This window comes from Tamandua tetradactyla, chromosome 4 (genome assembly GCF_023851605.1).
Source record: "Tamandua tetradactyla isolate mTamTet1 chromosome 4, mTamTet1.pri, whole genome shotgun sequence".
NCBI classification, from domain to species: domain Eukaryota; kingdom Metazoa; phylum Chordata; class Mammalia; order Pilosa; family Myrmecophagidae; genus Tamandua; species Tamandua tetradactyla.
In genome coordinates, this window is record NC_135330.1 from 20837545 (window position 1) to 20981723 (window position 144179).

Genomic DNA, 144179 nt, shown 5'->3' on the forward strand with positions numbered 1-144179 from the left:
TCTACTCTCTTGCTCTTTGCTTTCTATTTATCGTACCTGTTTTTGATCATGTTTACTTGACAGTTTATAATATTCATCTTTAAGTTTACCTTTTAAGTTAATAGTATTCACCTTTAAGTTACCTTTAAGTAACAATGTATCACTTCACATATGTTGTAGAAGCCTTATTTGCCCTTAAAAACTTTTTGAAATATTTCTTGTAGTGCAGTCTGCTGACAGCAAATTCTCTTGACTTTTATTAGTCTGAAAAAGTCATTTTTTTCTTCATTTTTGAAGGTTCTTTAAACTGGATATAAAATTATAGCTTGTCTGTTTTTTTACTTATTATTTTAAAGAAAGCTTACCATTTCATCTAGCTTGCATTATTTTTGATGAAAAATGAGCAGTAGTTCTTATCTTTGTTTCCTATATAATTAATATTTTTGTTTTTAGGCTGCTGTTTAGGTTTTTTTTTTTTTAAGATTTTCCTTGTCATTTGTTTTCAGCAATTTAATTATAATATGCCTTCGTGGTGGTGACAGTGGTGGATGTGGTTGTTTAATTTATCCTATTTAGAGTTTAATGAAGTTTTTGTTTCTGTGGTGTGGTGGGCTGAATAATGGCCCCTAAATATGCCCACTTCATAATCCCTCTAACCGTGAATGTTACCTCTATGGCTAAAAACACTTTGTGGATGTGATTTAGTCCAGGATCTTGAGATAGGGAAATTATCCTGGAGAATCTTGGTGAGCCAGTGTAGTCACAGTAGTCCTTTATAAAAGGGACCCAGTAGGAGTCAGAGTCAAGAAATAAGGCATTGTGATGATGGAAGCAGAGATGGGAGTGGTGTGCCTTGAAGATAGAGGAAGATACCATAAGCCAAGAAACATAAGAGACCTTAGCAGCTGCGAAAGGTAAGGAAACAAATTCTCCCTTTAGAACCTGCAGCCGGAACCAGCCTTGCCAACAAACTTATTTTAGTTCAGTGAAACTGATTTTAGATTTCTCCCCTCCAGAACTGTAAGAGAATAAAGTTGTGCTCTTTTAAGCCACAACATTAACTTGCTGTAACAAGTTATTAAAGCAGCAATAGGAAACTAATGCATGTAGATGTATGGTTTTCATTTCATTTGGAAATATTTTAGCCATTATTTCTTTCAAGTTCTGCTTCCTCCAACTACCTTTTCTAGGACTACAATTATTATACTGTATTATACCACAGATAACTGAGACTGCCTTCATTGTAGTTCAGCATTTTTATCTCTCTGAGCATAAGTTTGAATAGTTTCTATTACTCTGTCTTTAAGTGCACTGATCTTGACTGAAATTCTGTTCAGTCTTTTTTATACCCTCCAGCCTTCTCCTCCTTGCATTCATTTCTTTCTTCAGATCATGAGCATTATTTTTATAGCCGCTTTGTCTGCTAATTCATTTATTTCTGCCACCTAAATCTATTTCTTTTGACTGATTTTCCTTCCAATTATGGTTCATATTTTCCTGCTTCACGGGTTGCAAGAAATTGTGAATGTTCTGTTCTTGAATGTCTAGATTTTTATGTCTTCCTTTTCAGAGTTTAGAAGTTTGTTTTTGTAAGCAAGTAAGTTACTTAAAGATCAGCGTGTGATATTTTCAAGTCCTTTTTTTTAAAAAAAGAATTTTTGATACGGTGGGTCTAGAGAGCTTTTCCTATGGGGCTAGATAAGCTCTCTTACTGAAGTGTGGCCCTTCTGGGTTCTCTACTGAATGCCCTAGCTATTCTTCAAGTCAGAACTTGAGTTTTTCTCGATTTTACATGAGCTCTGAGACTTACTTAGCTTACAACTTCCCTGCCTGGATTTATGGGGTTTCCCCATATTATACACAGCTCAACATTCAACCAAAGCTGCAAAGGGACCCCTATGCAGATTTCTAGAGTTCTTTCTCTGTATGATTTCCTCCATTCTGGTGCTTTGTCCAGCAAATATCAGCTATTTTTTAATCCACATGTGCGGATCTTTTTGTCCTCGACTCACTGAAATTGCTGTGGTCTGTTTAGGTTCCCCTTCTTGGCACAGAGGTCTGGAAAGTGCTTTCATACAGTAAGGGCTCATCTCATTTGTTGCTTCCCTTTTCTCAGGGATGACAGTCCTGCACTGCCTGTTGTTTCATGTCTGAAAATTATTTCTTTCTTTATTTTTCTCTATTCTTGTTACGGCATCAAGGTCGGTTTGGTACCATTTACTCCATCACAGTCAGAGACAGAAATCTCTAAAAATGTTAAATTAATAGCCAGTACTTATAATTGTAGCAGACAAACTTTAAGCTCGTCTTAGTAGTGCCCACCTCTTACGTTCACGTCTTTGTTAGTCCCCTCCCCTTGAGCTTGAACAGGAACTGTGACTTTGTTTCTAACCTATAGACTGTGGCAAAGGTGATAGGATAGCATGCCTGTGATTACATATGTTGTATGACTCCATCTTGCTAACAGACTTATTCTAGAGACCCTCCTCAGTAATTTGATAAAGTAAGCAGTAAGTGGCCATATTGAAGCCCAGAAGGCAGGAAACTGAGGGTGGCTTCTAGGATTTGAGAGTGGCCTCCAGTCAGCAACCAGAAAAGGCTGGCACTCACTCCTACAGCTGCAAGCACATTCTGCGAGATGAGCTCTGGCAACAAGCTGAGTGAGCTTGCAAGTGATTTTTCCCATCATGCCTCCAGATGGGAACACAGCCCAGCTGACACCTTGATTACAGCCTTGTGATACTCCAGGCTCAGCTGGGCCTGGACACCAGATCCCTAGAAACAGTGAGAAAATAAACGTTTGCCATTTTAAGCTGCTAAATTTGTGGTAATTTGTTACACAGCAATAGAAACAAATACGATAATACTGTGTTTGAATAAATATTGTTCATGGCCAGTTCATGTGATTGAAAGAGGTAATCTATGGCACTGAAAAGTATTATTTTGTCCTTACAATTTGTTTGTAGTTCCAGTAATAAAATTCTAGGTTCAAGATTATTTTCCCCTAGAACTGTGAAGGCATTGCCCTGTAGTAAACACCCCTTGTTGCTGTGATGGAAAGTGTGATTTCACACTAATTCTCTTTCCTTGATAATCTTTTTTTTTTCCTTTGTAAACTTTAAGGATCTTTTTATCTTCAGTGTTGTAAAATTCATAGGAGGTAGCTAGGTACAGCCTTTTTAAAATTTATCTTCCTTGACCTTCAGTGGACATTTTCCATCTGAATTGATGTGGTTGTTTTGTTTTGTTTTTTCCCAACCCTGGTAATTTCTTTGTTCTTTATTTCTAGAATGTAAATTGAACATTTTAAACTTCCTAGGTTGACCCTCTGTACCTTTTTAACTTTACTCTTGTGTTTTACATTTTTTAACTTTTACTACATTCTGGAAGATAGACTTTGAATTTATTTAACTGTTCCTCTGTTCTCTTTTTTGTTGTTGCTATTACATGTCATTTTTTGTGTATTTTTTTTTAAAGATCATTTTTAGTTTCCTAAAACTTTTCTTTGCTCTGATTCCTCCTTTTTATATGATCTATTTTTATTTTGTAGGTGCAGTACAAATTACAGTTTTAAGTTGTTTCTCCTGGCATTAGTTCTCCTTATTCATTTTGTTCCGTTTCTTTTGTGCTGCTGATTATTCATTATCAGATGTCTCTGGTTATTTATTCATACTGATGAATGCAGGGCCATATTAACAGCAGCAGCTGGTAACAGTTTTCTCTGCTGTTGTTTTGCCACTGTTACTCAGCAGTCCTTTCCCATGAATGGAAGGGCTAGTTAAGAGCTGTGAAGGTGAGTAGAGAACTGTCATACTTCACTTCAGGACATATGAGTAGAAAGCAGGCAGGCTAGGTTTTACCCTCACACTTTCACAAAATGCTCGTGCATGCCAGTGTCTGCACTAAAATAAGTGACATCTGTGCTGTTCAGGTGAAAGAGCTGGTAGAAGGAGGGAAAGGCATGTATACGGGCAATGCTTTAATCACCCTATTTTCTGCCCATATTTTCTATATCTGGACTCGGCGCTCGGGGCTTCTTAAGGTTCCATCAAGATGAATAATTCCCACCTCTCTCGTAGTCTGTTGAGCCCTTTTGGTCATGGTTGGTTTCTCCACCATCCAGTTTCATCCTCTTTCTCATTTCCGAAAATCTCTCCAAAGCTCAAGTCCTCTAAAACTTGAGCTCTTATTCCTTTTTGTATTTTTTTACCATCATTTCAATCGAATTTTAAGAATGAAGGAAAGAAACTATGTCCTCAGTCCATTTTCTAATAGATAACATGATCATCTTACTTTTCCAACATCTAGCATAATACTTGTCACATAATAGATTCTTGGTAGCATTTCTAGAAAAGATGCAAGAATGATCATAATTGTCCGTTCTAAAAAGTGGTGTTCTGCTATACTTAAGAACTAGCAAAAATTCCATAGCCCTTAATAATCTCTATCAAACACAGTGTGACCATCCCCAGTTCTTTTTCCAAAATAGCTTCTCATGATGATATAAGAGTAAACTCTTCAGGAAGTTATACTAGTTATAATTATTTACATACCTAACAACAGAGCCCCAAGATACAGGAAGCAAAACCTGACAGAATTAAAAGGAGAAACCAACAATTCAACAATAATAGTTGAAGACATCAATATCCCATTTTCAGTAATTGATAGAACTAGACAGAAAAATCATCAGGGATATAGAAAATTTAAACAACACTAATAGCCAACTTGATCTGTATTGTATAGAACACTAGATCGAAAAACAGCAGAAAAGCTTGTTCTTTTCAGACATTATCTAAGATGTGCTCGGCAATAACACAAGTCAAAGTAAACTTAAAATGATTGAAATCATATGATGTATGTTCTTCAACTGCAACTAAAATAAATTAGAAATCGACAGAAATAAATTTGGGAAATCCCCAAGTATTTGGAAATTAAACTAACCCATGAGTCAAAGAAGAAATCACAAGGGAAATTAGAATGTATTTTGAAATGAATGAAAATGAAAACACAATATTAAAAAAAGAATGCATGAGATGCAGCTAAAACAGTTCTTGGAGGAAATCAATAGCTTTAAACACTAATAAGAAAAGAAGGAACATCTCAAATCAATAGCCAAAGCTTCCAGTTTTTTTTTTGTTTTTTTTTTGTTTTTTTGCTTGGGCAGGCACCGGGAATTGATCCCCAGTCTCCAGCATGGCAGGTGAGAACTCTGCCTGCTGAGCCACCATGGCCCACCCAGCTTCCACTTTAATATTAGAAAAAGAACAGCAAACTGAACCCAAAGCAAGCAGAAAGAAGGAAATAATGGAGATTAGAATGGAAATGAATGAAATAGAAATAGAAAGCAGTAGAGAAAAATTAATAAAACCAAAGTTGGTTCTTAGATAGGAACAACAGAATTTTGACATCTTTAACTCATTAAAAAATGGATAAGATATAAAATTATCAAGATCAGGAATGAAAGCTGGATTTCACTGCTGACCATATAGAAATTTAGAAGATTTTAATGGAATATTTAAAAATTATGATGCACATAAAATTCACCCTTTTAAATACAGAATTCAGTAGGCTTTTGTGTATTCACAAAGTTATAGAACCATCAACACTATTTAATGCCAGAACATTTCTAATACCCCAGAAAGAAACTCCATTAGCAGTCATTCCCCATTCACCCTTATCTCTACCCCCCTGGCAAATATTAATTTCCTTTCTGACTCTGTGGATTTTCCTATTCTGGCCATTTCATATAATTGGAATCATAATATGTGACCTTTATTTGTGGCTTTTTTCACTTAGCACAGGGTTTTCAAGGCTTGTGCACAAATGCAGCGTGTATCAGTACTTCATTCCTCATCGTGACCAAATAATATCCCATTGTATGGATATGACAGATTTTGTTTACCCATTCCTCGATTGATGGACATTGGCGTTATTCCTGCTTTTTGGCTATCCAGGAATACTGCTACAATGAACATTTATATATAAATTTTTGTATGGACTTATGTTTTCAGTTCTCTAGGAGATAACATGAGAGTGGAATTGCTGGGTTGTATGGTAAACTGGAATACTATGAACAACTTTAGGCCATAAAGTTAGATAACTTAGATGAAATGGACAAATTCCTAGGAAGATGCAAATTACCAAATTAACTTAAAAAGAAATAGAAGACGTAAATAGACCTAAAAAAGTAAAGTAGTTGAATTAATAATGAAAAATCTTCCCACAAGGAAAAGTCCCTGTCCAGATAGCTCCACCCCTGAATTCTGTCAAATATTTAATGAAGAACTATAATCTATCTTTAGCAATCTCTTCCAAAAAATAAAGGGACAACTCATTCTGTAAGACTGTTACTAACTCTGTGATAAAGGTATCACAAAAGAAAAAACAAACACACACACAAAGCTGTAGACACATACCTATCATGAAAAGATACCTAGAAATCCTCAGCAAAATATTAACAAATCAAATCCAACAATGTATTAAAAATTATTATGCATCATGACCCAAGTGGGATTTGTTCCAGGAATATAAGATTGTTTTAAAATCCAAACATTAGTTCATGTAATTTACAATAGTAATAGAAGAAAGGACAAAAAAACAGATGATCTTCTCAGTAGGAAAAAGCATTTAACAAAATCTGACATCCACTTATGATTTTTAAAAATCTGACTAGGAATAGAAGGGAACTTCCTCAATAAAACTTCCCTACTACAAACCTACAACTAATAGCATACTTAATATTGAAAAAAATGAAATCTGTCTTCCTAATACTGGGTTCAAGGCAAGAATGTTTGCTCTTGTGGTCTTCTAATTAATATCATACTAGAGGCTCTAGCTAGTTTAAGAAGGGGGCAAAGTTAAGACATCTAGTTTTGAAATAAAGAAGTTGAACTGTCTTTATTTGCAGACATTATTCTATATGTATAAAAATCTCAGAAAATTCACACAAAAATCTAAGACTAATAAATGAATTCAATATTATTGCAAGATACAGAATCAATATATAAAAGTCAGTTGCATTTTTATAAACTATCAACAGTCCATAAGTGAAGTTAAAATAATTTCATTCACAATATTTTCAAAAAGAACAAAATTCTTAGGGTCAAATTTAACAAGCAAAGTGTAAGACAAATACTAAGAACTACAATTTCCTAAGAGGAATTATTAAGTCTAAATAAATGGAGAGATATGCCATATTCTTCATTCATGGTTTGGGAGACTCAATATTCTTAAGACAATAAGTAGTTCTCTACAAATTAATCTATATATTCAGAATTCTAGTAAAAGGGGCCTCAAGTAGCCAGAAACATGCTAAAAAGAATGAAGTGGGAGTACTTATGCTTCCAGATTTTAAAGCTTATTATAAAGCCTAAAGCTACAGTGATCAAAACAGCATGGTACTGGCATAAAGACAAACATATTGATCCATGGAATCAAATTGAGCCTTTAGAAATAGACCTTCAGACCTATGACCAATTGATTTTTTTTAGCATTTTTTTTAATTGTGAAAAATAGCATATACAAAAAAGCAATAAATGTCCAAGTATATTTTAACAAATAGTTATACAACAGATTTTTAAAGTTTGGTATGGGTTACAGTTCTACAATTTTTAATTTTTTCTTCTAGCTGCTCCAAGACACTGGAGACCAAAAGAAATATCAGTATATTGATTCAGCAGTCATATTCATTTGTTAAATCCTATCTTCTCTGTTATACTCTTTCTTCACTCTCTTTTTTTTTTAAATAACAAAACAATAGATTTCAAAGTACGTTGCAACAATTTGTTGTAGAACAGATTTCATAGATTGGTATGGGTTACATTTCCACAATTTTAGATTTTTTTTTTCCTAGCTGCTGTAAGGTACTGGAGACTGAAAGAGATATTGATATACTGATTCATATCTCATACTCGTTTGTTAAACCTTGCCTTCTCTGTGTAACTCCACCATCACCTTTGATGTTTCTCTCATTCTTAGGGGTATTTGGGCTATGGCCATTCCAACAATTTTCATATTGGAAAGGGCTGTCAATAAAATGGGATGGGAGATGAAACTATTTGATGTTTTGAAAGGGCTGATCCCTCTGAATTTCAGGACTTAGTTGGTGCAGAGACCATCTGGAAGTTGTAGGCTTTGGAAAATTACCCTAGTGCATGGAACCTTTGTAGAATCTTATATAATGCTCTAGTTACTCCTTAGGATGGGTAGGAATGGTTTTGGTTGGGGGTTGGCAAGGTATGATGGGTAGCAGTGTCTAACTGAAGTATGCATAAGAATGACCTCCAGGTAGCCTCTCAACTCTATTTGAACTCTCTCAGCCACTGATACCTTATTTGTTACACTTCTTTTCCCCCTTTTGGTCAGGATGGCATTGTTGATCCTATGATGCCAGGGCCAGACTCATCCCTGGGGATCATCTCCCATGCCACCAAGGAGAGTTTCATCCCTGAATATCATGTCTCACAAGGTGGGGAGGGCAATGGTTTCACTTGCGGAGTTGGGCTTAGAGAGAGAGAGGCCTGTCTGAACGACAAAAGAGGTCCTCTGGAGGTGATTCTTAGGCATACCTGTAGGTAGGCTAAGCTTCTCCACTCATACATAAGCTTCACAAGAGCAAACCTCAACTTCAAGGGTTTGGCCTATTGATTGACCAACTGATTTTTTACATGGCCCCCAAATCCACTGAACTGGAACAGAATAGTTTCTTCAATAAATGGTGCTGGGAGAACTGGATATCCATATCCAAAGGAGGGAAAGAGAATCCCTACCTCACACCCTACACAAAAGTTAATTCAAAGTGGATCAAAGACCTAAATATAGGAGCCAGTACCATAAAACTCTTAGAATAAAATACAGGGAAACATCTTCAGGACTTCATGATAGAAGGTAGCTTCTTAGACCTTATACACAAAACACAAACAATGAAAGAAAAAATAGATAAATGGAAAATCCTTCTAAATTGAGCACTTATGTGCTTCAAAAAGGACTTTGTTGAAAGGTGAGAATGCAGCCAAGTTAATGGAAGAAAATATTTGGAAACCACATATCATGTAAGATTTGATATCCAGTATGTGTGTATGTATATATATCCTACAACTCAACAATAAAAGGACAAATAACAACCCAGTTATAAAATGGCCAAAAGACATGAATGGACATCTCTCCAAAGAAGAAATACAAAGGGCTATAAAAAGCACATGAAAAGAAGTTCATCTTCATTAGCTATTAAAGAAATGCAAATCAAACCACAGTGAGATATCTCACACCTTTAAAAATGGCTGCTGTTAAGCAAACAGGAAACTGCAAGTATTGTAGAGGGTGTGGAGAGGAGAAATAGGTGCACTTATTCACTACTGGTGGGAATGTGAAATAGTACAGCTGCTGTGGATAACAATTTGGCAATTCCTCAGAAAACTAAATATTGAGGTGCTTTAAGAGCCAGCAATTCTGCTACTTGGTATATACCCAAAAGATGTGAAAGCAGGGACACGAACAGACATTTGTACACCAGTGTTCACAGCGGCATTATTCTACAGGTGCCAAAAGTTGGAAACACTTCAAGTGTCCATCAATCAATGAATGTTTAAACAAATGTGGCATATACATATGATGGAATGCTGTTCAGCAGTAGGAAGGAGTGTGGTTCTGAAGCACTCAACAACATGGATGAACCTTGAGGATATAATGCTGAGTAATGTCACTGATTAACACTACAAATATAAATAAATTCTTTCATGAACCAGTACAGATGTACAACACTTGTACGAAGACTTAATATAGTAGCATTGTGGGAGGAAATTACCTGTTGCAAATTACAGACTGTAGTTAACAGTAATTCCTTAATAGTCTTTCATCAGCAATAATGGGTGTAACACACCTATACTAGGGTTCAGTAAGGGGTGGGGGATAAAAGTGACAAGGGGTATTTGGGTTTTTATTTTTTTTATATCTATCTGTAATTTTTCTTTTTGGAGCAGTAAAAATAGTCTAAAATTGAATGTGATAGTGATTGCACAAGTAGGTGATGATACTGTGAGACACTGCATACTTTGGATGGATTATGTGGTATGTCAATATATCTCAGTAAAATTTGAAGTTAAAAATAATTCTGCTATGGATGCATGGGTAGTTCAGTGGTTAGAATGCCCACCTTTCATGCGGGAGACCTGGGTTCAATTCCCAGACCATGCACCCAGAAAAGAAAAAAAATAAATAATTCTGCTAGGCTTGGGGGGGGGTGGGGGTGCAGAGATTGATTAGCTCACTCTAAAATGTATATGGAAAGCATCCAGAATATCTAAAAACAATTTTGAAAAAGAGTGAAGTTGTAGGTTGGAAACCCCAATTTCAGAGCTTACTATAAAACCTCATTAGTCAAGGCAATGTATTACAAGGCAATGTATTACTGGTATAAGCGTAGACGTGTATTAATGGAACAGAATTGAGAGTCTGGAAAAGTTTAAATTTTGCTCACTTGATTTTTTTTTTTATTAATTAAAAAAAATTAACTAACACAACATTTAGAAATCATTCCATTCTACATATGCAATCAGTAATTCTTAATATCATCACATAGATGTATGATCATCATTTCTTAGTATATTTGCATCGATTTAGAAAAAGAAATAGCAAGACAACAGAAAAAGAAATAAAATGATAATATAGAGAAAAATAAAAATAAAAAATAAAAAAAAAACTATAGCTCAGATGCAGCTTCATTCAGTGTTTTAACATAATTACATTACAATTAGGTAGTATTGTGCTGTCCATTTTTGAGTTTTTGTATCCAGTCCTGTTGCACAGTCTGTATCCCTTCAGCTCTAATGTCGGTTCACATCAGTGGGACCATACAGTATTTGTCCTTTAGTTTTTGGCTAGTCTCACTCAGCATAATGTTCTCTAGGTCCATCCATGTTATTACATGCTTCATAAGTTTATTCTGTCTTAAAGCTGCATAATACTCCATCGTATGTATATACCACAGTTTGTTTAGCCACTCGTCTGTTGATGGACATTTTGGCTGTTTCCATCTCTTTGCAATTGTAAATAATGCTGCTATAAACATTGGTGGGCAAATGTCCGTTTGTGTCTTTGCCCTTAAGTCCTTTGAGTAGATACCTAGCAATGGTATTGCTGGATTGTATGGCAATTCTATATTCAGCTTTTTGAGGAACCACCAAACTGCCTTCCACAGTGGTTGCACCATTTGACATTCTCACCAACAGTGGGTAAGTGTGCCTCTTTCTCCACATCCTCTCCAGCACTTGTCATTTTTTGTTTAGTTGATAATGGCCATTCTGGTGGGTGTGAGATGATATCTCATTGTGGTTTTGATTTGTATTTCTCTAATGGCCAGGAACATTGAGCATCTCTTCATGTGCCTTTTGGCCATTTGTATTTCCTCTTCTGAGAGGTGTCTGTTCAAGTCTTTTTCCCATTTTGTAATTGGGTTGGCTGTCTTTTTGTTGTTGAGTTGAACCTTCTCTTTATAAATTCTGGATACTAGACCTTTATCTGATATGTCATTTCCAAATATTGTCTCCCATTGTGTAGGCTGTCTTTCTACTTTCTTGATGAAGTTCTTTGATGCACAAAAGTGTTTAATTTTGAGGAGCTCCCATTTATTTATTTATTTCTTCAGTGCTCTTGCTCACTTGATTTTTGACAAAGGTTTAATTCACTAGTGAAAGGATAATCTTTTCAAGACATAGCTTCTGGGACAATTGGATATCCATATGTATAAAGAAGAATTTAGGTTGTTACTTCATGCTGTGTACAAAAAATTAACTGAAAATGGATTAGAGACTTAAATATAAGAGCTCAAATTATGAAACCTCTAGAAGAAAAAAAGTCTTCATGACCCTGGGTTAGACAAAAAGTTCAGAGATACAGTGCCAAAAACACAGTCCACAAAAGGAGGATACTGATAAATTGGACTTGATGGGCTTCATCAAATTAAAATCCTTTGTGCTTCATAGGACACCTTTAAGAAAAGGAAAAAATAAACCATTCTGGAGGAAAACATTTGCAAAGGATATATCTGCTAAAGACCTTGTATCTGAGCAGATATATGAAGAACTCTTACGGCTCAATGACAAGCAAACAGCACAATTTTTTTTTAATGTGCAAAATGTTTTAATAGACTTTTACCAAAGAAGATATAGGATTATCTAATAAACACATGAAAACATGCTTAACATTATTACTCATTAAGGAAATACAAGTTAAAACCATAATGAGATACATTTCACTCACTACAATGACTATAATAAAAACAATCAAAAATAACAAGTTTTGACAAGGATGTCAAACTTATTTCTGTGCATTTCTGGGAAGGTACAATACAGCCACTTTGGAAAATACTTTGACAGTTTCTTTAAAAGCTAAATGTAAATTTACCATCCTACCGAGGAGTTCTCAAGAGAAATCCCCTAAGAGAATTGAAAACATGTGTCCCCACAAAAACTTATGCACAAATATTCATAGCAGCATTATTCATAATTACCAAAAACTGTAGACAAGCTGAATTCCATTGACTGGTGAATAAATGAACAGAATCTGGTATATCCATACAATAGAATATTATTCAGCCATAGGAAGTAAAGGACTTATTCCTGCTGCAACATAGATGAACTTTGGAAGCGTTTTACTAAGTGAAAGAAGTCAGATGCAAAAAACCTACTTCTTGTATGATTCCATTTATATGAAATGTTCAGAAAAGGCAAAACTATGGAAACAAAAAGCAGATGACTGGGGCTGTGAGCGGGAGCATGGAGTAACTATAAATGGGCAGGAGCAATCTTTTGGGGATGGAGAAAATGTTATAAACTGGATTGCTGTAAATTTACTCAGTCATTGAATTTTATAGTTAAACTGGGAAAATTTTATGGCATATATATATATTATACCTCAGGATGGTGTGGGAAGCAATAGGAGGTGTCAGACATTTTATATAATATCTTAGATACAACTTCCTACCAACCCATTGAGGTAGCTCGTGGCATCCTGTTTTGTTGTTGAAGACATTGAGGCTCAAGTAGGCCTGAGTTCCTTGATCAAAGTTGTCCAAGTAACAACAATTTATATATAAATGTATATGTAATATGTCATCTAAGATAAATACTAATTAAAATGTGATCCACTGGTTGGGAGAATTAATTTAAAGATCATATTAAATTGTTATATCACAGTGTTTATGAGATTCACGTTGAATCTCTTATGACATTTATATTGAAGATTCCAAGAATTGTGGTTAGAGGTTTACACCAGAAAAAAACAACTTGGAATTATTTCTGGAATTGTCATCTCCTGGCCCAGGTTAAATTAACTTATAAAATTTGCCTGGGAATTTCTTGGTAGGCCTAGTTTTAATCATTTATCATGGGATTTAAAGGAGACACTGAATGATGGTAGTCTGAAAGTGAAGGAAAGGCTATTTTAGACTATTTGACCTTTAGATACGAGGTCTTATAAAAATGGACATTTTCAGTTTCTGAATTTTGAAACGAAAATATTGCCCATAGGAAAAGTCAGATTTTAGACAAGGTGAGAAATTGGTTAAGAAAAGGCTGAAAATACATTGAAATTTCTTAGCAGTAGAACAGGAATAAGAAAAGGTGTTTACCTTTCTACAGAATAAGTGGCCATTAAAAGAAGGTGCAAAGCATTGAGAAGTATTTCTGACATATGCCATACACAGGACCCAGCACAATATCACATGTTCAGTGATATAGATTTAGAGGTGAAAGAATAATGAATGGAAATATGATCAATATTTTTCAACTAATAATAAGAAAGTTGTGAATATCACATTCATTCAAAGAACAAATAACCTGCTTTGGGGCAGCATTTTAGGAGGTGAGCTAAAGTAGGTGCAGTACTGAAATAGATGATATTTAAGTTTCTCCCAGCTCTGTGATAAGTGAAGGAAACTTTTCCCTAGAGTTTAAATGAGAAGAGAGTTGAATTGAGGGTGTTTAAATAAAACCAGGAGAAGGCTTCAAAATAAACTTTGAGGGCAGGCCATGGTGGCTCAGCAGGCACAGTTCTCATCTGCCATGCCGGAGACCTGGGTTCAATTCCGGAGACCTGGGTTCAATTCCGGGTGCCTGCCCATGCGAAAAAAAAAAAACTTTGGAAGAAGAACAAAAATGCCTGAACTTGTGATAAAGAGATAACAGTGTCTTCTGCAGCTTTGATTTTTATCATAACAATTCTTTTGCATAAGATGTTCTTCTAATGTATAATACTTTTTAAACTCAAAATATTTATTTTGATTAGTTTGATTCTTTTATAATATTCTCAAAATCTTTTATAATCCACAGAGTTATTATATTGAAAATGTATAGATGCTTTTCTGTCTCTGAGTTCTCTCTATAGGCTGAAGACCCACTTGGGGTTTGCTTTATACATATATGTAACTGGTTAAATCCTAGAACGTGAATTTCATTAAATTAAGTTCTGCCTAATTTAGGCAGCCAGTTTTAATAATATGTAGCATTTATTGACAACTGGAATGTGACGTGTCTGTCTTTTAGAGACAATCAGCCAGCTACAGTTCTTGGAGGACAGTTGGCATCTTCTGTTTTGCAGAGGGTTATATATCTTATGCGTGCCGTATGAGATGTTTCTACTTGAGGCAAACTGGCTTTAGCCTTCTATAAGTCACTTTTGTTTTGGGCCTGAACAAGTCTAATGCTAAACATATTTTAGACCTGCACTATCCGATATCATAGCCACCAGCACATGTGGCTGTTTCAAATTGAGATGTGCTGCCAGTGTAAAATACACAGTTTTCAAAGATTTAGCATAAAAAATAGGCAAAATAACTCAATAATTTTTAATATAGATTTCATGTGGAAATGATAATAAATTGGATATGTGTAACTAAATGGAATATATTGTTAAAATTAATTTCCCCTGTTTTTATTTTTTTCAATGGGACTACTAGAAATTTAATACTACATATGTATTATGTGTCTTTTGGACAATATTAGTCTCTAATGTTAAACAACCTCAGTGTAGGTGTTTCATTTTCACTAGTGATATTTTTAATGTTAACTAGTCATTTATATCGAAATGCTTGTTCTTTTCCTTAAAACAAAAAATTCAGTCATGTTGATTTTTTTTTTACCACTTCTCATATTACAGTTTCTCAGTTACAGTTTCTTCATTTTTCATGCCAACTTTCATGAGATTCATAGTATCAAGGTATTTTGTTGTCTTTATGAATAAGAAAATGTTTACCATAATGGGCTTTTTGAGAGCTCATTTTTACTACAGAATACTTAAATTTTTTAATATGAAGAAGGCATCTAGACATATACCATTAGTTATTCTTACACCTTTTTTCTGTGAATATTATTATTAATACATATCCTTAGAAAAATACATAATTTTTAGTTTTTGTTGTTGCTGCTGTTTTGTTTTGATTGCTCTATTGAGACAACTAAAGATTTCAAAAGTTTTTTGAAAAGTTTTTCAAGAGCAGGGATTTTTCACTTAGGAGTTTTTCCCCAGTGCAGTTGTATTCCAAAGAGAGAGCCTCCATGATACTTTGTTTCTTTTGCTTTTTGAATAGAGAATTTACCAGACAATGAAAAACCAGTGCTATTTCTTTTATGGTTCTGTTACTACTACTCTTGCCTCTTACAGTTAGAGTTTATAGTGCTGGTTCTACAATGTTTGTTTTTGTGGTTAATTTCTAAGAAGCAATGACTAGGTTAATAAAAAGGACAAATCTATCATTGGGTGGTGGATTAATTTTTCAATTGGTTTTACAGTTTGACTTAATAAAGCCCCCATTCTTCCAAAAACTTTTCATCAGTCCATTTTCTAATCCAATTCCCTTTTTCAAGGCACTACAGATACCACCTCCAACAACACGGCAACCGTGATTTCCACAGCACCTCCAGCTTCCTCAGCTGTCACGTCCCCGTCTCTGAGTCCCTCCCCTTCTGCCTCAGCCTCCACCTCTGAGGCCTCCAGTGCCAGTGAGACCAGCACAACACAAACCACCTCCACTCCTTTGTCCTCCCCTCTTGGGACCAACCAGGTGATGGTGACAGCATCAGGGTTGCAAACAGCAGCAGCCGCTGCCCTCCAAGGAGCTGCACAGTTGCCAGCAAATGCCAGTCTTGCAGCCATGGCTGCAGCTGCAGGACTAAACCCAGGCCTGATGGCGCCCTCACAGTTTGCGGCTGGGTAAGGAGTTTCCTAATCTCATTCACACCTGAGTAGCAACTATGAGGTCATCCCTGAAATTACTTGTAGGAGAGAATTCATCACCATCTTAGATAAAAAACAAAACAAAAACCTCTTTAAAGGAATGATCTCTTTGATTGGGTTGCTCTGTAGTAGCAAAAGGACCTCAGTTACAAAATTAAGTTGAACTTAAGTTTCTTAAAATTCTGAAAGGTGCAGTGGCCTTATCTTTATTTCTAGGTGAAAACAAAGAACACCAGGTCACTGGTAAAACCTGCATTAAGGGGCCAAGAAGAAAAGCCAGAATTCCTGACTTACTCTTTTGCTTTCTCAATTAGCTTCTCTCGGCTGTATGTTTTTTAATTCTCAAACATAGATTAAAAATATATTAATGAATATATATGAGATTCCTGATTTTATATTATTGGCCATGTATTATAAGAATTATTTTATAAATACATCCCTTTCCTTGCAGTTTTTCTTTTGTGTTGGAAAAAAAGGAATGAAGTAATTCAAGAGGAGTCAAAAAACTAAAAGTTTAAATTTTGTACAGCCAACAACCTTATTTGGCTTTGTACAAACAAATATCAAGAATAGCAGTAATTCAGAAGCACTAACCAAGCCATCTAAGAGTATAAAGGAACTAAGAAGTATCTCCATATACTTCCCCAGCTGGATTTTCCTTTTTGCTTAACCCTTTGGGTGTGTTGTCAACTAACAGATATGTTTGTGTGGTAATAAATGACCCCTCTTGGACTTGCAGAGGTGCCTTACTCAGTCTCAATCCAGGGACCCTGGGTGGTGCTCTCAGCCCAGCTCTGATGAGCAACAGTACACTGGCAACTATTCAAGGTCAGTAGAATCTTTTTCCTTGTTTAGGACCTGCCTCGCTATGAGAAAAGAGAGTTGAATTGACAACATGTTCTTGAGGACCAAGAAAATGTCCTTGTGAAAATGCCTTGTAAGAAACATATAGATGTTAGTTTGTAATTAAGAGCAGGAAATACACTTACTTCGCTATATTGTAAGAAACTAGGACTTTTTTTACTCATTTTTAATACTCATTTTCTTATGTGAATAGACTTGGAAGTGGATTTTCCCCTGATAAGTATTTCCAAATACTCATCTAAATCCATCTATTCAAGGCAAACTTAACCAAGTAAGACTCCCTAATCCCCTCTTTTATCCCTCAAGAGAGCAGTGTATGATTTAATATGAGAGTACATCATGCAGACTTTGAGAGTACTTTTAATTCTGAGGGTTCTGTCCTTTTTATATCCCTGTCATGGCAGAGCAGATATTCTCTTGGGTTATAGTGTCTGTTCTCCGAGCCCAGTTGGGTCCCTTCTGGCCTTAGCACATTACCCAGCGCAGTGCCCATTGCCTGTAGCATAGGCTTCACCTTCGTTTAGCCTCTGAGCTTTCTGCTTGAAGATGCCTGAAATGATTGAGGGGAAAGGACTTGAGAAACATGACCATATTAATCATAACCTAAGCACAAAAATTAGAATAGTTTGTGCTTAAAATGGGAGTTCTCAGGCCCAAAAATAAGCTATTAGCTAACTTAATATTAATGTTTCATGGGTGATGTATTTATAGAATACTGTTGGTCACAGAGAAAACCAAGACATGGTCTAGATTCTAGATTAAGTTCTATTATGTTGACTTTCCGATTGACTAACTCATTCTTGAAATTGATGGTTGGATCTGTAAAACTTTTATTATACAAGAATTTTTTTTTGGAATGAGATTTGTGATGTCGTTTTTTCTCCTGCATGAGGAAGTATGTCTGGGCTGAGGGTGCTGCAGTGGCAAAGTGCCTTCTTCAGGGCTCAATTGACGAAAGAACTCTTAAGATACTCTGGGAAGGTCTAGAACTGGCCTTAGACCCTAAGCTTGGGATCTCTGAAAACTTCAAACTGCACTAAGTCTTGTCTGTTCTGTACTATTGTATAATCATGTCTAGTGGTGGCATTACCTTCAGTTCCTCTAGATTTCTTTTTTGTATGTATGTAAGAAATCAAAATTGTAATGATCATAGAAAAATCCCCCAGATCTACTTGTGGTAGTGTGGTTATTTGGGTGGACAGACTTGAAGTGTTAAATGATAGGATGAGGTATTAAATAAGAGTGCCCAATTATTTTAAATAAAATTTTAACCATACCTTCTGATCAATAGGAAGCAATAACATAGAAAAATGAGACAAGCCCTAGCCTTAGATATCACACCTAGCACCTCCTACTATCTCTGATTTCTTCCTTCATTAAACTTGTTACTCTCCTTTGCACAAGTCATAGAAATCAAATCTTTTACCTCAAGAGGTAAAAAATTAATCACACCATATATTTTATTTAGTAATATATAATTTATTTTAGAACTAGACCCTTTTTGAAAGATGGTTTTCATCTTGTATGTTATACTGTAAAGTGTTTGCTCAACTTTATTCATAATTCCATTGGCTTGATAAAAACTAAACATTTTAATGACTTAATCATTGTAACTGTGTGTCTTTTGAATGGAGATAGTTTAAAATCAACAAACTTCATTGAAAACAAAATTATTGGATTTGTAGATACTCCCAGGTAAATGCAGTGAAGTTCAGATTTCAAGATAGACACTTGACTGTTTAATTCATGACACAGTTCTTATTCTCATCCTCTTACCCACCCTGTTCATGCTCACAGAATTAGATATTTTCAGTCTTTCAGAACCTTTCAAAATTACAAATAATTTGATGTCAGTATAGCACTGTGATAAGAAAAGAATCAATGAGGAACTGTACTTTTTCCTTCTGAATCATAGGACAAGTCAATAGACCTTAGATGTGATATTCGGTTTCTCCACAATGATGTTAATTTCTCCTTCCTTCGTGTTCTTGGGCTTTTTTTTCTGTAGCTCTTGCTTCTAGTGGCTCTCTTCCAATAACGTCATTGGATGCAACTGGGAACCTGGTATTTGCCAATGCTGGAGGAGCCCCCAACATCGTCACTGCCCCTCTGTTCCTGAACCCTCAGAACCTCTCTCTCCTCACCAGCAACCCAGTTAGCTTGGTCTCTGCCGCTGCAGCCTCCGCAGGGAACTCTGGACCTGTTGCCAGCCTTCATGCCACCTCCACCTCAGCTGAGTCCATCCAGAACTCTCTCTTCACAGTGGCCTCTGCCAGTGGGGCTGCTTCCACCACCACTACCGCCTCCAAGGCGCAGTGAGCTGGGCTGCGCTGGGCTGCTGCCAGCCTTTTGCACTGTGCAGTGTGATTGGGCTGCCAGCCAGATTAATAAACTGAAAATGTGATTGGCTTCCTCTCACCATGTCTCTGAGGGCAATGGAGAGAAGGAAAAAAAAAACAACAACACATACAGAAAAAAAAAAGGATGGAGATGGGACAACATTTGCCTAATTTTGTAATAAAACACTGTCTTTTCAGGATTGCTTCATGGATTGGAGAACTTTCTAACCAAAAATGTAAAAAAAAAAAAAAAAAAAAAGCAGACACAAAATCAAAAATATAAGTGTGAAAGGACTACTTATCATTTCCAGCAGTCATGATGACAAGTTAAGGTGGGTTATCAATTCCAATATAGGAAAGGGGTTTCTTGTTTGTCTAAATTTCTTTTTTCTTAAAAAAAAAATCATTTTTATGGGTCTGTTGTACAGGCCATTAAGTCATAACAAGGTGTTTATAATCATATCAATTGTGTTGGGGGTTCCTTTTCTTAACTGGTACAATTTAGGCAGGCCTGTATTACTGTATCTCTATTATTATTATTGTTGTTGTTGTTGTTGTTGTTGTTTTTATATATATATAGTTTGGACATGTTTATCTCTTGCTCCTGGATCCTATTTCAGTGAGCTCCCACACTGTGGGGAGGGAGGGTTTGGGGTAAAGGGAGACCTACATTCTTAACTGCAGTTCTTGCTAGTTTCCTTATCCTTGATGACTCTTACAGAGGTGCTAGAAAATTGTTTTTCTTTTGCCACTTATGCAAGAGGCTTGGTGCAGAAGCTGAAGGCAGTGTGCAAACACTCCCATTCCACACTTGCCCCTTCCTCCCCATCAGGTGGTGCCTTTGGAGCACTTTTGTGTAGGAAGGAATTCCTGCTGAACTGTAGCTCTCATTCACCCCCAAATCATTGAATGACCCTGAGGCCCAGATCCTGTGATGCAACAGTGCTGCTTTCTGCTACTTTCAATGGGAACAGCTGTACTTGTTGCAGGGTAGGATTTGGTTCCAAAGAGCAAAGACTACTGCGGACACCTGTCCTGGCGATTCTCCTGATTTCTTATCTCCTGAAAAAAATGCTCCTACTGTTGGTTGGTTGGTTTGTTTGTTTTTTCCCATTTTTTGGAAGCTTTTCATCCATACTTCCTTTAACTTACTTGGCAAAGAACAAATTGACTTATGAAGTTGGGAAGCATTTCCCTCTTTTATTTTTTAAAGGAACTCTACTAGACTTTTTCATCAGTTTGCATCCAGAAGAGGAAAAATCTCCGAGGTTACCACTTTTTTCCTCTAGCCACTGACTTCCTTTTCACTAGATGGCTTTTATACATTTCTCTAGCCCTGAGACTTTCCTTGGTACTCTGACTAAAGGAGGCACTTACTCACCAAGTGTGGCATCTGCAAGACTTTGAGCACACACCTCAGGAGTCTCCTTGGTTTTTAGTGATGCTTCTGCAGATAGGTCTAAACGGCAGTACACATCTCTTTTGTTCAATGCAGGAAGTGTTTAGCTCCTGAAATTGTTTTCAGGGTGTTTGTAGACTATGTAAATCAGCCCAATGAAAAGGAAGAATTTTTGAAAGTGGATGAACAGGAACGAGGGTAACTTCGAGATTAGATCCCCCTTATTGTTGGTGTACTATTATTATAGTATCTGTACTCAAAAAACTTCCCAAAGACTGGATCACAGCAATGCAGTTCATCTAAGTTCCCCTTCTTATTGGAGTTAAAAGTTCCCATTTGATGTCTGTGGGTGCTCGTTTGCATTTCCGGTGATCCCAAGACTGCACTTTCGTCGCCCCCCATTTGAGCTGGGAATTCAGAGAGCTTAAAAGTAATTTTGTTCTAATCGATTTGCTTGTGTCCACAAGGGAGCTGGGATTCTGTGTATTCGTCTCTCTTCACCAGTATTCAGAAAGTTAGTGACACAGACACAGCTTGTTATGTGCTTTTCTGATTCAGTGGGAGTCACATTAATATTGAAAGGCCAGAAACATTTTTGTTCCCTTTTTATTTTTCTGTAGTTCCTTCTGTCTTCTCATCTCATTTCACAGAGTATTTAATTACCATCCCTAAATTTCCTTTTCTTACCTTCACCTTCCCTAAAACCCCTCCAAAATTAGTGAACTGTAAGCAGGGAAACTAACAAATGTCCATCCACCTTTTTTATGTGTGGTGTTTTGTTTTGTTTTGTTTTTATGTTTTTTATTTTGTAACTAAGCTTGAACCAAAGTCAATTTTTAGGAAGCTGCTGTACTAATGGACTAGTTTATAAAGTGCAGTTCAAACACATTGAGGAGATAGATGCTACTGACAATTTCTTTTTCATTTGTCTTTATTAATTTTATATAAAAGTTGCTGCTTGTTTTTAATCTTTTATGTTGGTGAATTTTAATATCTTCTGGGCAGACATTAACTTGATTTTTAACTAATTTTTTTTATTGTTGTTTGGTGTGTAAATAGAATGGCAGTGTCAGTTATTAATTTCTCTCCTCTCCTCCCACTCTTTCTTTGATCTAGTTAAATTTAATATTCTGTCCTGACTTAACATCTTTAACTTCAGTCTGTGCAAATTTATTTTAAGGCTATCAGTAATGCTGTAGTAATACTGCAGTTACCTGTAATGAGTCCCTCTTGAGAGTGATGAAAGTAGGAGGAAGGATTCAGGGAAGGAAATGCTGATGATACCTCCCATACGGGATGAGAGGTTATATAGCATTTATTTCCCAAAACTGCTACCAAAGGAAGTATTGAGTTCCAAGGGATTCAAGCCCAGTGGATTAAGAGGAAGGGCAAGGAAAGATTCTCCCCAACCCCCCATATGCTTCAAAAAAATGTTCGTTCTCCCAGAAAAGACTTATCAACAGACTTTAATATTAAAGAAGATAGATAGTAAGCTTTAAATGTCAATATGATAGTTTTTTATTCCCTGCCTTGACCATATTCTCTAGTCAATTTGGAATAAGGAGCTTATGCCTGGTGCGTGTGTGTGTACATGTACGCATGCACGCGCGCATTTCAGTTTATATGGGTAGACCTTAAACCAGCATAAAAATCTGTGTTGAAAAGAAGGAAATAAGTTCTTAGACAAAAGAATAACTTTTAAAAAGTTATTCTTTTGTCTAAAAATAAGTTGTGAAATGGAAGGTACATTTACATATGTACACACAAAACACTAATATGGCTCATTGATGGGTGTTAGCTTAAAATCGACTCCATCACTATACCGACATATTCTGCTGATTATATTGCTTCATTTAAAATGCCTTAGTCCTTTTTTACTTTATATTTTTTATCATCTCAAGAAATGCTTTTTGAAATGAATGGACTATCTCCTAACCTAAGGTACTCAGATTTAAGTTTTAGCCACCTTATTTCAGAGGGTCTGGAAAATTACAAGAGGCCCTTTGACCAAAATGAAGTATTTGGTATAGTTGGTGCATTTTGAAGACGGGCCATCATAAGTCATCCCAGTTCCTTTTATGATTCTCCTTTTTTTTCCTCCTTAATATTTTTGCAAGTTTTATTTCATCCCTGAATTTGGTTAACATATGCTAAGCCAAAGACTAATCCTAAATGCATATATTAGCAGTGCATTATAGTGATGTTGTATTTTGGGCCCTCCCTGGGGAGTGGTGAATGTAATTGTTTGAATCCTGCTTATCACGAGCAGTGCAGTTTGGTCATGAACTTTATTTATACCCTGTATCAGTCTGAAGGACAGGATAGAAAAACCTAGAAAAGGGCTTCTCAGAGGAACGATATTACTGTTTCTGATTTAAGAAATTAGATTATTGCTATATTAGTTTAAATGTTTCTGAAGTTATATAGGCAGCTTATTAGAATTAAAAATTTGTTTATTATCAGTAAACTGATATGATACATACTTCCTTTTATTTATTTGATAAGAAAGATCAATACCATCCTGGTTTATTCAATTTATTACTCAATAAATGGAACCAAAGGAATCCACAACGGAATTTTGTGTAGGACCATACCTGTTTATACTTCATATTAGTATTATTAGAAATTAACAATCTTCTTTTTTTTCAAAAAAAATAAGATTATATGATTTTCAGTGAGATCATTTTGCCAGTTCTACATAATTCATTTATTGTTGGAAAAAAGCACAATTATAACTCTTTTGTTATTTGTCCCCTTATCCCTTTTATTTGGGAAGATGGGGGAGGACTTTGTCTGTATTATCCAGAAGTACAGATATTTGCTTGGCACATTTATTGATTCAGCCTAATCTGTACAGTGAAAATTTCTATTTAAATTACTAGAAACGCTGGATACTTTCACAAATATAGAAAATTCGTTTGGTTTCTTAAAGTTAAAAATCATTGCAATTAGTGAATAATAAATACTTGGCTGACAGAAGAGTTCATTGTCTAGATTTGTTTCCAAACCATGTCATCCTCAGAAAACATTTTCTGCCAAGGAAAAAGTAAAATCTTAGCTGTAGGAAGGAAAAGGAGAAGCATCTTTCTTTTGTTTCTCTCCAAGAAAGGAGAGCTGCCGACAGGGAGAAGTTAGCAGGCACTGCTGGCGACGGGACTCCCGCAGGCAGCCTGCTTTGGCCTCGGGCCCCTTAGGCGACTCTCAAAGACCAGTCTGCAATTTGAGAACTCAGTTACAGGGCCTCAACATTTCATTAAGAAAATTCCGTCAGATATTTTCTTGTTAAATCATAGCATCTGAAATTGATTGATTTAAAGTTTGTTTATTCCAGCACTGTTTATTAGAGGTAAAAATGTAAAAAGGCCACTGATATTAATGGGAGAAAAAAACTAAGAGGTTGAAATTTAAAGTTGTTCAAATGGGCAAGAATTGATGAGTCTCTGCTCATTACAATTGTAAATCATTTTTGTATCTGCGTGTGAAAAGCATTTTGAGTGTGACGTTTTTCATGCAGTCATAGCCCCGGCTGTTTCGAAGTTGTCTTTAGTCTTCTGTTAGTTTGAGGATGACTGAAGGTGATAAATTTCGCTTAGCATCTTTCTTCTCTTGAGAAGAGAAAAAAATCCTTCTTTTGCCATTCCTCCAAGAAGAATAAGATAAACCATTATGTAGGTTTGCTTAGATGGTGCATGTGATACAAAAGTAAACTTGTATAGGAATAGGGTAAATAAACTGCTTTCATAAAGGTTGATACTTATACTATTCTGCTTCAGCCTATTTTAATCCAAAGATATTAAATGGGGCACCCCTCAGATTTCCAGTAAGATATTTGAAAAGATTCCACCAAGAGGGCAGGGAATATGGCTTTTCCCAAATTGACCAATTTACCCAGTGGGTGAACTGTTGCTTTCTTCTAACCATCCTCATTCATGAAGCAGTTCCTTGTTTAGGCTTTTACCCTCTTGGCCTTTGCTAAAAGCGGTGAATTTGAGTGGATTTTGTATTGATTCTGTAATCTGGATCTCCTTTCCTTTTCCCCTCCTCTTCTTTTTCTGTATGAATGGTGGTACCTTAATCTGTGAGGATAATGCTTATGGGTAACAGCTAGCTTCTGGCACCTTCATGAAATACCTCAGCATAGCTTAGCATTGTTGCAAAACTGGTTTTAAAATAAAAACCAAATAAAAAAGGAAAAAAACTTTATAAATAGTGGAAATAATTCTAGCATTAGCATTTAGTTGAACTGATGTTTATTATGACTGATAAACATGATTGATGCTGTATGTATTCGGGATCCTGTTGATAGGTTACAATTTATAGGGTTAGGGAAGGGTGGGGCAGGGGAAGAGAAGAAGTTGATTACGTTAAAAGGAAAACATTGCTTGTATGTGTGCGTTTGTTTTTCCTTATATTTGTCTTGCCAAAGGAAACTTGATTATCCCTGTGATTGGGTATAGGGTCTGTTGGCCTCTCTGTGGGCTGAGCTGCACATGGTGCGTGGTGCAGGCGGGTGGCTTTCCATTGGTTGGGGATCCACTGGGGTGCACTTGCATCCTTTCCTGTAGTTGCCCATGCTCCCAGACCCTGACAGCCTCTCCTAATGATTCATTACCTCTGTACGTAGCAAAAGCTTAGGTGAAGGATGAATGTGTGACTATCTGGGTGTGTGGTTGAGCAGTAGAGGCAGAACTAGGCATGTACCGTTTAATTTGGAGAGGAAAGGTGAGGCGAATGGTTGATGCATCTTATTCTAGGAAAATTAAAGTAAAACAGGTTCTTTTCATCACCCTCTGTCTTGTTATTCAGTGTTACGGTAGTAACACATTTTAAAACCTCACTTTCTTTTTTTATACCAAGGTTAATTCTCTCTAAACCAAAAATGCAAACCAAACCAAGAAGTGAAAGCCAATCTGCTCGCCTCCCACCTGTGAGAAGGTGTGACCTTAGGGATTGATTAGTTGGTAGGGTGGAGGAGGGATTTGTTCTTGGTGGAAATGTGAGTGAGAAGTGATGCTAATTCAGGAATAATTAACAGCCTTTTCTGCCCTTACTCTGGGACATCCTTTCTTGGCTCCCTGAGTCCAGATATAGATTGTATCTCCAGAAAGGCTATATATTTTTTAAATAAACGATCCGTCTCACAGAACTTAAGTGGGATTTGGTTTGGATACCAAAGACACTGCTATGTCATTAGTTGTCCTTGTTTTCAAGTGGGCAGAGAGAAAAGGAGCAAAAAGCTACCATTTGGAAAAACTTCTTTTGTCTCTTTCCTTTCCCTCTCTTCTCTGTTCCACCCCACCTTCCCCACTTTTTGAAGGAAGTCTTGTTAGTTATCCTGGCCTTGGAAAAGAGATTTCTTTTGTTTCACTCTGCCAGGGCTATAAAGAAAGATAGAGTTGCTACTGTAACAGTGATGTTCTTGGAATTGCTAGGACATTTTGGTAAAGCCCCCCCCCCCCCGCCTTTTTAAATTCCCCTTTAATTAACACTTATATATAGAACCAGTACAGTTTGAGTTCAGGCAACATTCAAATGTGCTATCTCTATTCTTTCTCTTGTAAAGGGTAAGCATTTTCAAGAGCAGGATTACATGGGAAACCAATAGACCTTCCATGGAGCTGCATAGTTTCAAATTGTTTTTATATATGGGGTCTGGGGAGTTGAGTAGTTAATTGCTTGGTGTACTATTGCTGGGATACAGAAAGAGGAAAAAGAAATTTATTGCTCTCTTAATATTCCACCAAAAAAATGATCAGGTTGCAGAACTTCATGAAAGCTTTACTAATAATCTAATGTTCTGGCATTGTATAAAAGTGATATTAATATTGTGTGACTTTTCAAAGTGCTAGATAAGTTTATAAGTAGGTAACAGGGATATGTAAGATAAAAGCACTTGAAACAAAGGCTATAGGAAGACAAGGTGCGCGTAGCGGAACACCACTCTGCAGATGGAAACTTAGCTCTCTGGGACCGGGGAGGCAAAGTGTGCTTTATGATTCTCTCTGTGTCCCAGGATCTACGCATCCTGCACAGAGCTCCACCCAGTGCCACTTTCTAGTTCAAACCCAGGACACTGTCAGAAAGTTCAGATCCTAAAACTAATTTACTGTAAAAGGATATTGAGATCTGCTGCAGTTTCCCATGTTTTCATGTACATCATTGCTTAAGTCTGCCACAACCTCACAAAAGCTGCTCGAAGCTTCTTTAGTAACCTGGCAGTGGCATTTGACTCCTCCAACATTATATCCCAAAGTCTGCAGGCAGACAACTGGATACAGTGCTGTTTCAAAAATGAGACATCCAAACAGTTTAGTTCCTGAAAATTGGGATTTCTTTCTAATGAAAAAGGAAAGAGCCAACTAGAGAAAAGGCTTGTACTCCCACCCATCCCTAACAGTCTCTCAAACTCTGAAAAATGTAGGAGGAAATTTTAGAAGCTAAAATGACAGTGTCTGTTAGAAACAGCTCTAGTTGTTTGCAGGGTGAGGTGCCATGTCTTTGGTTCCAGTCCTGCCTGAGTCCCCAGAAGGAACATACTTTCTAGGAGTGAAGTGGACCAGAACTACAAACAGCTGGAAGAAATTTTTTTAAAAAATCAGAAAGGGAGAATAAGACTTTGCAATCATATTAAAACATTGGTTTCTTACACGGAAATGGTGTCTCCCCTGAGATTGGATAAATCAGACCTCTCCCAGCTTCTTACCTCTGCCAGAGTGGGCGTGCGTGTGTTACTCCGTCCACAGGAGGGCTCAGTCTCTGAGGATAGTCCTTCCTCCTGCATTAGTCGTAGTTCCGTTCTCTGCATCTGTGGTAGTAGCAAAGGCTAGGTGAGTGAGCGTGGGGTTTCTTACCCACCGCAAGTCCAGGAGCTGTTGTATACCTCATTTCTAACTCATGACTGAGTGACTTGCTTTAACTTTCTCTAAACCCTACAGAGTTGCCAAGTCTGCCCTCCCTCATCTAAGTAATGTCAAACTCTGGCCTATAGCATCATGGGACCTGTATGTAGCCTAGGGTGGGCCCCCATTGCCTCTGAATGTCGCTGCTTAAAAGCTACTGCAAACTGAGGGCAAATTGCAATCTTCTATTTCTTTTTGTTGCAAGGGTCTTCACAGGTCTCTTAACATCTGCTTTTCCTGCCACTCTGCCTTTCAGGGGCTGGTCAGCTCTCCGTGCTCCCACTCCACCCCACCCCACCCCACATTCCTGACTGCTGGCCACATATCTAGTTCTATACTTACTTGCCTTTTCCCTGGTGGGGTAGAGGCCGTCCCCTTCCCCTCTGAAGCCTCAGGGTTCTGCCTGTTTTCAGGACTTTGGGTGGAAGGGAAAACACCAAAGGCTCCTTTAAGCTGACTGCTGCAAACACACTTCACTTTTTTTCCTTTGACATAACCAAAAAAAAAAAAAATCCAAATATTTAAGTTTTTTATTATTATTATTAATATTATTATTATTTGACAATCTTATATCCAATGGGCTCTCTAGAAGCTGCATCCCCAGCCCTTTCACCTTTTCTTTGAATGTAGTTCCTAACCTTCAATTCCCACCCCCAGTGATGAGAGAAAAAAAAAAGCTTTGCCAGGTCATAATACTGCTGCTATAAGCCAGGGAGGGTGGTTTCTTTGTTTTGTTTTGTTTCATTTGTAAAATTTCCAGCCAAAACCAAAGATTTCTTAATGATTGTATAAACTCAAAACAAACAAAAAAACCAAAGAAAAGGGAAGTCTTCAGCATCAATCCAATCTGTGGTGTCCTGGCATCTAGAGGAGGGAGGCCAGGTGGGGAGGTCTCTGACTGGACCAGAAGGGGCGGGAAGGCTGATTCCATGTTCCAGGGTTTGGCTGCAGCGGGGAGGGAGGCGAGTGCTCGGTAGCTTTGGCCCTTGTCAAACTTGTGAGCGTGCTATGGAACCAATTGGCATTTCAGAGTTTCCAAAACAAAAGACCAGACCCTATCCTACTGCAGTCCACCCTGCAGCAGCCAGGGTCAGCACAGGGGCCTGGACTCAGGTGGGGCGTTGGCTGCTGGCCCTGCCGCAGACTCCACAGAGTGGTGGGAAGCTGAAGACACTGGCGCACGATTGGCTGCTCTGCTGGGTGCTCTAACCTCCGGGGCTGGGTGACAGGTGATACACTGAGGTGCCCTTCTGAGCTTTGGTTCTGCTTTTCCTTTTCTGGAACTGCTTGGAAGTGGTTGTCCTATTTGTGAGAAAACCTGCAGAAAGATTATCAAGTTTTTCATTTCTCTTTATTGTAGTTTTCTTTCCTTTTTGCAGCACCACTGTGCAACTATGCATTGTAATTCACAACCTTTTGTGCTAGGTAGATGCCTGTGACTTTTTAACTTCGGGTGGGGGGTGGGGGGGATTGCAAATGAAGGAACTTTTTACATGGATCTTTTTAATCTCAGTTGATTGGGGGAGGGGGGTATTTGGTTCTAGGGTCATACAAGCTCTATCCCAAAGCAAAATCCAAATGTTAATAATATTAGCCTGATGCAGATACCAAAGATAATTTCTTTCCTGCAGAACCTTAGATTTGTGTATTAAGTACGATTACCCAGCACTTGCATTAGTCTAACCTCAGTAATTCCAAAGCTTAGATGTATATTTTGGTATATTTCTGGGATATTAAAAAAAAAATGTCGTTTAACTTCTTGTTTGTTTCAGTGTAATGCTCTTAAAGTCATAGCATGAAAATAACTGAACTGTCCTATTCTTAGTAGTTTGAAATAATAGTATTTTTGTATGTTTTGGGTGTGTCTATGTATGTAATAACATAACAGTTTTCACTGCCTAGGTGTTCATAATAAAAAAGAAAATTAAAAAGTTCTGAGTGTACATAATATTTAGTAATAAACTTCCACCAGGTGTTAATTTGGATTGTGTTTTCGCTTATTGCTGTTCCCAGCTGGGATTTTGTTTGTTTTAAAGAGACAGTGATCGTGATTTTCTAAAAATGTTTTCTTTCTGTCTTTAAATATCTTACCCCCCACTTCACCCACCTCCCCCCCCACCCCGCTCCTTTTTTTTTTTTTTTCCAAAAAAAAAATTGATTCAGGGGTGTTTTTCCACTGTTGTCAAGGGAGGGACACAAGGGGGAATTGGTCCCTTGGCCTCCCAGAACTTTTTGTTTTGTGTACTTAACTTTAAAATGTGAGTTTTAGTTCTTTTGTGGAAACTTAAGATGTGGTGTAAATGATTCTTTCCAAAATTGTCCAGCAGCTTTAATGAGGCAGTGACAATTCCTAGGTAGTTTATTGGGAGTCCTTTTACATTTCCCCTTAGATAACTCTGTGCTCTGGGTGGCTATTGTATAGCCTCACTGCCCCAGAGTGCCTGTTTAGCCATTTCCCCTCTGGTAGGAATATTTTATAAGAATGAGCTGATAACTGGGAGTTCTGGACCTTGTTATCTGTGCCCCTGGGAAACACACTTTTTCTTGGTTTTGAAAACCTGAAACACAAGCAACTTCCTATTGTGGGGAATTAGCTGATACCTCCTGAGGCCTGACAGGTGGTGGGAAACATGAGCGGTGCTGTCTCTTTAAAAGTGCCCTTTCTGTGATTCCCCCTCCTAGGGCTGCCTGCAGGGGTCTGTAGGCTTGGGAGAGATTGCGTAGGTGACAGTGATTCAGAATGAAATGGTAGGTGTTGTGTAGATGCATTTGTCTGCTGTAATTTTTTATATATATTAAACTTACTGTAACTGTACAGGTCATTTCTGTTGTAAAACATTAAACCATTTCCAAGTGTTTTCACATTGTTTGTGTTTCTTTGAAGTTGTCGTGTTAGTATTTTGGGGGGTGGTTCACGCATACATTTTCAAAGTTTATTCACTTTAGCCCTTCCCAGCTGGTTCTCTCCCACCCTCATGCCAGGAGCTCCCTCCTGTGCCTCTTGGGGTGCTGTGGCCACTGCATTTCTCCCTTACCAGGGCCTCGATGTGGCTGAATTGAATAGAGTCTGTCTCCTTCAGACTCGCATGCTTTCTGTGATGAAACACACAGCCCCTTGATTGATCTCCCAAGAGAACTTCTCAGAGCTGCCATCTCACTATGTTTCTGACTTCAGAATTGGGATCAAAACCAACTTTCCAGATTTACTGTTTAAATTACCACATCTCTCTAACATTTCCTTCAGAGAATGACCTGAACGTTCATTCTCTGAAGGTCCTCTGAGGGAAGCCAAGCCTGCATTTGCCTCCTGTTCTCCTGTCTCAGGGTACACAGCTTAGCTCCCTCTAGCTTATTATAATACTTAATATATCATGTTTTAATATAATTAATTGATTTCATAAAAAGCAAAATGTGAATCTAAAAATGACTTTCCCAGAGAGAGAAAACTTCAGTTTGTTGAAGAACTTTGTGAGGTGGACCCCGTAAACAGCCTGTGCCAACCAACAGTCTGAATCTTGAACTAGGAGATGGAGAGAGCTGCTCTCTCAAGATGCAGTTGCTAACCTGTAAAAGGACCAACTACCGTGTGAAAGTGTTTTCATTCTTCTCCACTTCAGCCCTTTTGTACTTATAGCTTGCATTTAGATTTGCAAAGTTACTTTCTTAAAACAACTTCAAGTTTTTAACAGAAATCCCGTTTGGTAAAATTATGCTCACTAGAATGAGAGAGACTTCGGCAAGCAGAAACCATTTGTCACATCCCAGGGAGTGAGGATGAGCTACTGGTTAGATTCTCTTAACTCTATAGGCCTTTTTTAAAAGGTTATTGTATTCAAACCCACTTCCATTGTTAACATATGAAGTTAAATTACCTGTGGAAGGATTTAAATAATACTTGCCCTTACTGCTGCCTTTTCCCTCTCTAAAGACCAAGGGTTGAAGTTACAGAACATGCCCAGTTAGAACTCAAGTCATTGGTTCACCAATGAAGTTGCCGACCAACAACTGAAATATCCAGCACCAAGCTACCAAAACACATCTTGAGTTAGTTATAGACAGAACCAGACACAGCTAAACAGCTGGCCAAATGATACGGCTTAGTATCCCCTTTTTTCCCCTGCCAAACCTGGCTTCAGTGTCCAAGTATTGCTCTCTTTGTAATACCAGAAGCATGGAGTCATATTCTAAGAAGAACCTTGAATCTTAATCTAAGAAGAAAAAAATAATTGATCAGAAATACCCACATGCTACCTCTGAGTTCAGTGACATCAAAATGATGCATTAAAAAAAAATACTGAAAGCATCAATCTTAAGCAATCTATGTATGTATCTTGGCTCCTCAATACAAGTAAAATATCGTCTTGCTTCTAAGACCCACATCTTCATACTTTAACACTTCTGAAACAGGACTACGTCTTGCAATCAGTGTTTACATTTAGCATAGTGGGTTTTTTTCCTTGAAAGAAGTTCATGGCATTTCTTATAATCAATAGTGTCTTGGGATCAAGGAAATACAGTGGTGTAGGTACAGTGTAGGTAGGTAACTGCCAGACTTCAGGAGGGGCAGTTGCCTTGGTGGCACCAGGGAAGGCTACTCTTCTCTGCTTGGATCCCGGCCTTCAATTTCAAGAACCATGGAGTTTCCCACCTCTTCTCAGCATGTCTGTTCCGTTCTCTCCAGACTTACTTTCTTTGCCTAATTATCTTGCACATAGCACAATCTCTCCCTCTGCTCCCCCTACCTCAGGTCAACTCCAGCACCCAGAGCTCAGGGCCACCCTTACTTACCTCTTGAGTCAGATCTTGGCAAAATTGAGTCAATATCTTCAAGCCAACCATCCAGGTCACACAGTGTGAATATAACTCAGCTGACCTGGAAGCAAGGCCTGGTACACAGACCCTAGGGACACCCACTCACTTTGACTTATGTTTTAAAACTTCAGTTCTAAAAAAGCCATGTGAATAGCAGACACTGGCTGTTAACCAAAAATGTGTAATCTATTCACAGTATTGGCTAGTGACAGCCTAAAGGAGGCTTTCAATTGTCCTCATTAACTTCAGTCGGTGGAATCAAGGCAGCTAAGCCAACATACCATAATTTTCCTATTACGCTGCCTCATGACCAGGTAACGTAATAGAGGCTGGCAGCCCAAGGCATCCTGCCCTCCTTAGAGGCCCGCCCCCCCATGAAAGCCTCCATAGCCTCTTCGTCCTTCTCTTGGCTCTTTCTGCACCGTTCATTAACAATTAGGCATCCTGCCTCCTTACTCTTTTACCTGCCTGACTCATGTGTATCATGACACTGCAGTGTGATGATAAACTCTCTGATATCATGTGGCCGAGATCTGATAAAATTTTAGAAGTCCCCAACTCTGATTATGCTTCTCTATCATCCTGGTAACTAGCAAAATGCTGAGCCCATAATAGGTGGGCATTCAGTAAATATTTGTTGAATGGAATTGAATGCCCCTAGGAGCCGAGGCTGCAAATCAAAATGTCTTCTTTTCGTGAGTTCCCCGTGAGCTGTACACAGCTGGCAGGGCTGTGCATCACTCCTGTTGGAGTCCCAATTCTCAGGGCCCTTTGGCAGCCAGTGCCATGGACTTCTTTTTTGAACAAGTAAAGGTATTGATTTCAAAGTCGACCCAATATTAACTGGTTGTCTGGATAAGTTGCAGCCTCGTATACTATTGCAGTTAGAGGAAATTTCGCTAGGGATAGGGCTAGCTTTTGTAAAGGAAACTGATCTGAAAGTTTCTGTCTTCCAGCCCTCGTCCAAACCATAGGGATGCGACATTTGTGCTGTGGCACTGGCCATCATTCATAAACCTTGCACACCCTCTGCTCAGGTGTTGCCTATTCCTGATGCCTGAATGCTGGGCCAGGCCTGCTCCTGCATTTGTCTTCCTCCACTCCCCAAGCAAGGCACAATGCAGAGAGCCTGTCCTTCCGGGGTTCCTTAGCCACTCTCCTAGCACCGTCGGGGTTCTGACACAAGGTCCAGGCCCATCCTGCCAGGTGGACTGGCTCGGACATGAGGCCTGGCCACCCAGCCTACATGCCCTGCTCACCTTGCACCAGGGGATGCCCCCACAGCAGCGCACTGGGCCACTGGGTGCACCAGTGTGTGCCTGCGTGTTCCAAGGCGCCTTCCGGTTGTCTCCAGAGAATCAGCACTTTCACCCCCGCAATGCAGCTTGCTGATTTTCTGATGACTAAATTCCCATTACGGGGGCTTAACTGCTGAAATGAAGCTTATACACTAAAGTAGCATTTTCACTGAAGCATTTATTTTATAGAGTAGTATGGCTTTAGCTAATCAGTATAAATTAAAACCAAGCAGATTGGGGAGGGGCGCCATTCTTGAATTACACAGCAGTGTTCCAGTAAGTCGACTGAAGGCCAGCCAGAGGTGCCGCTGTCTGCTGGGATCTTTATGTGTCCGAGTTGGGCCAGGCCTGCGCAGTGATGGGTTATCTTGCACTCTAAGGGTGACGTGGACCAACTTCTTGGAAGAGAATGAGGTCTTGCTCCCTTCTTTCGCTCCCACCGCCCTTTGTTCATTCTCTATAATGTGATGGTTTTTTTACTATACACAGCAATTTGCTTGCAGCGTGTTTCTCTCTTATAAGAAAGGGGGCTGCAGGAGGGCAAGGACAGCCCTGTTGGCCGGCCGGTGAATTCTATACACATGGAATGTACACTTGATGGAGGAAGCCCCCTTTCCTGTCCAACTTCCTAACAGCCACCTTGTTTGCTCCCACCCCCTTATCAACTTTCTGCCTCCCCCCTTTAGCCACCTCTGGCTTCGTATCCATGCCTGAGCTCTCCTCCCAGCTCCCCTTCTGCCCAGACCTTTCACAAGCAGACACAGAAGCTTCCTTGGCCCAATTACAAGTTACCTTGAAGTGAGGGGAAGGCTGACAACAGAAGCCAAATTTACAGCAGGAGAAAAGCCACGCAAACACTGGCAGCCACATAGAGGCAGGCTCTAGGACGTGTCCTGGGGCTCTGCACACAGACTCAATGATTCAGCTGCGAGATGGGGTGTGTGGGTGCAAAAGCACGGAGCCGCCGGGCCAGGGCCCGTGCCCGGCCACCAGCACTCCAGAAAGAGCCGTGAAGGCGCCGTGTGCACAACCAGCTCCCAGAGGAGGCCTGGACCTGGGGAAGGTGCTCCCTCCAAGAGTCCAGGGACAATATTCTCTGCGTGACAGCCTGGAATTGGATATGGCCGAAAGTGATGACTCGGAGCATCCTATCCATAAGGAGAGGTACTTCGGTGGCTGAGAAACATGGGTTGTAAATGCTTTATCCTGGGTCTTGAACAATCTGGGTGTCTGCGGGTCTAGCCTGTGGGTGAAGTCCCCGTGCCGTTAGCGAGGGGGCAGAGTCTGCATGTGGAGAGCATCGTAGGTGTCCTTGGTGGCCGGGCTGAGCCCCTGATGGAAGCAAATCAGAAAAGGAGTGAGCCAGGAGTCCTGTGCAGCCAAGAGCCCACTGGAGCCCAACTGGAGACTTCCACAGCCCGGCCCCAGCCCGGACCGCCCAGCTCCCAGAGGCCGGGAACAACTCCTCAGGTCCCAGCGGAGCAGCCTTCACTGGGAAAGCTGCTGGGGAGATGGGCTCTGTGCCCCGCTGGGAATGGCCCTGGAGCAGCTCCTTTCCACCCAAATTCTCACTTTCTTCCCAACTCCCCAAGTGCTGTGCCATGCAGCCCCAGAGCCCAGCCTGCCCGACCAAAGAGGAGCGAGAGTCCTCAACCTTGAATCCTGAGCTAGATTCAGGTAGAAGGGCCCAGGGCCACCCGGATAACTGCTGTTCCCGAATCTCCGGTCCTCCAGGAAGCCTGGACTTGCTGCCGGGAAAGTGGGGGCTCCTTGGCCTTAGCCGCCTCCTCTATCCTCCTTCCCATCCCCACTAGGAAAGTTAATCAGAGAACAACAGGCCAGGCTGGTCCCCGTCTCACTGGGACTCCTCTCTCCCTGGGCTGGGCCAGGAAGGCAAAGGCTCAGCAGCAACCACATGGGGGAATTCTGGTGGCACTCCTCACACTTTGGATTCAGTTATATGAGTTCTGAACAGCTCAAGAAGCCAAGAAGACAGCAATAAAAACCTGTTAGGGTTTATATTCTAGAGAAGGAGGTCAGTTGTGCTTAGTTTGCATAATTATTTGCACTCATTTGCACAACCAGGTAACCTGACTACAATAGATTTTCTTTTTAAAGTTGTCATTTTCTTTTTTCTTTATTCAATCTCTCTGCCCTTCCTCCACCTCCTTATTAGATCTGAGTACATAAGGCAGAGAAAGGCTTCTGCCAGGGCTCAGGGCAGTGGACAAAGAAGCATGAAGTCACTTGAGTAATTTCCTTTGACTCCAACTGTACCTTTGTGGAAACTGCACACGCTTGGGGCAGCTGCCACTTCTATCTGCTGTGGCCAAGCAGTGCCCGGGAGCCCCCACAGCCTCCCAGTTGCAGCCAAGAAACTGGCTTGAGCAGGCACGTCCTTGCCCTGTCCTAGGGACTGACCGGCAGTGGAGTCAGCACCAGCCTGATGGGTGAGCCCGGGCTTGCTCTGCCCAGCCACTGGCAAGAGCTAGTATCACCAACAAGCAAAAAGTGGGAGCCCTGATCTTGCCCCTAGACAGATGTGCCACCCCAGGAGGGAGGGGCAGCAGCAGACACCAGAGCGACCACTGTCAGCTCTTACCTGGTAAAGGCCATCGTGCCCTTTGCCTCTCCGCCGCTGGTTCTTTGGGAGTAAAATGAGAAAAGGTGAGTCTTGCTGCCCAAGGGCCCCCTCCTCGAGGATACCCCGAAAGTCAGAAGGGACTAGCTCAGAGCCGGCAGCCCTGCCCCCAGAGAGAAGGGGCCTTAGGCCAAACCTTGGCCTCTGCAGAGTAAGGAGGGGTCTGCTCTGACCGGAACAGGGTTTGCCCTGCATGCTCAGATCCTCTTATGGGTATCAGGTTCTTAGGATCTGGGCCACACTGGGGTCCAGCCATGCTGGCCACTGCTTGGAATAAGCAGACCTCCCTGCAGCTCCTGAAATTCTTGGTCACTCATCTACACTCACCAGGAACAGCAACCATGTGGCAGTCTGAGCTCCAGCTGCAGTCGGTCCGATCGTGGCTCCCCTATTTACTAGCTCTGTGACCTCACAGGTGTGGTTATTGTGTGACTTAAATGAGGCCATCTGTGTAAAGCTCCAGCAGGATCAGCTCTGGGGGCACGTAGCCCGGGCTCAGAACGGTTTCATCTCAATCCTGATGAGCAGCGGGCCCGCATTTCCTTTTGCACTGGGGCCGTGGTCCCAAGCACTGGGCACATGTCTGACACGCACTAAGCACTCAGTAACTACTGCTAGTAATAGTGACGTAGCTGACCTGCTTTTGCCAAGCTTAGGCTGTTTTAGAATTGAGATTTGTGTTTTAATCCCCAAAGAGCATCAGCCCTTCCCAGGTATTTTATGTCCTACCAAATTGGGGGACACCTTGATTAGCCTCTGCCTCTGCCAGCCACCAGCTGTGCTTTCTGGCATTTGGCCTGAGGAGTGGCTGGGATGGGATGCCTATGGGAGGCACAGGTGGGAGTCCACGACAGAGTCCCTTGGAGCAGCTCCCCTCCCACCTCTAACCCTTGGGAATTAATAAACAGCGGCACCCACCTCTCCTTTAATCCCAACCTCACTGTAGGCCTCCGCCATCTTGTCTTTCTGCAGTGCCTGAAGAAGAGTAAGATGACCATTTTACTACGTAACGCAGAAAACAGGGAGCTCCCCTCTGAGCGGAAGACTCACGATGCCCGAGCTGGAGTGGGGGTGATCGCTCCCCCCACACTCAAAACTCTGAGCCTTAGTTACAGAAACATCTCTGCCCACAAATCAGCTCAGCCCACACCCTCCTCCTCCTCCTCAGCTAGGAAAGCTGAGAAGCCCAGATGAGGCTCAAAACACAGGATGTGCAGCTCTAGCCAAGGAAAGGGATGCTGGGAGACGGAAGGGCCCACCCTGGCTCCAGGGTCGCTTGCGTGAGCGCTGTAGGAGCAACCCACTGCAGGAGGAGAGGAGAGGAAGACCGCTGCCTGCGAGGCCCCCTTCACGGCAGATCAAAGCAACATCCAGGCTGGGCAGGTTGACCTTTTCCCAGCAGTTACTCCGGAGAATGCTCCAGTCCCCAGGAAAGGAAGCCCCTCCAAGGCTCCTGCCACCTCGCTCTGTCCTAGCGTGCCCCTGCCCCTGGGAACTCCAGCAGCACAATTAGGGGCTGGCGGCTCTGTGTGTGTGTGTGTGTGCGTGTGTGTGTGTGTGTGTGTGTGTGTGTGTCATAGGTCCTCTGCTTTACATTAAGGGCAGGCAGCTAGCAGGGGAGACATGACTTGGCCGGGGGAAGGGAAGATGAAGAGGAACTAAGACGAAGGCATCTGAGGAAAAGTCTGCATCCTGCACCCTCCTTGAGCCTTTCTCTCCAGCTTTCTGAGGTGAAACGTGAGATTTCTTCTACTTACATTGTACAAGCCTTCCTGAGGATTCTTCCTTCTCTGCTAGGAAAGGAAACGGGGACGCAGTTAGAGGAGAACTGGGACCCCGGCCAGGAGCTCTGCCGCCAGCCGCCCGCCTCCCTGGGCCCCACGGCGCGGCCACAGCACACACGTGCCGGCACCCACAGCCCCCACCCCTGCAGGGCCTGGCCAGCCTGGGCCGGGCTCGGTACAGGCCTTGGGGGGTCTGCAGATGGCCTGACACCCCAGCACCCGAGTCACAGACTACAGGTGAGAACTTTCCAGGTGGCCTGGAATTTTGGTGAAAGGTGCCTAGTAGCCGTCACCTGGAGCAGGGTCAGCCACTGCTTGACGGGTCCCCCTGGGAGGTGCCAGCCCCCGCCCCCGCCCCCTTCCAGCCCTGCCTGGTCCGGATAACAAGCGGGGAGGGGAAGGGCTGAGGGGGCAGATGAGGGTGGGGGCAGAGGGGCTAGGAGAACAGTCGTCTCTCCTGGCCCACCCACCCTCTCCACCAACAATTCAGCCTGCAGGAGGCTGGGAGAGCCTGGAGGGGACCTGGGCGGACGGTGAGAACCAGAAACAAGGCCCGGGGCAGCGACGGCAGGGAGCCTGGTACACAAGCCAGGGCAGCCCAGGCCTCTGCCCTTTGCAGGCCCTCCCCCAGCCTCGGGCCACGGCTCCCTCCCGCGCAGGCCAGAGGACGAGCACTTGGGGCCTGCACCGACCCTGCTTGGGGTTGCTGGCACCCAGAATTCCCTTCACAGTGGCCTTGAGTTCCCCCCTCCCAGGGGCAGACAGTGCCATCGTGTGCGCACCTCAGGGCGCCCAAGGAGCAACTGTTTTGGGGGGAACAGACCAGAGCCTGGACCCGCGTGTGGGCCAGCGTGCCACACTCAGCACCCGAGGCCCCTGGTGATATAAAATGGCACCGGGGAAGAAAGAAGACAAGGGGAGGTGGCCCCACACGGCTCCTCTGTTTGGCCCCGTGCTCCAGGCCATGCACATGTTAGGGTCCAGGCTGGAGGCCCGGGACTGAGCACCCTCGCTCACATGCACAAATGTGCACACACACGTGTGAGAGAGCAATTCCCTACCTGTTTCCCTCCCATCTCAGGGTCCTGGCCGCGTCTCTTATCCAAAACGCCGTACTCCTCTCTTCGTCCTAGATTGAGCTCCTAAAACAGACAGGAGCGCCTCAGAGACAGCCATGCTAGACTCTGGCAGAGAAGGGCCAGCCAGTGGGGACCCCGGCAGAGCCTCAGAGAAGTACCCGGGACTGAAGGGAAGGGTTAACTGGGGCCCTCTGGATTCCTCCCCTCGCATTGCCAGGAAGGCAGAAGGATCCCCAAAGTCACCGTAGGACTTTCTTGCTCTCTGCTGATCACCTAACGTGCAATAACTTTCCCAGTAAGAAATGAAGCCGAGGCTCAGAGAGGGTAATCAATCGACAAAGTCCCATTGCACAGGAAGTGTGAAACAGCTTTGCCCACCGCTCAGAGGATCCTAATACATTCACCTCTACCCACCTCTAGGCTTTGGGAGTTACTGACTTGGGCCAGGCGCCATACTAAGTGCTTTGCCAGACGCCATACTAAGTGCTTTGCATGTATCAAATCAAGTCTTTAATCCTTGCAGCAACCTCACCAGGCAGGTACAATCACCATCTCCATTTTACTAGGTTAGGAAAAAAACTGGGCCTCGTGAATTCAACGCGTTGCGGGTTAGGAGCTGCGGACCTAAAACCTAGACCCTTGACTGCGTTTTCCACCAAGTGCCGACAGAAGGCCCGCGCTTTCTCTCTGCGTGGGTCTGCACGAGAAGCCGACTTACGTTATAGACCTGGCTCTGGCCCTGCTGGGAGACCGGGCTCTGTGCGCTCCTGCCGAACTGAAAAAGACGAGAGCAAACCGCGTGACTGCCCAGGCCGGGGAGGACTCCGGGCCTGACCGCCCCGGGCACAGTGCGCTCCTGACCTTGACAGCAGACAACTGGTGCCCTGCCTGCTGGGGCTGGTGCCTTGACAGGGTCGGCGGGTGGCACCTCTTTTCTGAGCTCATGTGTCCTCTGTCCTCCCGCCTGTGGCACGTGCACCCTCAGCCCGGGTGCGCTGGAGCATTTCCCACCCACCGCGCCCTCTCCCGCGGGAAGCGCCCTTGCGCAAGCGCAGACGTGGCTCGCAGGCCGGACCCCTCACGGGTCAGGGCTCTCTCCGGGGCCCCTTCCTCCCAAAGATTCTGAAGACAATCCCAGGATGGTCACTGGCTACACAAGAGCCTGCCTCCTGTCTCACCCCTGGAGCAGAGTCTCTGCATGCCTCACTTCGCCCAGGCCTCGGCCTCCCACCGAGCTGCTTCCCACCTAGTTTAGGGCCCCAGCGGCTTGCCCCCAAACCAGCGCTTAGATCGCGCTTCCTCGGCCCGAGGGAAACCGCAGAGTCTTCAGATTCAGAGCATTGGAAACCACCTTAGAAAAATCTAAGGCAGTGTTTTTCGAGCTCAAAAAAGAAATCAGCAGAATTCTGTTTTTCAGATAAAATCTTACACCAATGCCAACGTCCAAAATTCAAAAGAGAAATGGGTTGAGGGCCCTGAAATGGCATCAGGTCCACCCCGACAACCCCCTTCAAACAATCTCGGGTCTGCAAGGCACCCTGGGGTATACATGCTCTGGGCCAAACCTCCCATTTACAGGTGGGGAAACTGAGATTTCCAGGGAAAGGCTGGCATGCCTTGATCAGCAACTGGACAGCGGGACCCGGGCAGAGACCTAAGGGTCCCCTACCTCTCTGCTCTGAGCTGCCTTTGCTGTCTGCAGCGCCCCGTACCCCCCCCCCCGCCCCCACACGGAGCACCCTGACATTCACATGTTTATACCGCTCCTCACTAAGCCCCCAGCGCCAGGCGCTCCCTCGCACCCTCTCTTGCTCAGCCAGAGCCCCCCCCAACACCTCCTCAGCACCCCCTCTGTGCACACTAGGCTGACCCCTGCTCTGCCCAGGGACACAGAGCCCCAGGCACCACCCAAGCTGGAGACTTTGCCGGCCACAGCCCCTCCGACCTTCCACCAAGCGGGGGAGCCCACACCCTCTCTCAGAGCCCCGGTGGCACCCACCTTCGCCCTCAGAAACAGGGCAGTGATGATGACACCGTAGATGAAGAGGATCCCGTCCAGCAGGTAGCAGAGACTGGGGTCCAGCAGGCCGTAGTTCTGTGCCTCTGCGTGAAGAGACGAGGGGGTCAGCCAGGCTCAGGGTGACAGGTTCATGTCCCCACAGCCCCCAGGTGGCCCCATGACCAACTGTGGCCAAGGAAATCAAGGCACCGGGGCTGGATCTCACCCCCGTGCCCCCTTCTGACCACAACCCTCCCATCCTCTTCTACCAACTCCTGGAAACCCTAACCTGCCCCAACAGCAGCCCTGGCAACTGGAGGGAACACGGAGTTGTGGAGGCTGGAAAACGAGGTGGGAAAGTGAAACCGTTCACCGGGTGCAGGGCTTCTGCGGGGTGGGGGGCGTGTACGGGAGCCCACCTGTGTGTGAGCCCCATATGAACCACGCGCTCTGGAAGCCCATGTCTGAGCCCACGTCTGGATAAGTGGTACCAACTGGATAAGTGCCCGGCTCCCGAGGCCGACCCACGCAGGGCAGGATGCTGGGGGCAGTAGGGGAGGGCTCACAGACCTCATGGTGGAATGAGGGGGATTTGGGTTAACGCTTCCCTCCCTTTCCCTGCTCCCTCCATGCCAGGCATCAAGTAGGGTCTCCCACCCAGGGCAGTGGGGCCACCCGCTGGGCCTTCCTCCCTGAACCCAAGGAACTTCATGGCAGACAGAGGTGCTTTGGGTGACATTCTCCCCCCATCCCCACTCCCCGGGTCCAGGCATCTCTCTGCCCACCAGTCCTAGCCCCATGGCCTCAGCCTCATCCAGCTCCCCGTCCCTACCCACACGCTCACCATTCCCAAGACATGCATGCTCTCCCAGCCTATTTGCCTCTGTGCCTTTGCATATGCTGTTCCTTCTTCACCGCCCCTCCCTGCCTCCCCTCCTACCCCATCATCTGGTAAACTTGATGCATCCCACAAAATGCAGCTCAGAGGTCCACTCTGTTTGGTTTCTCCCACCCCAAATTTCCAAGGGGCTCCTCATCCCTACCTCACCATATTAACCCCACTGGTGTTGGGGTACAATGGGTTTAGGGAAAGAGGTGCTGTCTGGGTATTCTGACCCAATAGTAGTTAGGATTTTTATTGGATAGATCACTGCACTGAGTGAGAAGATGCAGATTACAGTCCTGACTGTATTTCCTACTAAATGAAAGTACAGCAGCTCAACCCGCTTGATGGGGGCGCATGATGTAGCTCATCACGCCTGCCTGGTAACCCTAAGAGCTTTGGTTCCCGACCTGCTGGGTCTCTCCCGAGACTGGGGCGCCCTCTGGTGGCGCCTGCAGGCCTAGGTCGGGGCAGAGGGAGTGCAGAGACTGACTTTGAGCTTCTCCAAATCTTTACCAGTTTATCTGACTTTTTACCCCTCGCTCAGCTGCCTCTTTTGTTAAACAAGGTGAAAATTGTAACCGTGTTTACTCTCTGCCAGGCGCTGCTTTAAATGCAATTACGGGCGGGATCCTCCCAACAGCGCCATAAGAAAACTGAGAACCTCAGATTTCCCCAGGACTGAGCCCCGGTTGTGGGTGTCCCCTCTGTTCCCCTCCTCTCCTGGGCCCAGCGCCCCGTCGTGCCCCCCCCCCCCCCCCCCCCCCCCGCTTCCTCCGGAGCAAGACTTTGGCTCCACCCGCCAACCATGGGCCCAGGTGATTCAAGGCTGCACCCAGAGTCTCCAGCCCCCTTCTTCCTCTGTCCCCCCACCTTTAACTCCAGCCCTGATTCAGGACCAGGGACCGGTTTCCCACAGCACCTGCTCACAAACCATTGGTGACCCCGCAACTCCGAGGAAAGTCCAAACCCCTTGTCAAGCCAGGCTGTGCTCTGAGTGACAGCCCAGGCCCCGCTGCCACCACAGCCCTGCCCCCTCCCCTCCACCCCCGCGCTGCCCCGCACGCTCCCGCGCCCCCCCCCCCAATCTTCCCGGGACACACCGGCGCCTCGCTGCCTCCCTGCTTTGCTTGAGCCGGTGCCTCTTCCGTTACCAGCTCCACTAGCACCTGCTGAGATGGACTCACGTCCCTCCCGCCTTACCCCCCAGGGAGAATCCAGTGCAGTGCTGCAGGTGCAAGAGACTGTACGGCCGAAAACACAGGCTCAAGTGGACCGTAAGGGGGGGTGCACAGGTGGTTCGGTGATTAAATAATTAAATATCATGGAATTTTCAGGATGGAATTTCAGTAATGAGGAAGATGCTGGGTACATCTACCCTCTGGCCCTGAAGCAACTGCTAGCAGCCCCCACTGCCCCACTGGCGGCAGGGGTAGGGTGGGGACCAAAGAGACCCTGGAAGACTAGCCAGCTCCCAGTGAAGGCCACCAAAGCTAGGGCTATTTTTGCTTTTAGGGCTGGAGAGGAGGTGTCAGCAGCAATTTATGGGTGTGTTTGAGATTAAGAAAAAGGGCCAAGAGAAAATTGCTCAGCTGCCTGTCCCATAAAATGAAAGCAGAAAAATTACTGGACAGTAAATTTAGAGCAAATAAGAAGAAATATTTCTTTGTGTTGTGCAGAGTCAGTGCAGTTGGTGGGGTGGGGATGGGGGCAGGGGAATTGGGTGTCTCCAGAGAGATAAGTAATTGGGACAGGCTTTCTCGCTTTTTGAAGAGCGGCATGATTTCATGACAAGTGTGCTGTGTGTGGTTTGGCAGAGGAGAGGACATGAACCCCAACACACTTCCCTGAGTGGAGACCCCCCTCCCCACCCGCTCAGCCGGCTGTGCTTGTGCTGGGAGGCACAGGCCTGGCAAAGTTCCGCACAAGGACCCTTATCAACAACATAAATGATTAAACATTTACTGGGCATCTTTTCCATGCCAGGGGCTGTTGCACTAGAAGGAACCCTGGATCGGGTATCAGATAGACTTCAGTCCTTGCATGCCATTGTGTGGTCTGCGGCAAGTCACCTCCCCACTGTGGGCCCCAGTTTCTCCATCTGTAAAATGGACGATAATCACATTTGCTGCAAGGGTTGCAATGAGGGCCAGATGAGCTAGAGTCCGGTACGTGCATTTGTGATATCTAGCTAAGATTTGGGTACAGTCTTCCGAGTCCCTCCCTTTAGGGGGCTGACTGTCTTAGGCCACAAAGATGCTCTCAGGGTGGCGGGGCTTCCCTCAAACAGCAGACACTTCTCAGGATGCCAACCCTGAGGTACACGCCACACCCACTGCCCTCCCGTGCCCTGTCCCCCACCCCCCACCCCCAGGACAGAGACCCGGGCACCTCCTTCCCTGAGCCCACTCGTGTCCTTGCTCATAGCTGTACCTCATTCTACCCCCAAGGGAACCAACAGCCACTTGCTAGGAGGTGTTTAATAGTGTCACATGGCGAGAGAGGGACTTCCGGAGAAGATGGCGGCTTAGTAAGACGCGCGGGTCTTAGTTCCTCCTCCAGAACAGCAACTAAAGAAACAGAAACAATACGAAACAGCTCCCGGAGCCACGACAGAGACCAAAAAGACAGCGTACCCCATTCTGGAACGGCTGAACGGGCAGGGAGAATCCGCTGCGGTGAGATACCCGAGGGGCGCACGTTTTCCCGGCCGGGGCGGCTGGCGACTGGGGTCCCCTCCACGCATGTGGCTCCCCGGTCTGACTGGGAACGTTGGATAGCGGGGCCCTCCCGCCACGCTTGGCGTCTCGGGCCAGCTGGGCAATTTGGACCAGCACTCCCCCAAGCCGCGGAAGCCAGCGACCCCCCCCCCACTCCACGCGCGGTTTCCCGGGCCGACTGCCCCGCAGACAGACGAGCGCCACCTACTGGGCAGGAAAAGAAAAACAAAGCCCAGAGTTTTCACAGAAAAACCTTTCAACCAGCCGGGTCCCACACCCAGGGAAATCTGATCAAATGCCCAGACACCAGCAGAAAATAATGGATGACGCTTGGAAAATTGAAGATATGGCCCAGTCAAAGGAACAAACCAATAGTTCAAATGAGATACAGGAGCTGAGACAACTAATGCTGAATATATGAACAGAAATGGAAAAACTCTTCAAAAACCAAATCAATAAATTGAGGGAGGACATGAAGAAGACATGGGCTGAACAAAAAGAAGAAATAGAAAATCTGAAAAAACAAATCACAGAACTTATGGGAGTGAAGGACGAAGAAAAAATGGAAAAAACAATGGATACGTACAATGGTAGATCTAAAGAGACAGAAGCTACAATTAGTGAACTGGAGGATGGAACATCTGAATTCCAAAAAGAAACAGAAACTATCGGGAAAAGAATGGAAAAACTTGAGCGGGGATCAGGGAACTGAATGACAATATGAAGCGCACAAATATACGTGTTGTGGGTGTCCCAGAAGGAGAAGAGAAGGGAAAAGGAGGAGAAAAACTAATGGAAGAAATTATCACTGAAAATTTCCCAACTCTTATGAAAGACCTAAATTTACAGATCCAAGAAGTGCAGCACCCCAAAGAGAATAGACCCAAATAGGCGTTCTCCAAGACACTTACTAGTTAGAATGTCAGAGGTCAAGAGAAAGAGAGGATCTTGAAAGCAGCAAGAGAAAAACAATCTGTCACATACAAGGGAAACCCAATAAGACTATGTGTAGATTTCTCAGCAGAAACCATGGAAGCTAGAAGACAGTGGGATGATATATTTAAATTACTAAAAGAGAAAAACTGCCAACCAAGACTCCTTTATCCAGCAAAATTGTCCTTCAAAAATGAAGGAGAAATTAAAACATTTATAGACAAAAAGTCACTGAGAGAATTTGTGACCAAGAGACCAGCTCTGCAAGAAATACTAAAGGGAGCACTAGAGTCAAATATGAAAAGACAGAAGAGAGAGGTATGGAGTAAAGTGTAGAAAGAAGGAAAATCAGATATGATATATATAATACAAAAGCCAAGATGGTAGAGGAAAATATTATCCAAACAGTAATAACAGTAAAAGTTAATGGACTGAATTTCCCAATCAAAAGACATAGACTGGCAGAATGGATTACGGCCCAGCAATACCACTGCTAGGTATCTACTCAAAGGACTTAAGGGCAAAGACACAGACGGACATTTGCACACCAGTGTTTATAGCAGCATTATCTACAATTGCAAAGAGATGGAAACAGCCAAATTGTCCATCAACAGACGAGTGGCTAAACAAACTGTGGCGTATACCTACGATGGAATATTATGCAGCTTTAAGACAGACTAAACTTATGAAGCATGTAATAACATGGATGGACCTAGAGAACATTATGCTGAGTAAGTCTAGCCAAAAACTAAAGGACAAATACTGTAAGGTCCCACTGATGTGAACCGACATTCGAGAATCAGCTTGGAATATATCATTGGTAACAGAGACCAGCAGGAGTTAGAAACAGGGTAAGATAATGGGTAATTGGAGCTGAAGGGATACAGACTGTGCAACAGGACTAGATACAAAAACTCAAAAATGGACAGCACAATAATACCTAAGTGTAATGTAACTATGTTGGAACACTGAATGAAGCTGCACCTGAAATGCAGTTTTTTGTTTGTTTGTTTGTTTGTATCTTTTTTGTTTTTTTCTTTTTCCTTTTTTATATATATATTTTTTATTAGTATTATTATTTTAATTCTCTTCTCTATATTAACATTAATCTTTTTCTGCTGTTTTGCTAGTTCTTTTCCTAAATCGATGCAATGTACTAAGAAATGATGATCATACATCTATGTGATGATACTAAGAATTACTGAGTGCATGTGTAGAATGGAATGATTTCTAAATGTTGTGTTAATTTCTTTTCTTTTTTTGATTAATAAAAAAAAATTAAAAAAAAATAGTGTCACATGGCGGCTATTTTCCTGCACAACTGGAGAAGTGTTTGGTTGTTGTTATTTCCATTTTTGAAATAATTTTATTGTGATAACACACGGGTAACATAGAATTTGCCACTTGAACATTTACTGTGCCATTGTATATTTTTAAGCGTACGTTTTGGTGATATGAATTGCATCTGCCATATTGTGCCACCGTCACCGCCATCCACTAACTAAACTTCCCCAACACCCCAAAGAGAAGCTCTGTACCCGCTAAGTAGAAACTCCCCACTCCCCCACCCCCACCCACTGCTAACCTTTAAGCTACTTTCTGGCTCTGTGTATTTGCCTCTTGTAGTATTTCATATAAATGGAATCATACGATGTTTGTCCTTTTGTGTCTGGCTTGTTTCACTTAGCCTAAGTCTTTCAAGTGCCATCCGCGATGTAGCGCGCACGCCCTCCCGGAAATGCAAATGCTTCTGGTCCCCAGCCCTAGGAGAACCCCAGAGTCTGGGTGAGGTTGTCACCCAGACCCGCGATCCTGGCTGCACCTCAGCAGCAGTCCAGCTCTCCCCCTCCCTGCACGTCCCCCAAGGTCCTGGACGTGGGGGGATTCCAGCTTGCGGCCCGGTTAGAGACTCAGCTGTGGCATCACACAGGCACAGCTGAGACAGCTCCGCCTTCCATAGAGACCCAGTCACACTCTACAACAAATGTAAATTGCTCGGTCAAAAAGAGAGGAAGGAAAAAAAAAAATCCTCAGTCCTTCTGTTACACTGTGATTTGTAGGTTTCTTACTGGATTCCTCTAAGTTTCTCTACTTCATCTGAAAATGGGGATAATGATAGTGTCTGTCTCACTGGGTGGAGGTGAGAATTAAATATAAGGTCATTCTCGTGGGGTGCAGGACCTCACATACAGGAAGTGCTCCAAAAAGTCAGCCTTTATTGTTACCATGATTTTTTTTTGGCATGGGCAGGCACCGGGAATCGAACCGGGGTCTCCGGCATAGCAGGCAGGAAGTCTGCCTGCTGAGCCACCGTGGCCCACCCTATTACTGTGATTTTTTACTTCCACCAGGCTGTGGGAGGCAGCCAGAGGGGTCTGCAGCGGTGGCCAGGATCAGGCGTCCGCCCATCACAGCTCCCCCCCTGCAAGGGCACCCGAAAATGCTGCAGTCTTATTAGCGAGCGTGAGTGCAGTCATCTCTACACACCCTTTTGTCATCTTCATAAAAGCTCTAAGTTCAGGAGGTTTTCTGGGACTGACCATTAGCAGGAAGATTTGGGGGGGCCCAAGCACAGCCTTCGGGAGACATCTCCCCTTGAAGAATCTGATCCTCAGTGTTTTCCCTGGGTGAGAGTCATGTTACAGGGGCACATTTGAATTGTGCTGTCTGTCTGTCTCCCAGCAGTCCCTCCCCTCCCCCACCATGAGCTTCTGAGAACAGGGATTACGTCACCAACAGTTTGTGGCCCAACAAACGCTTCCCACCCACTGCTACCCCCAGGCCCCTGGAGTGGGGGGAACGGGGCAGGGGGTGACTCCCCCACTAGCACCATGGGGGGGGGGCACACAGTTGCTGCCACAGAAAGATGGCACAGGACAGCCTGGCCCTGCCTCAGCCCAAAGCTGCAAATCACACTGACCCTACGCTCCACCTCCCAGCAAATTCTATTTTGGAACGGGGAATCTGCTGTCCTACCTTACATCCAACTACTAAGAATTCTTCTCATGTGAACCGTAATCTATACTTTAAAAACTATTTTTGGGTTTGATTCTCATCAGAGCCTAGATGGTGGACAGGTTACTGGGTCCAATTCGCAGGTTGATACACTGAGATCTGGGCAATAAAATGACTTCACCAATGACAGCTGCAGGTTAAAGGCCACGCTGGTTGGGTTTAGGGGGTCTCCAGGTGCTTTTCTTTCCCCTGTGCCCTAGGTGTCCCCGACCTTTGGTTGCAGGACAGAGTTCTCCCCCGCTGCTGACTTCACAGCCTTTGCTGCTTGTCCCATTTAGCACTTAGTCACCGCGGCTTGTGAGCATTTTAAGTCAAGTGTCTTCTCCCCAGCGAGCCCTGGAGAGCACAGGCCATGCACTTTGGTTTCACTTGCTTGTGTCCCCGCCTCACCCAGTACTAGGCCGCCAGAGGCCAAAACATAGGCCTTAAAGTCAGAAGGACTCTAAGATTCAGACTCAGGATCTGCCTCTTCGCATTTGGGGGCAGCTTTCTTGTCCCCTCCGACCTTCAGTTCCCCCATCTGTAAAATGGGTTTGATAGGAATGGTCTCCCAGGGTAGCTATGCTGATCAGCTGCGAGGACTGCGTGAGGGGAGGCGCCCTGCACTGGGACACGTGAGGGGCCCAAGGCATCATGATAGTGATGCCACTTATATTTGCACTCACTGTATAGTTCAGAGATATCTTTAGCCTTGCATTATTGGTTTAATCATTACAGCAACCCTGCACAATGTGAGCAGAATTATTACCGATTATATTTTGCAGATGAGGAAACTGAGGCTCAGAAAGGACAGGTGGCTTGTACTCAGGCGACTTCCTAAGTACATCTGATGGCAAAGTCCCTGCTCTGTCTACTTTATCCCAGTGCCTCTAGCTTTCCTCTCATCCAGAGAACTTCCCAACCCTTTGCGGAATTGCTGCTCTGGCATCTCTGGCTCAGAAAGAGTAGGGCAGCAGGGAGCGCGCCACCCACCCCGGCTCTAATTTTGAGAGAGATTTTAAAAAAATAACTTTGGTCCTCGCTCTGCCTTCAGAAGCACAAAGAATGTGGATTCTCCCTTCATTTCAAATGCCACCCATGTCCGGCTGTCTGCTCCTAGCAGCTTAGCATCACAGGCAAGAGCAGATCCTTTGAAGGCAGACAGACTCGAATCCAAGACCTGGATGTGCTGCTTAACTAGCTGTGTGCCCCTGGCGTGATGACCCACCAGCCGGGGCTGTGCGCAAATGGGATGCCTCTGTGTTAGCGCCCAGTATACAGATGCTGACGACATACATATTGATCTCGATGTCATGATTCCAATAGGCGGGGCCAGCTCCCCAGCCTCTGGTTTTGCACCCCCAACCTTGGGCCCAGCCCCACCCCCAGGCCCAGATACAACTAGCGCTGACACTGCTGGCTACAGGGTTACAAAACAGGAAGTCACGTGTTCTCAGGAAGGCAGCGGCAGCAGCCCTGGGGATGGCTGTGCCAGGCGGGGCGCTGGGTGTGACGCCCCGCCGATGGGGACAGCGCTTTCGCTGCAGCAGGAAAGATCCAGGCTAGACACAAAGAATGATCACCAGCTGAAGGTGAATTCTGTGCTGGGAACCACAGATAACTCTTCTCATTCAATCTTCTCAGTAACTCGAGGAGATAGTTCACCATCTGACTGTGCAGCCGGGACGCAGAGAGGCTAGTCACGTGTCTAGAGCTAGGGTTGGAGCCAGTCCTGGCTGGACCCACAGCGCAGGTCCTTCGTCACCACCCGGTCCCGCCCTGGGCTGGGGAGAGGGGTCCCCGACAGACTATGAGGTCCTTCCATGAGCATCAGACTGTGAGAGCAGTTACATCCTGCCTCCACGACTGGCCTCCTTTCTCTGCAGGGGGAGAGTCTGAGAGGTGGAGGGTAAACGAGCACAGCCTGGGGTCCCACCCGGAGAGACCCTCATCATCCTCACCTGCAGAGCTAGTCGGCACATTTAGTTTTGTGCCATATAGTTTATTAGCACTCATTTCTGTTTACCACAGCCTCCTCAGCCTCTGCTCAGTCTTGGATTGCACATATTTATGTTTCGTTGTAAAGCCAATCATGTGGTCACAACGACCTATTAAATTATATATTCCAAAAGAACAGGGAAGAAAAGTAGCTCTTTGATTTCTTAGGAGTAGCAGGACTATGGGTAGATGTTTCCCTCCGTGATTTTTCTTTTTTTTTTTTCGTACGGGCAGGCACCGGGAATCAAACCCAGGTCTCCGGCATGACAGGCAAGAACTCTGCCACTGAGCCACCATGGTCCACCCCTCCTTGAATTTTTGTTTCCATCAACTTTGTTATCGTTTGTGCAATAATGTTAAAATTTCCCTGTGATCCTTTATCTTTTTAATTTCAAGTAATGCAAATCACAAAAACATAGAAACGTAGGAAAAATCAAAATCACCCATAATACCATGTTCAAACACTGCCACTATTAACATGATGGCAGATTGCCTTCCAACGTGTGTGCTATTTGCAATTTTGATCATTCTATATAAAAAAAGTTGCAACCTGTTTTTTAATTTAATTAAAATCAGATTATAATTAATATTATAATTTAATATTTTATAATATATTATAAAATATATATAATATATAATATAATTATAATATAATTAATATTATAATTTGATTTTGCAGTGTAATTTTTTATTTCGGTTTTACTGGATAACCTTTTAAATGATTGAATAATAATCCTTTCTTTATTTATTTAACCATTCCCCCATTGATGGGCATTTGTTTCCAACCAATTTTTCACCATTGTAAATAATTCTTTGATGAACAGCTTCATTTCTACATTTTTGTCCAAATTTAGAATTCAATAAATAATACTCTTAAAAATGATAGCTAAGACAAATAGCTAAAGAAAAATGAGCAAAAGATATAAATAGGCAATTCTCTGAGGAGGAAAAACAAGTTGCTTGTAAAACTATAAAAAGACACTCACTCTCACTACTAGTCAGGAAAATGCCAGTACAAAGTGACGACATATTTTCTTTTTCACAAGTGGTCAGTGAAGGCCTCGGCCATGAGCTATGTGGGGAAGAGCCCTACAGCAGAGGGTAGGTGCAAAGGCCCTGCGGTGGGTGCATACCTGGTGTGCCTGCGTAGCACAGAGGTGGGTGTGGCCAGAGTGAGGAGGAAAGGCGGTGCTAGGAGACGAGGATGACGTTAGAGAGTGGCAAGGGAAAGGGGCAGATGTCAGGTAGGACCTCCTGGGCCAGTGGAAGGACTTTGCCTTTTATTCTACATGGGAAGGGAGCCATTTCTCAGGGTTTTCTCTTTTTATAATAAGTGCACGTTATTTTTGTAATTTCAAACATTTTAATAGAAAAAAAATTAAAGCCAGTTGGAATAGGTTTGGTTCACAGTTGCCTCAGGTCCCTGAATTGACTGGAGATGCCCCGGTGAGCCCAGGATAAACCTGGAATCCGGGCACACCACGAGGATGCCAACTGCTGCATTGTCTCCCTGTCTTCACTGAGCCTGTAATCTTCTTCTCCTCCTGCCTGCGCCCCGTAAACCACACAGAAAGTGATTCTATTTCTACTGCAGGGATGCAAGTTCATTCATTCTTTTGTTCTCATCATTCATTTACACATATAGACCTCCAAGCCTCAGTTCCTTTCTCCAAAAACAGCACAATAATTTCCCCCTTCGGGTTATTGCACAGAGGGGGCTCGTCCCTTATAAGCACCTGCCAGAGTGTCAGGCATGCAGTGGGCGCTCAAAACACAGATACGGTCAGTAAGTGTGAAAGACACAGATCTCGCCTCACGGAGGGGCGGGAGATGGGCAAGTAAACAGAACAGCCCGACAAGAGAGATGCACAGGGCGCTAAGGAGACACAGCATGGGCGGGAAATGATGATGGCAGCAGTGTTCCCTCCACTCCTTCCACCTTTCTGGCAGTCCCACAAGGCCGGCGACAAGTCTCCCTTTTTAGCTATGTGCCAGGTACAGAATAAGAATGAGAGAGAGGAGATTCATTCCGCCCTCCTTGATGTCAGCTTAGACACGTGGCTTCCCTGGCTGACCTAGGGACTGACACTATAACAAGAATGGTCATACCTAACATTTGTTCACACTTTCAGTTTACAAAACCCTTTTATATTCTTGATTTCATCCAATCCTTTAAATTGAGTGAGGTAGAAGGGCAGATCTTACTTGCTCCATCTTGTAGATAAAGAGACCGAAGGTCCAGGAAGTGACCGTCCTAGGTCACACAGAACATGTGTGACGGAGCCTGGATGAGAAATCATGTCTTGCTGGGACCTTTGTTTTTTCCCACACAGCATACCACCCTCACATTATGCTTTTGAACACCTAGAGCCATTCAAAAGAAATCCACTCTAGATCAAAGCCCCTTATGTCAAAATTCCAGACAGGAATTTACCATCTTCTCTCACACAATTTAATTGATTCTGCAGATAAACTTGCACAAATCTGCAGAGATACATGCACCAGTTTTATTGCCTCATTATCTGCAGGAGCCAAAAAAACGACATAAATATCTACCAACTGGGACCCTGAAAAAGAAATTTTGGTATATCTATACAGAGAAGTTCAAAAAAACAAAAACACAACAGACAGTTCTATATGTGATATTAGGGAAAGAGCTGCAAGATAATTGTATGGGGAAAAAAAAGCAAGCTTGCAAATGGCATGTAAAATATTTGTGTATAAAAAGGAAAAAAGTAGATTATGTCGGCTGTATATGTGTTCTTAAATGTACATAAAAACATACCTGGATAGCTACACACCTGAAAACTTTCTCCAGGTTTACTCTGAGGAGTACCCACAGATGGAGCGATTGGGAGAATTTTATTTACTTTTCACCTTGCACCTATTGTGTTATTTGAAACTCTAACTATGAATGCCTGTCATTTTTATAATATAAACAGAACAATCAAAAAAGGAAGAAAATCCTTAAATGGCAGGTGGTGTGCTCAGAGACGTTCTCTGCAGGGTAGAAAGTGGAGGGACAGGACTCATCCATTTCGCAAAGCAGCTGAACTTCGTTGTGACTCAATAAATTGCTGGTGTTGACGTATCAGGGTTTGGCAAGGCCTCAGATTCATAGAAAATTTCACGTAATGATATTTTGGAAACAGGATTAAAGTTGTGTGTGTTCATTGTGAGCCCTAATGTAAACCAGGGACTATAATTAATAGTACTATTATAAAATGATCTTTCCATTAAAGAACCTAACAATCATCGATGGTAACAAATGTACCACACTAATGCAAGATGTTTATAATAGGGTGGTATATGAGAACTCTATTCTATGCATGATTTTTCTGTAAACCTATAACTTCTCTAATTAAAAAAAAAATTATATGAGAACACAATAACAATTACCGCTGGTAGATAGCATGACTGTTATTGTTATTGTAATTAGCCAAAGCTGAAGGAATGAGATGCAACAACCGCCACCCTATCCCAGCCTCAACATGAGCACCCGCCAAGCCAGGCAGGTAAAGTGAGATGAAAACTGTTCAGACCCACCCACTCCCCCCCAGTCAGCCCCACCGCACACTGGGATTTGGGTACCCAAGAGGCCCAGCTGCCTTCTGGCACTGGGAGCTGAGCTGCCCCCAACAGAGACCACGAGGCCGAAGGGGGCCAGAGATTGTGACCTGCAGCCTCACCCCTGCTCTGGGGGCCTCCCTGATGACCCCAGGCCACCAAGGGTCCCTCTGGAGCTCCCACAGCACCTATGGTAGAAAACTATATATTATCTGCCTGTCTGTGACCTCTCAAGTCAAGGGGCTCCCCAGGTGGGCGCCACCTTTGTAGTCCCCAGGCATGAGCTTCTCAGTGCGTGTGACCCAGGCTGGGGGCTTGCAGGCACAGGGCAGGGCCCCACGGATCAGCTTCCACTGCACCGAGCTTCCTTGGAAGTCGCGGGAAGGAAATGCTGTTTTGGCATTTTAGAAGACACAGATACCTGATGCGCTAAGAGCAAACAATTCACGTGTATAAGCCTCCGGTCCTAGGGTCCTGCATGGAAAAGGGAGTAGCAGGGGCTGGGTCCCTGCAGGTGCCTGCCCAACAAGGGGCTCCTCCAGAGGCCAGCGGTCCCCCGCGACCCTGGGCCGCCCCCACTTTCTGACACGGGGTCCCCTGTGGCCCAGCCCCCCCCGCGGCTCATGCTGTCAAAGCCCACGCGGGTGGACTCAGGGGCTGGGCTGGTCTCTCGACCACTCGGATCGCCAAGGTGTGCCAGACCCCAGTCCTGAAGTCACGCAGCCAGACTGGCGAAGGGCCGCGTGCTCCGCAGCAAGAGAGGAAACCTGGGGCCCAGGGAAGGGGCCTAGCAGCCCTTCCTCCCCACGCAGCCCGAGGGCGGGCGCCCAGCCGCGCCGGCCCGCCCCAGCCGCCCTGGTGCGGTTACTGAGCAGCAGCCCCTCCCCGCCGGCCCGCAGCTGTCTCTCCTCGCTCGAGGTTTCCTGTCGAGCGCTGCCAGTGGAGCCGGGGTTATCGCCCGTGATCTCCCACCTGAACTGCTCACACACAGACACTCGCCCCCACTTGCGGTCCCTTTCCCCAGAATCGCACCCACCCCCCCCCCTCCGCGCTACCGACCTGAGAGATCGGGCCCTGGGGTGTGGACCTGCCGCCTGGCTCTGGGTGCTGTTTCCCGGCTATCAGGGAGCAGGGAAAGGGGCTGGTCCCCCGGGGCCTGGCCGAGGTTGGAGAAGGTGACCTGGATAAGGTCGGCCTCCTGCAGCCCCAGCACGTGCACACACATTCCCACGCCTGCACATTCCAGCACACGCTCGTTGCATTCCAGCACACATACACACATTCCGTGCACATGTATTCCAGCAGGCTTACATGTCTAGCATACATACATTCCAGCAAACATATGTTCCAGCACGCACATATGTCTAGCACATGCACACACATACCAACAATATGCGTTCCAGCACACACACATTCCAGCACTTGCACGCATATGTTCAGCACACAAATGTCTACAACCGTGCAGCAGTGAGGACAAGCGCTGCCTCCCTAATCTGCAGGCCCAGGAGACAGAAACCCTCGGCAGAGCTGCCAAGCCCGGGCCTCCCCTCCTTGAGCACGCCTCCCCTTTGTCAGAGAACGGGGAGGAAGCACAAGGGGTCCCTCTGTTCTCGCACAGGGGGACTCCAAATGTCGTCAAGACTGCCACTCTCAGAATCAGCAGCTCTTTTCGTGTCGGAGCTCTGCAGGCGTGCCGTTTCAGGACTTTCCCGGGGCAAATGCCCAGCAACTGGGAGGGCCCCGAATTTTACTTTCCCTTTCTGCGGGGGGGGACTTCCGTGTGGATAGCCTGGGGTGCGTCTTGTGGCCGCATGTGGCAGTGTTTTCTCCCACCCAGCTGTAGTATGGGGGTCTATGGAGGGAGGGGGCTGAGGAGACCCTGACTCTTGCCTTTTTCTTTCTGGTTTTCTCTGACTGGAGCTAACCAGGTCACATGCCAAGGTAGTTATGAAAAATAGAGACACTGAGTATTTTGACTGAGAAAGACAGAAAAGGTGGTTGAGCTAGTTCCCGGGTGCAAAGGGGTCTCCTTTACTCCTCTTGGCTTGTAGCAGAGTTAATGTCCTTAGCAGTGATTTAAAGGTGATTCTGGAGCTTGTATCAGAATCACCCCAGAGCAAGGAAATTAGTCTCTGAAGACGGTCCAGAGGTCTACACTTGAACACCATACCCTAGATTCTCGTGTACTCCATGCTTTGGGACCACGTCTTCCTGAAGGTCGGATGGGTCTGGAAGAGTCTCTGAATGCACCCAGCCCTACCCGAGTGTCACCCGCGGGAGCCAGCCCCGAAGCCTCTGCTGCAGACACCGAGCAGCCCACCAGGACTAGTTCCCTTGCACCTGCCTCTTCTGTCAGAGAAACACCAGCAGAGCCCTGAATTTGACATTGTAGGATCATCATTCGTTCCACCCCCCCCCCCACATTTTATCATGCTATGGTGTGATCTTCTGTGGACATCATTTCCGCCCGCAGATAGGCTTATTTAAAATATGCCAACAAGGACAGTCCTGGAATTCATTTTTCTCCTCGCCCAGGTTCACATCCACTCATTTGCCCATTTAACATTTGCTGGGGACCAGCCTGGCGGGTGCTGGATGGAGCCTGCCCTGGGGGACCCCACACGAGCTGTATGCCAGCAGGTGTGAGGTGCCAGCCCCTCTGGGGCAGCAGCTTGGGGGTGGGGGGCGCATTCAGGCTGCATCGAGCACTGTCTGAGCAGCGCCCTTCACTCCTGCTATGGAACCATTTGGAGACTCAGTGGTTTGCCCGGGCTGTGTGGAAAGAGGATTCAAAGCCCGAACATGCCCCCCTGAATCCTTTAGACCCCCCTGCAGGGTCTGAGAAGAACAAATTGAATTCCCCCAAAGACCAGAATCTCCAGTAAAGGAGAAAACAAAGAAATTGTGCAGATAAAACAGAGCTGGAATCTTGTCCCCATTTATCCTTCATTGATTTACCCTGGATGGAGAAGGGGCAAAATCACCTACCAACCCTGGAAGCCGAAAACTGCCATGTGTCGAAGCCAGTGAGCCTGTGAGTCTAGATGCGAGCTCGGAATTTTCCTCCATTGTCTGCAGCTGTCCATTCACACATCCTGCCCCTCCTTTCCCTCTACTAATCCTTTCTAAGCCTTTCTCCGCTTTCACCTACCCTCAAGGCTTCCTTCCCCCAGAGTTCCAGCACACACCAATTTCAACTGCATTAACTGTTTTCAAGCACCAAGAGCCCCATATTAGTTACTCTTTGTTAGTTACAGGTTCTTTCCATTCCAACTAGACTGCCAGTTGCTCAAGGGTAAAGAGCAGGGTTTTCAGTTCTTTGGTTTCTCTCACTGCAGAAAGCAGATTTAGGCATCCCCTGAACTCAGTGACTACGCAATTGCTTGGATGGTTGAGAGACCGATTGTCTGATTGGTGAAGGTCATTAATGCCATAAAATGAATGAATTTTGCTCCCTTACATTTCAAAGAACCTGGGAGTTGGAAGAGGCTAGAGAGACCATTTTTATGGGCGTCTCGGGCCAATAGTTTCATTCAAAGGGTATGACCTTGGGGAATTTACTTCCTCCCTTTGGTTTCTTCCTCTGCAAGGTAAAGGTGTTGGGGGGGGGGGGGAGGCGGTGCATGGTCTGGGAATCAAATCCGGGTCTACCGCATGGAAGGCAAGCATTCTACCACCGAACCACCCATGCACCCAGTTAGTGTGTTAATGTAAGAATCTCTAAGGTTCCCTGTCAGCGGTGTCTGCTCTGTGACACTGTGTTCAAGCTAGTCATCAGGAAACCTACTTACCGAGTTCTTAATGAGCAACCGTCACAGAGGACCAGCTGCCCAAATGTGCCCTAAGCCTTCCCCACTGTCCCCACGTGCTTGGCCCTGGTGTCAGCTGGGGTGAGTGTGAGGGGCTGCTGCAGCCCCGGAGCCTGCCAGGGAGGGAGCTGGCAGGGCCTCTGCTCACATCTGCCAGTCCCAGGCTCTGAGCTGGTTCCATGCCCGGCATTTGACTCAAGACCCAGCCAGGGCAGGCCTGTCACCTGGGAAGCACCCTACTGACACCTGAACAGGCTGAGTTCACCCAGAAAGGGGCTGCCGGTCCTCTGGGTGGCCCAGCCTACCACTTAGAGGAAGGCTGGGTTCAACTCATCCCTCCATTACACTTTCCAGCTTGACAAACCTCGTCTCATCTTTCAAGGCTCAGTCCAAATGTTACTTCTCTGGGAAAACGTCTGTGCTGCCTCCAGGCAGAGTGAATTTCCCTTCAATGGGCACCTGTTTCTTTCTTGCAGGGTGACCTAAAAGTCGGGAACCTTGGGCTGAATGTATTGTTAAACAGAATATTAGTGACAATTTTCTAGTACTTGATTCAATAGGTTTTTCTTCAACCTTCAGATAACTTTTTAGGTAATATACCTCTAAATTTAAAGAAATTGGTCTAAATTTTTTTTAATATAAAAAACATACAACTTTGTGTTTCCAGACCCTTTTGGAAACTCTACAGTGTATTTCTTGTACTTTTTTTTTCAGATAAATTGGACTCATTGCTTTAAATTTAGAAGTACTTCCATCAAAAGATGTCTAGGAGTTGAAGAAAAACATCTTGAACATATTACTTGACAAGGTAACTATCATTCTATTGAAAAATAAGTTTTTGGTAATATTTCTGACTTTTCAGACACTGTAATTTTTTGGACTTTTTTTTTTTCACTATTTCATACTGATCTGTCCTCATCATTAAAACTTGAACTCCACGAGATCTGGAACATAATTTAGCCAATCCCTAGCCAGTGACAACACACAGTAGGAGATCATAAGGGTTTGTTGAATGAATAAATGATAAAGTCAGGTGAGGTTTCACCTGCTTCTTCGCTCTCGGCTGAGCCCAGCCTGGCAACTGCCCCTCATTCCTGTGTTTCCAGCCCTTCCTTCCTTATCTGCCCAAAAGTCAGACAAGAAGACATAAAAGTACAATAAAGAGTTCTATATCTCAGCTGTTGAACAGAAAATATCAGCGAGCTTCCCAAAAGACCTGCCTTTGTGTGCAACCACGTGTAGTAGAGAGAATGTGGTCATGAGGACAGAGGACCCAGTTTCTAACCGCAGCCGGTGGCTAACTAGTCCTGTGGCTTTGGGTGAGTTATTTCCGAGCACCTTTGAGCCGCGGCTGGGGGGCGCCAGGGATCCCGGGGGGGCAAGCGCATTCATTCCAGGTCCTTGGGGAGCCTGAGTGGGCTCCACAGTGGCTGGACTGAAGCCCCAGGCAGAGCTGAAAGGCTTCCCTGGAGGTGTGTGTGTCAGTTCGGCAACCCTCAGCGAGCCAAGCCCCCGCCGGGGCGAGCGCTCGCCTGTGACGTACTTGGTACAGATCAAACGCCCCGCAGAGCCGGCGGTGGCCGCTGCCTGGGGACCGTGGGAGAGCGCGGGCTGAGCGCCAGCCTGCGGGGCCGCCCCGGGGAAGGGCGCGCACGGCGGCTTCCAAACCCAGCCGCCCCCACCCAGCCGCCCCCCAGCAGGGGCAGATTCCTCCCCTCTTGCGCTCTAGTTCCTTCCTAATTTGGGTGGTCAGGAGGTCTCACCAGGCACCCGCGGGCTGGGGGAGATCCGGCGCCCGGCCCTGATGCAAGCCCTCGCAGCACCCCCACCGCCTTTTCTAATTGCTCCTAAAACTACCCGTATCTGCAGAGATAAAGATATAGCAGTCACTGTAGAAAAGAGACCCGAAGGAAATACTACAAGATGTTGACAGTGGCTTCATCTCTGGTTTGTGAGATTATGGGTGGTTTTATTTATTTATTTATTTATTTATCTATTTATTTGCTTTCTCCCCCATTTACCAAATTCTACAACATATATAATTTATATATTGAAATAAGAGAAAATAGTCAACATGTATTTTTTCAAACCCTTGCGTTAGAGATCTCCCTTCCCTCTGAGATTTATCTCCTTAGCTGTGCTTTACTTCACAGAATATCTAAATCACTCTGCATTTGGGAGGGAGGGGTAGGTGACCCGGAGGCTGGAATTTCCGAGTCACAGAGTATCAGGAGCCCCCAGGGGAACCCCCGGAGGTTTCCTGCGGTGTGAGTGGCCCCAGGCTTGGGGCCGTCCGATCGGGGAGTGCCCAGACCCTCTCCCCGCCTGACTCTCCTCCAGCCCCGACGCTGCGGGGAGCACAAGGCAAGGACCAGCTTGGGTCACAGGCTGGCAACCCTGAGTCTCTCCCAAAATGCTACAGCTCGGCGCCAGAGGCATCCAAGTGACGCCACAATCACAGAAGAGGCCCGTGTGTGCCAGGCAGTGAGTCGGAGATGCAGTGGGACGAATGTGATTCAGGGAATGAAACCTCAGCGGCAGGCAGTGCGCTGGCAGAGCTGTGCATTCCCTGAGTGTCGCTACTAGACAGATGGCACAGCCCCGGCTGGGTGCAAATGAGGGTGTCTACACCCGAGAGCCCTGGGGGAGAGGGTATGCAGACAGGCACGCCCTGCCCCTCAGGAGTAGGCGTCTAAAGCAGGAGAGGAGGAGAAATCTCCCTGGGGCTGAGCTGAGGCTCCTGCTGGGAGAGGACACCCGGCTCTTCAGATGAGGTCTCTGCTCCTGACCCATTTTCAGTGAAGAGGCACCTGGGCCATTCCTTGGCCTAGATTCTCTCTGTAATGTCAGAAGAAAGTGAGCAGCCAATAAAAGAGGGCCAGACCGATTGTACCACACCCTGGAAAAGTCTGCCCTGCCTGTTTGTAAGGTTGGGTCCTTGCACTCTGCACCGCACCCCTCCCCCATGCTCCACCCCACCTCCCCATCCCCCCCCACCCCCGTCTTCAGATCCTTGCACTCTTTCCCTCTGGTTTTGCCCTCCTTTGTTTCCTCCCTGCATTTCTCTTCCTATCTCCCACCAGCCTTATTTTTCCTTCCTATTATCCTCTCCTGCTCCTCCACCTCTTTCCTCTTTAACCAAATGGTCACTTTCCTGGGTGACATCATCACCTGTCCCCTTGGATAGCCATGGGGTGACAAGTGACCCAACTGCCCTGGCTCAAAGGGTTTGAGGCTGGCTCCTCCTGCTGGGTCCGGTCTCCCTGGAGGAGGTGCGGGAGGATGTTTTCCGTGGAACCCCCTCCAGGCATGTGTGTCCTGCATTTCTGTGGAGCCACTGAGCATGAGCGGCTCTCACTATTTAGTACAGAAGGTCACACCGCCCGTCCTGATGCAGGCATCACCCAGCGTGGCCTTGGACCTGGGGCCAAGAGGCATTTCCTAATGCCCAGCAGGCCAGGCGCAGGCGGCGCACTCAGAAACCCGGGGTTACACACGTGGCCCTTTGTCCTGGCTCACCGGGATGCGCCCAATTAGTGGCACTGATTCCTGCCTCTCATCTGACTTCAAATACCCTCAGTCCTTCATATCTGGAAGCAGAGACCTGAAAAAGTCATCACTTCTTTTCTTTAAAGGAGAGGGGCAGGGGGAGGGTAACACACATTTTTTCACAAACAATAAAACTCGGTTTTGGGGAGTTCATTTGTTGGCATATTTAGAACCTAGGTTTATAAATTGCATTTCTGTTCACTTGATCCCACGTGTCAGTCTTCATTTTAGGGGAACGTGAACTAATTTGTGCTAATTTATTAGTTGGATACCAAACTCAGAGAGTCATTTGGTGCAACAAAATAAAATAACAAAGCGTAAAAATTGAAATGAGTGTTTTGAATTTGATCGGAATCTACATATGTTTATTTCCTAAAACTTTTAAATTAAGGAGAATGTCAACCTATTGTCTCAATTAAAACCAGTGTTTCGTTGACTAAAGAATTTTCCTTTTTTCTGTGAGTATTGTGCTCTGAAATGTATGGTGGGGATGATCAGGGGAAATAGTGAAGATTTGTTTGTTTTCAGCATTTTGGTTTGCTGACTCGGGGAGCACACAGCTCTGGAGACGGCCTTTTCGTTACACGAGACAACAAAACATCCCCAGAACTCCTGATGCTGGCCAGCAAGACATGTGCCTTTAATAACTGCCTCGAAAAGAAAAGAAACCTCTGCAGCTGACCGTGTGGTACGTTTGGTTGTGTGTGGTTTTTTTCCAGAACGTGCCAAGTATGGCATGTAGCAATTGCATTTTCATTGGGCAATAATAAAACTATTTTTGTTTCCTTCCGTTGGAAATTTGAATTTATAAATGGAAATATTACATGTCTAATTTCCCCCCAAACAACTGCCACTCTCCTGAAACCAAAAATCACCCCTGGATTGCCGTGGAGCACAGCATGAAACTGCAGATTTTTGCATTCCCAGTTGGTGCTGTATGGAAGGCAATTTCTTTCTTTTCCCAGCCTGCATTTCTGATGGGTTTTTATAAACACATAGTTCCAAATACAGAGACTGCCTTCCTGCTGTGTTGTGGGATCCTGAAAAAAAAAAGGGGGGAGGAGGAATTTAGTTCCAATTCTGAGCATCTCTAGGGATGGTTCCCCATGGATGGCTCAGAAATAGTCCCCTTAGGGACCTCCCTGGGGAAAAGCCTCTCTCAGGCTCAGGACCGGTTGCTTGCAGCTTTGGGCAAGAGACCAAGCAATTAGGGACCCAAATACCTCGACCTCTCCAATGCTATTTTAGTTTGGCCCCCACCCCTTTTCTGAAGGTAGAAATCTGGGCAAAGAGGGTAGGGTAAAAGGAGATGGGTGAAAAAGGAAGAAATTTGCCTGTAGTTCTTCTAGCGCTGAGAGTGAAAGCACTAACCCAAAACTTTAACTGTCTCTGTTTTAAAGGCAGTTCTTTTAAAATTGAAATTAAAAAAGCAAAAGGAAAGAACAGTAATTCAGCAGTACAGTCACTGAAAAGGCTCCCGGAGTGTGATCTTTGTCTGCTGTGTGTGTTATGTAGAAAAGGTGTTCAGGAAAAAAAAGAGAGCTGTGTGGGATTATTTCCAGCTCTGCCTTTCTCTCCATCTTTCTTGTATTTCCATGATATTGATTTCTCTGTCTCTCCACTCTTCCTTTCTCTCCCTCTCCCCATCCTTAATCTCCCCCTCTATACATAGCCTTTTTTTCCTTCCTTCCTCTCTCCTTCCCTCTTTCCCAAAGACACGTCCAGACACTGAATTACAGGTTTCCAAACCTCTCACACGGAATTCCTGGGAGAATGTCCCTCCCACCCCACGCCAACCTCACTGGGGTACCAGCCCCTCATAAACTGCACACCAGTGAGATTTTAAAAAAATAAAATAAAAGCCCCTCATAGATTCCACCACTTTCCTTTTTCTAGTTATCTGTAGCCTTTCTCCAGCTCCTCGCAGCTGAGCAACAAGAAAATGGAAGCACTTGGTTTCCCTAAAATATTTGGGGGCAATTTATTTATTTCACAGCAGGAATTATTTATCCTGTCCAGGCTGCCGGGAAATTCTGAGCATCTAGTCATTTGGAGGTCATTGATAACTGGCCGTGCCCCCTCCGTATTTCTCAGGCTGCAGTTAGAGCAGTTGTTGGAGCAGTCAGCTGGGGGATATTAACTCCCGATCCTTCTTCTCTGCTAATTTGAGTGTTGAGATGATACATGGCCCGGCACACACGCATCCCTGACAGCAGTTGCCAGGGAATATTGCTTTTTTGGACTTTGACACCAGCTCTGACTTTGAGAGGAATTTAAGTGATATTTACTGTGTAGAAATTCCTCATTGGAGCCCTGCTCTTCTGGTTCAGCCTGCTGACAACACGCTGGATTTATTCTGGCATCAACTAGCCGCGGAGCCTGGACTCAGACTTAATTAACTTCGTCCGGGGCTTGGTTTGCAGCCTCGGAGTGTGCACTCAGCACCACGGGCCCCAGTCACAGCACCGAGGAATATCTAAAATCCAATGAATTAGCAAATAAAAGAAACTTCTTCCACCTCTTGCACACTTTTCTGACCATTTATCAGACTTCCTTCAGAAAACAAATAAATCTGTCTTTGGACCCACCAGAGGTGAAAGACAGTTTTGTGCATTAAGTGTAAGTCTATCTTCATCTTGTACTGTGCTAGATTTCTTTTTTTTTTTTTTTTTTTTTAGAGAGGGAGGAAGGGAAGGAAAGACAGAGAGAAGGAAGGAAGGATGGAAGGAAGGAAGGGAGGAAGAAAGGGAAACATCTTTAAACATTTTCTTGTTTTATTATATTTTGTTTGTTTGTTTGTTTTTTACATGGGCTGGGGCCGGGAATCGAACCGGGGTCCTCCGGCATGGCAGGCAAGCACTCTTGCCCGCTGAGCCACCGCGGCCCGCCCCTAGATTTCTTTTTTAATATTAGAATTTGGAAGTAATGTTGTTGGGGAAATTTTCATTTAGAGATGACTTACAGCACAGCTCCCCCACCCTGCTTTCTCAACCCTGATTCTTTTTCTGTTTTAAGAGCCACCCAAATGTTGAAAATAAAGCTCAGCTCAGTTTCATTTATGAGGAAAAGCATATATGTATATTTGTATATATACATGCACGCATATACGCACATTATACACATATACACATCCATATATGCATGCCTGTCCATATACAAATGTCCATGCACACACACATAAAATGTGTGTTGTGCAGCTGCTGTGGAGGGAGGGGGACTGATGAACACCAGGCACCTGCGCTCACAGCCTGGAGCACCGCGATCAGCTGGGTAATGTACAGAAACACCAGAAGGCCTGGCTCTTGTTCCAAAAGTACTTGATCCTTTTCAGCTTCCAAGTTAGAACCGGGCAGGCAGTGGAGGGTGCATTATGAATGCTTGTTGTGGGGCACTATCACTTTTAAAAATTTGCTGTAGGCTTGTTAGCAACAATTCGCCATTCGCTGCTGGCTAATTTAGAGGTTAACACAACCTTATGCTCACCAGTGCTTCGTGCAAATGCAAAGTCAAAAGACAGTGTGATTGTGCCTTGCTGTCTCTCCCTTCCTTTGCCACCTGAAAACTCCTGTCTCCCATTTGGAGTGTTCAAGGCACACGAATCCCATGGGGTGGTTTTCTGCTCTACAAATAATTCTGTTGTATTGGGTTATTACCTCCTTCCAGCCTGTTTCTCTGTCTTTGTGACTCAGAGAGGGGCACTTTGTAGCTAAATAGGAAATGCAGTAAATGGTTACATTCCCTCCCTGGGGACCTGGAGCGGGCTGGGTTGCTCTAATTGTTGCTAGAGAGAGGTATAGAGCACGGAGCTGAATATGGAGGTATGGCTGCTACAATCACCTTCTCCCTGGGCTGGTCTGGTTTTAGGGCAATATTTTGGACAGTCCTGGGGTTTGGTTTTATTGTCAGATTTATATGTCTGTCTGTATATTCCCGTCACTCTTTCTCCCCGCCCCCCTAACCCACCTAGATGAAACCTGACAGATTGGCTCATGTCCCAGTGACCTGGGACCTCTGCCTTGTCACTTTAATATTGGTATGGCCCATCTGTGGACGATTTCCACCCCACACCCCTCCTCATTCCAGAGATTCAGTAACAAATTGAAATTGCACGAGCCATATTACATGCCACTGTTCTCCAATCCCCTTAGCCAACTCATAATTGACTTTTAAATCATTTAGATACAAAAGCAAATAATAATAGTCCTGCTGTTCAGGAGCTAATAAATCCTAGCTCATGAAAACTGCGGGAGAAGGCTTAGGCCATAAAAATTAAATATTTATGTAGCTACTACACTCACCCAGATATATAAATGCACACACACACACACACACATATTTTAGGCATCACTACTCATTTTTAATTTCTTATGTGATGTCCAATAAGAAAAGATTTCCAGTAGAAAAAAAATGAAAGGAAGCTTTATTGCCTACAAATTAATAAAAGAAAATTTCCCCGTAGTAGCTATCCTCCTCCACCACCACAAGAAAAAAAAAAAGGACACGAAAATATTGAATTGACAAAATTATCTTTTCTCTATTGTGAGAAAGGTGAATTAATATCCATAAAGAACTTAGAGCTCCCTCGGTTGAAGGATGCTCTATAAATACCAAGCATCATTATAATTTATTACCGAACAAAAGTCAATTTTTTCATCCAAACCATTTTTCAGACCTCTGCGAGTACAGGCCTCTCTGATGGGAGCTTTGACACGCAGCCAAAACACGTCTCCCAGACACGGAGAGACCATCCATCAGTTTAATGCAAAGACTCCTAAAAGTCAGCCCCCTGCTAACCAAGCAGGAATTGTTTTAGAGCCTCTGCCGTCCACTGAGCTCAGTGGCTTACAGTGGGGCCGCATCTCCAGGTCTGGAGCCGGCTGCGCTCACCTGGCTGCCCAGCCTGCCTCGCCAGCGGGAGAGGGAAACAGAGACCAAAGAAGGCCCCTGCTTCCTTCTAAACCGTGCCTTCCAAATCAACAGTAGCTGAAAGGAATGGCTGTCCTCAGTCGATTCCCCACCCCCAGACAGAAGTCCCGCACCTGCCAGGTGTTTGTGACAGGAATGGAAAAGTAGAGGGTTCGCTCTCCCTGCAGGCAGCCGAAGGTGCTACCTTCCCAAGCACAGACGCCAGTTCCGGAAACCAAAACGATGGGCTCTGGTCTTGAAACAAGCAATACAGCTTCTTGAAAAAGTTTGAAAAGCTATGTTTATACGTTGGTGGGACTGAGTCTATTTAAACAGCCCAAATACATTAGATCCAAGCCAAGGCCCATGGAGCTAATTGGTTCAAATGGAAGCAGGAGACCCATTTGATTCTCACTTGTAAAACCCAGGGAAACATTGAATCAAGGGGATTTTCCAGAGAACGAATTAGGTGTCTGCCAGCCCTCCTGCCTTGGATCACTTCCCAGGACACTTAAATGGATATTGTTGATTTGTTACACTTCCATGCTTAGTAACATCTTCAGAAACATTGAATCAGCTTCTTACAAAATTCTGGTGTTTTTTTGTTATCCAAACCTGTTTTTATTTTAAAAAATAATACCAGTCAATTTTTCCTCCCAAGTATTGGGGCTAATGGAAAAGGAGAGATAAAGGAAAGTGTTTAGGCAAATGATTTGAGGTTTTTATAATCCATAAATCTCTGGAATTTATTTGCTTGTTCCTTTTGAAGAACTGTTTACTCCGTGTCTCCCGCAAGCCCTGGGCTAGTTGCTGAGGGATAGTCTCTTCTGCTGATTCCCGATCTCGTCCAGATGTGCTGGAGAGACTCAACATCCACCTCTTTCCTTCCTAAACTCATTCCTTTGGGGCTCTCGTCCATTCTCAGCGCCTTGAAATACCGGCCACGTGCAGTCAATGCACTTTTGGCGTTACCAGCCCAGCTCTCCCCTGAAATTCAGACGGGAGCATCCATGGGGTGGCTAAGGGACGACTCAGCCTAGCACGTCCTCAGCACACCTCCTCATTTCCCCTCCCCACACCTGCTCTGTCCGGGGCCTTCCTCTCCCCGGTAGATTACAACTCTACCCTGCAAGTTCCTAAAGCCAAAGCCTCAGTGCTGCCATCATTTCTCTCCTTCTCCTGCCTCACACCCCATCTGTCACAGTCCTGTTGCTCGACCTCGGGAACATTTCCAGGATCCACCCCCTCCATTGCCACCTCGCCGGACCAAGTATGCATCCTCTTTCCCTGGATAACAGCCTCTGAGCCACCTCCCGGATCCTGCCCCTTCCTTCTCAGAAGTGTCCTCTCGGCGCCTCACGGTGTGCTCGATAAAAATGGGTTTTACGTTTGTGTTTCCTTTTGCCTGGAATATTCTTTCCCCCGGACAGCCACTTGCTTCGCTCCCTCTCTTCCCTCACATGTCTGCTTAGGTGTCCCCATATCAGAGAGGCCTTGTCTCACTCCCCCCACCCATTGAAAATTACCGCACCCCCACCTCTTCACTTCCACTTATGCCACTTACCCTGCTTCATTTTTCTCCATAACTCTTATCACAACCCACTATATTACATGTTATTGTGAATTTGTTTATGTCTGTGCCCCTTCACTAGATTATAAAGGTCATAAGAGCAGGGACTTTTACCATCTTGTTGGCTGCTTTATCTTGCACCGACTAGATGCTCAATGAATATTTGTTAAATGAGGAAATGAATGAATGAATGAATGAGGGACACAAATGATGTTCCTGCCCTCATGGGGTTTACAGTCTCAGGGAAGAGACAGACAATTAAACAAGAAATAAGAAGGGCAAAAATAAAGAAAAATTAAAAATACAATCTACTTATTTTATCTATTAAGATTTTAGAATATCGGATTAACAGGACAAATTTTATTTCTCAGTTGAAACCTAGAGAAATATTTTTTCTTTTCTATGTTAGCTCTCTTCTGATGACCATAATAAAAATGCTCATCACACAAATTCGAAAATTCAGAAGCGTGAAAAAGGAAATAAAACTTACCCACAATCCCTCCACTCAGACATAATCGCTAATATTTTGCTATATTTTCTTCCAATGTTTATTCTATTGCAGTTTGTTTTTTCAAAATTGGGATCATCTCTCTAGAGTTCATTGTTTTTTACTTATGACTACCTATTCTTTTACTATTTTGAAACATTAGTATATATAATAATTAATTTAGCCACCGCCTTATTGTTAGAAATATAAGTTGTTGATTTTTTAGTATTACAAATACTGCTGCAGTAAACATCCTTGAACATATTTTCATCCCTCTGATTATTTCTTGAGATTAAATTACAAGATGTAGAAATGCATAGTCAAAGAGAATAAATATCTTGAGACTCTTTAAATTTAGATCCAAATTAACTTTCCAGAAAGATGATGGTAATTTACATATACTAGTTTTTGACTCTAATTTATTGCATTCTCACCAATGCTAGGTGTTATCATTAAAACACACACACACACACACACACACGCAACGAAAACTTAACCTACCTGCTAGGCCAAAAATATAGTTTAATTTAAAATTTTGCATTTCCTTGACTATTAGTGATATTGAACACTTTTAGCCTATGTTTTCCTCGCCATGTGTATTTTCTGGTTTATGAATTGCTTGACAATGACCTTCGCTTATTTTTCTTTTGATGTGCCTTCAGAAAAATTGATTTCTAAGAGCATATGATATACCAGGGATGTCTAAATATTTTCCCACTTTTTTTACTTTGGTGCCTTTGACATATACAAATTGAAATTAATGTCTGATTATGCTCATATGCTTAGAAAATCTTTCCTCATCTTGACATCAGATAAATATTCACCAAAATTTTCTTGGAGGTACTATTTTCCAGGATGTCCTGGGGAAAAATGCACAGTGAAAAATCAAGATTAAAAAAAAAAATAAAATTGTAAAAGTGTTTTCTGGCAGCAGTCCAGGTTGACAGAATTATACCTATGGCTAGATGTGTTTGTACATCCTCTTCCACCCTCTGTGCCACGGGGGAAAACAGATCTGGCAAAATTATCTTTACCAATTTAAATGCAATGAAATTAAAATTGTGATCTTTTTTTCAAGGGGACAGTAAGAATACAACCAAACCACGCTTTACAGGCGGACTAGGGAGGACATCATTATGCTCCTGCTAGGATGGGAAAATCCACAGCTTGTGCATTTAATTTACCACACTTCCCTTTTAAGAAGTAGGAATGCTAAGGGCACAGAAGGAATATGCAAGAAGATGTTTCACATGTGTGTATGTCCTTGAGCGGGATGGTGCCCACTCCAGTTTCTCATGCCCCTTCGGAGGTCCTGAGAGCCAGCCTGGCTTGGCAGCCCCGTGCTCAAGTGACCCATTTCCTGGAGAGGGTTTCTTTGTGCCTTTGTCACACCCTGTGCAGTTGGCACCGAGGGCACAGAGAACACACGCTGTGCTTTGAAACCTTGGCTCTGGCTCAGGCCCTCTCGGCCTCCTCTCTGGCCTGCAGACCTTCATCTTCGCTCTTCAGAAATATTTTATAGTCAGGCCGAAGGATGCCAGATGTCAACTCCTCAAGTGTCTATCACCATTTGTTGTCTCTAAGGTTTACACATGCACACACACCCATATGCAACACAAACACACCTTTATTCCTGCAGGGGCTTCTATTCTCAGATCCTTCCTTGAAAAGCAGAAATTCCAAATTCAGACTCGCTGTGAAGGCCTTGGATGGTTCTATCCCTGAGATGACCAGCGGTCCCCAGGGCCTCCATCCACTGTCTCTTCTCTCCTCCTGGGAAGGCATCACTCAGTGGAGAAGGGACCAGGCAAAGCAGGCTTAGCTTCAGCCTCCCTCTGTCTGCCATCCGCTCCACTCTCGGCCTTTCTGTACCCCACTTCCATAGGAAAGCAGCTGCAATCTGGACGTTGTTGTGACAACAGACAAGTATGATTGCTTCTTGCCAATCTGCGGGTTCAGGTCACAGGATCACAGAAGAGAGAGAACTCACCCAGAGGGTCACAGGTTCTCAGCTCGCCAGCCCTTGAACTACACAACCCCTGGCCAAGTTCACAGAGCTCATACATCACTGTGAGCCTGGGTCTTTCCTACCCTGCTGTTCTCATGTGGAGAAATCCATGTTCTCTGTGAGCCAAAGAGTCACTCTGTTCGGCAAGATAAAGGTCATGCCCAGCCATTGAATGAGGACCTTTCTAAACATTCTGACGGAGAGCTTCGGGCATTTCTGGGGCTCTTGCTATGAGGGGAACCCACTCTCCACATCAGCCTCACTCATTGCGGGCGGTTTTACCTTCCACCTGCCTTCTGGTCACCTGACCTACGGATTCTAGCTCTGCCCTTTGAAGCTAACCAACCTCTTCCACTTGGTCATGTCTCACGTCCCGGAGGCCCTGCTTGGCCTTTTCTCTTACACTTGTCTCTGGAGGGCTGTGTTTGCTCTGTGCACCCCACCCCCCCCGTTCAGCAGCCCACCACAGCAGATAAGACAAAGCTGATCTGTGCCATCAGAGGTATCCTACTGCCTCATTCTTTAAACGTTTCTCTCTGATTTTGTTTGCAAGATAAACCTGCCTAAATATAGATAGATAGAGATGCTGAGCATTCTCACTGCCCTCTGCTTTCCTTCTCCTTGACTCTGAGCTGGAGGTGGAGTTGGTGGGGGGGGGACAGCCTCAAGCAAGTTACTGCCTGAGCCTTTAAAGTCAGATTGTAATCTCCTTTCCCCTCCACCCGCCCACCAGCTCCGTCAACGCATGAGCCACCTGTTTGGGTGGGGGTGGGGGGTAGAGGGGACGAGGCACACCGGCTTGGTGTGTGGGGAGGAAAGTTCTGCTCCCAGCCAGAGTCTAGCTGGAGCTCAGGGATGTCTGTTGAGTAACAGAGGTCAGGATTGACTAGGCAGCCACCCCCTTGGAAAATGGCTGAGCCCGCCCTGGGTAAGAAATGTGGAACATAAACAAGACATTTTGTGTACTGAAAACAAGGACACTGTCCAAGACTACTGGACACTGTAGTCTTGTCTACAAGACAAGAAAGCAGAGAGGAAGGACCCAGACAAAGCTGACTTAGCTTCAGCTAAGCTGAGCCAACCTGAAGACACTCGCACTGGCTGAAGACTGAACCACTTAAGCATAAATGAGAAAAAAATCATTGCAATAGATGAAAACACTTAAATATGTTGACATCCCTGCATTCATCCTGACACCAAAACCAACCAATAAAAACTTATTGGTCACCCTTGGGGGACCTTAAGGGACCAAATTGATTATTTTTTACTTAAAAAAACTTTTTTGTTTTAAACTATATCAAACATACACGCAAGTAGAATAGCATAATGAACCCTGTGTACCTGTCAACATCAACAGACATCACTTCACAACTCTTCTTGTTCATCCATACCCAGCTCTCCTTTGGATTATTTTGAAGCAAATCACAACCATCATTTCACCTATAAATAATATATCATTGTACATAAAGGGAAAAAAATCACGCATTTACCCTGAGTATTTTTTAGGGTAACCAAATCGTTTATGAGGGGAAGTTTCTCTCTGTAGACAGAAGTGTTAATCCCTGATAAAATAGTGATTCTAGGCACTGCTCTTGTAGTGGCTTTAATGTCAATAGAGAAGACAGTGGACACCACAAGCTCTGAGAATCACAACCAAACCACCTGAAGCCTTCTTGCCAGCGTGTCAAACCTGAATCTGATCACACCTCTAGATCCAACTACTAGCTTATTGAAAATAAATAATATTTTTATAAATGTGGGCCGTGGTGGCACAGCAGCAAAGTTCTTACCTGCGGTGCCAGAGACCTAGGTTTGATTCTCAGTGCCTGCCCATGCCCCCCCAAAAAAGTTACAAAAGAAAAATAAAGATGACAGAGGAACATGTCAAATATTTGACACCACGGTGATGTAATCAGAAAAATCCAGACTCTGGGAATTTCTAAAGAACAAACCAGGCTTCCTCAAAATATGTCTCAAGGAAATAAGGAGAGTTGTAGGTGTGGGGTGGAGGTGGGAGAAGGAAGCTACCGATGTAAGCAAAACTTAAACCTATAAACCAGTTGGATTCTAATTCAAACAAACAAACAGTAAAAATTTTTTTAAAAATAAGGCAGCTGGAGGAATTTGAACATTGATTATATATTTGATGATGTTAAGGAATTACTGTCAATTTTTAAGGTGGGATAATGGTATTGTGGCTATGTTTTTAAAAAGGAGCCTCTGTCTTTCAGAGATGCACAGTGACATAAGTAAATGTGGATTTCTTAGACTAGTTTCTCTGCTTTTGTATATGTCTGAAACAGAAACAGTAGCCCTAAAAAGAAGGCCAGTATCTCATCGGAAGACAAGGAGATGGTTAGAAGTGATGAATTTTACTATAAAGTCTAAAGCAGCACTAGACTGCTGATGCTTCCCTGTGCCCTCCCAGGAACTGGCCGAGGTCTGGTCCATTGTGGACTGTCCTAAACTCCTGCCCAGCAAATGCAAGAATCCTTTACCCTGCCTTCTCCAGGCAGAGAACTCTCAACTCACCTCTGACTGAGCGATACTAAATCTCTCGGCTCTCCTTATCTATCAAATAGGGGCAAAAATACTTAATTCACAGCACCGATAGGATAAAATGGCACGCAATATATGACTCTGCTCTATAACCAAAATAATACCTCATAGTGGTAATAATAGTCAACACATACCAAAGGCTACTGTTTCAGACATAATTCTAAGAGCTTTCCATGTAATTCTCACAAAACCCTATGGTATGTGCTGGTACTATCCCTTTTCACAAATGAGGAAATGAAGGCACAAAGATGTAGAGGACACAGCGCCAGGTTTGAATGAATTGCTCTTATTGCATATGGGAAGGAGACTGTTGGCCATGCTGTTGTAACTTGTAGGGCAGCAAGAAGTTCCTCGGCTGCAAATGTCTTTACCTTGAAGCATTTTGGTCTCTAAGAGTTCTCTGGAAGTTACTCTGAGAGGAGTAACACATTTAGCTTCCATCCACCACAATCCTAGCTCCTCCATCAGGCCCAGAGAGAAAATAGGAGTGGTTGAGCGAGGGACATCAAAAGGGAGGATGGCATTATGGACAAAGTCCAAAGCTGTGGCAATCTTAAGTGGAGCCTGCCTGACGCCAACTTCAGGTCATCTGTGCCAGATGAAAGGCAAACAATGCTGCCCTTTCTTTACCCCAAACCAGTCCAGGGACGGGAGAGGACCTCTCCTGGAGGTTCTGGGCAATCAACCACCAACCAAGGTTTTGGGCCTCCAGAAGATTCCTTCCTCACTGACCCCTCACGACCTGCTCAGACTCTTGTAGACACGGACTCTCCTGACTTCTGGTGACTTCTTAGGATATCTTGGGACAGAATTTGGAAGCCGCCTGGGGAGCTCTTTTGCTGCTGGAGCAGCTACGTCTCTGTGCCTTCCTCATGCCCCAGTGACCCAGGCAGGCCAGATGCTGCCATTTTGGTGTCTACCAAGATGTCATGAAGTTCTCATCCCAGCCCGGTTGAGGCCCCTACCAACTCCTAACTCCTCTTCTTTGGAGCTGTGCTCTGCTGCGACAAGCCAAGTCACAGAGCTGTGGGGGCCTGAGGGGTTTAGAGAAATTGCACGCACTTTATGGCAGCTCAGGGGCTCTACATAAATGCCAGTGCCCCTCCCCCTGCTCTGACAGGTGTCTGGTTTCTCACACACAGGTGGAGAGCCTGGTTCCAACCTTCCTTGGGCAGGTGACACCACAGCCATGCATTTGTTTCTAGCCATCCAGTTAAAGGGTCAGAGAGGAACCAGAGCTTCCCGAGTGCCAGCCTAGGGAAGAACCTTTGAGCCACAAAAGACGGCCAAAGACGTAAGGATGTTAAGTCCGGAAAGCAAGGTTCGGGGACCTCAAAGATGTGTTCAATCTTTGAAAGACTGTCTCATGGAAAATAGATTAGACTTGCCTATATAGGGGGGGTGTGTTGGGGGCACGGTTCCCAGGAATGAATAAGGACCAAGAGCAGAATTCAGAGCAGTAGAAGGAAACCTCACTAAGAACAGAGTGGAGAGGCAGTCTAGTGGATAGGAGAGCAGGCTTTGGGGTCGAAAGTCTGACTTTAAATCCCTTTCTCAGCCCGTTACCTCTGTGAGATGGGGGTGGTAACATTACCTATTTCAAAGGAGTAAATGAGTTAATATAGGTAAAATGCTTTGAATGGCCTGGTTCATGGTAAGTACTCAATAAAGCGAGGCTAACATAATATTCATGACTGTCAGAAAATGGAAACTCCAATTACATGGTAAAATGAAGAAAGCAAGATCGAAATTGTATACAGTGTGATTTCAATTTTGTTTTTAAAATGTACATTATTTTGGAAGAACACGGGAAGGAAAAACCCTGAAAATATCTACAATGGTCGTTTCTGGACAATAGGGTTATGAGCAACTTAAACCTTTACATTTTTAATATTGCATATTTTCTAGGAGAGTACGTATTACTTCGTAAACAGAAAAACGTTTTTTTTATGCTTTAACAAAGCATAGTCTGCTCAAAAATTGAGCTCCAAGTCACTAAAAGGGCTTAAACCACTGGGTCACTAAAAGTATTTAAACCTATTTGGCTAATGGGCAGTCGGGTTATTCATACTGTTTAATCCCAACCATGTAAAGAAACTAGTGCACAAAAATAAAGAAATAATACTGGGAACAGTGATTAATCTGGAAAGGTGGGTGATGATCAGACTTTGTTTCTTCTTTTCTGCGCTTTCGGAATTTCCTAAATTAAATGTGCACTACTTCGAAAATGGGGGTGGTGTGGTGTGGGGTTAACTGGAAACAAAAACTAAACCAAACAGAAATCAAAGAAAGGGAGGTCAGTCTGGGTTAGCTCAAGGCCCCCCATGGACCCCAACCGAGTTTCCATCACCACGATTCTGTGGCCATAAGATGCTGGTGATGACACGACACGTCTGCCTTGGTCAGAGCACTCTGCAACCCGATGAGACCCAGACCTCCCACAGCTCCCAGCCTCCAGGAGCTCATGTTTGTTTATACATCACATCACAACCCACAATCATCACCCCTATGTGGCTTTCAGGGCCTCATATTCTGGCCACCCCACTTTCCACCCTGTCCCTTTCCCAGTGTGCCTTTCCCCAGCCAGCCCCTCCTTGGGGCCTCCCTAATACCTGCCCTTTCCATACCTGCAATGCTGCTGATCCCTCACCTGGAATCCCTCCTCCCTTCCACGAATCTACATTCTGCATGTCAATTGATCAAGGGCACCTTTCCACAAGGTCCTCCCTGGCCCCTCCAGGCACACTGAACTCCTCCACTGATGGCCAGTTCTTCACTGGCACCCAACCAGTTTAGCATCACCCACATTCTTTATTGCCTCGCGACACTGAGACATACCTTTCACATCTGGGTGTGAGCTTCCCAGCTGTGGAGCCACATCATCATCTACTTCTCATTTGTCTCCCATGCCTCGTGCCAGAATGTCCACAAGGCTGAGCTTGCACTCAGAACCCCAAAACAAGCACCGATGGATCACTTCACTCATCTGATGGCCAACGCATATGGTCTTATGCCCCCAGCCCCAACAAAGAAGTAAACGAATAGACCAAGCAACCACACAGGCAGAAATGATACGGAGGTGAAAAGATAGTAGACCTACAAGTTAAAGATGATCTGTCGAGGTAGCCCTACAATTAAAACCCAATTCTGCCTCAGAGTCGAAGAACCAGTTTTTTCACTCGCTACCCTGAGCATTTGGTGCTTGGTTCAGAACTTTTCCTAGTGCCAAAAAGAGAACTAGAGACACCTCACTGAAGTCATGAAAATGGGGGATACAAAAGAAAGAGAACAGGAGTGAATTTTGCTGGAAAAAGAATTGAGATATGCCCACACGCGCGTCTCTAATACACAAAGGAAAAGCGTCGCAGCCATGCTACTGTACCTTCCAGAGCATTCCCTCATGTTCACCAAGAAGGAAGTTTGGGATTGGACACCTCAGTGGCTCCTTCCTGCCCGAGCAGCCAATGAGCCAACTCAAGGTCCCTTCCAGCTCTAAACCTTCATAGTTTAATGAATTATTTCCAAAGGAAAAGCAAAGGAACTTTTTATACCTGAAATTGTAGACTCTAAAGTATGTACTCGAGGGCAACTGTGGAATATCCTTCTCAGGTGATTTTAAAGAAAATGGAGGAGTTATTTTGGGAGATTTTAAGCAGGAACTTTTCTTTTTAAACCTTTTAACTCATGGACCCATTCTGCATCGCATCAAAAATACTAAGTTGCTCATGCATTACACATAAAATATAGTGATTTTGCTATAGAAAGATTCAAAAGTATTTTTATAATTTTTCTTGTGAAATTATTTGGTTATGAGTAATTCATTTAATTTATGATTGTTTACACCTTTTTGGCTTTTATTGTGCATTTTTGGGATGTGAAAAAAATCTAGCCTACACCTTGTCTTAAAATATAACCAGATTTATTTGAGTATTTAACTCAACAATAAGGCTGACAGAGCACAATTATAGTATTGCCTCACACTAAGTTCCTGGTATATTGGCTCTCAATCATTATCCATTAGCAGGTATTACAAGAAAATTGTTGTTTAAGACAGTTAAAATACTAAAGCTTGGAAACAATTTACTTTTATAAAATATCTTTAAGTGGAGCCAAACTATACGTATATTAAAATCATTCTCACTCATTTGCTTTCTGATAGCTTTCTTGATGAGGGGGAGAGAGTTTGGGGTAGCGTGAGGGTGGGATTTTGGCAAGCACATAGAAACACACACATTGGTGTCACCCATAAAGGTGGGGGGGGAGTTGAAAGAAAAGTTCAGAATCATTGCTCTGATCAACTTGGGTGAAATGTGTCTAAATCGTAAGATTCTTGAGGAGAGATGCAGTGACTTCATGGGGCAATACAGTGTTGAACACAAGGGCTTTAAGAAATAGTTCTTGTCTTGATTGGCACAATACCCTCTAGGCGGAGCCATGCTGCAAATGGCACCACTGTCCCAACTTCTCACACCGTCTTAGAGGACCAACTTTTTCCGGGAAAAGTGATGGGATCATAAGGATTGTATGCATCACTCCACTCAGTCCTGTGAGACTCGGTAGGAATTCCTGTTTAGCCCTTATTTGCAGGGGTCACACTGGGGCACAGGGCACACAGGGATGGGATCCAATGTGGGTGCCAAGAAGGACCCCAGGTCTCTGTCGAAGTTGACGTGGGGTCTTTTGCAGCAGCATGGCCGCTGGGGGTAACTCTTGCTCAAGCATCCCCCTTTCCTTCCCTGCCTCTCAACCAACACCTCCTGGGACCTGATGCCCTCTGGACAATGCTTACAAAGTGGCCCTGAACTGTGCGAGTAGGAATGAGAGGCCTTCTCTGAGCCCTAGGGAAAGACCTCATGATGATTGTGAGCCACAAATGGTTTCAGCCTCACTCCTGGCCCCACTGGGGACAGCACCTCCCACCACCACTCTGGAATGAAGAGGTCAAGATCACTTCTCCTTTTCTCTCCCTCTCTGTATCACCTTTCAAAACCTGAAGCCTCCAGGCTCATAAATTCTTCTCAGTGCTCACAAAATGTTGAGCTCCTGAAAGTGCTGATGATAAAGAAAGAAGGCGAGACCTCTCCCACCCTGTCCTCCCCACTGAAGACCACTTACACTGCTTGGGGGATGTAAGTGAAGACGACTTACACTGCTTGGGGGACGTCCAAGCAGGTGGGGTTGAGCGGAGGGAACCTCCTCTCTGAGCAGGGTCTCCCCAAACATTTCCCAGCCATGCGTTGGTGTTCCCTTCCTTTCCCCTTCTGCTCACATCCCTTTCCCACCCCTTGCCCTTTCCAGAAGCCAAGCCCCTGTTGGCAAGAGCGAGGTGCTGACCTTTAAAAGCGTGAGGCCCTGACCTGACAGCAGGGGAATAGAAGCAACAGCCCTCGGGAAGCCCGGCCTCAGATCTCCAAGCACCGTGGAGGCTGAGCGGTCCTGAGGAATCCCCCTGAACATGCATCCAAAGGGCCTGTGTCCCTTCTCTTGAGCTGGGAAGGAGGAGGTGGGGGTGGCTTGTCCTGCACAAGCTACTACAGCCCTTTAGGACAGACCCTGAGTTTGCCTCAAGGGTGGTTGTGCAGCTAAAAGCCGGGGTGTAGGGGGGGAAAGGCCTGGGGTGAGTGCCTGTTTGGCTCTCAGTATAGGCCATTTGAGGGATGTCTAATGTGACCTGATAACCCAAACGCTGTGCCACAGAGGTGCTAACCAATGTTCCAGTACATTCAGCAGATGAATTATAGTGTGCAGTTGGAGAACGTTGGGTGTCCACTCAGGGATTCGGGGCCTGGGCCCTAAAAGTAGCCGCCCTTCCCTCTGCCCTGCTTTTCCACGAACTCCGAATGTCCTTACACCCTTTTAAATCTCATGCTAGGCTTTCCCACCAGGAAGCTGGCATTTATTCCCATCTCCGTGTGCCCAGCGCTGGTTATAGGTCTCCTCCTCACCTGATCCTGACAGCTGCTCAGGGGGCGGGTCACGTTCTCTCCACTTTGCGGACCCGGAGGCAGAGCTCAGGGAAACCAGGTTCCTGTCCAAGTCACCCAGCTCGCAGGGAGAGGCCCCTGCCGCCTGCTGCCACCCCTGCCCCGGACGCGTGCCCAGGGAGGGCCACGGCAACCACCAAAGCATTTGACGTTTGCACAGCTCATGGCAGCCGCGCTCCCCAGCTCGGAACTGGGGGCTCCCCTCCCCCCACCCAGGACACCGTGGCCACTTCCTGAGGGACGTGAGGAGTCATTTGCCCATCAGGCTGGCAGCAGGGCTAGTGGTGGGCGGGAAGTGGGCTCCCCAGCAGGGGCTGCCCAGAGCTCCCACGACAAGTGTCCAGCAGCGCGGCCACCACGGGACCGTGTGTGTGCTGCCCCCGGGTTCGCCCCAGGCCGGGGCTGGGAGCTGAAGGGATGCCCGGGAAGAAGGGCATTTGGTTCTGCTTCTGCCTGAATGCCAGCCAGGCTGGGGGTGTGAGATCTGGAACCAGGGTTTAGGATGATAAGTGGGACCTGGAGGCCAGACCCAGCTCGGGGGTGGGGTGGGGGCTGAAGCTATAGTCCTTGTGCTCTGGGCTGGACAGCGGTCAGTTACCGCCCCTTTGTTTTGTTCTTATTTTATGGGATGGACTTGGTCTTTTAGAGGTTAATTTCTTTACTTCCACCTGGTGAACAGACACCACCTGTGCGCACTGCCGGTTCCTCCACCTGTCTTACCCACCCCTGCGGCGGGAGGTGGGGGGGTGGGGGAATGGGGGTGGGGGAATGGGGGTGGGGCATGGGGGGGTGGAGGGTGGGGAATGGGGGGCATGGCTTGGCCCCAGGGCTGCCCGGACGGTCCCGGCCCTCAGCGAGCACAGAGCAGGATCGAGGTCCTGCCTGCCACGGTCCCCTTATCTGGAGGATGAGGCGACAGCTGCAGCCCTCTGGCCAGAGGTTCTAATTGCCGCGTCCTCCACTGAGGCCGCGACCTTTGCCATTGTGAAAAGAGCAGCTGGCTGGGGCCTGGGGACTGAGGGCGCGGCCAAGAGCGCTGGGCACGGGGAGGGGAGGCGTGCAGGGCAGGTGCTGGGCTAGCCTGCCCGCCACCCCCCACCCCACTTCCCAGGGGAGGCCTATATCTAGCAGAACACTTTTCACTGTAAGAAAAGCTGTCAGACATTCACCGGACGCTCAACCCTCCGAGGTAAGACCAAGTGGGGCAGTGTTCCCTCTTCAGGTGAGGAGACAGAGAAACCGGGGCGCTGCCCGAGCCCCTCAGCTGGCCAACGGGAGGCTCTTTCCCTGCAGCTCCCCCGCCAGCCTTGACGTGTGCAAACCTCAAGTTGGCAGAACACCGAGGGCTGGTGTTTAGAGAACTAGCAATCAAAGCCAACTCCAGACCTCTCCGCAAGTTTGCGGCTCCAGATGCACCCCTGAGAGGGGCAGCGAGACGTGTCGCACCCCTCCGAACACACCAACGCGTGGGGTCCCTCCGATTCAATTACAGCTTGGAGGCACCCGGGGTCTTTTCTGCTCCTGGGGGGTCGCTATGATGGTTCTCAGGGGTGTCATTTGAAAATGAAAGGCGGCATCTGCAAGGAGCAGCCAACTCAGCCCATCAAAGGGCAGAAAGCCCCTGTTTGCCCGTTGGCTGCAGTATCTGCTGCATCACCACCGAGAACTGTGCCGGGATGGGCAGGAAGCATTTGTTGAATAAATGAACAGATGGGGCTGCCCCACCACAGGGCATCAGTGAAGGACAAGGAGAAAGTGGAGAGGGAGGTGAGGCTGGAGTTTTGGTTCTGGGGGCAGCTCTCGCCTTTGCTCCGGCAGTGGCAAGAGAAATTCATACTGGGCCATGGATTGATAGAGCCCCAGGAAAGGATGTGTGTTACATCTGCCTTTCCTGAAACCCTGGGGGCTCCCCGAGACCCGGGCCCAACTCCTGTTTGCATGTGCAGAGCTCAGCACTGTAGGATTCAGGGGCCAGACTCATGGTGGGGAGGGGCTGCTTCAACACAGCCACTGACTGACCTGGCTTAGTGGATGGTTAAAACTGGGGCAGGAGTGAGCTGAAATGAAAATGTCTCCTCTCAGTCTTGTCTCCAGTCCCACATCCCAACAGACCCTTTTGGCGGACATGGCTCATTTTAACTATTTCCTGAGAACAATATGAATTTTGCTTTCTGCTTCCTTCTGGCTAGGCTCCCGAGGAGGCCAGCACAACTTCGGAGTAGGGGTAGGGGAGAGAAAGTCTGTGTCACGGTGCTGACAAGAAGGCTGAACAACCAGGTGTCCTTAACAAAAAAGAAAATGACTAGAGGGCTCTTGTCAGCTGCCATGCAGACATTCCCTTCCCCCACCATCCCTGTCCACAACGCCCCCTCTGAGCCCTCCGAGGACACCTTCCCCCACCCACGCTCTGAGGGACAGGTGGCCTCGGCTCTGCTGCTGCCAAGATGTGGCAAGAGGAGCAACACTGCCAGGCTAAAGAATCGCGCAACACGGAAAAGTCAGTGGAAAGAAAACATGTTTTTGTCACAGCAAGATCAAGAACCTGACTTGGTTCTTGCACCAACCCCCTCCTTTTTCAAATGAGAAACCAAATCGAGAGGGGACACAGGACCTGCCCGAATCGCCGCAGCTCGAGAGCGGTGACTCGAGGAGGTGAAAGGGCCCTAGTCCTAGGGACAGAGAAGCTGCTGTGTGGCCCAGGCAAGTCCCTCAGCCTCTCTGAGGATCAGGGCAGAACCGGGGGTGGGGTCTGAACACCAGGGGGATTTGTGAGCATCCGCTGAGATTGCTTATGGGAAAACATTTTGTAGACTGAAGAATAAAATTAAAAACAAAAAAAAATGGAAGGCGTCAGTGGCGGAACAGGGACTAGAACCCAGGTCTCCCCAGGCACCCCCCTTCCTCCTGGCCAGTCCCACACATGCACTCAGCAGGCAGATCGGGTGACTTGTGGTGGTGGGGGGGGGTCCCCTACAACTTGCAGATTTGTTTCCCTCACTGCAAGGGCTGGTCTCAGCTCAGGACCAGAGAGAAAGGCTGGTCCTTTCTCTCTGACCCTTCTTCCACCCTTGTCAAAGAGCTCTGACCCCTCTTAGCTGGGCTTCTGTGTGCTGCTCCGATGCCTTTGTGTGATTAGGGGAAGGAGACCTCCTGGCCAGTAGGCCCAGGCAAGTCAAATTCTCCTTCCTCCAGGCCCCTGCTCCTGGGCCTGCACTGTGAGGGAGCCTGGGAAAATTCCAGGCTCAGTGTCTTTGTGCAGTGCTCAACCTGAACGACTATACTTGGAGGTACTGACCAGCGTGATCACTAATCCTACTGTGTAAAGGGGGCCGACATGCCATTCATCCAACAGTGCTTTTTGTGTCAAGGCAACATGGCCAACTGAACCGGCCCTGGACTGGGAGTCGGAAGACGTGGGATTGAATTTCATAATACGATAGTACTTTTGACCTGCGTTCCCTTGAGGAAGTCACTCTGCCTCCCAGAATCTCAGTTTCATCATCTGTCAAATGGGAACGACAATCACTATCTTGAGGGTTTGTCATGAGACATAAATGAGATAATAGCATGGAGCGCTTTGTAAAGTGGAAATCAGGTATGGCTGTAAAGGATTAACATTGTTATACATTCTCATACCATTTTTGCAGTGGGGACGTGGTTCAGGGTCCGGGAATCGAACCCGGGTCTCCCACGTGGAATGCATGTTTTCTACCACTGAGCCACCTGTGCCCCCACATTCTAATACCATCTTGAAAATAATTTTATGGCTAAGATGATGCAATGGTAATATTGAGAAAATTTTGAGGAAAAAAAAGAAAAGCAAATATTTTCTGATAGAGCAAAGCAAATATTACCCTCCCTGCGTGTGCATTCCTGTTTCCTTTCACAGCATACTTAACTATGCACATATTCTTGTAGTGCAAGAAGCTCCGAATAAAAACTCAAGCAGGAGGAGTATGCTGAGCACTGGAGAGGTAGCCAAGCCTGCAGGAGGGTTTCTCTGGAGCCTGGACAGGCCTCTGCTGAGAGGCCACAGGTGTCTGCGGCTGCTTCTCCAGGGCTACTTCATTCGTTCGCCTGCTTACCCGGGGCCGCTTCATTAGTTCACACCTCGTGGAGGGGCAACTTGAAAGGCACAATGAATTTGTGAGATTTTAATACCCCACTGTCTGCAAAAGACTAATGATAATCCAGGGCAGGATTCTCCCAAGAGGGATGTGTCACTGCAGAATAAAAATGAAAGAGATAAGGGAGAGTTCCTAGAAGGAATTTCCCCCCTTACTGTGTCCACAGGTAGGGATTTCGTGCTCTCGTATGGCAGTTTAAAATATATATATGAAAGATTTCCTGCCCGCTTTGTGGGTAGGTGACACTTCCATTTAGGTACCAGCCATGCCTCGGCAGTTCGGGGTCTGCTCAGTTTTCATTCTAATGGTCTGGTTTGCTAGTGGGATTCCACGGGGGGTTGACCCCATTCAGGGAAGGGAGAAGCCAACGTTGCTGTTTACCTGGTGGCTGTGACTGCCCAGGAAAAAACAGGGCATCAGAGACACAGGGACAGACAGAGCGCCCGAGGGCAGGCACCTGAGTCCCCTTTTTTGAGAACAGCCCAAGGAGTCCCATGCAGATTCGCTTTCAAAGCACCACAGCCAGTGGAGCCCTGGCTCTGTTTGGACAAAAGCCAGGGGCCACCCCCTCTGGGCTCTGCATTTCCCCACCTCGCCTTTTCTCACAGGCTGTTTCCCTGAAGTGGAAAAAATGTGATACATTTGCTTCTTCAAAAGTGGTTTTAAAAATGCATGAAACACAAGTCCACAGCCCACCCTGCTCCGTGCCTGGGCTGGGGATTGGGACAGCCAGGCCCGGGGACCTGAGCAGGTAGCTGCCAGGTGCCCCCGACCCCCCTTCTTTGACCTCCTGGCATCCACAAGCAGCTCATCCTCGTGCCTCCGCCAGCACAGAGACCCACTACGAATACGAAGCAGCGTCGCCCTAGTAAATACAGCCACACAGGGCGAGCCATGGGGCAGGAGGGGGGCCAACAGGCCTGGCCTCAGTTTTCCAAAAATAAAATTGTTTCAGATGCTGCCCTCAAGCCGGCTCGTCTGTGTTTCCCACCTGCCCTGTCTTCCTTCGTTTTTCTTCTCCCTTTCTTTCCATCCTCTCCTCTCTGTCTCCATCTTTCCTCCTTCTGACATCAACTCGGAAGGGATGGACGTGAACACATTTTTATGTGTGTCAAAGCATTAATTTGTTAAATGCAAGCATTTAAAGCATACGGTACTTTTTGAAATCCTGGTTTTGGCATTTCTTTCAAAACTTTTTTTCAAAAAAAAAAACAAACAAACACATATCCTCTTAAAATGTTCTTAGCCACTGTAACCATCTTGTCGGTATTATAACATGCTCGCCTGTGGGTGTGGGAGGGCCCAGGAAGGACGGAAGTGGAAGGCGAGGCTGTGAGGGGTGAACACACTGGGGTCGCCTCTCTATTTATTCTCTCACTGGCCATAACTTACTTTTGTGAGTCCAGCATTTTCCACTGCCTTGGGGAATAAAGGTAGGCAATAGCTTGTAAAATGTAGACACGTAAGTGCACACAAAGCAAAACGAAAAACAAAAAACACCCAAGAAAACAACAAGGCTGGTGAGTTTCTGTGAAACCCTAGCAAGGAGGGGAATTTTCATCCAGGTCAGAGTGGCTTCAGCTGTGAATCACAAACAGTTGCCCCGGGCAGGGTTAGCCCCACGTGGGGGACTCCACACCCCCTAAAGCCTCCCCTGTCCCCACCCCCAAAATAAAAACAAAAACCTTCTTCTTCAATTGACAGCTCACCCCCACCCTGTGACCCAGAAGGAGGAAGGAAACCATCTCAAAGGGGTTCGTGGGGTGCGGGGGCCCATGGGAGGGAGGCTGGACTGGGGGCCTGGTCCGGGCAGTCTGCAGGAACGCGCCCCGCCGGGAAGAAAGGCCTCGCCCGGGGAGAACCACGGGGCCTGGAGGGGGCCGAGAGGAAGGTGACAGAGGGACATGGGTCCGGTGTGTTTGGGGGCCCACTCAGATCATTTCCCTTCCGGCAAGAGGAAATGATTCCGAAGCCGCTCTCGAATCTTTCCCATCTTTCTCTCCCACTCCTTTGGTCCCTTTTCCTTCAGTTTTCTTCTCTCTTTCCTTCCATTGTCCCCTTTCCTTCTCGATCTTTCCTCCTCCTGCTTCGCAGAGCAAGCATCAGCACACTGGAAAGAATTGTTACGGAGCGGAGGGCTTTCTCGGCACTGGACGGTGTGTTAAGGGCCGAGGTTCTACACCTTTGGATCCTCATGGCAGCCCTATGAGATGGGGCCAACCGTGAGACGGAGATGCCGTGTCTCCCAGACGTTAGGTAACTTGCTCGAGGCCACACAGCTAGAAAATGGAACCTCGGGTGCCTGGCCTCAGAGTCCAGGCTCGTCAGTGTGTCGCTGTGTTTTTCTGCTAATTCTCCTCCCTCCTTTCTCTCTCCTCCCCTTCCATGGCTTTCTCTTCCCTTTCCTTTTCTAAGGCAGGAGGCCTGAGGATAAAAAGACAGCAGCCAGCCTCATACGCCTCAAAACAGCGGTCATGGTACTAAGGCAGACCTTGGTGTGGATTTCTTGTCTGCCTTTTCCAGAACGGCTGCGTTTCAGGGCTAGGAGGGACCTCACGGATCACCTCTGATCAAACCCTTCATGATGGATGGAAGAAAGCAGGCCCGAGGCCGCCCCACTAGCTAGCGGCAGAGCCCGGAACCTGAAAGCAACCTCCTGATTCTGAGGCTCCTCCCGGATCGGGCCTTTTCCAGAGCTGGATCTCTGCTCGGTTTACTATCCGGGACCATTAACTCCCCCAGGAAGCACTTACCCTAGCATCAGCTAAAGCCCCACCAGAAGCCTACAATGCCCAGTTACGTCCTTACTTTTGCTGAGTCTGGTGTGTGTGAGAATAAGTGGCCCCGGACTTTATTCCCAGGGCTGAGCTGTGGGGGCCCTAGGGGTCCCGGAAATGAGGACAAATCTCGGGGCCATAACAGGGAGGTCTGGGATAAGTCCCCCCAGGGTTATTAGGAGAAGAAGACAAGAGGGGGCTATAAATGGGTCAGGAGGGGTCTGCGGAGGATGCGGAAGGGGGTGGTGTGACTGGTAAATAAAATGTGCTCTCCGAAGAGTTATTGGTTGTCTGTGTTGATGGCCATAATCAAGTGGGAATTCCGGGAGCCAGTTCAGCAAAGCCTCTGCCGATGGGTTAGGGATTTATTTCATCCTTTCGGAAAGAAGCAGCGGTTCTACATAGGCGGTAGCCGAGTATTGGAATGTTCTAGGGACTGCATTGGATTGGTTGAGGATTTGGGGGGTCAATAAATAGAGTGTCTCCTCTACACAGTATGGGCGGCTCTCAGGAGAAGTCACATAGCTGCTGTCTGGGCCACAGTTCCCCCTTGATGTATAGGGGTCATTTTCTCACCTTGTCGACCTCATAGAGCTGCTGGGAGTGTCAGAAGAGAAAATAGATGGAGAGGTAATAATTAATGAAAAACACTATGCAAAGATATGGTGAGTTTGTTGTTGCATTTTCTTAGTTTTAGTTTTAGTTTGTACTGTGGCTTTACACTGCCCACATCACTGGGCTACTATATAGACCAAATAAGATCACAAGTCTTGTGCACGTCGGAAAGCAGGAACTTTGCTTGCATTCTGCCTCTCTCACAATTCCCAGATACAGAGTAGATGCCCAAGGTATATGTATTAAAGCAATGAATGTTGAATTTGAAGAGCAAGGCAATGATTATGATCAGTTTTAGAACTGGAGAGAGATTTAGAGATGGCCTCCCAGACTTTATTCTGTAGCAAGTAAATCTGGGTGCAAATAGCTCAAGTGACACCCAGTTCAGGACTGGGACTCAGTCCGCTCTCGACTCAGGCCTTGCTCCCTGGAACAGAGCCGAGGCCTTCTATTCAGACACAGAGGGAGGGCAGGTCCCAAGGACAGGGGAACTGGTGGCCCAGCCTGAGAGATTTCAGCACACTTCTCATGCCATCTTAGAGGACCTTCAAAGTCCATTATAAGGAAAAGGTTTACAACAATGACATAGTGACTGGGATCACCAGCTTTGAAATGGTACAGTCTTGGGTATGGATCCTCGTTGGCTATTTACTAGTTGTGTGACCTGGATTTGTTGCCTAACTTCTCTGTGCCCAAGTTTCTTTATCTGTAAAATGGCACTATCATGGGGTTGAAAGGAATAAATGCAATAAGAGACACAGAATGCTCAATGCCGAGCCAGGCATTGGGTAAGAGCTCACAAGGTGGTAGTGGGGGCGTAGCTGTCATCACCCTGTTCTACCAGAGGGAAGAGATTTTGCTCCCTACCCCCCCTTTTTTGTTGTTGTGTAAAATAACATATGTACCAAAAAGCAATAAATTTCAAAGCACACTGCAACAATTAGTTATAGAACAGATTTCAGAGTTTGTTATGGGTTATGGTTCTACAATTTTAGCTGCTCCAAGACACTGGAAACTAAAAGAAAAATCAGTATAATGATTCAGTAGTCACAGTCATTTATTAAATCCTGTCATCACTGCTACAACTCCACCTTCTCCTTTGGTCTTTCTCTCATTCTTTAGGGGTATTTGGGCTATGCCCATTCTAACTTTTTCATGTTGGAAAAGGCTGTCAATAACATGGGATGGGAGATGGAACTTGCGGATGTTCTGGAGAGGCTGGCCCCTCTGGGTTTTAGGACTTATCAGGCCTAGGAACCAATCTGGAGGTTGAAGGTTTCTAAAGTAATTATAGTGCACGGAACATTTGTAGACTCTCAGATAAAGCCCTAGGTGTTTTTTAGGGTTAGCAGAAATAGTTTCGGTTGGGGTTTAGCAAAGCATGGTAAATACCAATATCTAGCTGAAACTTGCACAAGAATAATCTCCAGAATAACCTCTGACTCTATTTGAACTCTCAGCCACTGATACCTTACTTTGCTACAATTCTTTGCCCCCATTTGGTCAGGAAGACATTGCTGATTCCATGGTACCAGTGCCAGGCTCATCCCTGGGAGTCATATCCCACGTTGCCAGGGAGACTTTTACCCCTGGATATCATGTCCCATGTAGGGGGCATAGGTAATGATTTTACTTGCAGAGTTGGTTTAGCTCCCCATTTTATCCTTAGAACCTAGTACAATGCTGGCACATAGGCAAGCAATAAAGGTGTAAACAAATACCTATCAATATAATACTTATTTCTGCCCTTACTCTCCCTCCACAAATTCTCAACCCAGCAGCCAGAGTGATCCAGCTAAAATACAGGATTGTGTTTCTTTCCTGCTCAAGAATTTGGCTTCTGCTTCAACTTCTCAGCTGCTACAGCAAATGCCATGCAATGGGTTGGCTGAACTACAGGCATTCATTGGCTCACAGTTTCAGAGGCTAAAAGGCTCATTTCATCCTGGGAGAGGTCTCTTCTGGCTGGCCGGCATCCTTGGCTTTTCCCTCACATGGCAACGCACATGGCAGCAACTTCTTTCTCTTTGGGGTTCCATTAATTTCCAGCTGCTGACTGCTCCCTGTGGCTTCTCTCTTTCTGTGTCCAGTTTCCTTCGATTATAAGGACTTCAGCCATGTTGGATTAAGGCCCACCCTCATTCTGTCTGGGCACTCCGTAACTAATAGATCTTCAAAGGTCCTACTTACAAATGGATCAATACCACAAGACCAGGTGTTGGGATCTGAACATGCCTTTTGTGGGGGGCATGATTCAATTCGCAATCATTTCCAACTCGCTCAGAATAAAACGTCCTTCAAGCCCAAGCGTGGTTGTTACTGTCTTCATCTACAGTCATGGAACTCGGTACCTCTGACCTTCCCTCCTACTCGCTTCCCATCACTCATGACACTCTGGACACTGTGGCCACCTCCTTGCAGTTCCATGAACACATCAGTCTCTGAACTGTTGTCCTTCAGCTTTCTCCCAAATTTCCACTTGGCTTCCTCACTCACTCTGTTCTGAGCTCACAGTCACCTTCTAAGCACAGATCACCTTGCATGCCCTACATGAAATTGCATCTCCCGCCTCCGTACTTTTTCTACTTTGCTTTTGTTCCTAGTACTTATCAAGATCATACTACATATTTTATTTATTCACCTTGTCTATCACCTATCTCCATCTTTAAAATGTTAACTCTATGAGTTGGGATCATGTTTTGGTGGGGGAGAAGATGTCTAAAATGTTCACTGTTGTTTCCAAAGTACCTACAGTGGTTCTTGGCATGTAGTAGGTGTTCATTAAGTAATTGTTGGATAAATAAATAAATAGCAGTGGTGGGGTTTCCTGCATGGCAAAAATTGAATAATGCAGAGAGTGACTCTGGAGGTATTGAGTTGTCCATCAAAGAACTGTTCCAAAAGGCCTGGCTTTCCATCCATCAGAGACGCTGTTGAGTGATAGCTACATTGGAAGAGAGTATGGATCAGAGAATCTTGAAGGTAGTTCCAACTTTCTGACTCTGCTCTTAGGTGGGGTCTGCCTGGACTGTAGGACCACTGGAGCCCAGATGTCCCAGAAGACACAGTGGGGACATGGCCTCCCCCCTGCGCCCATCCCTCTCTCCTGATCAATACTCAGGCCTGCCTGGCTAGACGTCTACCCAAAGCCATAATTTGCCACCAAATTCTGACAGGACATGAACTTGCATTACCCTGGCCTTGAAGCCTACTCCAGCCTGCAGAGGGTCTGAGTCTCTCTACAGCACAGGGACAGAGAGCAGGAAGAAAGAAATCCTAGGAGAACACAGTCAGATCTCAGAGAAATTAGCAAGGCCAACTGCCAAGCAGGGTCTCCGGGTGAGGCCGCATAATGGGGGAAAGGTGGAAGGAAGAAGGAACACAACCAGGAACGCTGCCAGGCGAGGCAAGGCAAGGCTAAGCAGGGCTGAGCTGGTTAGAAGTTTGAGCTTTGGGGACAGCTCCTAAGAGACCTGCCAGCATTTCGTGCAAGATGCCTTTGGATGAGAGCATGGTGTGAACTGTGGTTGTCTCTCACTATGCTAAATGCAAGGGAGGAATGGTACAAGACACGATTCTTGGTCTCCACCACCATGGTTGTGTCCTTTGGAGAGCAAGCCAGGGAAGATGGGATGGAGACCCCGTCACACACGGATCTCCATTAGATGGAGATAGGCCTGGAGTTTAGGAAACTTCAGGAGGGAGGCTGGGTGATGCTTGGGCCCACAAAGGCACCAGGGACAGGCCCTGGGGAGCAAGTGACTCCGCTGCCAGGAATTGATCCCAAGGAAGTGACCACATATTTGGCCACAGATGTACGAACAGGAATGTCTGCAGCAGTCCTTTACATAATGCCTTCATAATGCAAAGTCATGTAAATGTCCAACAATAGATAGTAGTAAAATGAATTACGGCACACTATAGGCACTAGAAATCGATGTAGGAAAATATGTAATGACATGAAAAGATGCCCATGAAATATTCAGTGGAAAAATTACAAAATGAACATATTCAAGCCTAGAGGGAGTGCCACTAACATACCAATGAATCTTGGCAGTAAAATTTTTTAAACACGGTTTTTGTTTCCTCTGTGTTCTTTTCTATATTTTCCAAATTCCTCACAATAAACTTTGATCTTGTAATCATTAAAATGGTAACTATTATCTTTTTAAGCATGTGTTTTTGGGGTTCTAAATGCAGAAATTAACGTTTAATCAACTTTAAATAGGATGCAGTTGAGTTACTAATTTCCAGGTCATCTGTTGCTTTTTCATGATTTACTTCAGTATTCTAAGGCAGGGGGATCCTTTCTCAATGGTGAATAAATAATGCTTGTAAGGGAAGCTTTCCATAAATAAAGACATAAAGATGTTAAATGTTGTTGGTATTTGATTTGAAACAGTACTGGTCTCTCTGAATACCTATTGACCTAGAAATTAGGATGAAAATAAGATATGGGAATGAAAGAGGTAGCCCAGATAGTAGAAAGAGCCCTGGGAAAGAGTCAGTCCTGGTCGCAGATTTAAAATCACACTCTGAATAGGAAAAAACTCAAAGCTCTCTATGTAAGTGACACCCCATCCCATCAATGACCAGAATTCTACACAGCTCCTTTCTGGCACAGCCACCAGCTGAGAGCGCGGCAATTCTGCTACCTTAAGGCCAGTGAAATAAGGGAATTGGGACAAAGGAGATATGCAAGGTCCTTTACCAAGCACAAATTCCATGATGAAGAAGGGGTAAGGGTGGCAGTGCCAAAAAGGCTTCCTTCACAATTTCAGTCTGGACTGTCCAGGCCAGATATTTTGCTGAGAATCTGGCTCTTTCTCCTGATGCCTATGCTAGAGTCTGTGGCTGACCTGTGATGGGTGCCGGTCGCTTGGTCTTGAGTATCCTGGTTGGGGATTCCTTCTGCCAGCCCTCCTACCCTTTAATGTCTTCTCCAGCCCTTCCCAAAGCCAGTGGCTTCTGCCATGCTGCCCTGTAGGAGAGCTGCCTTCGTATCAGCCCATCTGTTCACCTTTCTCTCACTCTGTGGCTCAGCAAGGGGCTGTTCTCCGTATTCCAAGTCAGATCAGCTGCTGGAGCCAACAATGCCTTGGCGCATTTCCTCATGAAACCACCTCTTCCTGACCTCGTGTTCCACAACTCTCAGGTCCTTCATGGAGCAGGGGCACTGGGGCAGGCCAGGAGGAGATCACACACTGCGGGGATCATCAGAAGACCCCGAGATCAGCCACAGACAGGCGTGGCCACTGTATTTTCATTTGACCTTTCCCCTTATCTGTTCAGTCACTTGTTTGTTTTGTTTCGTTTTCCTCTCTTCATTTGTAACGATAGAAATCATTTATTTAAAAGCATTATTATATGCTTGGCTCCACCTAGGCCCTTAACATGGTTTTCTTTAACTATACCTTCAAGGTAGGTATCGTTATCCTCATTTTATAAGTGAGAAGACAGCTTCAGAGAGGACAAGTACCTTGCCCAAAAGTTCACGAAGTTAAATAGAGATAAAGCCAGAATTTAAATTAGGTCTGATGGCCTCATAAATTTATGCTTTTTCCACTTCCTGCTAAAACTAACCCCTGTCATGCCCACCCTCTGGAAGGTGAAAACAGAATGAAACACTTGCCAGCTAGGATCCCCAGTACTCAAGTGGTTGCTTTCCATGGTTTATGGCTGACCCCTTGGGAAGAGCCATTCCCAAAGCCATGCTCACAGGGAACCCTGAAGCCACGAGTTCAGCTGTTGGGGGAAAGTACTTAGCAATGGATCAGTTGGTAGCTTCCTGTGCTGGACAGGACGGTCTGTCATGGTCAACTCAGTGGGTGACCGATGAAAAGGATGGCTTCAAGCCAGTATTTCTCAAGTGGGGCCAATTTTACCCCACCCACTACCCCACTATGGTACATTTGGCAAAGTCTAGAGACATTTTGAGTTATCTTAACTAGGGAGAGGGTGCCACTTACAGCTATTGAGCAGAGGTCAGAGATGCTGCTAAACATCCTACAATACATAAAATAGTATGCACAACAAAGGATTATCTGGCCTAAAATGTCAGTAATGCAGAGGCTGAGAAGCCCTGCTATCTAGAATTTCTCAACCCAACCAAAGACTAACCAAACATCAGAAAGAACAATTATTTTATTCCTGGGAAATTGTTGCTAGGGTTGAACTGTAATAAATCTAGCCATCCACATCTTGTTAGGCTAGTCAGTAGGCACTGTGTGTGTTTTCAGTTTGTCCTATTCATGATGGCCCTTGGAATTTATTTTGGGTTAAAATCAGAAATGGAAAATTTAACCTCTGAAAGGAAAACAGCAGAATATGAAAAGTATGTGTAATAATGGAAGTTCATGTGCAAATTTTAGTGAAGCATAAATTCTTTTCTATAAGTTTACCCCATTGCTGCATCCCTCTCCTCCAAGGCATGGGTATACCCATACCATCCCACAGGTAACTGATTCGCAGGAAAGCTGGGATTTGGATCTAACTAGACGTGGGAACCCTGAGTGAATCATTTACCTTCTTTGAACTTTAGTTTCTCCATCAGTAAAGGTGGGGCTATACTTGCATGACCCACAGGGCTGTGGGGTTTTCAAAAAGTAATTTGTATAAAAGCACTTGTCAAAACTACAAAGTACACCATAACTGCATTCTGGTGCTGACTGCAAGCACAGAGGGGTTCTCCTCCGTGGGACATGTAGGTTCTCTTTATTACATTTTTTTTTTTTCACATTATCAGTGCCAGTGTAAAGCTGCTCCTGGTTGATGGTCTGGTTCTTATGCTGCATTGAGAAATATTCTCTATACGATGAAACCGAAACATTGAACCCGATTTACTCTACTCATGACCCAAAGCAGATTATTGCTTCTGATAGGACAATACATCCCATTGCAAAGAGAAAGCTCAGGCTGATTAGGCAGACAGCATTGATGATGCAGCTTTTCATTTTCCCAGGGATGAAAATCTGGACATCATCCAGTGCTGTCTGGTCCTGCAGTATTTCTCGCCACAGTGATGCAGGCTGATAGTGCCCGTTGAACTCTCATCTGTGTTTGTCCTTCTCTAACATAACAGGACGCTGGATTTTTATTTTCAGAACCAACACAATTTCAAGGATTCATCAAGACTGAAAATATACTATGCCATGCTTTGCTTACAAGCAGAGCTTCTGGTATATAATAGATGAACCGTGAGTGTGTAGATCTTGTTTATTAGTTTTTATCTGACGATCTCAACGCACTCTTAGCTTTGACACATCTGGTTTCTCATAACTGCACTCCTCGCTCCTTGCCTGTAAAGGCTTGTTATGCACAGCAGAATTATTCTGAGGACGAATGAGCTATGTGTTGTGATGTGCTGGGAGTTCCTGAGAACAGAAACTCCTGTGACTAAACTCTCCATGAACAGAGTAAATCAGAGAATAAAAATAATGATTTCTCAATCAGGCCAGCTGAATCACATTTGGTTTTCCATTTCACTTCAGCTTATTGGTCTTGAGGATGCTTCCCTAGGAAATACATGTCATTTTTGTTTTAAGCTCGGCCCCTGCTTTATCTCAGCACTCCATGAAGTCAACTATCCACTCCTTAGGTGGCTGCTGAAGGAGGCCATTTCAATGCGTCTCTCTGGTACTATGGGATGGGAAGAGGCAGTGATGGGCAGATGCCTCCTCTCAAATGCAGAGATGGAAAGAAAGCTGGAGCATAAGTAATGGTCGAAGCAGATATGGACCCAGGGATCTGACTTCTGATCCTATGGCTCTTAACTAGGGGTCGGTTAGCATGGCTCGCAGGTCCAACCTGGCCTATTCCCTGCCTTTGTGAATAAAGTTTTATTGGAACATGGTCATGCTCATTATTTTACATACTGCCCATGGCCACTTTTGTACTACAACAGCAGAGCTGAGAAGTTGTAATAGGGACCTGGAGGCTCACAAAACCTAAAATATTTACCATCTGGCCCGTTGTAGGAAAAGCCTACTGACTTCTCTTAACCTCTGTATTATCATTTAAGGGCATCCGGTGTCAAATACTTTTAGCATACAAAGGGGCACCAAAAAATAAATGTCAGAGTCACTGCTTCAAGAGTCTTTCAGTGTAGCTCCAGGAAAAGTTAATTACTAGTACAAAAGTTAGAGATGAAATGAGTCCACATTCAACGATATTGCAGTGCAGAGATCTCTAGCCAGCATATGCATGTATATACATACATATCTTGTGTGCTAGACACCAAGCCAGATACTTTTCACGCATTACATAGTCTGTCCCTTACAAAACCTCTTTAATGTACGTATTATTACCCACACATTCTACAGACAAAGAACCCCAGATCTGGAGAGCATTTATTTGCCCCCAAGGACACAGAGCTCCCAAGTCCTGCAGGTGGCATGTGAACGCACTGAATGTGACCCCAGAACCCAAGCTCCTCACCACCATTTGAGCACGGCAGACGGCGAATACTTCAGTTCAGTGAAGGGAGGGATTCTTACGGGCTGGGGCTGGGCTGCAAAGATTCTGAAGCAGAGGAGGGATCTGAGCACTGCCAAAGGGCTGGAGAAGGTTCTGAGAATCCTCACCACGTGAGGGAAGCCCGGCCTACACAGCAACCACGATCAGCCAGCTCTGGGGTAGGAGGCTTGGCCAGAGAAGAGGTCTTACCCGGGGCGGAGCTCCCAGTTCCCACTCAGGGCGTTCACAGAGAGTGTGCTTGTGTCCAACCTGCAGTCACCATACGCACTGGGCCCTGAGTGCCTGCAAGTGGTCGCATCCGGCCCTGGGGGGAGGTGCTGCTGCAACCGGCTCGGTGGGGTTCATGGTGCCCCTGGGAGGGGCATAAGGCAGGCCCATTAAGCCCTTTGGGGAGAAGACAGGTGGAGGGCATTCCCCACAGGCAAGACGAGAGGACTCTGCACCGAGGGCCCTGGGAGGGGCAGGCCTCAGGGACTCTGGGTGCAGGCCGGGGTACATCCCTTACTGGCTACAAGTCTTTAGACTAACCTCTTGGTCTCCGAGCTTTGATCTCCTCATCCTTAAACTGGAATACCAACACTGACCTCAGAGGATTTTATATGATTAAATGAGCTATAGGCTGGGAACGTATATGACAATACCAGGTGTGTCCTGGACATGTGAAAACGTCATTAGAGAAGGAAGCTAAAGATAATGGAAAGTTGGCAACAGGAGATGCAATCCGGAATCAATGAAGGCCATTCCCTCAGAGAATGTGGTTCTTTTCTCCCAAACTGGCTGAGCAAATGGGGGCTCCACGCCAAAAACAAGGATGTCACAGAATGGCTGTCTCCCATAACAAGGAGATGGCCATTTTCTAGCAGTAGAATAAAAACAGTGCTGATTCCAGTGAACACACTCTTCTCTCACAACCTCCCTTACCCCATGGGTCCAAGGCTCACCTGAAATGCTGGTTACAAACGAAAAGATAAAAGGAATAATAAAATGTATATTTTTTCCCATGAAGATCTTTTTAACCGTCTTCTTGTCCCTGCCCTGCCTTCCAACACACACACAGGCACCTCATCTGTCTGCGATGGTAGAAATGCTGCCACCTTTGCTTCTCTTCCTGGAAGGGCCTCTGCCAGTTCAGACCACTGCTAGGTGGAACAGAGGTGTCAGAAGCAGAGAAAGGTGTGTCGGGAGCAGAACGGCTAAAATCCAGAAAAAGCATCACTGTTTGAGTTATCAGATTCATTTCGAGATTGCAGAATGCGCTGGCAACATTTTTCTGAAGGGCAACCCCAATGCTTCTGAGATGCATTTATTCCACCTACAGGGGGAGGGAGGAGGAGTCAGAATTGGCTCAGCAACCCCACGATTTGCATGCGCACCAGCCCTTTCAGCAGCAACCAGGCTGGAAAAGAAAATCTATGCCTTACATTGGGAGTGTCCTCTTAGTGGTGCCCCATGGTGCCGGCCCCTGGGCACGTATTGCATGTTAGCATGCCTCTTCCTTTACCCATCGAGCCCCGGCATGGTGGACAGCAACTGGCGAGCAAAACAAACAAATTGAGCCAACGCAGAAACAATGTTGCTGGATCATCTTAGGGGAAGTTGGGAAGTTTGTTTTTGTGTTTTTAGGTAAGAGATCAAAAATGGTGACTCAAATCACTGTTTCCACAAGGGACTCATTATGTGGTGCTAAGAAAGTTTCACCATATCTCTGTACCTCTGAGTATGTCTCTCCGTACATCTTTCAAAGGGTGTCTTAGATTGGGTTCTTCCAAAGCAGACCCTGAGGCAAAGTTGAACGGCAGATGGTTTCTTTGGGAGATGATCCCAGGAAACACTGGTAGGCGTGTGGGGAAGTGAGCAGGAAAGGAATGGAAAACCATAAAGGGTGCACCATCAGGCAGGTTAATGCTGTCTGCAGCCAGAGCTTAATCATGCTGGCATGTTCTGGGAAACGGTGTGGAACAGGTACTCGGGGGTTCCCATGCCTGAGGCTGCTCCTAGAGGGCACTTGCAGCTGCCAGGTGCACAGGGTCAGCCCCAGCTCCCACAGCCAGAGAGAGCCCTTAGCCAAGAGTGCAGGTGCTGGCCTGGAGGGGAAGGGGCAAACGGGGCTGGACGGGCATTCACGGCATCCATTACAAATGGCATGTGCAAACATCCTCCGGCTGCAGGACTTGACATTGTCCGTGATCTTTGGGCCCAGGTATTTAAGGAGGATAAAGAATTATTGGCTTCTTTTTATATTTGGGACTAATCCTGTTGGTCAGTGCCCCTAAAGGTTTTCCCAGTCATTTGCCTGTTCTGAATGCCACTGGGGAGGGTGTGAGAGCTGCTCCAAAGGAATCGGGCTTAGGGGCCCTTACCTGGAGCATAACATACTCATGCTGCCACCATGCCTTTGCTTAGAGCCCCTCATCCCCTCCCTGGAGTGTCCCTTTCACCTCCTCTTTGCATCTAAATCCTAACATTTCAGCAAAGTCCTCTTGGGGGAATGGTAAGAAAGGAGGAATATCCAACTTCCCCATGTGGAGAATTCTTGATATTCTCACAAGCAGTGGGGACAAACAAAGCAACAGGCTGAGCCCCCAATTTGGGGGTTGTTCATATGAAACTTATCCCCACAAAGGATAGGCTAAGCCTACTTAAAATTAGGCCTAAGAGTCACCCCCCAGAGAACCTCTTTTGTTGCTCAGATGTGGCCTCTCTCTCCAGCCAACACAGCAAGCAAACTCACCACCCTCCTCCTCTCTACGTGGGACATGACTCCCAGGGGTGTAAACCTCCCTGGTAATGTGGGACAGAAATCCTAGAATGAGCTGGGACTCAGCATCAAGGGATTGAGAAAACCTTCTCGACCGAAAGGGGCAAGAGAGAAATAATACGAAATAAAGTGTCAATGGCTGAGAGATTTCAGACAGAGTCGAGAAGTTATCCTGGAGGTTGTTCTTACACATTATATAGATATCACCTTGTTGGTTAAGGTATATTGGAGAGGCTGGAGAGAATTGCCTGAAAATGTAGAGCTGTGCTCCAGTAGCCACATTTCTTGAAGATGATTGCATAACGATAAAACTTTTGCAGTGTGACTGAGTGATTGTGAAAACCTTGTCTGATGTTCCTTTTATCTATGGTATGGACAGATGAGTAAAAAATAAATAATAGGGAGAAAAAATGTTAAAATAAATTTAGTAAATTGAAATACTAGTGATCAATGATCAATTTTTTCTGGGGGTATAAAAAAAATAGGGAAACTAAGGCTAAAATATATTGGGTAAATGGAAATACTAGAATCAATGGGGGGGGGTAAGGGGTATGGTATGTATGAGTTTTTTCTCTTTCCTTTTTATTTCTTTTATCTTTTTTTCTGAATTGATGCAAATGTTCTAAGAAATTATCATGGTGATGAATACACAGCTATGTGATGATATTGTGAGTTATTGATTATATACCAAGAATGGAATGATCATATGGTGTTTGTACATTGTCATGTTTAAAAAATTTTTTTAATTAATTAAATAAATAAATCCTATTCTTTCAAATACTACCTCCCCAAGATGTGTCCATTTACTGCTCCAGCCCAGCCTTCTTAGAATATCCTCTTCCAGCCCTCACATCTTGCGGAACACAGTTTGGGAAACAGTTTCTTTGTTATAAATTCAGTGAACAAGTCCTGTAGGAGTCAGCTCCTTGAACAAGGAACGGGGAGGCTCCTAAGCACGGGGTAACAGGGCTTGCCTCGCCGCAGTCTCCACCGAGAGATCTGAAACAGGCCTGGGGGAGAAAATGGCTGCGATTTGGGGTACCAAAGGCCATGAGTGGGAGGTGCCCCCAGCATGATCACCCCCAAACCCTCCTGCTACCGAGCGCCGTAGCTGGGGCTTCCTGGCTTCCTGGAGCAGACCATCCTCTTTCCCCCACCGGATCTGCTGTTTTAATCCCCTTCTCTGCATGGCAGACAAACCCCAAGACCTCCCTTAAAGGCCACAGCAAATATCAGGCAGCCTACTTGCAGCTCTCTGCTCTGGGCAATTAGGGGGTTGTATTCACACCCCATCAAGAGGCAATCCAGGCTGCCAGGCTGCCTGGGTCAAAGCCCAGTTCTGGTTCCTGCTACTGGAAAATGAGGTCACCAATAAAATGGGGCCTCCAAGAAACAGGATTAGAAGAGCTAATATGACTGAACGTCCCATGAAACAAACCTCTCTCAACAAATGTTAATCGCGTGGCGGCTCATAGCACATTTTGCCAGGATACACTCGACATACCTTTCTCCCCCTCGAAAGGTGTGTGTTTTTGGAGAGCAGCCACTGTGACTTATCACAACACAGCACCTGGCATAGAGTAGGACTTGCTCAGAAAATACATTTAGGATGAACTAATGCATGGCTATTCTTTCTATTTTATCTCAATGTCTGACAATATTTGCGACAATAAAATGTATTATTAAAACACATCCTCTCCACTAAGAGGAAAATTACCTGCTGTTCTCCACATGGTTTTTGTATTCTCACCCCAACTAGACTAACCTCCCAGGAGAGGGTTGCTGTTATTATGCCACTGTGGTCATGGACAGTCTCAGCAAGGCCAGAGATGCCACTGAATCATCGGCGTGAAGAGGTCTTCATCTGTCCCCTTTGTCGCCAACAGCGAGAGGTGGGAGTCTCAGGTAGGGTCAGCTTCACTAAAAACCCTCCAAAAGAAATCCTTCCAAGATCTAGGCATCAAGCCCAACCCCCCAGGGGATCTCATCCTTTGGTGACAGCTGACAGGGAAATTTGAGCCCACTTAAAGTGTCCCGTCTGCAAAAATTCATTAATTCAGAATCTGTAGACATGGAAATAAACAAATGAGAAATTGCTTAAGAATTCACCACAGCTTCTCTTTAAATAACACTCTCCCAGGTATATTTTAAAGTTTCTTATACATTTCTTTTGCACAAAATTTTCCAAGGGTCACATATAGTAGGGAAGGGCCCCTTTTCGCGACCGTCTTTTTCTTTTTAAAAAAAACCTTTATGGAGTTATACTCTACATACCAAAAGACATTTTCTAAACCTAGGTATATTGATTGTATAAGGGGTTTGGGTCAATTGTTCATTCATCAAACATTGATTGAACACCTATATCGGTACTAAGGTCTCTGACTGCTATGTTTATTGACATGTGTGCTTCTCTCTCGCTCTCTGCTTATCCTCCCGGCTGCCTCGTTCCTGAAAGGAGTCTTGTGGACTGATGTCCTCAGAGAGGCTGAGGAGAGCGGACCTTTGGAGCCAGGTGCTGGCGGCTCAGGGCTGGTCGCACTACGGGGCCACCTAACGACTGGGGGCTCTCGGCCTGTGGGAGCTGGAGTGGAGGAGACCAGTGGAGGCTCCTCAGCAGCACTGCTGCTGCATCCTCCAGGGAGGCCCCGGGGGTGTGCTGGGTCTGCCGCCCCCAGGGCCTGGCGGCATCCGGCGGAGCTAATCTCCCGTAGTGGCGACGAGGCCATGTGCCCACCCTCCTGAGACCCAAGGGGCCGGCTTGGGAAGCACCATTACCTTACAGGGGGGCAGCCGGGTGGCCAGAGGACAGATGGCCCAAGCGAGAGTCAAAAGTCCTGGGTCTGACAAACAAAACCATTCCAGCCAATTCTAAAACGAACAGCTAGGGCAATATATAAGGTTCTACAAAGGTTCCATGTACTAGGGTAACTTTCCAGAAACCTACAACCTCCAGATGGGTCATTAGGCCACTGTGGCCCTGGACAGTCTCTTCTATTTATTGAAGAGTGCTTTGAAAACCATTGCTGTTTTCTTTCTTTGCTTTGTAAATATGTTATATTATACAATAAAAAAAGTTAAAAAAAAAAATTAAAAAGTCCCGGGTTTGAGTGCTGGCTCTGCCACGTGCTCCCGGTAAGGACATGTAGTTAGCTGGGTTTTTCATCTCTTGAGCCACAGTCTCTTCTCTGGTCAGTTCGGGAAGTGGGTCCTGACCATGTCTACAGGCCCTTCCAGCTGGAGGATCCCAGGATTCTCGGCGTGCGGCCCAGCCCTGCTCTGATCACAGGATCTCTCCAGAGAGACATTCTAATCATGGAAGGTAAAAACTCACCATTGGCGCCCCGCCCCCACCCCAGCCTCATCGGTACCACAAGCTACTGCTGATTTAAGGGCAGATACGCTTTATGTGAGAGGAACGTTCCTGAAGACTTCACAGAAATTCAAATTAATTTCTCATAAGAATAAATGTACCATGAGTCGCATTACTTTGACTATTGCTCATAAAGGGAGATTTTATTAATGTTTTGTGCTGCACTATTTCAAATTTGCCTAATTCAAAATCCCGCTAACTGTGTGCGAGTTGTATATTCCCTCTCAGAAGATTAATATATTTTTTTAAACCCTCCAGAGAGAGGGAATGGAGGTGAGTGGAGGGAGAGGTGATGACACTTGGTGGAGAAAGACATGGCAGAAATGAAGCCTGGGTTTATAGGGAGAGCGGCCAGAGCCCCGTAAACTAAGAGCCTCTTTTCTGGCTCCATAGAGAAGACCCAGCAGCTCTATATCAACTTCCTTGGATAATCATTCTGCATTTGATTTTAGATGATCGGCCAATTAGGGACTTAGATTTCTTTCTTTATTTTCTTAATAGAAATTATTCCAGGTTTGAATGATACCAGAAAACATTAAACCCAAATTTAAAAATCCTTAAATAGCCCAATTCCCTCCTTCTCCTCTGGTCTACAGAAGCCATTTTCTGCACTTCAAAATGGCTGACAGGAATTCTCAGAGATGCTGAAAGGTAGTGTTGAACGTTTTTCTCTCTTTCTGCCCTCAGATTAGATTGGCAAGTGATCCAATAAGGTGGCTGCTGGTGGCATAATTTGGCCATTAGGATAGTAGATATAACCAGACTCTTGGTTGCTTTTAATATCCAATTATTCAGACCATCTGGTCAGACACTCAACTATCAATGAGTAAAAATGTGCCAAGTTTTTTTTCAGAGGAATTTCTGAAGCTTCTAGTCTAAACCAGGAAATTAGAGGAGCTTCAGATCTGAGACTTGTGTTCAGAGCCATCACTAGAAACTCACAGATGTGTTTTCCAAATCGGCAAAATCAGGAAGTCGCTTCCTAAATGTTCCCCTCTGTGTCCAACCCACTGGCCCCTTTGGATTGCAAGAGCTTGTGAACATGACTCTCTTCACAATCCATTTCTGGTGTCCAAACAGCTCCTTCTCCAAGAAGAAATGACAAAGCTTTGAAAATCTACTGCCCCCCTTCCGAAGAGTTATTCCCTGATGAGGTCCTCTGTCGAAATCAAGCAGTTTGCTTTACAGCAACCTCCCTCTTGGAATTATGGATGAGAACATTTAACAGGACAGCACTTGCCCTGGACAGGTGAGCACTGAGCAAGTTTTTAAAGGAGATTTCACAGGCTAGGCCAGCAGGGAGATGGATGGGTGATCTGCAGTGGATACAATTATTTGACTTTCAGAGCTGTTCTTTGAAGCCTCCATACGCTTAATAGAAAGAAAAAATATATATATTCCCCTTTACCAGTCTTTTGTAGCTCGATCTTTATTGTTCTCACTGAAACCCAAAGAAAACGGACAAGATTCATTTTGTCCAGAAAGCATTTGTGTATTTTATATAGGTCTGTGTTTTGAAGTGTTGATAGTTAAGTGGGATAAAAGACAAATCCCTCTCTATTATGAGGAAATCAAAAGAGGAATTTCTGAAGCTTCTAGTCTAAACCAAACCTGTCCTGGGTGGTATCCCCTGATACCTGCCTGCCTCCTACAGAAATTAGAACAGGTCACAAAATGATGAAAATTAGACCAGATCATAAAGAAGCTGGCTTGTAGGCAAATTAAAACTTTTTGTAAAAACTGAGAACATAACTTATAAGCAAAGGGAAGCTAAATTTACTTACTGGACTCTCAATTACTCAGTGCATCTCTAGGACACTATCCTGGTCAATGGAATGGTTGACCAGGGCCAACCATGACTTACTGGGCCAACGACTCGTGGGACTGTTCTTGACATGTGGAGCACCAGAAAACTTGGCACATTTTTACTCATTGATAGTTGAGTGTCTGACCAAATGGTCTGAATAATTGGATATTAAAAGCAACCAAGAGTCTGGTTATATCTACTATCCTAATGGCCAAATTATGCCACCAGCAGCCACCTTATTGGATCACTTGCCAATCTAATCTGAGGGCAGAAAGAGAGAAAAACGTTCAACACATTTTGACAATTTTTGCCGAACCACACAGTTTGACCACTGTGGAAAGAGCTGATGAAAATGTGGGGAGCTGGTAATGTGTTCTGCTGATACTAAGTGTTCCTGAAACTATCTGTGTGCTGGGCCTCCCCTATGAGAACCGCTCACCACAGGGAACTATTCCTGTTTGGCCTTCAACTCTGAGCTCTGAGAACAATTTTCCACCTTCTCTCGTCATCTTAGCTGGTGATGACGTCAGTGATGCCAATGATGGGTCCCAGGAGGTCCCCACACATCTGGGCTTCAACTTAGGAGGTGGAATGGAGTTACCTTGTATGGGGGTGGGATAGAGTCAGCATTGGAGGAAGAGGGAACTGGGAGGAAGGGATGTGCAAAGAAGGAGGGGAACCAGGCTCACACGGGAGACAGGAGAGTGTTGAGGGGTGCTGGGCCTCCCAACCTGGGAAGTCACTGCCTCTGTGAACAAGACCCCACCTCTCCATGTTTTCCTGAAGACCCTAGTTTGGGCAGAAGTTTTCTTGTCTCCCTTCTCTACAAAATCCCGGAGAGGTGCTCAGCAACCTCTCGGCCCTGCTGTTCACCTACCCAGATCACCATTTTTAAGTCCAAGCAACCCTTACTTGCCTTCCTTCTGCAGAGCTGTCCTGCCACCACCAACCTTCTCCCAAAAGTACACCCTACACACAAAATCACTCATTGTTGCATGCAAAAAACACACACCTGCAGACACTGGCACACATCTGTCAGCCCACAGATGACATATAAATGCAGCACACACAGCAGCACATGCACATTGGGACACAGACGCCTGTACCCTCTCGCCTGAGCACGGGTTCATTCGCTGGCCCACATACTCGCCAGCACCCCACTGCAGCTGCAACCCATAAACTGCAGCTGGGGGCTCAGCTATTCCCATGATGTCTTCACCTGGCCCTGTGCCCTCTCCTTGGAGCACACTCCTCTGGCCAGTCTGTTTCCTGAGACAACAGGCTGCAAACCCCCACCCCCACCACCATCACCAGGTTGTCTTTTCCATTCTTTCTCTCATAACATCTCTTCTCTCCAATTCTCCATCATTTCTTCCAGCCCAGATGATGCATGAGATGTTCTAGCTCAAGGCTGTCACTCACATCATGTACTAGAGCTAGAACAACATTGCATGATGGGGTAAAATAGAGGAGCATGCAGTCGGCTTTCTAGTATCTACACAACAGAGAGGATCAGGGATTTGTTGAACCCTAAATGGTAGTGTCAATTTACATTCTGACCCTCTCCCCCAGCCCACTACCTCTAAAAATGTCCTGCCGAAACTCCCAAACACTTTTTCTTTGCCCAACTCTCCTCCCAGGATCAGCTTTGAGCATATCCACATCTAAGAACCGCAGATATTTGGCTCTTTAAGGCTTCCCATATTGCTCTCTGAGCATCAAATCTCTTATCATGGTTTGCTTTGCCCACAGCAAAACAGTTTGCTCTCCCTGAGCCCAGCTCGGCCAGCTGCAAGAGAACCCAACGCTAAAATCTGTCCTAAATACTTGAGAATTGATTATAGACATTCATCATTTAAAGACAGTTCTCCCATCCCTTGGGGATTTAGTAAAAGGCCAAATCTCAACTCAGAATCCATGTGTAATGAGAGGCTATTCTTTTAGAAAATCTTGCACACTCAAAACCTTACACACCACACGAAGATTCATTCTCGCCAAACAGATTCAGGGTCAGAGACTCTCAAATCTGATTTAATTTGTAACTGTGTATAAGGTGGGAGATGCCAGCATGAGCAGTGAGCCGCTGAATGGCAGACCGTGGTCGGTTCTCCTCAAGACAATCTCCAAAATAGGTGTATTTTTTCAGAATAAAATAGATTATCAGATTTGGAGGAAATATGAGGTCAGTACTTCGGTGATGTGTCAGAAAAAACACAGCTCTACATTAACAACCAGTATTTCATGCTGCACCGAAAAATGTACATTAAATGAGGATTTCAGCATCCAAATAATTTTTCTCATTCCAAATATAGAGAGGAAAATAGGAATAAGTTCTTACTAAGGGGGATACGTTTAAAAGGCAGCTTCAGAGTCCAGTCACCGGGCTTATGATATTGCAAATTGATAAACAAGGAGGAAAAGTCACATAGAACTTTCGAGAGTGCGCTCCGAGTAGGGATGAGAGCCATTTTGTTTGGGGCTTGGTCCCACTCTTGAGCGAGTCAGCATTTGTAAAAGGAGCTTCCTACCACCTTTTCTGCCCCTTGCCACAGGATTATTGTTAGGACCAACTAAGTGAAGGAATTGGGAAGCGCTTTGTAAATCTAAAGGGGAAACTGCTCTGATGGTGAGAACGGAGGTCTAGAATGGGCAAGGAGCCTGCCTGTCCCTGTTCGAATGCCTTCTACTTATCTTTTCCCCTTGAGCCTGAAAATTAGTTGCTGAGCAGCACAAATCATAGGAGGCAAGCAAAGTGGAGAGCAGACGCTCCTAACATTTCTGCCGCTGCAATTTGGCTGCTCGAGCAGCAATTTGCTTTCTCTTCAAGTCAGTTCTCACCAACAAAACACTCTAATGGCCTCTAATAAATCAGAAGCCCATACCCAAGCATAAAGGAGAAGCCAGCAAATGTCGGTCTTTGTCCTTGGATTTTTCACCACAGAGGTTCCCACTGGGGAGTTAAAAATATTATGTACAGATCTAAAAAGTCCTGCGAACTTTCCTGCAGGCCCCTAGTTCTTTAAGTTGATACCACCGGGGGTATGGTGGGGTGGGATGCAAAGTAACTAAATGTTCTTAAAATTTTTGTGATTTCAAGATCATACACAAGTCATTTTGTATCTGAAAGGGGTGTTGACCCTCTCATTTTACAAACGAGAAAACTAGAGCGCAGAGAGAGGTCTCTTGCCCAAGTTTATATGGCAATTTAATGGCAGAGGAAGGGGGGAAAAAAGGATTTTTACTACCGGAGTTTCTACTTTGTCATATTGGGAAAATGATATTTGTTCTGTCTTGCAGACTGGAAAATTGAGGCCTGCATGATAAAGGCTACTACTTTTCAAGCACCTTTCGTGTGCAAGCAATTTCTTAATAGTCTCTCCAACCCACAGCACCCTGTGTGAGGCAGAGGCTGCTGCCGCCATCTTACAGAGGAAGAAGGGGCCCTGGGGGGGGGGGGGGCATGCCCACACTCAGACCCAGGTCTTCCTGGCCCCACAGCCCCCCGTTCCCTCCACACGTCGCCTGCCCCAGAAAACCCAGCAACACTTGCCAACAGTCACAGAAAATTACAAAAAAAAAGATCTCCTTTCCTGGAGGGGATTGCTCCCAACCGAAATCTAGAGGATCCTGTGAAATGTCCTTTTACTTTAACCTATTGTTTAACTGTCAGCCCTGAGAAAATTAGCTAAAGGAGGAAATTACATTTCTGAAGATTTTCTTGTAGGGTGAGCTATAACAGCAAAAATTGAAACAGTTCAAATGTCCAACGATTGAAATAGTGAAGAAAATGCAAAGCAGTTGCTTTAAGGGAGGTTACATGGCAGTTCAAAGCAATCATGGAGGTTAAGCACGACAAAAAATGCTTACAATAAAATATTAAGGAGAAAGAAAGCATATGAAACATGTTAAAAATAATCAGCTATGTAAAATATATATGCAATAGTAAAAAATGTTGGGATGGGAGGCAAAGAAGTAAAAACAAAGAGGTTATGGACTGGCATGGTTTAAAAAATTATGGATTTTTAAAATTTTTTTAACTTCTTTCAAAGATTTTGTAATATTTTTGTTAAGTATAAAATTAAGGGAGGGGAAAATGTGTAATACTTGGAGCATCTGTCTAGTAAATTAGACTACAATGTTTAGATATCCTGCCTTTTTTCTTCTTTCTATATTATGAGATTATCTGGCGATCGGATACTGTGATAGATGCTGCAACCAAGAAACTTTCCTTTTTCTCCCTGATGCCTTTCATTAGTTTATTAATTCATTTAGTTAACAATCCCCAACTGTGATAACCTTATTATCTGCTTTTCTGTAGTATAAAAGCCAAGTCAGAAAAATGAGCTTATTTCATTCGTTTATTTTTAAGACATAATATTAGTTAAATCCTAGGAAAGTACCATTTTTGTAGGTCCAACATGATCAAACATCAGAAATTTCATGTGGCTCAACCAGAAAATTTTAATAACGGCAGGACGTTATCGTGAGCAGTCTTTGCCCCTTTCACTCATATTGGCCCGTGTTGATTTTTTGTTTGTTTTCTTTTTAAGGCATTTTATCTAAAACTAAATATTCTAGAAGAAAGGTCCAAAATAATATGAGCCCATATATGCTTAAATTAAATCATTAGTGTTATTTTAGTCATTTAAAAGTATCTGGATTTCCTTCATTCACTCATTTCTTACTTTATTCAACAAATACCTATTGAGCGTCACCCTTCCCAGCCCAGCGCAACATGGGGGGTCCACAGGGACCAAGACAGAGGCTTGTCTTCCCTCAGGGAACGTGGGTCCTTTAGGTCAGAGGACATAGCTCTGCATGTGCAGTGACAAAGTTAATCATTTCACCTCAGCTAACAAGGTGAATGGCTGCTTTAATGTCTTTTTTAACCAACTTGGCTAAATGTTTGCGCAAATGGATTAAATCTACTGTCACTTTAAGGCTCATAAGAACTAGCTTTGAACCAAGCAGAGCTAAGGAAATCATTTTGAACTATCCCTGGAATTTACAATCATCAATGACATTATTTATAGATAAGGCTCAGTAGAAAAAGGATCATCCAAGAGTGTGTTTGGACAACTCTCATCGAAGACAGCTCCCTAATAGTACCAGGACTCTTCTAAATAAAATCAAATGCCACAATGCTGGGATTCTTTAAAGCAAAAGTGTATATCCAATAAAAATTAAATCTAATTTTTTAAAGAACAAAAGCAAAAAAAATAAATAAAAAGTTTTTTTGAATCAAGACAGCACTGGTTATTCATCCAAGTGAGAGCACCCCAGGACTGCATCTGGGGGATATTTAGCAGCAACAGACATTGTCTGTCGGCCAGAAAGTCTGAGAAATGCCAAGAGAGAAAAATCAATTAGCTAATCTAGATGAGCAGGGACTAGTGACTGGAGATTGAAACAAATCACTGGTAAAATGCTATCGATGAAAAACTCATACTGGCATTGCTTGGAAAGTTCCCCTCAACTCCAGCTCCAGGCAACTGCAGCGAGGATTTGATGTTCCAGAAGTTCGCGTTTAAATCCCAGCCACGGAGCACCCACTGCAGCAGCCTCAGAGTCTGGGTGGCCACCCCGACCGGTTACGATGAGGCAGACTTTGTTTCTAATTTCCTCCGCCCTGCAACTATTCATATTATATATATTTCAGACATGCTTTCATTTGAGGGGAATGCTCCCCTACAGAGTAAATGTAGGAAATAAAGATGGGGTGCACAGGTGGTTCAGTGGTAGAATGCTCGCCTTCCATGTGGGAGACCCGGGTTTGATTCCCGGACAATGCACTCAAAAAACTAAAAATAAGTAAAAACGGCAGCTGCAATGCTCGTCCTGTGACCAGTCAAGTGTTGATGGTTGTTATTGGTCACTCTTGCGTTTTTGTGCTATTATGGGGCGTGCTCGTAAATCAGAAGAGAAGACTTGTATTTCAGCAGTTGGAGAAAATGCCCACTGTTGCTTTACAAAACAACCGAGAGCAAAGTAAGAACCCCAACTATGGGTTTCCATCTCCTTTTTCTTGGGTTTTGAGTACAAGAAACCAGGCCAGGATGTAATAACGGTAATAATTAATACAACTTCTATTTCATGGTGGTCTTCTAAGTATCTGGTGCTTTCCATTCATGTCTCATCTTCATAACACTGCAAGGGAGGAATTCTTATCCTTACTTTACACATGAGAAAACTGAAGCCCAGAGAGGTTAAGTAACTTGCCCAAGGTCACATAGCTAGGAAGTGGCCTTGCGGGGGGCGGGTCCATCCGTGGTAGCCTGATTCCACCATGAGTAGTCACCTACTTAACAGCAGAGCTGGCTCACAGCCCTGGGAACCTGCATTCCCTCTGTGTTCAGAGCTGCCTCTCCTCACCTGAAAAAGGACACAGGCCGTACTGACTGCCGGGCAGGTCCTCGGCCACAGTAGGGTAAGAAGTTGGAGGCACTGCAGTCTCTGTGGCAAAACTGTGCCCGTGCCATTTGGCACGTCATCTTGGTTTCTTCCGGCAGTTTCTCACCCAGGGAGACACCCTTGTGTGGAGATTGGGTTATTATTTGTTTTGATCCTAATCATCTGGGTTTTTCTGCTCCAAAGAAACACGCACGGAAAAGTCTTAGTAAAAAAGGAGATGTTTTAAGAGGGTCTGGGGGACAGGTGACTTAATCGGGCAAGAAAAGAGAGAAGACTCAACTCAACTCCGCTTGCAGCCCTTCCTGCAGGGAAACCGTAAAGAGTCTCTGCTCGGGGGTGGCGTAGGTGCCGTGCGTGGCCTTTGGGTTGGAGGCCTCTCCGAGTCTCTTCTTGTCTTCATTTCCACTTGTTTTGGGGCCAGCACAATTTGAAAAACTTTCCTTTCAGAGCTTTGTCTAAAACTAGCTGAAATTTCAATCTCCACAATGCAAAGCAAGTGGGATTGAAAGATGAAACATCCTGCCAATCTAAAGTTGGCTTTCTCCTGCGTGCACTAGTTATGGAAATGGGGCATGCCCCCCATCTTGTTGGCGGGCAGGGTTAAGTTTACTACTCCTGGAGCCACTGGCCCAGCTGCCTTTCATTTTCTCTTCTCACTCCCCTTGCCCCAAAGCCGAACACAATGGGAGATTGAGGAACCCACCAGTGAGCAAACTAGAGGCAAACATCTTCCAAGTTCAGTCTGAGGTACTCAGCTTACCCCAGCATCTAAAGCTGCTGCTTCCCCCAAAACCACTGTATTCACAGGCTGCTACTGTGTTCTGGATCCTCTTGCCACCTGCACACGACAATATGCTACTCTAGACTCCACTGCCCTTAGCCTGGGACACCCCGTGACTCTTGGCCAACAAAGGCTTTCTTAGAAGAGAGCTGTGGCCTTACAGAAAACCCAGTCCTCGGAGTGCTGGTGCACTAGGCGCGGCAGTGCCACGTTCCCTGGTAGGAACAGAAGTGCCGATGGCTTCTCCTGCTCTCCCAACATCATCACCCATGCCCTCCCACTCCGAGGTGAGCTGTGACGTGGAGGGGAAAGAAGGAAATTCGTCCATGACCACCTTCCCTGTTTCCTTAGAGTCCAATACTCCTTGTCTCCATTTCTTGTAAACTGCTCCCCCACCAATCCTCCGAAACCACCCATTTTGGTTTCTTTTCGTCTGTTTTGCTCCTCCTGATCTGGCTAAAACACACGGCAGAAGATAAAAGGATTGTAGGAAAGTCAGGTGCCCGTGAGCTGGCATGAGGCAAGCGCTGTCGGTTGTTGCTCATGGTGGTGACTTAACTCGTCCCATCCTCTTGTCTGTCCCCCAAGCCTGCCAGCAGCTCTGGCCTTTCGGGTCCAGGTAGAAAGCTGTGGAGGGGCGGGGGTGAGTCACAGAGCCTGGGCTGGGCGTACCGCGGGGCGGCCATGACAGGCCTGAGTCTACGCACGGACCGTCTGGGCCCTGAGCCGGCCAAGTGCCCCCCGACGGCACAGAGCCGCGCCCCAGGCCTTGCCACCTCCCCAGCTCCCTGCACTTACTCCTCCGCCCTTCCGGGGCCTCGGGCCGTGACCCTGCCTGGGGGACCAATGAAATGTTCTATGTTGGCAAAGGAAGGGGGAAAGGTCAATGACAGAGCAAGCAAAGGGGTGAACGAAAAAGCCAGAGAGACGAGGGACACGACGCAGAGACACGCAGCCCGGTTGACATTTTCTGACCCCAACCAGCCTCTGTTAAATACTCCCACTCCTTTTCTCCGGACTCGGCCTGCCCCAGCTGTTCTGCTTCCTTCCTCCTCATCCTTCCCCTGCACAGGCTCTTCTCTCTGCTTCCGCCACGGGAAAAATCTTTGCTTCAGGCAGTTGTGTTTTCAAGCACACGGTCCACTGCTGCCCAGTGTGGCTGTGATGACGCGGCGGCCAGCAGGGGTCTGGGGCCCTCTCTGCTCGGTCGCCCCTCGGTCTGGGGAGTCCAGGAGTCGATGGAGACACCAGGTCCTCAGCAGCCCTTTTACCGTGTGCCTCACACACACACACACACACACACACATGCACACACGCACACACGCACACAGTTTCTGAAAGGTCCTCCCCACCGGCCGGCTGGCTTACCTGTCACTGGAGACTGTGAGTGCAGGACCGCAGCCATAACTAGCACCTTCCACCTCATCTTGTCCTCTCCCCCAGGATGGCGCCCGGAGGGGCTGTGGCCACAGCGGCTGGGACAGCGAAGAGAAAAGGCGTCTCTGCCGGCTCTGTTCGGCTGCTGCCTCCTCAGGAAGTTGGAGGACTGTGGGGCCTTTGAGAAAGTACCTGCCCCAGGGCCAAGAGACTTACACTCCCCCTCTCAGTTCACAGACAGGAAGCTCTGGAGGTTTGAGGGTTGGGGTGAGTGTGTATGTGTGTGTGTGCCTGTCCGTTTTCCATTTTCTCTCATGTATCCATTGTTTTCTCTTTTCTAATTCCTGTCTAATTTTTATCTAATTTCTAATTCGACTGAACTCAGTCCCTAAGCAAGTACAAGTTCCCAAGGCCTTTGAGAACATTTTTTATTTTCCTAGACCCTCAAATAGTTACAGAGGATGGTAAAATGGCAGAGCTCTGGATTCAGAGGCAGGCTCAACGTAGAGGCAGGCTCCTGGGCCTTTAGTGCCGGCTCTGCCACCCATTTGCTGTGTCGCCTAGAGTAAGTCACTGAACATCTCTGGACTTCAGCTTCCTTTTCTAGAGAGCAAAGAGCCAGAGTACATGTGATGGGGAAGATCTGAACTTGGCCTGAATCTGGATCATAGGAGAGTTCAAAAGTCTATGGTTCACATAGTATTTCAAACAGTTTTGATCAACACTGAAACATTAGAGGAATTTTTAATTCCAACCAAGAAGATAAATACTTAGAAATAAACATAATAAGAAAGCTGAAGAGCTATAAGAAAAAACCTTTAAAACATTACTGAAGGACACAAAAGGAGTTGATTAAATAGAAAGGCTTATCCTAGTCTCGGATGGCAAGCTCCCATTTAAGAAGATAACAATTGTCACTAAATCAACTAGTCTATTCCACTAAAAGTAATACTATCAGAAGTTTTAGATCAAGATAAACTGATTCCAAAGTCTATGAACACACAGTAATGTTCAAGAATATCCTGGAAAATTCTGCCAAAGAAGAGTCAGGAGACTGAAATAGACCTACCAGATAACAAATATTACAAAGTTTTATAATGACCACATACTCTTTAGAGTCCTATAGAAGTCAAACATATATGGTCAATTGGTTTTTTTTGGATGCTGTACGGTGGGGGTCACATTTCATTCTTTTTCCGTGTGTGTCCCATTATTGCAGCACCATTTGCTAAATTTTTTTTTTTTTTTGCTTGTTTGGTTTTGTGTTTGTTTGTTGGGGAAGTGCATGGGCCGGGAATCGAACCTGGGTCTCCCGCATGGCAGGAGAGAATTCTACCACTGAACTACCCTCGCACACCCTTCAATTGATTTTTGACAAAAGAGCAAGAGTAATTCAATAGGGAAATGATAGTCTCTTCAACAAACAGTGCTGGATCAATTGGGTATCTTCATAGAGAAAAAAATTAACCTTATTTCATACCCTATACAAAAATGTATAGGGTCATGTATACATGTATAAAAATGTATATACAAAAATAGATCATTGCCTTTGTCTTAGTTTACCAGGGATGCTATGACAAATACCACGAACTGGTTAGCTTAGCAGCAGCAATTTATTGTTTCATGATTTTAGAGTTTAGAAGTCCAACATTGAGGTATTGTCAGGGCTGGCTTTCTCCTGGTGCCTAGAGCAGTCCCGGCAATCCTCCATCACATGTCAATCTCTTTCTCCTGGTATCGGCTCTTCTGGTTTCTGCTGGCTTCCAGCTACTGGCTTCTACTTCCTTGTCCATGTTTTTTTTTTTTTTTGCTTCTGCGGACTTCAGCCATATTAAGTTAGGGCTGCCCTCACTCAGTTTGGCCTCACCTTAACCAACAATAGTATCTGCAAAGGTCCTATTTTCAAATGGGGTCACACCCACAGGAACACTCATTGAGACTTGAATGTGTCTTTTGAGTCAATCCCCAACTCACCTAAATGTAAAACCTGAAACTATAAAACGTCTGTAATAAAACATATGAGAAAAATATTTGTGATTGAATGCAAGAAGCGCAAACCATAACAGACTTCATCAAAATAAAATAACTCTCTTTGATCAAAAAATGCCATTAAGAAAATGAAAAGCAAGATGCAGACTGGAGAGATAATTTACAAACACATATAGTAGACAATGGAGTTATCTAGAATATATGAAGAACTCTTTCAGCTCAACAGTAAGATAATAAAATAATGGGCAAAAGAGTTGAACAAACAATTCCCCAAAGAAGATCCATGAATGTCCAAGAAGCAGATGAAAAGGTGCTAAACATCATTCGTCCCCAGGGACATAAAAGTTAAAACTACAGTGAGGTACCATTACACAGCTATCAGTATGGCTAAAATAGAAAGACTGAAGATACAAAGCGTTGGTGAGGACACAGGGGCCTGGAGCTCTCAGACAGTGGTGATGGAACAAAGAACGGTACAAACATTTTGGAGAACAATTTGGCAGTTTCTTAAAAAGTTCAACACACATATTGCTTATGATCCAATTCTTTCACTCCTACACATTTACCCGAGAGAAATATATGCCCCTACAAAGAATTGCACATGAATATTCACAGCAGTTTTATATGCAATAATCAAAAACTTGAAACAACCCTAATGTCCATTAACAGATAAATGGATAAACAAATTGTGGTATATTCAGACAACAGAATTTTACTGAACAATAAAAAGGAACAAACTACCAATAAACACAACACATGGTTGAATCTCAGGAACATACTTTGTGAAAAAAGCTGAGCAAAAATGAACATACTGAATGATTGCAATTATTCAAAATTGTAGAAAATGTAAACTAATCAGTAGCGACACATTTCGAAGACAAACTACAAAGGCCCACTGTAACAAGTGCCTTAATGTATACACAGCACCTAAAAATGATTCAATTACAATAAATACATTTTTTACACTTTTTTATTGTATAATGTAACATATATACAAAGCATAGAAAGAAAAAAAGCAATAGTTTTCAAAGCAGAATTCAACAAGTAGTTGCAGAAAAGATCCCAGAGTTTGTCATGAGCTACCATACTATCATCTCAGATTTTTCCTTCTAGCTCCTCCAGAACATTGGAGGCTAGAAGGAATAAATATTTTTTTTATCATCACAATCGACTTTTTTTTTCCTTCCTTGTGAAAAATAGCGTATATTCAAAAAAGCAATAAATTTCAAAGCACGGCAAAACAATTAGTTGTAGAACAGATTTCAGAGTTTGGTATGGGTTATAATTCCACAACTTTAGGTTTTTACTTTTAGCTGCTTTAAGATACTGGAGACTAAAAGAAATATCAATATAAAGATTCAGCAATCATACTCGTTTGTTAAACCCTACCTCTCTGTATAACTCTACCATCACCTTGCAACAAAAACTTTTTGAGTTCCTACCTTGTGCCAAGTGCCGTTCTAGATGCTGAAGCTATAACGAGGAATAAAACCAACAGCCCTCACCCTCCTGGAATTTTCATGCTGGTAGAAGTCTAAAAAACACATAAGGAAGATGAGCAATGACCTTGAGTTTAAATAAAGTCTCATAATTCTTCATATGAGTAGTTCTTGTAGAAACAATTGTTTTGACTTGACCAGTATTCCTCCTTATTTTAGAAACTGCAGCATCATTTCCCTTAGGGAAGGAGGGGACCGCAGCACCCCCATACCTTACCCCCGTGCTCTGAGTGGAGGTGACGCCACCACGTGGCCCCAGGAACAGCATGGCAGCCAGCACCAGCCCATCCGAGCATCACATTCTGCCGTCTGCAGTGCAAGCCTGGAGCTGTGGAGGCCATCATCAAAAATCTGTAGGAAAACTTTGCCCACAACCAGATGAAAGGTTGCTCTGCAGGGCTGCACGTTCCTCAGGGGTTCCTATAACTGCTTTCCCTTGAGGGCTCGTCTCAGGCCTTTAACTTCCCTCTGAGTTCTCCATTCTCACGCAGCCCCTTTGCAGGCAACAGGGATTGGGGGGTGCAGCCTTGCGATCCCTGGCTCCTGATCACCAGACAAAGAAGCCAAAAGAGGGCATCTGTCCTTTGTGATTTCCAGAGGCAACTCCTTCCCAGACCCCTCTGATGGGGTAGCGCTTTCCCAGCCCTTGAGGACTCAGGTCCCTATCCGGCCCCTCTCCAGCTGGCTGATCTGACTGAGCTGGGACTGGCAAGCAGCTAGAGGGCCAGCACGTTGGTGTTTCGCTTACAAAGCCCTTTTCCTGAGGGGTCTCCATCAGGGCGGGGGCGCCACCAGCCCCTGCAGGTTCCCACCGGGACATCTCTTACCTTCCACTGCGATGACCCCATCGTGTTCTGCGTGCCAGCCCCTCCTTTTGTGACGCCTGCCTCTGCTTCCATGGAGCCCTTACCTGGAATGTCTTTCTCTCCTCCATGCCCCCCGAGGAACTCATCTCACGCATGGTACAAAGACCCCCGTGACTGTGGAGCCACACCCGAGCCCACCAAGCCGAGTCAGCTGTGTCCGTTTCATGCCCTTAGTGCTTCCTCTGAAAACAATTTTTTTTAAATTTCTGTTTTCATTATTTGATTACATGGACCTCACATGGTACTTCAAGCTCTTCAGGGACACAGATAGGGTCTTACTTGTTTTATAATTGACAAGGTCCCGTACGTACTTGATGTCTGATGAGAGAGAGAGAGAGGCTGAGCTATTCCTGCCCCATAAGTCGGATCAGGAGGAATAGAGAGAGGACACAACCCTCACCTCCCAACGGAGAGACCACGTCTTAGACCACGTGACCGCCCAGCACTGGACTGAGCGCCGGGCACATAAAAGGCGCTTGCCCAAATTTTGTTGAGAAGATGAATGAAGGGTGTGACCTGAAATACTGTTGGGGAGGCTGGGTTTGGAGAAAGAGCCCAGCGTTTCTTTGCCCCAGGTGCTATAAATCAGGGCCAACTCGAGCTCTCTGCCTCCGCCACTCAGATCCATGTCTTAGGGCCCTGAGGGGGCAAAGCCTAAAGGGATCCCCTTCCCCAGCTGGGACAAACTCAGAGGAAACAGACCGGTAACCGGCAGACCCTGCCCCGGGGCTGGATTTGGCTGTCCTAGGTGTGGCCCAAGGACTAACTGCCAACCGAACGTGATTTGGGTGGTGTCAAAAATAATTTCTGGTCCCTAAAACACACCCTCTTCACTCTCTCACGAGTATTCCAGTTATACTCTGTGGATTATGTTCCTGGTGGGGCTGTAAAGTACAGACAGTCAGCTGACTTCTCCTGGAATTTAAATCTTAAAAGAGTGGCAACAACATCTGGAAATACCTTCTGTTTACTACTAATGCTTGGATCCATCCCGGGTTCTGCTCAGAACCTGTAGCTGCATAAATATTGTTCCAGTAAATTCCCTTTTTTGGCCTAAGTTACCCGGAGTTGGTTTCTGTTTCTTGCAACCAAAGGGTCCTTACTAATACATAAATACTTTTGGAAATTGGATGTTTTCTCTTACTGCATAACAAATCACCGCAAACTTTGTGGCTTAAAAGAACTAATTACTTCACAGTTCTGTAGGCAGGTGTGGTTGGGTTCTCGGCTCAGGTTCAGAGACAGCTGAAGTCAAGGTGTTGGCTTTGGCTGAAGCTCTCATCTAGGGGTCAGTCTCCTCTTCCAAGCTCTCCGGTTATTGGCAAGATTCATATCATTTACAGTTGTATGATTGAGGTTCCTGCTTTCCTGCTAGTTGTGGGCCCGGGACTGCTCTGGGCTCCTAGCAGACACTTGACACCCACAGGCAGCTCACAACATGATGTCTTTCTGCAGGCCAGCTGGAGTGCATCTCTCTCTGGCTTCTGCTGTGACCAGGCAGAGAAAACGCTCTGCTTTAATTTTTTTTAATGTATCTCCCTACATATATGTATTTATTTTTTTTTTTTTTTTTTTTTTTTTTTTTTTCTTTTTTAAGGAAAGACAGAGAGAGAGAAGGAAGGAAGGATAGAAGGAAGGAAGGAAGGAAGAAAGGGAAACATCTTTAAACATTTTCTTGCTTTATTGTATTCTGTTTCTCCGTTTTTGTTACATGGGCTGGGGCCGGGAATCGAACCGAGGTCCTCCGGCATAGCAGGCAAGCACTTTGCCCGCTGAGCCACCGCGGCCCGCCCTCCCTACATATATGTATTTCTATAGCTATACATACACACACACAGAGGCAGATATGTGAACTGTATATCATAGGGGATTACTCTTTGCTTTTTAAGGAATCAGCTGATGAGGTCGGGCCCACCCAGGAGAGTGTCCCTTTTGCCAAATAATGTATCATAATTACAGGAGTGGTAGCTCATCATAGTCACAGGTTGTGCCCATACTCAAAGAAATTTTATACAACAAATGCACCAGGGAGTGAAAATCTTGGCAGGGGTGGGTGAGCCCTCTTAGGATCCTGCTTACAACAGAAGTGCTATTGGAAAAGCGAGAATGAGGTATGCTTCATATCCATCTTTCTTACCAGATAGAGGAAGCTTGCCTGGGAATGAAACCAATTTAGAGGAGAGCAGAGCAAGTGATGCATAAAGACAGAGCAGTTACTCACCAGACGAGAACCTGGGTCCTCCATACTCAAAGGCCTGCTCTGTGGGCTTTTCATTTCATGAACCAGTAACTTTTTATTTTTTGGCTATTCGAGTTTGATTCTGCAACTTGCTATTGAAACTGTCTTGAAAAGTACGGATGTTGAGAAATGCACAACTGTTAAAGACATGTTTGCAAACTTCGTAATTTTGTCGGGTCCAGTTGGGTGGAAGACTTTCCTAAAAGACCCTGCCCCTCAAATACCAGTTACCCTTAAGAAAATTAAGACACAAAATTTTATTTCTTTAATAGGATATTAGGGCAGAAATTCAAGCCTGATTTCACATACATCAGAAGAGAGTGTTCAATGAAAGTAAAAACTGCACAAAGATAATAAAACAGCAAGAATAAGCTGGGGTGTGAATAAAATTAAAGAGATTCTGTCAAGAGATGAGCTGAATTATCATTTACTAAATATTGTTGTTAACAGCAACCACTTTCCATCAGAAAAAGAATCCTTTCTGCTTTAAAGGGGCTATTACATTTGCATATTCACATATTTTGCCACATTTAATCCACTTGATGACTCAGTGAGGTTATCAGCCTCGGTGTACAGTTTCCATTGTTATACAGTTATAGTTAAGAAAACTAAGGAATATTAATTTTCCCAGGGTCACACAGCTGGTAAGTGGCTGACTCATAACTAGAACTCAGTCTTCGGGTGCTAGCCCAGCCCAAGAAAAATTCCAGCCCTACCATTTACTAGCTGCAATATGTTCTTAGACAAGTTGGTAAATGTCTGAAATCCCTTGCCCCAGATTGGCTAGCAATGCCTCTTCATCGGATTGTTGGCAGAATGAATGAAATGACATAGGTTCTGCGTCTGGTATACAGCAGGCCCCCAATCAATATTGATTCCCTTTACTCCAATGCGGTGACTCAGCATTGCTGCCTGCAGAAAGGACCCCACGGGGTGGTTACATGATTGGGGGCAGATGCTCTGGGCAGAATCTTACCAAGAATGGTGGGGGCCTGAAATGGGGGTGAAGGTGGGGGAGGCAGCAGGGCGTCCCAGTTACTATGGAAAGGATGGAAGATGAAGAGGAGCTGACGAGGGGGTGTCATGGACAAGGTCTCCAATGGGGAGGGGAGAGCCCAAGTCCCCCAGATTAGGGATCCTGTATGCGTCTTCTCTTTAATGCCCCTCAGTTCTTGAGCACTGGGTCAAAACTTCATGCCTCTGCCACGTATTCATTATGAACGGAGAGTTTCGGATCCTGCAGCTGATGGAGGGCAGAAGGCTTATGAGGTCAGCTCCTGGGCAGCTGAGCAAAACAAAAAGCATCCTCTGGACCGAGCAAGCGTCATACCCCAGGGCATGTGAGAGATTGGTTTACGACAACATGATAAACAAGTATATTCTTAACAAGTTCCTCGGCACTGCTGCAGTTAATTAATCCATCTCTGACTACCAAATGGTCTGCCCCTCAGCGTGGTGAGATGGGGAGCTGCTGCTGAGGAAACCCACAAACCTGGGTTTGAGTCTTGGTTTTTCCCTTAACTTGCTGTGTGACCTTGACCAAATCACTTTCCCTCTCTAGGTCTTAGTATTCTCCGCTATGAGATGTGGAGTTAAAGTAGATGCCTCCACGAGGTGTTTTCTAGCCCCAAATTATATGTAAGTATGATTGCTCCTGCCCCTCCAGATGAGGCCCAGCGTCGTGCTGTGGGCTGCCTCTGGGTGGTGTCCCAGGCAACCTGTCTTGTGCCACAGCCACACTGCAGGAGGGAGCAGGGCGCGGGGCCAGCCCATGTCCAGGCTTCCACACAGCGGCTCCCGTTCTGGGTCTGCAGGGTTCTGCCGGATCTGGTTGTGCTGGTGAAGCTCTGCCTTCCTGCTAATTGAGTTTCTGCCATTTGCAAGAGGGAAGGACAAATAGGGTAGCCTGAGCGTGCCCGCAGTGTAGGCAGCAGGTGGGGCTCTGAAGTCTTCTCTGAGCCCAGCTGGCCCCTGGGGACCCTCCCCAACAGGCCTGCCGCCTCTTGCCCCCAAAACAAGTCTGACAATAATTTTTTTTTAAAAGTCTGAAGGGGGTCTACTCGCAGGCCCTGTCGGACAGGGGCAGGTGGGTCCCAGCATTAGACCTTCACCACCCCTTAGGACGATCACTGGCTTATAAGGGTAAGTTATAAGGATGAAAGAGCCCCCACATTCCAGGGGTGTAGCAGTTCTGCTTGCAGAATTGGGGCATTAAGCAGAAGTCTCCTGTTCTGGGCACAGCCTTCCAGTTGGCCTTTGAGTGTGCTCCAGGGGATCTCTAGCAGCTGTGTTGTCAAGCTGTGGATTCCTAGGCTTCTCCTGCTCCTGGCCTCCATCAGCAGGTTCTACTTCAGAATTGCAGAGAGTGCCCCCCCTCTGCTCTGCTCTCACATAGCATGCACCGGCCACCCGATGAGGGACGGTGTCCCTCCCTGCACCGTGGAAACCAGTGACACATGACAGATGTGACCTTCCCGTTGCATTATTACCCAGAAAATGGCTGACACCCTTTGCTCGTCTACTACAGTCTCACCAGGGGCTCCATGTTATGGCCTCAGGACGCTCCACACTCAATGGCTGCTAAATAATACTAATAACCACCATCCATCCTAGGCACTATCCCGGATTCGCAGAAGGGAAGCCCTTGGGGAGCACTTACCCAAGGCTGCACGGCTAAGCTGGGATGGGAGAGGGACTCTCTGGCTTCGGAGCTCACACTCTTCCCCACACTCTGCAAAGAAGTCAGGGTATTACTCACGAAAACCTGGAGTTTTCGAACACGTGACAATTGCCATTTCTTGGCTGCACACCTTTGAACAAGTGGCAAGACATTTCTTCAAAGGACCTATAGGTCTCCAGCAGCTGAGGGGTCATCAGGACTCTTGGAGACAGAACTAGGTTTTTGTCCTGGGTTGAGACATAATGATGTAAAGTCCCCCAAGCTACATCTTTGGGGACTACAACCTCTTTCATGAAATAAGCAAAATAATGTTGCCCTACCAACCCCCTGGGCTTGTTGCAAGGATTAGATAAAATGTGGTATATGAACATATTTTTTAAATTTAAGTGCCATCACTTTTTTGAGAAAATTCAACCTATAGGTTGCTGCGCTGGTTTGAAACTGTTGTGTACCCCAGAAAAGCCATGTTCTTTAATCCTCATTCAGTATTGCTGGGTGTGATCTTTTTGACTAAGTTGTTTCCATGGAGATGAGACCTACCCAATTGTGGGTGGGACATTTGATTAAGTGGTTTCCGTGGAGATGTGTCTCCACCCATTCAAGGTGGTCTTGATTAGTTTATTAGAGTTCTTTAAAAGGGGAAGCATTTTGGAGAAACCTCAGAAATGATAGAGATGCTTGGAGTTGCAGATAATTGGAGAAAGGAGTCCACATAGCCAGAGACCTTTGGAGATGAAGAAAGAAAATGCCCCAGTGAAGCGGTTTGAAATGAGAGGCCAAAGAACCCAGCAGATGCCAACCACATGCCTTCCCAGCTGACAGAGGGGTTCTGGATAGCATCAGCCTTTCTTGAGTGAAGGTAACCTCTTGTTGGTGCCTTAATTTGGACATTCCTATGGCCTTAGAACTGTAAATTTGCAACTTATTAAATCCCCTTTTAAAAAATCGTTCTATTTCTAGCATATTGCATTCCGGCAACTAACAAACTAATACAGATCTTAGTACTAGAGAAGTGGGGTTCTGCTACAGTTTGCAAATACCAAGCAAGTTGGAACAGCTTTTTAAATGGGTAAGAGGAAGATTCTGGACAAGTTATGAGGACCTTGATGGAGAAGACCTAGAATGCTTTGAAGAGACTGTTAGTAGAAATGTGGACTCTAAGGATACTTCTGATAAGGATTTGGAAGTGTCATTGCAAACTGGGATGAACTTGGATATTTAGCAGAAAAAATTTCCAAACTAAATGTGCAAAATGCAGTCTGGTTGCATTTCCACATTTAGTTTGCTCTTTGCAGGCAGACTTGTAGTAAAATGCAACAGGAAAGAAGTAAGTTGAGAACTCAATTCTTGGGTACAAAGAAACCAGAAATTTATGGTCTGGAAAATTCTGGGATGCCATAAAGTGAGACTCCAGTGAATAGGGCCCCACATGAGGATTTAACCAAACATGGAAGCAGCCAGCCATTACAGGACAAGGGAGGATTGGAGATGGAGTTATCCAGGAAGGATTTGTGGGAAGTCCTATTGTCTGATGGCTTTGATCCTTGTGTACTACATGGAAAATCAACGATTTTTTTTTTGTGAGATCTGTATGAACAGACCCACTGCAAGTCTAGACTAAAAGGGACAGAAAAGGGACACATTGGAGGAAAAATGGCTTCAGAGGCTGAACCAGGGAAGCTAAGGTCTGGAACCAGGATAACTTGGGCCAGAAGACAAGACTCATCTACACATGTGGAGAGGGTGTTTTCTGTTTCATTGCTCAGGAAGAGTTGTGCCGCCCCAGGCCTCAGAGAAGGGGATTGGGGGAGCCTGGCTGCCACCCCATAGTTCTGGAGGGGTTGAATGTGTACCCTGGAGATGGTAGAGATCCTGGGTACCACCCTGAGGCTTAGAAAGTGTGGACCTGAGAGAAAAGTGGTCCCACCAAAGCACCTCAGTTTTGCAATTCACCTCAGCATTTGGAAAGAGAGCAAGGCTCCTGCATAGGCTCTTGGAAAGGGTGGGACTGCTGCTTTCTAAAACCCAAGGATAGACGACTCAACTTTGAAATCCAATGGAATTTGCCCTGTAAATTTTAGGAAGTGTTTAGGTCATTGATCCTGGTTTACCTTTCGATTTCTCCCTGTGGCAATGGAAACATGTATCCTATGACTGTCCCTCTTTTGTATATTAGCAGCAGATAACTTGTTCTGACTTTCACAGGTCCACAGACAGGATAATTTTTGTCTTAGAACAGACCATGCCTGCAGCTGACTTTGACGAGATATTGTACTGTTTCTGACTGGGTATTGCATTTGTATTGTTACTGAAATGGTTTAAGGCTTTATGATATTTTAGTATTGTATTTTGTATACATGAATGTATTTTGCATTTGGAAAGAACATGTCTTTGTGGGGCCCAGGGGGTGGAATGTGCTGGTTTGAAATTGTTGTGAACCCCAGAAAAGGCATGTTCTTTAACTCTCATTCAATATTGCTGGGTGGGATCTTTTGATTAAGTTGTTTCCATGAAGATGTGGCCCACCCAACTGTGGGTGGGACCTTTTGATTAGGTGGCTTCCATGGAGACGTGTCTCCTCCCATTCAAGGTGGGGTGGCTTATGGGAGTCCTTTAAGAGGGAACCAATTTGGAGAGAGCTTCATAGTCCACATAGCCAGAGACCCTTGGAGATGCAGAAAGAAAATGCCCTCAGGGAAGCCACATGAAGGAGCCAGGAGAGAAAGCTAGCAGACTTCACCATGTGCCTTCCCAGCTAACAGAGCTGTTCTGGACCTATCGGCCTTTCTTAAATCTAGGTATTTTTCCCTGGATGCCTTAATGTGGACATTTTCATGGCCTTAGAACTGCAACTTAATAAATTCCCCTTTTAAAAGCTGTTCTATTTCTAGTATATTGCATTTGGGCAGCTTTAACAAACTAAAACAGTTACCAACTGATATTTGAAGCAAAGAAAAGAAAAGCTATGAATATTTATCAAATGCTTGGTACCTCAACACTGTTCTATGATCTTTTTGCGTATTGACTTATTTAACTGGGTTATTTGTATCCCCGGAGAGGCAGGTTCTGTTAATCACATTCTCTATCTTACTGATGAAACTCTGCAGCACACAGAGGGTGAGCCACTTGTCCAAGAATGAAACAGCCAGTTTCATCGATTTGAAACTATGCAGTGGATGGCAGAGCTGGTGCGCTGAATTTCAGCACCAACTCTGGCGGTCAGCAAGGGTACGTTCCAATGTCTCACCTAGAAGATGCTATTTGGACCACGGGAATTGTGGGATTTGTCCTTTCCTGGCCTTGACAATAGTGAACTCAGCCAAGTCGGGCACTGTGCTAAGAGATTTGTGAACATTTTTCCATCCTTTGAGGTTTTATCATTCTTGCTTGGCAGAAGAGGTCCCAGGCTGAGAGAGGGGAACCGGCTGGCCTGAGACCACACCGGGAAGTGCACATCTGGGTCTGAACCCAGCACTCACAGCCCCGCGGCGTCTGGCCTCAGCTGCTGCCCTTCCCCGCGGTCTGTCCAGGGCTCTCTGAGGCTCTGTGCACTTTCTCTCTGTCCTCTCTGGGAGTCTGTGAGCTGGAGGAAAAAAACCCTAAATAAGAAGTGGCCCAGGCATCCAGGCTCCTTGTAACTCCTCAGGTGTCTTTGTGAGATTTGGAAAAGGACGTCGCTCCAGGTAACTGCAGCCCACGCCAGCGCCCAGGGAGGAGCTGGGCAGGGTTTCAGCCCCTATTTGCCTCTCAGCCGAGGACCTTTCTGCAGGACACACCTGAACGGTCCTGCCAGGAAGAGAAGCGTCTAGGGCAAGAGCTGACTGGGAACTGAGGATGAATCCCCTTCCGTTAGTGGGCATGGAAGTGAACAGAGAAGCAGAGGTTTGGGATGAACAAAGAGGACTGGCCCTGATCGTTTATTTTCTTCCAAAATCAAGGGCCACAGACCACTAACAGACAATCCTTGGCATGCAAAAGCAAGTGTGTGCTTTGGATGATTATAGGGTATGTGAATATATTTCAATAAAATTGCATTTAAAAAAAAGAGAGAGTGTGTACACTGATTCCGGTTATATGTATAATGTGCTTAATTCCCATTTTCAGCGTAGCTGTAAAGGAAGGAGAGTGTGCTTTGGGGAAGTGGCTCTTCCCTCATTCATCAAACATTTCTGAGCTCCAATCATGCACCAGGATTCCGGGAACAGAAAGACATAAATATAGTCCCCCCACCCCAAATCTGAAAATCAAAGAAATGGTAATTCACTGAATTCAAAACCTTTTGCTCCTTTATGGACTATGTAGCAGAGCCATTCAGCACACTTGGCAGACAGACACTTCCGTCCAAGCCTGTCATGTGGTAGTTTGTTCTTTAATTAAGTCTGGTGTCTGGGCTGCCAAGCAAAGCCTCACTGAAATTTGCTAAGGTTGGGTTTAAATGTATCTTTGCCAAAATACATTAAGTCACAGAGCAAGTTAGCGGTTCAGCCTCCATTTTCCCCTTTATTCATAAAACTTTTAAATAGAAATCTGCAAGTGAAACATTTAGAAAACTTTTACTGAGGGGCTATTCCAAGTAATGAACTAATGATACGTGGAGTTACGGTGCTACAGCACTAAATCAGACAATCTGACACAGACTCTGCCTTCGAGAACTGCAGGCTTTTGTTAAGTGGCTGGTGAGGAGGGTAGAGGGATAGGGAGATTTCTGGCCAAGGAAGGAACATGTGCAAAGGCAGGAAAGCAAAGGCAATGGTTTGGGAATAACGAGTCCAGATTGGTCGCAGCATAAAATACACTCTGAGGCATGGCAGATAATGTTGAGGAAGCCGGCAGAGGTTTTGTTGTGGCAGGACCTGAGAACATAGCTAGAGCATGTGCGTGCATTCTAGTGGTCCTTAGCCCACCTCCAAAGGTTTTGAGACTATTATCAGAGCCATGATTCCTTGCAAAAGATCTTTGCCTAGAGCCCGAGCTAAGGGACGGAGTATCTCTAGGGTGGATTGTGCAGCAGATTTGCCAAATGCCTGCTGACCAACTGGAGCTAATTCAACTTTTGTCCCCACTGGTGAGAAAGCTATGCTTAAATTTGGGTTCATGTCTAGATTAAAGAAGCTAAGTACAATTTGGGTTTGTCACTAACAGTGAGATGAACACTGAACACTAAAATGCATTTGAGGGGGTGCAAGGGTAGTTAAATGGTAGACTTCTTACCTGCCATGAGGAGACCCGAGTTCAATTCCTGGCCCATGCACTTCCCCAAAACAAACAAGCAAACAAACAAAGAAAAAACAAACAGAAAAATTCAACAAATGAATGTGACCCTGGGAATATAGCATACAAAAAAAAAAAAAAAAGCTTTAAAAAAAATGCATTCTATGTGGATTAAAGAGTTAAAACTAAAAAAATTAAACCACAAAAATGGAAGAAAATCTGAACTGATATTTGTCAAGTTTCTCAAAGAGAAAGAGCTTTTCTTTCTTTTAAATCTTTTGAAGCACAAAAGATTTTAATTTTGATGACGTTCGGTTTATCAGTTTTTTCTTTTGTTGCTCCTGCTTTTGTCATCATATCTAAGAAAAAATTCACCCATTCGGTATACTCTCCTTTGCCAGATCCAAGGGCCAAGAATATTTACCTCCTCTATGTTTTCTTCTAAATGCTGTTCTGTTTTTGAACCTGGTGAGGAGGGTAGAGGGATAGGGAGAATTAAAGGATCTCAAAGAAGTTTAAAGAAAATATTACACTATGTTAAGATTTAAAATTTCTATAGACTGTAAAACCACAAAATAAATTAAAGAGAAAACAACAAACTGGGTGATAGGAGCACAAATTTAATAGATACATGGACTTCATAAATTTAATATATAGAAAACTCAGATCAATTTTTAAAAATCCAATGATCTCCAAGAGATAAATTGACAAAAGAACATAAACTGACATTTCACTAAAGAGGAAAAACAAACAGCTAATGAAATATGTTTTATATATTCAGTGTTACCAGTAACCTAAGAATTGCCAATTAAAAAAAGACAATACCATACTTCCCTAACAAATTTAGTGCACGAAATAAGCACCTCCATACACTCACTGCTTATAAAGTTGCAACTTCTTAAAAGCAACTTGTAACATGTACCAAACTTCTTGGGCTTGGGAATTTCCCTGCTGGGAATCTCTCTAAAGAAATAAGCAGAAATTCAGAAAATACTTTTTGCCCCAAGACTTTCATCTTATAACAGGGAAAAACTGGAAGTAACCTAAAGGTTCAAAAACAGAACAGCATTTAGAAGAAAACATAGAGGAGGTAAATATTCTTGGCCTTGGATCTGGCAAAGGAGAGTATACCAAATGGGTGAATTTTTTCTTAGATATGATGACGAAAGCAGGCGCAACAAAAGAAAAAACTGATAAACTGAATGTCATCAAAATTAAAATCTTTTGTGCTTCAAACGACACCCTCCAGAAAGTGAAAAGACAACCCCCAGAATGGGAGAAAATACATATAAGGGATTTTTTATCTAGAATATATTAAAAGCTCTGACAATTCAATAAAAAAAAAACCAAAATTTTAAATGGGCAAAAATTTGGATATACAAATTCCTCAAAAAATATACACAAATGGCTAATAAGCAACCAAAAGATGCTCAACATGATTAGTCATTAGAGAAATGTAAATTAAAACCACAATGAGATAGCTCCACACATTAAGATAGCTAAAATTTAAAAAGTCAGACAGATGACACTAAGTGTTGAAGAGGATGTGTAGAAACTGGAACCCTTAAACACTGCAGGTAGGAGTGTAAAGTGGGGCAGCCACTGTGGAAAGCGGTTTGGCAGTTTCTCAAAAAGTTAAGTGTAGGGTTACCAGATGAGCCAGCCATGCCACTTGTAGGATATCCTCAATAGAAATCAAAACATTTGCTCACATAGAACTTGTACATGAGTGATTATAGCAGCATTATCCATGATACCAAAAACTGGAAACAACCCAAATGTCCATCAACGGACAAATGGATAAACAAAAGATGGTATATCCATACAATGGAATATCATTCCACCATAAAAAGGAACTAAGAAAAAAAAAAGGAATGAAGAGGGTGGGCCACCGTGGCTCAGTAGGTAGAATTCTCGCACATCATGCCGGAGAACCCAGAGACCCAGGTTCGATTCCCAGTGCCTGCCCATGCAAAGAAAAAAAAAGAGGAATGAAGAACTGATACATGCTACAACATGATTGAATCTTGAAAAGAACATGCTAAGTGAATGAAGGCAGTTACAAGAGAGCATGCGCTATTATGATTCCATTCAGATGAAATGTCCAAGATAGGTAAATCTATAGAGCCAGAAACTAATTATGGTTGCTTATGACAGGGCGGGGATGTGTGTGTGTGCGTGTGTGTGTGTGTGTGTGTGTGTGTAGGGGAACAGATAGGGAGGTGATTGCTAAAGTGTAAGGGTTTCTTGTTAAGGTGATGAAAATGCTCTAAAGTTGACTGTGGTGAAAGCTGCATATATCTGTGAGTGTACCAAATGGGTGAATTAGGGGGTACGTGGATTGTATCTCACTCAAGTTGTTAAAGCACACAAACAGGGAAACGTCTTAACAGTTCTCGGTATATGAACGTGGTTAATATAGCCAATCTTTTCTTTTCGGGTGCGCCCCCTCCTTTCAAAATTCTCCCAGTCCCTGTGATCCTACGGTGCTGGGCTGAACCCCTAACTCCAAGGGAAGGCACATTGCCCGGGCTCAGTCAATGAGGAGCGCTCCCCACGCCACAGCGACCGTCAGGAAAGGCTAGACTGGCTGCCCTCGGGCGAGTCAGCCTTGGGACTTCCGCTAGGCTAAGGGGAAAGATGCTCGGAGGTTGCTGGCTGCAAGGACTAAGTATTAAAACCAACCTAGCAAAAAGAGGCGCTAGAAAATGAAGACCAAGTTCTAAAGGAATATTTTGAGCTCTTTTTTTTTTTTTTTGCTTAAACTACTTTGAATTGGGTTTCTGACACAAGCACCTAGAGTTCTGATAGAGAACATTATTTGATAGTATGGGTACATCTGTCTAATGAAATATTGTGCAGCCATTCTAAGCCATCCTAGTAACATAACAGGTTTATCATAAAGTAAAAGCAGCATAATATACAACCAATATATAGGATGATCACAATTATGTTCAAAACTTTCATGGAAGAAAAGATTGGGAGAAAATACACCAAAATATTAGCATATGGGCTGTGAGTTAACGAAAATTTTAAGTTATCTTCCAAAATTTTGACACAATTATCATGTGTTAGTCTTGCAATAAACTCTAAGAAAAACACTAAGAAAAAGATGAAAGTTTTGATAAATGCCCTCTTTAATTAAAAGAAAAAACTTCTCAGCTGAGAATTTATAGAATCAGTCTAGAATTTGCCTAAAAATTACCCACCCACCAGCTTTATACAAAGTAGAGCATCATCTTCTCCGTTCTAGAACTGAAAAAAATGCCCCAGCACAAGGAAGTATATTTTCCCTTTTAATTGCTTTGTGATCTCCAGTTTGAATATTACAGAGAAGGGAATGTGCCATAACAACCTCCGGTCAGAGTATTTACGGATTAGTTCATTGAACCCTGCCGCATTTCATAAAGGGTTTTTCCCCACTCCGCTACAGACCTGCCAGGAATTTGAACTTGGATGAGAAAACAGAATCAACTATGATTATTGGCCATGGTTTGGCAAAGATGAACGGCCTTGGCCAGCCGAGCAGAGATCCAGGGGGAAGTCAGTATCTGCCACACGCAGTGCGCCTCAGTAGAGGCGGCGACCTCGGCCACTCCCTCTCTCTACCTTTATCTTTTCTTGACCGGGCCTGACAGGCTCTCTGGAGCAAGACCAGCCCCAGTATAAGATGCTCACCCTTATCTGGTTAAGACCCTGCCTGTCTCTTCTGCAGCAGGGGTGGGTGCTGGGGGAGCAGAAGCCTAGTGGAAAGTACATGGTGTGTGGATGGGGGAGTGGGATGCATCCATGACAGCCCAGGAGCAACAGCATGAGACCAGGCCTCTACTTGTCCCCTGGCCCCTGCCGGGCCACCTCCTCCAGACCACCCACCCCCTGTTCAGTTTACCGTGTTTTACCAGGTTATCATCTAGGGGCCCGATGAGTTCTGCTGTACAAGACGGCAGCAGCTGCCAAAAGGTAGTCTACAGTGCCCTCTGGTGGTAACCAGTGTATGACGCATCCTGAGTGTTGAATTAAAAAGGTGCCGAAAGCTGAAGACAAAACTCACGGTAAGCAGGTAAAGGGAGACAAGTTGCCCTTAACCTTAGGTACCCTGGCATCCGTGGCCCTGAGAAGAGCCATGACAAAGGCAGGATTCTAGCCATCCCCCAAATTTTAGGGCACCATGAGCTTTTGACAAAGAGAAAGAAGAATATTTATTACTCCAAATATTGAAACAGCCAGGGACTACATTCTTAAAGGCATATTAAAATAAAAATAATAAGGGTTTTAACAGTGGACAATGAAACAAAGTGTAGTAAATATTAAGATCTATGTTAAAAAAAATAAATCCAACACAGTTCATCAAAATAATGCCTTTAATTTTTGATGACTTGAATAAGAACCCCATCTTACCAAATTTAATATAAATCATTTTTCGTGAACAGAAGCAGTTTGCTGGGTTTCAGTTCAGTCCGTTTTGTACAAACGTAACAACCATTCTTAACTTCCTTTCTTTTGGCCCTTTAAGGACCAGTGGTCTGATCGCTTATACTCTTCTTTAAGAAACCTTGTGTCATCTTCTGAAATCATGTTAATAGGGAATAAAATATAGGCTTCTTTCCCAAAGAAAGCTGATTTTTAAATGCCATATTATCGTCTGAAGGTTTGATTTCAGTGGTAGCAGCAGAGTAGCCATTCAGAGCTTAGAGCAGTGGGAGCACAAAGGATCCTGCGAGCAGCTGCGGGAGGAAAGTTTCGGGGTGATTTTTGGCCCTGATGCAGCTGGTCCCTACCAATAAAAGAAAACGAAAGAATTCGTTTCCTTTTTTTCTTTCACAATCCCAACTGGGAGCTAAAAAATAACAATAACAATATGCGTGTGTGTGTGTGTGTGTGTGTGTGTGTGTGTGTGTGTGTGTGTGGAAGAGACTGATAACAAAGGAAAAGACACCCTTAGTTGGGGAAACCAAATTCAGGGAAAGTTTTATGAACTTCCCCTGTTCTAGGGAATATCATCTTGTTTTTTAAAATGTTTTTTAAAAAGTTCTTTATCAAAAATATAGGGTTTTGGGTGGGCCACGGTGGCTCAGCAGGCAATGCCAGAGGACCCGGGTTCGATTCCCAGTGCCTGCCCATGTAAAAAAAAAAAAAAAAACATATACATATATATATATGTATACATAGGGTTTACTCCCTGTGTTGGCTCAACAACCCTCAGGATAATTAGATATAAATGGACCTGAGGAGGGAGCTTTGTGTTTCATTGTTGTCTGTCTTTGGCAAGATTTATCCAGGCACCGTGTGACAGGGGCCAACCCCTGGGCGCCAGGCTCAGGCTCTTGCCCAAGGCAGCTGAGGGTGGGTGATGCTTCCAGGAATAAAGAACACACACTCGGGTACTGTCAAATGCCAATGGGCAATCTTAATCTGGTACTGACTCCTGTCCAAGGAGCAGTGTTGGAGAAATCATTGGAATTGAGGGAACCAAAATCTCTAATCACAATGAAAGATTTCTCTAAGAAAATGGCTTTGAAATACTTAAAAAAAAAAAAAATACTAGCAATTACGTCCTCCAAGAAATCAGTAACAGTGCAGCTCTATCTGTAAACAAGCAAGCAAGCAAGCAAACCAGCATGTGGAAGGAACGTGGCTAATCTTCTGGAAAACTTTCAATACAGAAACTTCAAGCCCTTTAAATCCGTAAGAGCCATCTTAAGAAACTTCACAGGTGGTTAAATTTGCCATATCTGCTTCACCTAGAAAGGGGAAGAGAAAGGAAGAAGAATCACTTCATTAAAAGGAGTCGACAGAACTTAAAAGTTAATTTATTCTAGGGAAGAAATTTCTTATCTAAAAGTTTAAGATTTTGAGCTAATTTTAGCTACTTTGGTGACCTGAAGAGCCACCTGAGTTTGTTAAAATGCAGATTCCTGGGCGGGCCACGGTGGCTCAGCAGGCAAAGTTCTCTCCTGTCATCCCAGAGACCCGAGTTCGATTCCCAGTGCCTGCCCATGCAAAAAATAAAAAAGCAGATTCCTGAGCCCCAACTGCAGCAGGCTTAGAATGGGGCCCAGGAACCTTCCTTCTTGCAGGCACAGCTCCCCTGTGAGCCAGAGAGCCTGCGACCTCACACTTCGTAAAGGCTGCATGGGGAGAGCACTCGCCAGGACTCGCTGGGGCTATTGAGGTTCATGTCATCAAAAACAACATCTCATGGTTTAAAAAACAAAAACAGTTGTGAACAGAAGGGGTCCTGAAAAGGAGCACAAGGAGCAGTGACCAGCCAGTGCCTACAGACCCCAAGCCTGCTGGCGTGGGGTGGTGGGGGGTGGGGTGGCCTTATCCCACGTTCCCTCTGCAGCTTCCCCCGGACCCATCAGAAATCTACTTCCAGATTCCCCAGGGTGGGCACTGGGCATGTCTAATCCAGGAGCTTCCATCATCGCTGGCTTTGCCAGGGAATAGCCAGACCTGGATTCACCACAGGAGATAAAATGCGGCCAAGCACAAAACATCTGCTCCCCAGACTTGGCAGTGAGAAGAGGTGGATGTTTATACTTAGGAGAACTGCTTAGTCCAGGATGGCAGCCAATATTGTATGTTAAACAAAATCTTGCGGAGTTTTTTGATATGCACATCTGCACAGGGAGTCCTGACCCAGCATTCCAGCGAGGCCCGCTGTGTTCAGTGAGCCCCGGATCGGCAGCTGCTTTCTGTCAAGACTCCATCTGCGTGAGACAGAATGCAGATGCAGACGGGGTTGCCATTTCTGGAGAAGAGACAGCCTCCTAACCGAAGTGGGCAAACCAGCTAGGTGGCCGTCCACTTGGAGCACCTCCAGAATGCTTATAAGGCCCCTGTGAGGGGTTCCCCAAGAAGTGCGGGCCCTCAGCTTTCACAGCTATTACTGTCCTCTTCCTCGGCTATTCAAACTTCTGGTGGAAGCTGGGGTGGTGGGATGGGCAATTAACAGTCAGAGGCACCTGCTCACGTGGGCCAGCCTGAAGGCACCGCCCGTCCCTATGGCTCTGGGCAATGACCTTGGAAAGGGTCATACCCTGAACCAGCCTGGGGTCTGCCTCTCAGGACAAGGAGAAAATATTCTCTTATTTCAGAGCTGCAGAAAAGTGCTTTCTTGTGCATAATAAAGCAAGAACTGAGAAGGCCCTCAAAACTATCTAATTTATTCACTTATTCAGGGTGAGACTGTGCAAAAACACATAATTGTATTTGTTATTAGAGCAAACCCTGCCCTCTGTGCAGAGATAACTATCCTTCAGAGGTTAGGTCTTTTGAAAGCGACCTTTAACTGGAAGAGAGGGCCCTGAGAGTCCTCAATAATTTGCTCCTGGGAGAATAATGCTGCAATTGCTATCTCTACATTCCCAGGGGGCAGATGGCTCCGCCACTCCAGGAGGGGATCACAGCCGCCCCCTTCCCCTGCATGCATGGCAGTGAAATGAATGCCAGGATTCCTGGATTTATTCAAATCAAGAATTTGAGAGCGTTGTCTCATTTAAACCGCCAGCCTGACAATCAGCTAGTGCTAACTAAACAGGCCTGCTTTGAGCCACACACTGTCCTAAGCCCTGTTTGGGACTTAAAAAAAAAGACATTCTAATTTTTTTCTTTTGCATGGGCAAGCACCGGGAATCAAACCTGGGTCTCCAGCATGGCAGGTGAGCATTCTACCTGCTGAGCCACTGTGGCCCACCCTAAAAGAAGACATTCTAATCTGAGCTTTGCTGCCAAAAAATTTACAATTATGTGGAGAGTCATTAGTTCAATATGGAACTGTTCTACCATAGAATAAGACACAGAACAAACAAATGCTAAGAATTAAAGCCCCCAAATGATGACAACCCACAAACATAACTTAGGACCTTTACCATCAATTCCCCTAACAGCATAAATTAAGTGCTGTGAATTAAGCGGGACTGAGAGCCTGGCCAGCCGCAGTGGAGGTAATGCAGTGTAGCGTCATGCTTAATAGCCATGGCCGGAGCTAGGATGCCAGGCTGTGACCTTAGGCAAGTCTCTCCCTTCTGATGGATGCGTACCTCTCCATTTACAGAAAAGGCAGAACAACCGTCTCTGCCTTCGCAGGGTTTGGTGGGAATTAAACAAGTTGATCCACGTCAACTAACCAGTACAGCTCCTGCTTTTGCTGTGGTTATCGTTACCACCTTCCCTCCACCTGGGAAAAGCACCAGTCCCATGTGCCTTCATTCGAACCCTGGACTAGTTCCAAAGAATCTGACGCTAAACCTTCCTTCTTGTCCTTTTTCCATCTTCAGACCGTGTTCCCCTTTCCTCTCTCCCATGGGCACTTCCGGCTCGCCCCTCTGCCTGACTGCCCGCTGCCTGGTGGGATCAGCTGGACTCCCCCAGGCACCCACTGTCCTGGCGGCGACGGGTCACTTGCTCAGACCTGGATGTTGACCATTCACAGTCCAGAAGCTCCGAGCCCAGGTCCAATTCTCATGAGTCAGTGTACTGTGGGTCATAACCGGACTCTGCCCAGAGAGTAAGAAACTGCCTGAAAGCCGAGGGTCCCGACGTGGGTAGAGCTCAGGGGGCCCGTGAACTTGAATGGAAATTTGTTTTCCATTTTCATTAAGCTCTACTAAAATTTTATCACTTCTTTAGATGAATGCAGGCAATAAACCATATTGCGTCAGTGCATCTATGACTCTCACCAACATAAATACAGAAATCACAGATACTCTCATATCATATTACAGCTGTTGAAGATATCTTAAAGTATTTTTTTATGGTCCTCACTACTTCGAAAGCACAGTGAAATCTGAGACTCACTGCTAGATTTTTTTTATTGAATGAAGCAAGCACATTACCACGTCACACATTTAAAAAATCTATTTTTATAAATACAGTTCAATGTGGTAGGTCTCCTATGTAAGTGCATGTACTTTACACATCTAAAATGCTATTCTGAGAAGAGGTCACAGGCTTTTCTGGTCTGTCAAGGGGGTCCAGGAAAAGGTTAAGATCCCCTACCTTAGAGGTGAAGCACAACTCAGAAGGGCTACATTATCAGAAAAGGAAACGATGTGCAAGTACTTACTGAAAAGTAACATTATAATATTCTTCAGGTGTCACTATTTTTGCTCCACCAAAGTAGTCCAGGACCCAGATGTTGGTTATATCCAATTTAGCAAAGAACCAGTTATGGCTGGAAGGCCACGTTTTCATCTCAGGGTGTCGAGTGAATAATGAATTCTTTGCAAACTCCATTTCTGTTTCATTTACCTAAAGGACATATGTGAAATAAACGTATTTATGGTGGTGACATTGTATTTTCTCATTTGTTAGGAATGTGTGTTTCCGCATTCTACAAGTCCTAAGAGTTTATTTAGGCGCAGTTCCTAATTTTAAACTTAAGGAACTAAGGGAAAGAGAAAATAAAGGAAGTTTGAAGAAAAGCAGATAAAAGATAAAGATTTCAAATGTTGGTGATAATAGGTCTAACGAACCGGGAAACCATCCTGAGTACCAATGTCATTGCAAAACAATTTTGAGCTATCAGAGTAACTGGCTCAATGCAGTGTAATAAATTGTCACTGGAGCCTGTGGCCTATGCCTTGAGCACATTTACTCCATCACAGGAGCGTTTCATGTGTAGCTGTTGAGCCTTTGATGAGCATATGCAAAGGATAAAGACCTTAAGAAGAAGCACAATGGAACCCAGGAGTATCTCCAGCTTCTTTCTCTTGCCAGTGAAGGACACTCAAATGCTGAGAGATGGCTGCACAGAATTTCCAGACCGTAAGTGAAAGTCATCTGAGATATTCATGAGTGGCAAGGTCAGAAAGCAAGTGCCGGCTCAGCAATCAGACCAGTGCTGCTGACGCCTTGCCTGCCGCCCTCCCCACAATTTTAACCTTTTTCCCCCAGCACTTACCCAGAACTGTCTGAATTCAGTCCCACTACTTAACAACAGGCACTCCACTTGTTGGCCTACTTAGTACTCTCTCTGCTCTAAGCCACTGTTAAAATATGGAGACAAGGAGCCCAGAGAAGGGCAACATGGTACAAGGTAAGGCATGGCTGAGGAGGTGAGCTTTGGTTGAGCAGATGTTTCTCAGCAAGAGGAATTTTAAATAAGAGATCTGTAGTTGTCACTGTAGTTTCTGGCTTCAGAAAATAGCTCATTTTCTTCATAAAAGCTTATTGAACACATATATGGAAAAAAACCTTTAGTTTTCAAGGGATGAGTGTACATATCATAACATATTCTAGCATTATACCTCAAACACATCAATTTTATTCTGTTCTCAAAAGATACCTTTCTTCATTGTTAATAAGATGATGCTCTTTTCAAACCCATCCTTGTTTGTATAGGCTAAATATTTACCGTGGTAACAGTTCCTGAGAGTATTGTATGAGCACAAAGGGGACTCTGGGGATCAAATCCATGTTTCCTGCAGAAGTCAGTCTGTGCCAGAGACATTGTCAGCGTAGCATTTGGATTCTCCTGTAGAGAGAAAACGGAGACCCTCTCATGTGAAATATGGTCTCTGGAGAGCTAATAAACTTCACAAGTTGCATACATAATGTCCCGCATCATCATTCTTCCATGAAACAACAACTTGTACAAAAGTCACTTTCCACTCAGGGGAAAAATATTAGTTGGATAAAAGATTGAGTTTTTCTATGAATACTGAGCCCCTCCCCAAGAAAAAAGTTTTCATATTTATAAACTGATTCCAGTAGGAATCAATACTCTTTTTCTTAAACTCTGAATTTTTTCTGTTTTCATCAAAGGGATTTTTTTCCATTTTTTCCATTTTCTTCAAAGTGACCATCCCAACTCAATTTTTCTTGAATTTCCACAGCCTTCACTGATAGACCTAAACGGTTAAACTCTAGCATGACACTAGTGGATGGAAATACCACAATTGCTCAATTAGCTGATTATAAATTTAAATAAGAAAAGTAGCTGAATCATGCTGCTTGGTTATCTTATGCTAGCAGAAATTGTCATGTGATTTCAAAACTGGAGAAGCTGCTCATTCCTAAACTAGTGACCAGAGAAGAATTCTATCTCAGATTCAAAAAGGGACAAGCAAAATCCCTAATTCCTTCTATTCAGAAACCAGCTTCATAAGAGGCATTGTTGACAGATTATAGCAAAATTCACACATTGTGTTTCAGACAATTGAGCTCCTTAATCACTAAACTCTTGTGTGAACTTTGCTTTTTCACAGCTACCCATCAAAACTGTGCTAGTCACAAAGAGATTTTGAAATCCTTTAGTCAAATAATTGCTGTCTATAAACTATTACACAAGGCATTATAGGAAACAAACAAACAAAAAAGTCTAAGGCTTTCCTTTCTGTGAGCTTATAATCTGGTTGGAAAGTCAGACATAAACAAAACTTTAAATAATGTAAAGCAATGATAGAGATGGGCTCAAAAGGCAATACATAATTAATTGCCAAATGAATGATACAGAGTCATTCAAAGTTCAGTGTAAAAGGAGAAAAACATAGGTGGTGAGATCTAGAAAATATAAGGAACTTTATGAGCTAGTCAGCATTATAATAAAAGAGAGAAAACATAGTAAAGGAAAACAGTGACTGCCAAAACGCAGAAGTGGGAAAATATAAGACACGATTGGGAGTTGGGGGAAGCTCAATTAACACAAAAGAGAAGCTTTCAGAAGGAAAGGGGAGAAAGGAATGCGGAAGCTGAACCCAAGCTAAGGAGTCTAGACTGTAGCATTTGTCAGTGATTTCTCAGGCCACCTGCCCAGAGAGCTTGTTAAAGCACTGGTTCCCGCCTGCAGTAAAGAGACATCCCAGGTGATTATGCAACTATAGGCAGCTGATGTGGTTAAAGGTTCCTGAGCAGAGAGCAACGCTGTGAGTGTACTCTATTAACCTAAATCTTGTGGGTGTGCTGGGAAGGAGCAGACAGGGAGATGATGTTTAAGAGATCTTCTAGTACTTTTAGTTATGAAGTTTGAAGGACTATGGAGAAGAAGGTGGGAATGAAGAAGGGATTGGGATGGTAACAAAGAAAGCAAAAGAAAAACTGGCAGGACTTGGGAACTGAGGGATTTGGAGGAGGCAAGAATTCCAATTGTGTTTCCTGAGAAAACAATAATTCTACAAACAAATGCAGAAGATCAAGAGGAGCTGATTTGAGGAAGATGAAGGATTGGTCTTAAACACTGAATTAAAGGAGGTAAAAATGACCAGCAAGAAGGCACAACTTGTGAATATAATTAACTGCACTGAACTGTATATCTGAAAAGAGAGAAAAAGGGGCATTTTAGTTGCATGTAAGTTACCACAAGGGGAAAAAAGGAAGACCATAGAATTGCACAACACAGAGAAAACCCTAATGTAAACAGTGAGCCAAAGTTAATAGCATAATTATAATAATATTGTTTCATTAAGTATAACAAAAGTACAACACTAATGCAAAATGTTAACAAAAGGGAAAACTGCGTGCAAGAGGAGGCTATATTGGAACTCTGCTTTCTGCATGATTTTCCCGTAAAACTACAACGGATCGCATTTTAAAAATGAACATCCAGCAATTAGAAATAGAGAACTTGGAAGAGAACCAAAAATGGACACAAATTTGAAGGTGAATTTTAATAACTGGGAACAAAATGATGAGTGGGCATGTACTCTTTCCAAGCCCATTCCAATAGAACTGTGGGATAAGAAATGGATTTAGGGGAACACTCACTTCTAGTGGGTCAGAGAAGCAGCAGAAGTGACTAAAAGAAAGAAAAAAGTAACGAGTCATATCACAACGCCAATGAAGAGGGTCAAGAAGAAAAGGAGTCCAGTAGTGAAAGGGCTTACACAGCCTCTATGGAGGCCTTGGGACAAAGACTGCAGGTGTCTCACTGGCTCTGCAGCCCAACCTTAACCCTGTGGCAACATCTTCCTGCAAACATTTACTATACAAAAATGCCACAAAGGAAAAACAATATAAAAGAAGCATCCTGGTGGCAACTACATTTGCCCCTTACAATCCACCTCTGAGTCACAGAAGACAGGCATTTTACACATAAGAAGTGGCCTCAAACCTGGGTCTTCTTACTCCTTCCAAATTATTTTACCCGTCAGAGAGAAGTTATGAAGCAACTCCTGGAGAAGTCAGAGAAATGCAGGAAGGAGGAAAAGCTGACAGCATAAACCAACTGGTAATTCTGATGCTGTCATTTTTTTTTTCATTGCCATCATGAAAACCGGAAATCCTGCATAGGTTTCTCTGTGAATCACTCCTCACCACTATCTCTGGAGATGCCAGAGCCAGTGTCCTGACCAACAGGTGGGTCCTTGCACCTCTGAGTCAAGTTTCCTCATTCTTATAATGGGATAACACCAGCACTTCCCTTGTCACCTCACAAGTTTGACTATGACCACATATAGCAGTGGTTCTCAATCCCCAGCCCCATTAGCATCATCTTTTGGAAGATTCTGGAGTGAGAAGGGATTGTTGTTGTCTTTAAGTAAAACATTTTTAATAAAATGCCTTGGCGTCATATTCAAGAACGTCTTCCCACATGACTGTGATGTGCAGCCAGGGGGGACAGCCACTGGTGGGTGGAATGAGTCTGCTCTGAGCAAATGCCTAAAGGAGTAGGCTGGCAACAGGAAAACGGGGGACTGGAGGGCATGGGACTTGGCTCATGCCGGAAGCTGCTTCTCAGTTTCTGTGAGATCTCTCCATTTTTCAAGAGAAGTTAGAAATTTAGATTAAGTAATAACAACTTTTAATTGTTGGTAACTAATTTTAAATGTATTAAAAACAAAACAGAACTCTGTATGGGCCACAGAACAGTGATCTGTAGGGCATATTCAGCACATGGTCTGTGATCTGTAATCTGAAGGCAGATGGGCCTGGCTTAAACTGGTTTGGCCGCTTGCTTTGGGCAAAGATACCTAACCTAGCTAAGCCTCAAGTTCTCGCTCTTCAGAATGGAGATAATACCTACCTCAAAGAGTTATTAAAAGGCAATGGAAAGTGAAGGTCAACCTGGCACACAGTGGGTGCTTAATCAAATATCAATTTCTTTCATTTTATCTTTATAACAATGTTGATATTTCCCCAGATGATCTCAAATCTGGGATCTTTGTCAATAAAACCCTCCACCAAATCAGGCTCCATTTCCAGGACTCCATATGACCTCAGCCTCTCCCCGGCCCCAGAAAGCCAGCAAAGTGTAGGGCTGAGAAGGAAGACCTCTAAAAGGAGCCACTCTGCAAAAGAAGGTCTAAAGAGTCTAATAAACCACTATGTTGTATATTAGCTTCTGGCTACTGAAGGGGAAATCTTTTAATTCAAATGGAGGAAAAAGAAAGGCTCCGAATGGAAAGTACTCAACTACCTAACAATCTCCATACCCTGTAAAACCTTTAATAGGAAAAGCCCAGTCAATCCAGACTTCGTGCCCCAAGACGGGCAGGACTCGTAACGACTAGGGGGACAGAAGTCCTCCCGGTGCTGGCAAAGAACTCACAAGCGCGTCGCCCAGGAGAGGGGGCGTGTGTGCAATTCCTGGTCCTCAGTTGTGCAATAACTTGGACGCCGCAAGTACCTGCCCACCTGCGACCTGGCCAGTGCAGGGTAGAAGGAGCAATCTAGACCGGGTTTAATTAAATGCTCGTCTCTACGAGCCGCGCTCTCCTTGCTTTGGACGAGGGGCGGAAGGCTGGCTCTTTGGGCAGCACGGGCACCGGCGCCCACGAGCTCCGCGGTGCCCGACTCCTGCCGAGGCCGGGGAGCCGCACGGCCCGTCCCGCTCACCTGCAGGTCAGCCACGGAGAGCTGCAGCGGGCTCAGGTAGAAGTAGGGCACGCCGGTGCCCGCGCCCGGGGGCCCGTCGCTGAGCGAGAAGACGTTGGCGAAGGGCCGGCCGCGCACCGCCGGCACCGTGGAGACGGTGCCCAGCGCGCCCCAGTCGCAGACGTGCGTCACGAAGCGGGCCACGCGCGCCGCGTCCTCGCGGGGCGGCAGCGGCGGCACCCGAGCGGCCGCGTCCCAGTCCCCGTGGTCCTGGCCGCCCCGACCCCGGGCCGGCGGCGCCAACAGTGCCAACCCCGCCAGCGCCAGAAGCGGGGCGAGGAGGGCGCGCGCGGACCCGCGGGCACAGCCGGCCATGGCAGCGACTCCGGCGGGAGAGTCCGGGGTCCGGGGACCTGGCGCGCCCTGGCCCCGCCCCTCCCGAGAAGGGCCAATCAGAGGGGGGCAGGGTGGAGGGGGCGGGATCCTTCAGGCTGCCCAGCGAAGATCAGATGTGTCAACCACTTTCTATCCATAGCGCCACCCCGCGGTTCTTTAAGAATGCGAATTTGGCCTAATTGGGATGTTTGTTTTGTTTGATGGGAAAACGGAAGCTTAGAAAAAATAAGCAACTTATCTAAGTTATACAGCTAGAAAATGGCAGAACCTAAGTGATCCTGACTCTTTACACACACACACACCTTCTCTTACCGCCTTTGGATATCCGGCATTAAATCTGGGTACCTGGCTGCATTTTCTTCATAGGTGCCCCTTTGCTGTTTATTTCACCCTCAGCTGCCCTCCTTCCTTAAGGCACTGGGTAGGGAGGGATGGGGCCACACAGACAAACAAGGGCCCACTTAGTAGAGGGCAGAGCCCCCGAGCTGAAAAACTTACAATTACTTCTGGCCCGGGAGTCCCAGATGGAGTCACTGAGGTATTGCTAGTCTCCTTTCGGTTTCTCAGGCATGAATTCGAACTCACCCAAACCAGTCTTAGGCTTGTTAACTCTTCAGGCTTGGGGTCAGTGGTTTTTAGCAATTTATTTTCTAGCTGACCCTCCTCACGCCGGACATGGCATTTCCTTTTGCTCTTAAGATGATTTCTTCCACTCTTTCATGGGTGCCTCTTGATTCTCATCTTCTGGGAACTGGTAAATAAGCTTGTACCACCTGGCCTACATCCTTTAACATGTTAAGCTTTGGTCACATTTCCACAGTGAGCCGTAAGCTTTGTAAGCCTGGTCTCACATCTCCACTTTAACCAGTGGTCCAAAGGCTGCCTGGGGCTGCTGGGACAGGAGTGTGTGGGTTGTGGATCTCCTCTGGTTGAGCCCCGGCTCTCTGAGGCTGTGTTCACAGAGGTGAAATAATTTCCCTCAGCTGCTGTGGGCCAGGCATGTGAGCAGGTGTGGGCAATGGGCGTGTGAGCAAAAGCCCCGCCTCCACTTCTTATCTCAAACCCAGCCCGTCTATATTCAGCAGCGAGGATTCTCAGGCTACTCGATCCGAACTCGTTTATCAGTAGCAAGACCACCGACTCTGAATAGGGGTCTTCAGTTCCCTCTGGTGGCCAAAGGATGTTACAACAAGCTGGTTTCCATTTGCGGTAAGAGGAGTGCGAACATGCCTCACTCCAGTTGTTTGCTTTTTAACAACCAAATTTGGAAGGGCTTGAAGCTAGATGGAAAAGTAGACAGGAGATATTTTAGACGAGGAAAATCAGGTTCCTCATTTCAAAACAAAATACAAATAATTTGCATGCCATTTACAAATATCTCACCCTTAAGCTGTTAGAGAAAAAGCATGTATAATTTCAAATTTAGGGTTCTAATCTCAGCTCTGCCGCTATTGAGTCATGTGACTGCGAGCCACTCATCTACCTTTTTTGGGCCTCAGTATTCTCATCTAAAATGAGGTTAGATGCTGTAACCTCCAGACGGGTCCCTGGGCAAGATACGTCCTCCAGAATGTCAGCTAGTTCCATCTCCCTACCCCATGTTAGTGACAGCCCTTCCAACCTGAAAAAGTTAGAATGGCCACAGCTCAATTACTCCTAAAGAGTGAGACAGAAAGATCACAGGTGATGGTGGTGTTATACAGAGAAGTTAGGGTTTAACAAATGAATATGATTGCTGAATCAGTAAACTGATATTTCTTTTAGTCTCCAGTATCTCAGAGCAGCTAGAAGTAAAAACCTAAAGTTGTCAACTTGTAACTCATACCAGCTAGAAGTAAAAACCTGAAGTTGTCAAATTGTAACCCATACCAAACTCTGAAATCTGTTCTACAACAAATTGTTGTGCTGAGCTTTGAAATGTATTGCTTTTTTGTATGTAGGGTATTTTTCACAAAAAAGAAAAAAAAAGTCGATTATGATGATGAAAAGATATTTATTCCTTCTAGCCTCCTATATTCTGGGGCACCTAGAAGGAAAAATCTGAGAGGATGGTACGGTAGCCCATGACAAACACTGGAATCTGTCCTGAAACAACTTGTTGAAGAGTACTTTGGAAACTATTGCTTTTTTCTTTTTTTTGCTTTGTATATATGTTATATTATACAATAAAAAAAAGTTAAAGAAAAAAAGAGGTTAGATGATCTTCAAGGCCCTTTCTCACTCTATGTTCTATTTTTCCACTGACATGCAAAAGAGCGGCCTTCAGTAAGTTTCAAAATGTGACTGATTTTTTTGTAAGTCAAAGAAAAAATGTTCTTACTTTATTTATTTTTGTTGGCATACAGAAGTACTGGTATACCCTCTCACAGCTTCACTGCAAAACAGATGCCTCATACTTGGTCTCACACATGAGAGACGAAAATTAGATCTACAAGCCCTCTAGCTTTAACCACCTCTCCGCAATATCTGACTGCTCTCACTGTTCCCTATAGCTGAAATGCTCTTCCCTCAGCTTCTGGCAGGGCTGCTTTCTCCCCACCCAAGTCAGCGCTCAGATGTCTCTGCTCAGAGGTGCTGCTGCCTGGACCACTTTTCTAAGAGGTCTTCCCCTGTTACTCTCCATCAAACAGCCCTGTTCATTTCTTTCATAGCAATTATCTTACTGTAACAAGTCTATTTATTTAGTTGCTTGTTAATTATCTCCCCTGCTAGAATAAAAAAAAATGCTATCTCTCTTGTCCTCCTCTGTATCTCCGAT

General features: G+C 45.0%; 3 protein-coding genes and 1 non-coding gene across 11 annotated transcripts in view; 2 read left to right on the top strand and 2 right to left on the bottom strand.

Moving 5' to 3' along the window:
• Window positions 1–29827, top strand: part of POU2F1 (POU class 2 homeobox 1) — a 256011-nt gene extending 226184 nt beyond the window's left edge. For all 7 annotated transcript variants that reach the window (XM_077156862.1, XM_077156863.1, XM_077156866.1 and 4 more), the window contains 3 exons: window positions 15837–16182; window positions 16946–17034; window positions 19079–29827. In XM_077156862.1, the coding sequence (XP_077012977.1) occupies window positions 15837–16182; window positions 16946–17034; window positions 19079–19389 (746 nt within the window). In that variant the 3' untranslated portion in view covers window positions 19390–29827. The remainder of the gene's footprint in view (window positions 1–15836; window positions 16183–16945; window positions 17035–19078) is intronic.
• TRNAE-UUC (transfer RNA glutamic acid (anticodon UUC)) lies at window positions 10099–10170 on the top strand. Its single transcript has one exon. It is a non-coding gene; the product is annotated as a tRNA-Glu (tRNA).
• A 4148-nt stretch (window positions 29828–33975) lies between the features above and the next one.
• Window positions 33976–112059, bottom strand: CD247 (CD247 molecule). Of its 2 annotated transcripts, none has more exons than XM_077156870.1 (8): window positions 111776–112059; window positions 41321–41424; window positions 40040–40096; window positions 39304–39384; window positions 38216–38251; window positions 37377–37433; window positions 36420–36461; window positions 33976–35149 (listed from the first exon to the last, which is right to left on the bottom strand). In XM_077156870.1, exons 1-8 carry the CDS (start codon window positions 111831–111833, stop codon window positions 35084–35086), a joined length of 501 nt encoding a protein of 166 aa, XP_077012985.1. In that variant the 5' UTR covers window positions 111834–112059; the 3' UTR covers window positions 33976–35083. The 2 variants fall into 2 exon arrangements, with proteins under 2 accessions (XP_077012985.1, XP_077012986.1); XM_077156871.1 differs by having other exon boundaries at window positions 38216–38248; window positions 111776–112058.
• A 23275-nt stretch (window positions 112060–135334) lies between these two features.
• On the bottom strand, window positions 135335–141403 carry CREG1 (cellular repressor of E1A stimulated genes 1). Its single transcript, XM_077156872.1, has 3 exons — window positions 141047–141403; window positions 136629–136748; window positions 135335–135523 (listed from the first exon to the last, which is right to left on the bottom strand). The coding sequence occupies exons 1-3, from the start codon at window positions 141398–141400 to the stop codon at window positions 135335–135337; spliced, it is 663 nt and encodes a 220-aa protein (XP_077012987.1). The 5' UTR covers window positions 141401–141403.
• Window positions 141404–144179: the final 2776 nt, after the last annotated feature.

Excerpts from the sequence above, each read along its gene's own strand:
- CD247 (XM_077156870.1), bottom strand. The coding sequence starts at position 111,833 with ATGAGGTGGAAGGTGCTAGTTATGGCTGCGGTCCTGCACTCACAGTCT. Across the intron at positions 38,252-39,303 it reads CTGAGATGGGAGGGAAACAG|CAGAGAAGGAAGAATCCTCA; the intron begins GTAGGGAATTGC and ends TTCCTTTCCTAG. Across the intron at positions 36,462-37,376 it reads AGGTTGGGATTAAAGGAGAG|AACCAGCGGCGGAGAGGCAA; the intron begins GTGGGTGCCGCT and ends TTACTCCCAAAG.
- CREG1 (XM_077156872.1), bottom strand. The coding sequence starts at position 141,400 with ATGGCCGGCTGTGCCCGCGGGTCCGCGCGCGCCCTCCTCGCCCCGCTT. Across the intron at positions 136,749-141,046 it reads TCTCCGTGGCTGACCTGCAG|GAGAATCCAAATGCTACGCT; the intron begins GTGAGCGGGACG and ends TTCTCTCTACAG. Across the intron at positions 135,524-136,628 it reads TCTCAGGAACTGTTACCACG|GTAAATGAAACAGAAATGGA; the intron begins GTAAATATTTAG and ends TATGTCCTTTAG.